Source organism: Xenopus laevis, chromosome 3L (assembly GCF_017654675.1).
Source record: "Xenopus laevis strain J_2021 chromosome 3L, Xenopus_laevis_v10.1, whole genome shotgun sequence".
NCBI lineage: Eukaryota > Metazoa > Chordata > Amphibia > Anura > Pipidae > Xenopus > Xenopus laevis.
Window position 1 is genome coordinate 43,515,404 of NC_054375.1, and position 108,839 is coordinate 43,624,242.

A 108,839-nucleotide genomic window follows, 5' to 3' on the forward strand; every position below is an offset into this window, starting at 1 on the left:
GTAAATATTAAACAAACCCAGTAGGGTTTTTTTTAAAACAATAAGGATAAATATCTTATTTTGGATCAAGTACAAGGTACAATTTTATTATTACAGAGAAAAAGGAAATCATTTTTCAAAATTTGGATAATTTGATAAAGTGGAGACTATGGGAGATGTCATTTTCGTAATTCTGAGCTTTCTGGATAACGGGTTTCTGGATAACAGACCCCATATCTGCACCTAGTTATATCTGTGGGGGGAACATGTGTGTTATGCAGTACGTCATTATGGCATAATATGACATATGTGACATCACGTATAGAAGAATCATGTTGTATTAATAGTTGTTTTATTGGAAATAATAATTCCGGATTTTTTTTATTATGTTTTTCTTACATTCTACACAGCGTATGCAATATTAAATGCAATATAAAAAGAACACCAATGCCCTAGCAATGCAGAAGAAAGATTGATCAGATTGTTTTTATTCAGAGTTCCGTGCAATAACAACTAAATCACTCAATCTATAATTCTGCTTAGTTGTGTTTTTTTTTTTCTAAAAGTGCATTTTTTTTTTTTTTACAGAAAAACTGTCCTCCTTTTTGCAGTTGTGCTGGTCCTTATTACTCTTTAGTCTTTCATGTAATTAATGCCATGCTTGCTAATACTGTGGAAAATGTCCATGGTTAATGTAACCATGCCATTTTATTTCCTTTTTAATTCATACATTTCAAGAACTGTGACAGGAAATTAGTTATAATGGTTAAAATCCGAGAAGACAATAAAAATATATCTTTAACTTTTACTGTGCAAGTCAAGTGTCTATCAAGGACATGTCTTCAGCATTTTAATGATTGCTTATACTGAAACAATTGTATAAAGCTCTTCTATCTGCTCTTTGAAGAAGTCTCGTAGCTCCGGCCTTTTTGCTTTCAGAGTTGGAGTCAACAAGCCGTTTTGTATGGAGAACATTTCTGTGTGAATATGAATCGCTTTGACCTGTGAAAGGACATAAATAAAAGCATAAATATTTCAATGTTCTTACTTGCTCCAACACACAGTTGTTAAAGCCTGTGTCAAACCCCTTCATCTATCCGGGAAATTTGTAATGCATATAAGCATGCACTGTGCAAGCCATTTTTTACAAGGTTACAAGCAAAACAAGTGCATTAAAAGGTGGTATATAATTCATTTATTTAAATGTAAAAATGTAATTTAAAGGAAAACTATACCCCACAAAATGAATACTTAAGCAACAGTTCATATCATATTAAGTGGCATATTAAAGAATCTTACCAAACTGGTATATATATTTAAGTAAATATTGTTCTTTTACATCTCTTGCCTTGAACCACCATTTTGTGATGGTCTGTGTGCTGCCTCAGAGATCACCTGACCAGAAATACTACAACCCTAAGGGCAAGGCCAGACGTGGCGTTTTTACGTTACGTTTTTAAAAAAGAACAATCAGGGGTAAATACGCATTAACTGCACTACCACTGAAACTAATGGAAAACGCACTATGGCAATTTACAAATCCGCCACAGGATGCCAGTATTGGCGTTTTTAGCAGAAACGCCAATACGTCAAGAAACTACCAAATCAATAGACTCTATGGGATCTGCACGTTTGAAACCACACTTTGCGTAAATACGCAGCGAATTTTAAATATGGCGTCCAAATTTTCAATGAGAACAATGAGAAGTGCATGTTGGGAAAATAAACCTACGTGATGAAAACGCATGTTGACGGTCGCATGCGGTTTCAGTGGTGTATTTACGATTGGCTGTTCTTTTTTAAAAACGCAACATAAAAACGCCGCAAAAACACCATGGGGAAAATTCACTAAGATGCGAAGTTGCGCCAGGCGCAACTTTGCCGCACTTCGCCAGGCGTAGTTTCGCCAGCGCTTCGCAAATTCACTAAAATCCGAAGTTGCGCACAGGGGTAGCGTAAGGTTGCGGAGTTGCGCTAGCGTTGTTTCGCTATATAAAGCGAAGTTGCGCTAGCGAAGGCTAATTTGCATACGGCGCAAAATTCAAATTTCAATGGAGGAACACGTATCTGCACTACAAATGCCTAGAAAACCTTCAAATCTGCAAATAAAAATTTTATTTTGCCCTACACATGTGCCCACTGTCTAGGTAAGTTGCCATGAGTCAGGAAAAGTAGGGGGGAGGAAGGGGAGCCCCAAAAAAATTTCGATCTTTTTCAGCCTATCAGCCATCATGTAGAAAACACGCCAGCGTTTTTTGGGACTTAGAAAAAATTTAGACTTTTTTTGAAACAATCCCTATCTACTCTATTGCGCTTCGCCAGGTCTGAGGTGGCGAAGGAAGTCTAGCGTAAAAGGTAGCGTTCGATACACTGCGCAAGTTAGAGAATTTGCGTACTTTCGGCGCTAGCGAAGATTCGCCTGGCGTAAGGTTGCGAAGTAACACTAGCGAAACTACGCCAGCGTTCGTTAGTGAATTTGCGCAGTACCGAAAATGCCAAACGCTAGCGAATTAACGCTAGCGTTCGGTGCTTCGCGCCTTAGTGAATTTGCCCCCATGTCTGGCCTTGCCCTAACTGTAACAGGAAGAAGTGTGGAAGCAAAAGACACAACTCTGTCAAGTTTCACATGACTCACTGAAACTTGTGTATTATAATAAATAAAGTACCCCCTCTTGTAAATTATAAGGATATTATGTTACCGAGGAGTTTCATGACCATATAAAAACACAAGGCCGAGTGTTTTTATACAGGTCATGAAACTCAGAGGTAACTTCTAATATCCTCATATTTTGCAACTGCGGGTACTTTATTTATTATAATACACAAGTTTCAGGGAGTCATGTGACAGAAATGACATCAGAACTCACCGTTTATAACTGATGACATCAGAACTCACCTTTTATAAGGATATAATTTACAAGATATTCATAGCTTTTGTGTATTATATATAGTTTTTATTGGATAAATTTGGACTTAATAACTTTTCTCTTTAATTGTATTGTGAGTTGGCAACCACTGTACACGTATGTAGTCTATTACCTAGGAACCCATTATCTAGACATCTTCCAAACACTGCATTACTATTTTCCCATTTAATTCTGTATATTTCATAGGTTTAAATTTTCTCTGTTTTACATCAACAATAATTTGTATTATGATAACTAAGCTAGTACAGTATATAATGCTGTTTTTATGCTTCTATTAGCTTTAAAGGGTCCTCCAGCCAAAAAAAATAAATCCTTGGCATAGTGTAAGAAAATGTAATTCTAATCAAGCAGTTGGGAATACTTGTTTACAATTACATTTCTTTCTTTCTTTTAGGCAGAGGACCACTATAAGGCAAAATGCTCCAAATTATAAAAAAAAAAAACATACCCAGAAAATCCTACTTCCCATGCATTGTGGATAATAAATCACATAACTTTGTACATGGTGTACAGTATCAGAGGAAATGCATATTTATAAATAATTGTTTAACATAGGAGAGGAAATCCTAAACGTTTACTGTACAGTATTTCAAATTGCCATACATCCATATTACTGTACCTGCTCAAAGGAATGCAGCCCACTCACTTTTCCTAATCTCACCAGATCATCCATTATTGCTTTTTTGAGGTCCTGTGTATGATAAAAACTGACTGAGTTTGAAGGTTGCAAGCTTGACATTTTGTATGCATATTCCATGCACCGATCATTTACATACCAGATTGTTACAAAGCTCCAAAAAAGATCCCTCAAATCCTCTCTTCTTTGCCCACGCTGGCATCACTTCTGCATCAGGGACCACTATGCCCACTAAGAACGCCTAAATGAAGCATTGACATAAGTTAATTCATTTTTTAGGATTCAGTTCAGCTTGGTAGAATTCCTGGAAACACTTATAGGTCTGGGAACTGAAAAAAGCAAAATGGGTCATATAAAATGGTTTTAGTTTATTAGTGGATCATTTTACTTGTGAAATATTTGAGAACCCTTTTTGTTCTCCCAGTGGCACTTGCACCCGCTGCAGGGAGTCTTTTCAAACTTTCAATATTTTTTTTTTGGTAAGGCTGCCTTTTCCTACAAGCTGCTACTATCCATTACAGCCAGAAACGTAGCTAGAGGGGGGCGGGCCCTGGCGCAGGACGCGCAGCCGGGCCCCCCGCCCCCCCTCTGTACACCCGGAACTGGCCAGGAATTAGCGGCGCGTGAACATGCCGGGGGGCCCTGAGGGGCTACGGGCCCTGGCCCGCTCGCACCCCCTGCTCCCCCGGGCCCTGGCCCGCTCGCACCCCCTGCTCCCCCGGTAGTTCCGCCACCGATTCCAGCCCAATAAATTCCATCCAGGATGTGGCATCCTTCCAAAAGGATCTTGACAAACAGGCAATCTGGGCAGCTAAGTGGCAAATGAGATTCAATGTTGATAAATGTAAAGTCATGCACCTGGAATGTAAAAATATCCAAGCCACATATACCCTTAATGGGACTGTACTAGGCAAATCCATTATGGAAAAGGAAATTGGAGTCCTTGTAGATGATAAACTTGGCTGTAGCAAGCAATGCCAGTCAGCAGCATCAAGGGCAAATACGGTATTGAGTTGTATTAAAAGGGGCATTGATTCACAGGGGGTCATTCTTCGACTTTATAGATCACTGGTAAGGCCCCATCTAGAAAATGCCGTATAGTTTTGGTCTCCATCACTTTTGAAGTGCCTGCTCCTACTCAGACATACAGCATACTTCCTATCTGGGCCACTGCTATAGTTGAATATTAAAACTGCATGTAGCACCTAGGTAATGAAATCCAACTTTCATGTTCAGATGCTCCAGTGCATGTGTTCTGGGCCCATGACCTGAGTCACATTTTTAGGTTCAGGACTAAGGAGCCAGGCTTATTCCTCCAGGGACCACCTCCAGCCAAGGCAAATAGTGTTCTGCCATCTACATACATAGTAGTAACATAGTAAGTTAGTTTGAAAAAAGACACACGTATATAAAGTTCAACCTTTTAACTTTTTTTTAACCTGCTTAATTTCCAGTTGAGGATGGCAAAAAAACCCATCGGAAGCCTCTCCAATTTTCCCCAGAAGGGGGAAAAAAATCCTTCCTGACTCCAAAATGGCAAAGGGACTTTTATGTTTGCAAAAAAATCCAATAAAAATGTAAGGACTGCTTTTCACACAATTAAATATAACTGTTTTTCAACTTCTTCCTTAACATTTTTGACTGTAGCATTGCAATCCATACCAGTGTTGTCAATTGATCATCAAAGGCATTGTTATGGTAGCCCAGACTTACCTGTAAGCTGTCTCCATGGACATAAATCTGTGATACAGGCTCACTCCGAATGTAAATGTTCTCAATTTTCTCTGGAGCAATGTACTCTCCTTGAGCTAGCTTGAATATATGTTTTTTCCGGTCAATAATTTTAAGGGTCCCGTTCTATATGAAACAAACAAACAGACAAAAATCTTTTGTAGCACACATTAATGTCTAGTGAATACTGCAGAGGTCTTTATCCATAGCTTTTAACTTCCAAGCAGAACATATTTTCATGATATCGTTTCAGCAGCATGTGCCTGTTTTTCTTAATTCACTTACAGATCTAGCTTTGTTCTTGAAGGATATCTTTGAAAGGGTTCTTTATATAAGGATCAGATGGTATTACTATTAGGATATTAGCTATTCATTAAATTCTTTCTTTTTGTCTTATTGACAAAGTAAAAATACTTCACCAAGATCAAGATACAAATGACTATATCTAGAAGCAAAAGGATGATGATAATGCAATTTAATACAAATTGATCCCTACTGGTAACCATTTTCCAACATCTCCAGTGTAAAGCCAGCCATCCTCATCCAATGCTTCAGCTGTTTTCACTTTGTCTTTAAGGTAGCCTTTGAAGACATTCGGTCCTTTAACACATATCTAAAACAAGCATAAGGGAAGAGTAATTAATTCAACTAAAAGAAAAGTTTTTCTTAATGTGAAATTAAAGTGAATTGGAGTGCAGTGGAATAAGTTTGGCCAAGAGGAGGCCTGTATTGAATGAGAGCAGTGCAATTAAAATCTGTCAATCATTGGAAGATTTATGAAGATTTATACTTCATAGTGGCAGCTAGATACATTTTTAATTCTTTACATTTTTAATAGATACCTATAAATGACAATATATATGTTGTATCATATAAACCCTCTACAGTATGTGCATATTCATTGTGCAAAAGTAGAACAGTTTCGAGTTTTCCTTTGCATCGCAATTGCTTGCCAATATTACATTAAAATTAGATATTCAAGGAAAATTATAGTGATGAGTAGGTATTCTAAGATAAAAATATATGCCTGATGGATCCAGTGATAGTCACAGAAATAAAGAATTGAGAGTACACAGTGCAGATAGTAGGGAAGAGCACTGGGGCCAGCAAAAAAAAATAAAAAATTCTGACTTTTAATCTCATAATTATGACTTTTAAACTCATAATTATGACTTTAAAAAGTCGAAATTATGACTTTTAAACTCATAAATATGATTTTTAATCTCATAATTATGACATAAAAGTCAAAATTATGACTTTTAATGTCATAATGATGACTTTTAAAGTCATAATTATAACTAAAAAGTCGAAATTATGACTTTTAATCTCATAATTATGACTTTTTAAAGTCCTAAATACAACTTTAAAAAGTCACAATTATGACTTTTAACATTATGAGTTTAAAAGTCATAATTATGAGATTAAAAATCATAATTTTGATTTTTTAAAGTCATAATTATGAGATTAAAAATCATATTTATGAGATTAAAAGTCATAATTATGAGTTTTAAAAGTCATAATTCATCAGTTTTTGTTTTTTTTGCTGGCCCCAGTGCTCTTCCGTAAAATAGAGTGAGTGTAGAGAGCAATATTCTGAGACAATTTGCAATTGGATTTCATTTTTTATTATTTGTGTTTTTTGAGTTATTTAGCTTTTATTCAGCAGCTCTCTAGTTTGCAGTTTCAGCAATCTGGTTGCTAGGGTCCAAATTTCCATAGCAACCATACATTGATTTGAATAAGAGACTGGAATATGAACAGGAGAGGCCTGAATAGAAATATGAGGGATATAAAGTAGCAATAATAATGCATTTGTAGTCTCACAGAGCATTTGTTTTTTAGATGTGGTCAGTGACACACATTTGAAAGATGGACTGTAGTTCAGTAGCATTTGGGTGAAATAACACTAGAAGGTTTATTTCCAATGTAATTACTTTCACAAAACTTTACCTCCAGAAACACAAACTGAGGATTTACTGGTTACCTGTTTAAAATCAACCATCTTATTGGTTGCTATGGATTACTGCTATTGGGCAAATTTAGTGACTTTTGTTACATATAGGGGGGTAAATGTGCAATATCCTGTTTGTATAATAAACCTGCAAAATAAACTGATCAAGTCTGCTGCACAACATTGTTGTTAGGACCAGACACCCACATACTGTCTGTATGAGCATTTTCCAGTATGTCAAATCTTTTCACGTACCTCTCCTTCTCCTTTTGATGCAAAGTAGCTCATTTCCACTACATCAACCAGTTTAATATAATTACAGGGTAATGGTGCTCCAACATGCCCTATGGAAAAATGTATATATTTATATGTTTAAAAAAATTATACATGCTAGTTTTCTTTACAGTAAATTGCTCCATGTGTGAGTATTTTAAATGATCATACAAGAGATGATAATCCCAAATTGCTAAAAGCTGAATGACCAATAAATTACTTTGGAATGAGTTAGGTGTTATTGACTAACCAGAAAAAAGAGAGAGCCACATTTTTACAGTTACACCATTAAGCGTCCTGCAGATATGACCAAACTAAACAATACTTATTGATGCCTACCAAGCAGATAATTTTGGTAGCCCTAAATGCATCTCACGACTTTTTCTAAAAGCTATATAACGCATTTGAACAAATAATTATTTTTTAAAGGAGATTTGTCACCCTAAGAAATAATTCCAAATTATTGTTAGTTAGTTAGTTAGTTGAGCAAAATAAAGTTTACTCACACTATATTTATTATTTCAATTTTGTTTCCTTTCAGTCTTGGAATTCACAATCATTATAAGCAGGAAGGTGCCATTTTGTGACAAGGCAAGTTGTGTATAACCCCAAAATCTTGTGTATGCGCCAGAATGGGGGACCTATTGCCCATTCATATTATAGAATGTGAGGAGGGAGGGAGAATGTAAGGAGTGCAGTGACATCTAGAAAGTACTGAATGTAAATTGAAAGTAATTGACTGCTCGGCCCAATGGGGTAGGCAATGTATGATTGACATCTGAGACTTTTAAATGAGTTTATAAAAGGAATGGATGTTTTAAAGAAAAAAAGAATTTGGGTGTCATTTTTACTTTGCAAAGGTCTTTCACTATACAGCTTTTTATGTGTGTGTGACATGTCCACTTTAAGTAGAAGAAGAATTTTACCAGCAGCTAACTGGAACAGAAACAGGATGCACCTTAGCTCCACTTTAATTAACTTATAGGATGCAGGAAATCAAGGGTAATGTGCCAGTAATGTCAAAACAAGGAACAAATTTATAGCTTGGAACAGCTATAATAGAGTAATGAAAGAATGTGGTTTAAACAACAACTGAAACCTTTGAAAAAGCGCATGATAATTTCACTAAAGTGTACGGAGGAAAGAGGTAACACTAGTACTAGTGTAAAATAAGATAGAGTATCAGCCTCACTGTGTGTGGTGTGCAAATAATGCCTCTATATCATTTTAACCAGCTGGGTAACTAAAGGGTATGGGCACACAGATCTGTAGGCTGCACTGCTCTCTGCTTGCGTATTTTTGCAGTCTGATAAAAATGGAGCAGAAGCTCAGAGTGGATCCACTTCTCTCATCCTACAAAAATACGCAGGCTGAGAGCAGCGGAGCCTACAGCTCCATGTGCCCATAGCCTAAAAGAGTAGGTTAGACAGAGTGTTAGCATATTGTTGCCTATAGTAGCTGGTCAACATAATAGTGTGGGTTACACCAATAGCTGGTAATTTGTTTGTTTTGTGTACAAATTGCAACCTAATGTTGATTCTAGCAGCCATCTTTAGCTCTTCTCAAGAAAAAATGAGGGACTTTGATAATGCAAGTGTACATATTTCAGCCAAAGCAGGTTGATGTACAAACAGTATTTACAACTGGAGTGCTGACAATACATTTATATAATTTATGAACTCTTACCAGATGTCCAGTCCCCTGGTGTAGTGAAAGTGCATCCAGCTGTGCATTCTGTTTGTCCGTAACCTTCATAGACCTGTTTCAAAAATGGAATGAAAGCTGGCACTCAAAAGTGTTTACCCATTAGCATGGGTCATCTCAAGCCTTGCAATTAGAACTGAATTCAAAAGAATTGAACAACGCTCCTTTATGCTATTTTAGGGAAATAAAATGGGATTAAGGTGCAACTGCACCAGGGTTTGAAATTATTGCCTGCTGTAGATCATAGAAATCTGACTGGGTGCATATAGTGAATAAAGTACCCCCTCTTGTAAAATATAAGGATATTTTAAGTTACCGAGGAGTTTCATGACCATTGGAACGTCACTCGTCCAAGTGGTGCCGTCTCTGGGGGGTTTAGGTAGACTGCGGGGATCGGATTGGTCTCAGAAAACCACAGTTCACACTCAGCTTTGAGTTTTAAGCTGACCGCAATCAGCTTTATTCATATATAACCGACACACAGGAGCATATTGAAAAACAAAACATAAAAAGAAATCCTAGCCTGTCCGGCTCTAACTAACATACCGCCGCTCCCTCTCTATACCATAGAGAGGATCTAGCATCCAACTCTACAAAAAAACAGTACTTTGTTTGGTTACTCACTGTGTCCGGCTCTCCCCTTACTGCATGCAGGCAGTTTCCCAGGAAGAGAGAGAGTTCCTCTGGAGACACCATGTTTAAAAGGGTTTCCCCTGAAGTCTCGCGAGGCCACTAATTAGCCAGGCTTCACCAAAAACCTGGATAGCCTGGTGAATGGAAGTCCCACCCGCTCACTTCCATTCACTCCAGGGCCCTTTTTACCGGCTTTTCCATAAGCCAAATGCAGTGAAAGAACACTCTTTCACTGCTGACATACTTTCCCTGGAGCTTAGTATATATAAGAGAGAAATCTGGGAGAAATATAAACACCTTCCACCTCTAATCCAGCATTTCTCTCACACCATATAAAAACACGAGGCCGAAGGCCGAGTGGTTTTATACAGGTCATGGAACTCCGAGGTAACTTATAATATCCTCATATTTTAGAACTGGGGGTACTTTATTAATTATAATACACAAATTTTAGTGAGTCATGTGACAGAAATTACATCACTACTCACCGTTTATAACTGATGACATCACTACTCACCGTTTATAAGGATATAATTTACAAGATATTCACGGCTTTTGTGTATTATATAATAATATACCAAATAATACATTTGAAATAATCAATAAGCCCATCTTATATCGCAAGATGAAATGTACTTGTTATTCTTTTCTATACATATTGAATGAGCTCTGTTACAAAATGCCTTAGTGTTTTCATGATTTATTTTATTGGCTGATACTCTCGTATTAATAAGCACTATATGCCTGACATAGTTTAATAAGAACATTGAAATATACCTGGCATCCAAGTGCTGCACGGAGGAATCCCAGAACTGTGGGGGAGGCAGGAGCAGCTCCCGTAACAATCATCCTAACACGCCCTCCAAGACTTGCCTGGTTAAGAAAGATGTAATGCAAGAAAAAAAGTTGAGCAAAGTAATTAACAAGCTCCAGTTAATAAGAAGATTAAGGGACAAATTCCCTAAAGGCTTTGCAGCCATTGCAACACTTCGCCAGGCGTAAATTTGCCAGGACAATGCTTATTCCCTAAATTGCGTCCAGGACGCCGAACAATGGCAAAGTTGCGCTAGCGTTATTTCACCAAGCAAAGCAAAGTTGCGCTAGCGTTGGCTAATTTGCATACAGCGGGAAGTGAAAGTTCAATGGACATATATGTTGCAGCAAATACATTACATTACACAAGCCCAGGGAAACTTAATAAAATAAAATAGAGTTGTTATATTGCCCTACACATGAGCCCAGTGTATAGTTTATGTGCCATATGTTAGGAAATGTAGGGGGATATCCGGTTACCCAAAAAAAAAAATTACGGTCTTTTGCAGGCTATCACTCTAAAAAAAGGAAGACGCCAGCAATTTTTTGGGACTTAGAAAATTTTTCAACAATAAATTGAGGAAGTCCTATGCACTCCATTGCACTTCGCCTGGTCTGAGATGGCGAAGGCAAGTCTGGCGCAAGAGGTAACGTTCAGTAAAATCTGCATCTTAGTGAATTTGCGGAGTTACGTCCGTTCGCCAGATCGGAAATTCGCCTGCCGTTAGAGTGCGAAGTGACTCCTGCGTCTGTTAGGGAATCAGGGTAGTTACGAAATGACATCATGCTGGCAAATTTTAGCTAGCGTTAGTCACTTCACCGTTTAGGGAATCTGCCCCTTACAGTGCAGCCGTCGAAGGTTACATCATATTAAATAAGTTAAAGGCTGGATGGCAGTAAGATGTTAGAGGAATATCATCTTGTTGCTGTCAGTGTTTATAATGTTTGCTGCTGGATATCGACTACAGATGGTTTAAGGCTTCCAGGCATGTTCATTAGATTCATTTGCATGGGTGATGACTTGATGCATGTAATAGTGTCTAATGTCTAAAGGCAGAACTAAAAACCCCTCTAATTGAAAGTGTTTACACATGCACAGAATGAATTACAAATACTAAGCCAGCTCGTGTGCATTAATAAACCCCGTTTTTGCATTTTTTGAGTGCTTCAGCAACCCTCTTTGTACTTTTGTATTACAGGTGCTGTGGACACTATTGTGTATGTTTGTGTCATAAACACCATAGCAACTCCTAAAAGAAAAAAAAATTGTCTCAACTTAAGCTGTGACTTTACTATATGTATGTTTTAAAAGTAAATCAATGATACAATGGATGCTATTTTATTTGCATTTTTAACAATGGAACAAATAATTGGACTGCTCCTCCAGAATCTACTATCCATACCTTCAGAATAAAGACCTAGCATCATCCATAAAATAGGTTTCTACTCGTAAGAAACACAGTTGGTGATGTAAGGCTGCTGGAAACAAAAGAACATGTTCTTTGAAAAGACAATTTAGCCTGATTTCAGTTGCAGCCACCATGTTATTATTTTGAGAAGAGGATGCTAATTTCTTATCATTCAGTTCCCTCAGCTGCAGTTTGTGGTGAGATAATGAAAGTATTGTCCACCACTGTCTGATGTATTGCTTAGAAAAAAATCATTTTATCAGTTCCTACCATCCCTTAACTCCTGGAACAAGCTTATTCAGAGCATAGGTTTGTGTTGTACTTAACAGGCCTATCTCTTAACTCTGTTGGGCTAGACATATAGGGGCCGATTCATCAAGCTCGAGTGAAGGATTCGAAGTAAAAAAACTTCGAATTTCGAAGTGTTTTTTGGGCTACTTCGACCATCGAATGGGCTACTTCGACTACGACTTCGAATCGAAGGATTTGAACTAAAAATCGTTCGACTATTCGACCATTCGATAGTCGAAGTACTGCCTCTTTAAAAAAAATTCGACCCCCTACTTCGGCAGCTAAAAGCTACCGAAGTCAATGTTAGCCTATGGGGAAGGTCCCCATAGGCTTGCCTAACTTTTTTTGATCGAAGGATATTCCTTCGTTCGATTCGAAGGATTTAATCGTTCGATCGAAGGAATAATCCTTCGATCGTTCGATCGTAGCATTTGCGCTAAATCCTTCGACTTCGATATTCGAAGTCGAAGGATTTTAGTTCCTAGTCGAATATCGAGGGTTAATTAACCCTCGATATTCGACCCTTGATGAATCAGCCCCTAAAAGAGAAACACATCTTGCAACATTTGACATCCAAGTAAAATATACTTTGCTTTACTTGCCTTTCTATTCTGCCTCTTTCTGTATTGGTCAGAGGTTCGGCAGATCATGACCCATTGCAAATAGGGATGGGCGAATTTTTTCGCCTCGTTTCGCTGAAAAAATGACACCCATAGACTTGTATGGAGACATGCGTCAAAAAAAAAGGCGCACGCCAAAATAATTTCGCCGCGCGACTAATTTTTTTGACGCCCATAGACTTTAATGGGCGTCTGCGACATTTCGCCGGCGGCAAATTTTTGGCGAAACGAAACGGGTCAAATTCGCCCATCCCTGTGCAAATGGTCTTCCTCGCCATATTAAAATCTAATTCTATGGTTAATTACCCCTTAAAGCATTTTTGACTTTCTTTCCCCACCCCTTAGAGCATAGTTTCTTTACATTTTCCAACCATCATGACCTAATAATTTCCTTATAATTATGAGGCTAATTTTAGTAACTATTGGCAATTGTAGAAATTCTATTGAATAAAATCATCGAGACCCCAAGTAAAGGTTTACCATACCTCTTCTAAAAGTGCATGCACTTAATGGGGGTACATCTAATTTTTCCTGGGGGTAGAAAAAAAATGCAGCTTCTCCCCCAAGTACTGTCAGTAACTAACATTGTGGTATATGGAAGCCTCAACAATTATGGAACTCTCACTTACATATTAGTTACTAGAGATGGCAATCACCTACAGGCAGTAGGATGTGCCTCCTAGGGCCTACCACAGAATCTGACATTCGGGAACCAGTCTTGCAGCAATTAGATAAATATTAAAAGAACAGGTTTTCGGTAGTAATAAAAAATGTCAATGACAGTTGTCCTTGGTTGTGGCCCTCTAGAGCCTGGACTTAATAGGAGGTCCTCTACAGCTAAACATGGCAAGGTGTTGTTTGCTTTGCAGCTAGGCTTTCTTGACTCTTATAGTATGGCATTCTAGGCAGTTATCTATTAGTGCTCAAATTATAATTTTATTATCAATGTTTACTGGAGGGCGTAAATCTTCCCCACTACTGCACAGTAAAGGCATCAACAATAGTTGATTGCAAATTGCTACCTGCTGTATCTACAACTTTCATTTGCTCTTTCTGCTCACAGAATCTCCTCTTATACCTCAACACCCTCCTTCCATTTGGGGGCCCACAGGGGAAAATAAGTATGGGTTAACTGATAATGTCAACTGTATCCTCGGTAAAAATGTTCTTCTCAATTCGCAGCCAAAAATTTTCCAGGTTGTCTGGATAGCATTCATTGATTTACAGTGTAATTTTCTACCTCATACCTGCACTTTATTGAAAAGAAGTCTGTCCCATAGACTGTTATTTCGGATCACACCTCTTTGTACTTCAGCTTCCTTTCTCTTAGCAGCAAATTCAAGAATCCAGCGCTTAATGGATGTGTCAGCTTGGCTAAATATCTGTTACAAAATTAAAGGGGGGGAGTCAATATATTTGTAGAAACTTACACCTAAAAGCATTTCAGACATTATACAGTGTAGTTACATGTAACAGATATTTTCCAAGAGTAGTCCAGGCTTACAAGCAAATTGCCATGGCATCAAATATGTAGACAGAAATAATGCAGGGAATTATAGGTAGGGGTGGATGAGAGATGACATAATTAGTCATAAACAACATGATATTACTTTAATCTAAACATTCTGTATTTAAAATACATAATTTTTGGGACCCAGGGTTTCCAGGTCTTCATGCCTAAGTCTTATAGAAAATTATTTAAATATTATATAAACCCAATAGGCTGGTTTTGCTTCCAAAAAGGATTATTATATCTTAGTTATGAACAAGTACAAAGTACTGTTTTATTATTCCAGAGAAAATGGAAATCATCTTTAAAAATTTGGATTATTTGAATGAAATGAAGACTATGGGAGATGGCCTTTCTGTAATGCAGAGCTTTATGGATAATGGGTTTCCGGATAACAGATCCCATACCTATATTTGTTTGCGATGTTCAGGCTTACATAGTGCATTTAAACTAAATAGGGCAACAACTGGTATTGTAGCAAAAGATGTTAAAATGTATACCAGCTGAACATTATTCTTTTTTTACGAAGATCATAGTGGAAATCACATTATGCATTAATATATATGTAAATAAGCATTTGTTTGAAAAAAACAAAAAAACACAATCAAAACGTCCAAATCAATCAGAAACGTACTTTGTCATACATTCTGTTTAATAGTCGTGGCACAACAGGAAATATCGTGGGTCTCAGCGTCTTCATGTCATCAGACAATAGGCGAATGTCACCTTGGAAGAATCCAATCCTTCCTCCATGACAGTAAACCACTGACTGTAGAAAGATGAGGTAAGAAACAATGAATATGGACTCATTAATTTGTATAGACTAAGAATCTCTTTTCCCATGATGTAATAATGGGAGTGCAGATGCCTCTTGGAATGTTGGAATAAATTCTTAGTGATTCCGGAACATGGGCCACTTTAGTTTGATTTCAGTGCCTATGCCCCAGAACAAGTTTCATTGTAGTAAGCCAAAATTAAGGGGGGAGAGTAGTGGTCAGCATTACGGTTATTCTTTGAGTTTATTTTAGGGGAATAAATCTATCACTCTTGATAAACCAGGGGACAATATATAGAACTTCTGATTATTGTTCCAATCAAAATCTCTTTTGTTATCCATCTACTTTATGACTGGACTATGTGGAGGTACCTGAAACCTAGAGCATAAATGATGTATCCTTCAAGCAGCTTGTATAGCTTGTACCATTGGAAAAATATGTTCAATACAGGGCACCCTGCCTGATTCAAAGTGATACTGACGCTAAAAAATTACTTTTTAAAATATGAATGTACATTAGAAGTTACCTATTACCTAGGTAATGATGATCGTTTTTTGCTGAGAGGTCTGTTTTGTAAATAATTTTTAGGTGATGTTCCTAAACCTGACTGTTTTGCCAACCTGACTGTCCCATCTCAGTCTGTCAGGTAATGTTTCTAATGCTAATGGACTTCTTCTGCACAAATATGACAGCCCCCTTATAGACGAGCACGAGGAGTCAGATGTGTAATGTAAAAGCTTTGAGCGAATACTTTATGGCAAAATTATAAGTAGCAAACAAAGTCAATACTTTAATAGTTTTAGAAATGGTTTAATTTTGGTGTCAGTATCTCTTTAATGCAGAAGAATGATGTACATGTATGTACTGCATGACAACTATTCTAGTTAAAAAAAATACAAGGTAAGTTACTCTGAGATTCACTTCTAGGACAATTTAACTGTGGAAGGACTGAAAAAGTCTGAAACTTTTGGATGGGTAAACCAAAGTCTAGTATTTCTGGTTGCAGTGCAAAGAATGAATCAAAAGAGCAATATTTAAAAGATCTTTTAAATTTTGATATACAGATATAAATCTAGGGCAATGTCAGTATTTTGTCAGTGTCCTCTCTTCCAGTAATCACACTAGAATGAGCGCTAAGAGACTTATTTCCAAAGTAATATATGGGAATATCTTATCAGCAAAATTGCTTGCTCTATGTTAGGCTTGGTTTAGCTTTAGTAATCATTTCAAAGAGGGAAGGACTAATGATTTCAGCATAACTGGGGTCCTGGTGAGAAACACCATTTTCCACTATAAGACCTTACCTGCACCATCCTCTCAAACATGTGTGCTAAGGGCAAATAGGAAATGTGTACATCCTCACATGTTGGGTACCACTGACTCTGGAAAGAAAAAAAACACAAGCAGCCCAACGAGGCCAAGTCAGACCAGGCAAGCTGCTTACCTGTATAATTCTTTCAAACATGTGAGCCAGAGGTAAGAAGGAGATGAGCACATCGTCCTGTGTCGGAAAGATCACTTTCTGCAGGTGAAGGGCGTGGGAGACAGAAAAGGAGAGAAACACTGACAGGAAGACAACAAGAAAGTCATAAAACAATAAAGAAGAAAAACAGCAACTAGGGAAGCAAAAGGGGGTAAGGATTGTCATAAAAGAAAGGCCAAAGAAAGAGCAGCATACAAAGTACAGTGTTAGGTCACAAGATCGGAATCTAAGGTTAGTTGGCAAGAACAGTAAACAGTAGGGAACCATACATACAAAGCACCAAGAGATGGTGTTCAGCAACACAGTGTACAGGTGGAGCACACATCTTGCACAAACAGCAAACCCGTTTTTTTCCCTTAAATGAAAGGCAAGCAAGTGTGTTTGCTCCATCTGTAACTACTCGGTTATGTGCTTAATATGTCATGTCAGGAACACCAAAGTATCTTCTGTTCTAACCAATGACTAAGCTATATATGAAAGGACATTAACACTGTACACCTGCCTAAGGCATGTTGTAGCAACCAGGGACGTTGATCTGAAAGTAAATATTGATGGTACTCTTTTCTAGTAAGATAAGGACATATTGTTTGCTCTTTTTTTCTACCAACTAAGAAGCATCCTATATAATAAAGTTGAAGTGTCTCTGCGTCCAGTCCCTGTGTCCGTGGGATTGCGCTACTGCGCATGTGCCCCACGGACCGTCTCTGGCGAATTTTCTACATATGTTCTAGCGCCCGTTAATTTAACGGGCTTAATGTCTAGTATTTAATAAGGCGGTTCAACGCTTGCCACGTAATAGCATGTAAAATCACATTTAATTATAAAGCTGCCTAATAAATTTTTCCAAATATGTAACTAATATAAATTTCTGTTGTTAAAAAGGCGTTAGCTTGTAAACAGTGGATTACTTATTTACACATCTATTTACAAAATTTTTTGCTCAAAAATATCTTCTGAGATTGTAACATTGTATGTTAAGCTAAACTGCCTGCTGGTTTCAGTAATGGTATTGAAAGGGGTAAATCACAGATGTGTAGTACACCACAGTTTTATAAAGGCACTTTTTATTTCACACCAAAATATGGTGCAAGCAGCACAGGTCCAGCGCTGGAGGGAGTGGGGGCAGCAGAAAACAATTATCTCTTAGTTGGAACAAATGTATTGCTAATTCACTAATGGAGCTTGCAGAAAACCACTTGCTGTAATCAAGTCCAAACTTTCAAATAAATATAATAAATATGCAGTGGCAATGCACCTCTGCAGAGATCCAGTAGCCAGTAACTACTGTACCATGAAAGCAGTAGTTTAGTACACTGAAAGAGAATGAACATTGTATTTGCATTAAACTTGGGTGAACTGGTAACTAATTGTCTCCTGATACTTCACATTAGCCAATAGCTTTTTCCAAACCAATAATCTTCCACATATTGTTTTTTAAAGGGGAACTGCAGGCTGCTCTTATGTATTATATTAATGATAAAATTTTAATAGGTATGAGTGGTTTGAGAAATTAAAGCTGCTTTTTGGAAAAGGGTAATGCATTTCTTCTTTATTCTTCACCTTGTCACAGGAGGCTTCTGATGACTACAGCAGTTGTGCAGCCAAGCAGTATCCATCTAAATTACAGTCAACATACATCTAACATTTTTCAGGAGACATTCCAGGAATATGTGATATTGGTAAAATGTATAAAGCAAGACAAACAGTGCTAATAAACTTTGCACAGTTTGAATTCAGAAAATGTCTGAATTTTGGGGGGGGGGAGAAACGACAACCTTAATTGGTGGGGGATCACATGCATATTTATTCCCATTGCACAGGGTAGGCAGCATTCCAGACTCCATATGGCTTAATCCTGTATAGTGGAGAGTCACTAGGCACACTAGGGAATGTACATATTTTTTATTCCCCTTGCCCATTGTGCAGGGTGTAGGGAAAGTAGTGACAAGACATGATACTGTCCATGGGCTACAAGGGGAGTTTTTTCCATACTCCACTGCACATGGGGTATGGAACTGATATCCATACATTTTCCAAAAAAAATTGTTAGTGTGCTACGTAAAAAAGACGCCAACACATATTAAACTTTAAAATCGCTAAGTCTTTATTAAGAAATAACCTACCGAAACTCCACTTGCACTCCTCTTCAGAAACGGAGACAGGGTGACGATCCATCGTGCGGTGCTCGATTTCTCTTCCCTGGCTATCTCCTATAAGGAAGGCAGGCAGGAGAAATGGAGCTCCGCACGATGGATCGGCGATCGCCTTTTCTGAAGAACGCAAGCAGAGTTTCGGTAACTTATTTCTTAATAAAGACTTAGTGATTTAAAAGTTTAATATGTGTTGGTGTCTTTTTTTCGTAGCATACTAACAAATTTTTTTTAAATTGTTTTTGCTGTTACTGGTCCTTTAAGGGGCCTATTTACTAACAGTGGAATTTCCTTTTTTTAAAATTTAAATTAAAGATTAAGTCTAAAAACCATGTAAAAAAAAACTGTAATACAAAGCTTCTCCAAGTAAAAGCATTTGAGTTCTCATAGAAGTCACTGGAAGCCGTGCAGATCCTATTGGGCTTTTTTTTAGGCATTCAGACTTTAGAGGAGGTTTTTTTTGCTAGTAATTATTCGAAAAACTCAAACTTTTGGAGATCTTAGAGATATTTTTTATTTTTTCTGCACAGTTTTCCGTTTGTACTTTTTATATTCGGTTCTTTTAATAACTTTCATGGCATTAGTGATTTTGGGGAAATAGAGTTTAATTGTGGTTTCAGAAAGCTCTAATACCAATAAAATTCATACTTTCACGTGATGGTTAGCAGGGCATGAAAAGATTAAGCACTTGAAATGTATTCATTGATCTCAAATATCCTTGCTTTTAAAGGCAATGTATAGCCTCCGATTTACTTATATATATTATTAGTAAATATATAGTATATTATGCATAGGTTTATTTATTTTCTAAAGCACAACATATTGTTTATTATGTTATATTATAATGCTACAGACATTCAGGCACACAGACCTGTGCTTACTGCCTGATGCCATGTAGTGCCTTTTTTTTATAAACATTTTGCACCTTACCCCTGGCTTCTTCAATTAGACATATTTGGGCTCATTTACAAAATATGCATCAGGGCAGTAACCCATAGCAACCAAATATTAATTATCTTTGTATTACTTGCCTTGGACTACTGCTCAGTTGTGAAATTGATCAGTGTTAATATCTAAGGCTGCTTGTGTTTAAAACTAAAACTGTAGTATAACCACACTAAGATCAGTATTGTACCGCTGGGAAGTTTTTTTTTTTATATCCATATTAACTCAGTGACATTAAAAAGTACAATGGAAATGCTTTACAGGTCTCTGAGGTTGGAAGGAGGAAAATGTTGTCTGCTTAGACTGACTTTCTTTGTTAAAAATTACCCAGTTACTATTTATCTGAACCTAGACCCATGGAACTGTCCAAGGTACCTCCTTGCCTAAGCTCTATGGGGCACATTTACTAAAGAGCGAATTATGGGGGTTTTTTTACGAATGTTCGCTATAAAAGACAATTCGCACTATTTACTAAAAGTCGAACAACACACTTTGTTAGCGAATAACCATGTACCTGGAGAACATTCACATTTCGCTCAGGCAAAAACTCGTATATCCACTAATTTATCAAAGTGTGAAAATTTACATTTTTGTTAAATCTATTTCACCAGGTTTTGACTGGCGAAATATTACAATGAAGCCACATCCTAAACATTAGTATGTCAGTGACATCATATCCTGTATTCCAAAATTCATAGGCAAAAGTCTAAATGCTGGTGTTTTGTTATATTTAAAGTGGAATTATGTTTACAAGTTGTAACTGTTAAACATATCTTATTTACACTTTTGAAGCTCATGCCACATTTGTTTTAGGGTGGACTCATGGCCTAGTACAATAAAGGATTGCTTCCTTGGACATTTTTTATAAGAATTGGCCACTTCCAACAGTAAGTTAATGAATTTTCACAAGGAAGGAAGTATTTGTCATGAAATTTTCACTCCAATGAATCATCGCTGGCGAAAATATGTTCTTTTGACTAGATGTCAATTTATACTTATATAAAATATATATATATATATATATATATATATTATATTATATTGTACGCATATTCGCCATGACATGTTGTGCGAAGTCTGGTGGAGACTACCGAAATGAAAATTCGCAGCTAACTAAATGTGCCCTTATAGGTAGTAAGGATAGCTGACATTTCTCTACAAGGGCTTAAAGCGGTTATTCACCTTGCAAACACTTTTTTCTCAGTTCAGTTATTTTCAGATAGTACAGCAAGATGAAGACTTGCTTTTTTTTTCTAATATTGAAGTTTAAAGTTTCATTTTTCTCCTTCTCATGGAGCAGCTCTATAAGGGTCGATAAGTTGATACATTTCTTATCTTTGGCTCTGCAGAGCATTATCTCTGAGTTTCATTAAAGGCAACTGTTAGAGATGACACAATGTACTAACATCCTACAGATGCTACTGAGAAATGTACCAACTACTATAACAAATTGAGTCTGCATCTGGATTACTGAGATTCTCAATTGAGGGAACAGTAAATTTAAACATCAATTTTAGAAAAACAACAGAACTGAAAAGTAAAAGTTGAACAACACCTTAAATAGTATGTAAACGCAAAACAGGATGTTCAGTAAGGAAAGAAATTATCATTGTAAGCAACTTTTGCAATGTACACTTGTGAAACATTCATTGGTTCCTGACTATTGAAACAATGTAGCAGAAGCCAGATGATTAAAAGAGAACTAAATCTCTTTCTAAAGAGAGTCCCCATCTACTAGCCCCCATTGGCCTCCCTCCCTGCTTTCTCCCCGCTTAGCCCATAGTGTTGCAAAAAGTCGCCATGCAGAGTAGCGCATCAGAGCTAATGGGTGTTCTTCTGTATCTCTGGATACATTCTCTATAGGACCACCAACACTATGGTTTTTTGTGCCTGCACAGTTGAAGCCAGTTTACTGTTCATGTCTACTGTGCATTTGCTGACAAGCTTCGTAGATAGTGGAAGAGAAAACAGGATCCGAAGCTACTAAAGATGGTGACCATGAGCTCCACTGCGCTACTCTGCATGGAGAGGTCTGCGCAACTTTCTGCAACACTTTAAGTAGTGGGCTATGCAGGGACAGTGGCCAATGGGGGCTATTAGATGGGGACTATTTCTTGGGGGGTTGGGTCTCCTTTTACAGAAGTATAAATAGTCATTTTGGGAAATCAAGTCGTGGCTGGAGGAGAGATGACTTCCACTGAACAAGAGCCAGAACTAGCGGACTGAAAGGAACAGATGCGGAATTCTGTAAAAATTACATTTACAGTAACTTTAGTATTATTTAACATGTATTTATTACTGTATAATAAAAAGTTGCCCAGAATTATGTTTTCTCTCATTAGGCAATGATTGGATCACACCGAAGCACATCTATTAGAAGACTTCCTTGACTAACTTCACCTTTTTTAAACTATACTGTATGCGACCAAGGCCTCATCAAATATTAGCCATGGTGGCCATAATTTTAGCTGCATACATGAGCCAGAAAGCTGCCGATTTGATCAGGCAAAGTTGGCATTCAGTGTTGGCCTGTGTGTCTGTGGCCATCTTAGGAAAAGTTTAATTTTGATTAAATTGTTCATGAAAATTATCCTACTGAATTAACTTTTTCATTGAAATGTAGGTTGATAATATAGACTTCTGAACAATACTTTTTTAATGAAGCTATTTATCATTTTGCAGTTGTGTGTCTATTTTAATAAAAAAAAAAGTAATCTATTTTTCTGTTTAAAATCAATAATTGGCAGGTGAGCCTAAAAACAGAAATGTCTGTAGGGCCAAACAGAATAATGATTTATTATTATTATTATTATTTATTATTATATATATTTATATCCCATTCCTGTGTATTCACCTCGGTTACTTTCAAAAAACCAGAAAAATCCGCCACAACATTGCCGTGGGTAAGCATCGCACCTTTAGGATTTCCTGAAACAAAGACAAAGGCAAAGTAAACATCACACACACAGAGCATTACAATCACTGCGCATTTCACATGTGTTTCATGTGTTCTTAGGCTCATTATTGACTAATATAAGGATATTTTGAAAACCTGTGACATCTGGGGTTGATGTACCTGAATACATCATGCTGTCTGTAAAGTTTGATGGAGATAGATTCATTGTGTGATGCCCTTTTTTCATGATTTGGACTTGGCCCCCTGATTCCATTGAAAATAAACTTTGACATTTGTGTTGTGCAAAGACTTTTTTGAAACTCCAGGATTTATGGTATACTGACTACCCCTCCAGACTCAGATCAACCTAGACATAAATATATGGACAAATCGGACCGAGACCTCCCACAACCAGTCCAGGCCAGGGATTGGCCCTTGATATGGAACAACGCAAAACGTATGGTCACTTGTGTGAGACAGAAGGAACACATCTACAAGATTTTGACCTGTTGGTACTATACTCCCGACAGATTACACAAATTGTTCCCACAGCATTCGCCCCTATGTTGGAGGAATTGTGGAGCTCGAGGCACTATGTTCCACATTTTTTGGGATTGCCCAGTAATCCAACCATTGTGGACTGAAATCACTCAACTCCTGGGCCGTATAATACATAGGCCAATACCTATGGACCCCATAATCTTGCTGCTAGGCAAACCTATACCAATGTTGCGTAAATGTGGACAAGCCTTGGTTAACCAAATTCTGACTGCTACTCGTCTAGCCATATCTTCGCACTGGAAGAACTCTATGCCACCGACTTTGACTGAAATAGTTAATAGAATAAATGCAAACAGACTCTTCGAAGCGGGTATTGCAATGCTATCCAACAATATGGATCTGTACACTAATATTTGGGACATATGGGAACTTAGAGGTTTGGTTGCCAATGGGTCACAAGGAATCCACCCCCCACTTACTAGCCAGACATGAGGGACTTAATGTACCGCTATATAACTTTAATTAGTTAAGGAGATTCACTGTACTAGAGTAATCTGCTCCAGAAATAAGGTGTCAGTTCTATTTCAACTTATTGCACACCTACTCACTCTGACGATAGTTGCTGTACATTGGGTCTCTCACCTGGTTTAATTTGCTTGCTTGTCTGTACCTTTATTTGCACCCATTGTATACTCTAAACTTACAGTAATGGAATGTTGCAATGTTTAATGTGACTTTTGTAAAACCAATAAAAAACTTAAGTTACAAAAAAAAGACATTTTTGAAAATTCCATGGGTCCTTCTGTTGGCAACAGTCTTTGCTGTGTTAGCACAATATACCCCACATGCACTAAGATCTGTAGATTTCAGGGGGATAAAAATGATAAGTCCCAGTCATGTCAGTCAGTTCCATAAGATCTTGCACATGTATTGTACATGCACATAAAGAACACGCCTTATTAATGCATTACACACTATAAAGTGTGTAGTTGTGTGCACCAGGTGCTTCAGTATGGGTTCTTCTATGCCAGTTTAATAAGATTAATTAATTGGCCGCTTATGATAATACAAAAAAGCTGCTGGTTAAGTATTTTCTGAAGGTAATTCCACTTGTAAAAGAAAAGCCCAATTTATTAGGCTTATCGTAAACATAGGCGTATGTCTTTTTGATTTAACTTTATTTTTTGAAATATATCATTAGGTGTAATATTCATATCCTCCACTTGGTGACAGCGCTGATCATTTTTTCATCTCGATCATTTATTATGTGTAGCTAAATGATAAAAATGCATTTTAGGGGGAATCATTAAAAACAGAACATTATATTTTCAAAAACAAAAAATTAACGAGGTTATGTAATAAAAGGTACTAAGGTTGCCCCGGGGCAGTAACCCATAGCAGCCAATCAGCAGGTCGAATTTACTAGTCACCTGTTTGAATGCAAGCTTTTTATTGGTTGCCATGGGTAACTGCTCTTGGGCAAACGTAGTGCCTTATATAACATATGGGTGTAAAAGATTTAAAAAAAAACCTTTACCAACCCGCACTTTTATCAATATCCCCAATCCCTCTTTGTTTCCAAGGTGATAAAAAACACAGCTTGAAAGTTTTTTTTTTTGCAGTTGTCATTTGCCTAGACTCATGATACAAAGCTAATCCAAAGCCGTGGGTGGAACAGAACAGAAAGAGCTAAAGCATCAAAACACATTATTCCAGTTATTTCTTCAACTCGAGTGTTTGAAGACTTCAGCCCAATCTATCAGGCAGCAGCTGCAGGACACCCTGACGTTCACCTTGAGTCCAAGGTATGAGCATTTACAGTAATAAAAGTACTTACCTGTGGTACCACTAGTAAAACACACAATAGAAAGATCCTCTGGTGTAGGTGGCTATAACAGAAGACAATGGGTTTATTATAGAAATCTGTGGGACTTGGAAAATGTCAGTTTGTTTGGATAAAGAGATGCACATATTCACTCCAAACAAGTCATGGAACAAATAAAGGCATTACTCTGTGTACGCCATAATCATAAATTACCCCACAGACTTTAATATGTTGCCAGCTATGTGACTCCTAAACAGTCAAAATATAAACACACATTTTCATATACGGTAATAAAAATAGCAAATCCCTGCGCCAAACCCATTGAAGCAAGGAGCTCATGAACTATTTAACAGTGTCTTACAGAGCACTGCAATCAAAGAGAAGCACATTTAATAGGCACAGCTAATATATAATGCATGCCTACTAAATATCAACATTTTAAAAAAGCTGATCTGCGTTGTCATTACTATTTTTTTTTTGTCGTTGTTGCTGTTATGGTTTATTGTAGAAGGACAGTCAGGATTGTATTACCGTATTTCTGACACTTGATATTTTTTGTCCCTATGTCACATTGTTGCTACTAGGTTTAGTAACATATTCAGTAACACAATACAATCCTTTGTCAAGTGTACCCTACATCAGAACTGCCCCAATATTCAAGACCTACTTCTAGGGTTGCCACTAGGGATGCACCGAATCCAGGATTCAGTTCGGGAATTCGGCCAGGATTCGGCCTTTTTCAGCAGGATTTGGAAATGGACGAATCCTTTTCCCTGGCCGAACCGAATCCTAATTTACATATGCAATTTAGGGTTGGGTGGGAAATCGTGTGACCTTTTGTCTCAAAACAAGGAAGTAAAATTTATTTCCCCTTCCTACCCCTAATTTGCATATGCACATTCGGATTCGGTATTCGCCCGAATCTTTCGTGAAGGATTCGGGGGTTCGGCCGAATCCAAATTAGTGGATTCGGTGCATCCCTAGTTGCCACCTGTCTGTTTTTGACCCGGACAGCCTGGTATTTTGAAGGACTGCCCAGATCAAAACTTCCTGCCCAGTTTTCCAAATAAGGAAAACCGGGCAGGATTCCCTTGATTGACATGACTATCGCCATATCATAGCCCCGCCCCCTGACATCACAAACACTCCCACCTATATCACAGCCCACCCCCTGACATCACAGCCCCGCCCCTTGCCTGGTCTCCACCATTGCAAAAGGTGGCAATCCTACCTGCTTCCCATCCCCCAATAATTAGTTTAATAAGAGTGTCCAATACCTCTACATCAAGAGAATATACAGAAAAATGAATCCTTGCACAAATCCTTGCACAAAGTTTAACTCCAAATTCCAGCGAACATAATAGTCCACAAATCAAGTCCGCAGCAGAAGATTCTATACCACTGCGTGATCTTTTCTCAATTAAAGAGAAGATTAAAGGGGTTTACCTTTAAGTTAACTTTTAGTATGTTATAGAATGGCCAATTCAAAGCAACTTTTCATTTGGTCTTCATTATTTATTAATTCATATTGTTTTTTTAATTATTTGCCTTCTTTTGGCTTCAGCTTTCAAATAGGTGATCACTGACCCCCTATAAAAAAACAAATACTCTGTAAGGCTACAAATGTATGGTTATTCTACTTTTTATTACTCATCTTTCTATTCAAACCCTCTCCTGTTCATGTGCCAATCTCTTATTCAAATCAGTACATGGTTGCTGGGGTAATTTGGACCCTAGGAACCAGATTGGTGAAATTTCAAACTGAAGAGCTGATGGATAAAAAGTGAAATAAGTAAAAAATCACAAAATTAAAGCCAGTCGCAAGTTGTCTCTGAATATCACTCTCTACATCATACTAAAAGTTAACTCAAAGAAGAGCAGCAACATTCACTGAAATAAAAAATACACTGCATCGGTTCTACATCTTAGTCTCTATTAAAAACACTCAGTCTGAGTTTCAGAGTTTCTTAACCACTGAAAGTGCTTAGGGGGATCTATTCTGCTTCACCCATGCTGCCCTTGTTCTTTTTTTCCACTGGTATTTCTATCTCCCTTTAACTGCCTATACCAGTACACTGACTTCTCATCTCCATCCTATTCATTCACGTATATTGATTTATATCCATGTGAGGTGTCTCACCTTACCTCCCATAGTGGTTTGCAAGACACAGACTGTATTGATCTCCCTGCATGAGCTATTATATTTATACATATATATTTGAAGGTGAAGGATTTAATTTCCACCCAAATGTTTGCCTACACAGATGATGAGGTTACTTAGTTATGCAAGCAGTTGATTTTATATATTTTATATTATACAGTAAACTAGTATGTTGCACAGGTTAAATGTTTATTCAATTTACAGCCATATGACTTTAAAAATGTTTGCTTCATTTGAGCCTGACAAAAGTCCATAAGAGTTCAAAACTGATCTTGAATAACCTTATCTTCCTATTGTATTACCAAATATTTGACTCAAGCAAGATCTAAGCAAAGAAGTTCTAAAAATAAACTTACCAAAGGTGGTCTAAGGTTTCTTTTCCCAATCTCCTAAGAAAGTAAGAATTATATTTGTTAATAATATGTAGGTCAAAAGTTAAGGCAATGCTAACTGGGCACTTAAAGCTAAAAACGCAAAAAAATGTTTGCGTTTTTCAGGGGACCGAAAAAAAATTGATGTCAAATCAGGGCAAATGTAAAATCAGGGCATTCAGTGTACATTACATATATTGGTGAAACCACAAAAATGGTGTAAAATGAGGGAACACCAAGGGGTTTATTGATAAAAATTCAAATGTGTGAGGTTTTTTCCAACTCGAATAAACCCACAATTTAAACTAACTTGAATGTTTGCTTATTTTTGAAAAAATCTGAATGTAAAAAACTCGATTGAATGCAAACAGGGAAAAACTTGAATGCCTTGAATTTATCAAGTTTACAGGCTTAAAAAACTCAAATACAGTGATTTATAGAGTTTTTGCAAAAACCAGCGTAAAACACCAGAAAGGCAAAAAAAATCTTCAAATTGTTTACTAGTTAAAGGGACCTCTGCCATTGACTTTTACAGGTTTTAGCTGGATTATTTTTCGAATCAGACTTTTTGCAGCTTCTGGGCAGAATAAATCTCACCTCCAATTGCTGCATGGTCTGTATTTTGACGGCACATCTTCTGCCTCGCTCCAGTAATTGTGTATCTACAGGGTCCATGAGAACAACTGATTTGAGGCCTGCCGTTTCTCCCTTTTCCACATGCTCCAAAAGGATATTGGCTTTGTCTAGCTTGTCACAGATCACTGTAGAAATATCAGCTGCCAAACAAATTAAAAATCAGTTAAAATCACATACTGTACATGTCATTAATTCTACTGATCCAGGAGTTGTATGTTAACAGCAATGTTGCTCTAAGGTGACCAATGAGCACTTCTGAGCATGCATTGAAACATTCCCACCACACTTTTAAGGCTCAGAATTGCTTATCTACAATTGACCTAAGACCTAAGCTATCCACATCATTAAGGGAAACACAAAAGCAATGCCTTTACAGAGATTCTTTATTCCAACTCCCAGAGTGAAAGTGTAGGCCTGTGCCTCTCTCTTACCCCAACAAGAAGATATACATTTTGTAAAATGAAACACCTTTTAACAAGTTGGCTTACTGAGGATATACTGTATCTGTGTAAAACTACTTTATGCCCCTTGACTTTCTTATCTGGGCATCAGCCATGAGATATCCAGAAAGTAATCAATGGGTGTACACCAACAAACCTGACAGTAGTACCTGACAGTTGTACCTTTACAAAATCTAGAAGTGACTGGAGCATGGAGTAGGTCCCGGCGCTGATGTGTTTATTGCTGCACCACCTGCTTTTCAGATATTAAGGTGGCCATACACGGGCAGATAAAGCTGCCGATATCGGTCATTTGGACCAATTTGACAGCTTATCTGCCCGTGTATGGGGCTTCCGACGGGTCTTCCCGATCGATATCTGGCCACGATATCGATCGGGAAGGTTTGATTTTTAACCGACCGACCCGTCGGAGTCCCTTGGCGTATCGTAATTCGATCGTTCAGCCGTACGGCCGAACGTTCAAATTACCCCCGATATAGCCATGCCATTAGTGGCATATCGGGGAAAGATCCGCTCGTTTGGCGATGTCGCCAAACGAGCGGATCTTTGAGTCTATGGCCAGCTTTATGGAACAGATGGAGCAATTTAATAAAATGGAAAATGTTCTGTACTGTTCTAGCAACCAATCACCAGGTAGCATTTACTGGTCAGCTGATTGGTTGCTATGGGTTACTAGACCTAGGCAAACATTTCACCTTTTATGTGTTTCAATCTGTTTATTGATTTATTGATTTCAAATGTAAGCTAGCTGATTTCTTTCATTGGTTGATTTCTTATTGCAGGTTATAGATAATACAAAGTCTGCATTAATGTGATGTTTCAAACATCAAATAAAACATTCAATAAAAAATAAATCAACAAAAATTGTTCTGCACAACCCCTATACAAAGATTAAGGCACTATAAGAAAGTACTAAACTATTAATGTGAATGAGTCAAACATTCTGCTTGTAAATAGGAGGAGCTCCTGTCAAAATCCATACAGTTCTTAATGAATTCCCTTTTATTTTCCTCTAGAATATCTGGACCATATACTTGGATTCCCCGTTCTACAAAGTATTGTCTCTTGTAAGCAAAGATTGTAAAGGTAACTCAAAACAATTTCCAACGAAGGTGTGTTGTCTTCTATCCTAAACCAAAATAATGCCTTACGAACTGCAGCTATCAATATGAAACAGAAGTGTAAGGTATCTTCAGATATATTAAGGTCCAAAGCCTTATTTTCCACTTGGTCTAATAAAGTGAACAAAGGGGTCAGAACTATGTCTAGTTTTATTTTTTCTTTAATAAACCTTTCCATATTATGCCAAAACTTTTTAACATCAGGGCCATGTATTACACTACCAATCACATTCACAAATTCCGATAGGGTGGGATGTAGGCAGATGCAAAACTGGCATAGATGGGGCATTGAAGTTGGGCTAGCCCCGATGTGTGTCATTATATCCTTTACCAAAGTCTACATTTACCTGTGTTGATAATATAGCGGATGGCTCCCTGGCCCAATGTGTCATACAGAGGAACAACAACCATGGAATAGGTGTAGCAGGCAAGCTCAGAAATGATCCACTAGAAAACAAAGGGAAAGACATTTCACCATGCCCTTAATGATAATGATGATGATAAGATAATGATTTAAAACTTGTAATGCCACAGTTAGCAAGCATCCTTGATAATGAACGGTACCTCAGGGCGGTTCTGTGCAAAGACTCCAATAAACTGGTCACTGGAAGGCTTGCATCCCTGTTGCAGCAACCCTGATCCCAAGCACTGAGCTCGGTCTGAGACCTGCAGAGAGTGAAGGGGAAACAAGTGTATATCATTTATAGTGGGTCTGAAACTACAGAAACAGAGCGTCGCCCAGAAGTTGGCGAATTTAAGTGGCATTCACATCAAAGACACATTGGATTCTCATTGGAATTTATTTTTTGTATTTTCTAGTTATTGTTCTGCAGCTCTACAGTTTAGAATGTTGTCTGGTTGTTACAGTCTAATTTATCGAGCAGGATTGTATTCAGTGTATGGAATGTGTTGGCACTCTTTCTGGATTTTTGCTGCACAAAAAACACAAGTCCAATAATACGTTGCATAGATTTTTACAGAACCGGGTGTTATAAATAAAGGATCCTAGAAGTTGCCCTTTTGTTGAATTTTACTCCTGGGAATGTTTTGTGAAACCTGCGATGTACCTATAACTTTTACAGCTCCAATAAAACTAGCTTTCCTTTATCTAATCATAATGAATATTGCAGTCTCACCTCTCTGTAAGTTAGCCATTCATATGGTTGATTTGATTTCCTGGATCCAAGACATGGGCCATTCTCTATTAAAAAAAAACAACAACACCAACAATATTAATATTAGGTGGCCCACTTCAACTTCATTGAGGCATTTCCAGATTTACTATTCACTTTTGCCAGACTGCAGTCAGCGCAGGGATGGTAAAAGTAACTGCCAGTTTACTTGTTAATAACAAGTGCCATGAGTAACCAATCAGCAACTAGCGATGCGCCAAATCTGGGATTCAGGCAAGATTTGTCCTTTCTCAGCAGGATTCGGATTGGGCCGAATCCCAGTGCCTAGCTGATCCGAATCCAAATCGAAAATATCACATTCGTTTTAATCACACGAACAAGATAGTCAAACATTTTTTAATCACACACTGCATATGCAGTTCTCTCTCCCCCTTGTTTCCCTAATTTACATATACAAATTAGGAATCGGATTTGGTTCAGTATTAGGCCAAATCTTGTGGATTTGTTGCATCCCTACCAGCAACTGGTATTTGAACACTACAAGGACTCACTGGGCAAATTTGCTCCTGGGCAGTAACTTATGGCAACTAGTGATGGTCAAATTTGACCTGTTTCGCTTCAGCAAAAATTTGCGAAACAGCAAAATTTGCCGAAATGCATTGAAGTCTATGGGTGACAAAGTCCATGGTCCACTGCAAAACTTGTTGAAAATTTTCATCACTAATAGCAACCAATCAGTGATTACAATTCTTCAGTTGCCATGGGCTATTAACCAGTTTTTATAAATAAGCCCAAGCATTACTTCTGCCTAACCCACTGCTGAGGATGTAGTAGTACAAGTAAGCCAATAGGATCTTGAATCCAATTTCAGAATCTTCAAATCAATGTTACACGGGCGCTAAAGAGAATCTAATATGGAGCCTTGTGTCTCCTGCTCATCCATAGTGAGAAATGAAGAAGAAACCAGCATTGTGGTTAAACTAAAAGGCATCTACTATACCCAGAGTAGTACATTTGGGGAAAATAACAACTTTTTTTAAAGGTTATAGTCATGTCCAATTTTCCCAGCCCATTACAGCTATACAATAACACTACCGTGAAATTTCCACAGAGCATTTAGTACAGAGAAATCTGTATATAGGTCAATAAATAAAAATACACCCGTCCATGTGTTAGTAATAAAAATGCTGCATGTGTGGGTTTTTTTTCCCCGTCGTCATCAAAATCGCAGCATACTTATTGTACAGAGAACTACAAGAAAAGTAGGTTAGAAATGAACGATCAGCTGTAGGAAATTGAATTGTATTTGCTCTGATAAGCAGCTTGAGGCCTGAACATATTTTAGAACAATTTAAAAGCAAAGCATTCTTCCATAGATTACACACTGAAGCCATCTACACTATTTAGGCTTTATTCTTGACTGGGAACAGATAATTAATTTTAAAGGAAACATTTATAATATAAATGTATTATTATATAGCAATTAATATATTCTCGGTCTATCACTTGTGTTTGAGTATGTGCTCCTGGCAAAAACATGAGATTATTTTTGGATTCCAAAATGGCTGAAGTCTAACACACAATAGGTTATGTTGTGGAAATATATTATATATATAAATATATATATATATATATATATATATTATATAAATAAATATATATAAGTGTAGAGGGGGACGTGATTTATGCCAGTGTACTATGTTTCTTCTCTTGCACTTTTACTGATATACAATATGTATCTATTAGTGATGTGCGTGTCGCATTTTTCCCTATCCGTCCTCCACCCGCGCCCGCCCGCAACCAACCTACCAGCTTCCTTTTATAGACCTATGCCGCCCCGCCAATGATGTCACAAAAGGATCGTGGTGAGCAGACGCCCATCTATAGAAGAAGAAGCTGGAAGTGCAAGGCGACGGGTGGAGAGAGCAGGAGAAGAGCTCAACCCGCCAATAGGGATGCAAGGTCAGTCCGAACCTGTGGGACCCATGGGTATCGGCTGGCCCGCACATCACTAGTATCCAGATCTCATTTATTAACTAAACAGCATACAAAGCCAGTGCAGCACGCAAATTGCAGTTGGTTTTCATTTTTTATTATCTGTGTTTTTTTGAGTAATTTAGCTTTTTATTCAGCTGCTCTTCAGTTTGCAGTTTCGGCAATCTGGTTGCTAGGGTTCAAATTACCCTAGCAACCATGCATTTCTTTGAACAAGGGACTGGATTATGAATAGGAGAAGGCCCGAATAGAAAAATAAGTCATAAAAAGTATCAATAACAATACATTTTTAGCCTTACAGAACATTTGTTTTTAGAAAGCTGGAAAGAGTCAGAAGAAGCTAATAATTCAAAAACTATAAAAAAAAATGAAGGCCAAATGAAAAGTGGCTTAGAATGAGCAATTCTTCACATACTAAAAGTTAATGCAAAGATGAACCACCCCTTTTAATACTGTAACGTAGTTGTTATTTTTTACATTGATTGATTAAACACTACGTCGGACATTAGCCTTACATTGTTCTCTTGTATGGTGATGTAATATGTAAGCCTGTGGATATTGATAAATAATCCAGTGGTATCACAGCAGGTGTATTCGGAGCTCTCTGGCATCTCTGTAAAATAACAACAAACTTCTACCCAACCGTTACAGGGCCAAATAGTATTTTGTAATTCCTGCTCTTCTCTGTGGTTCTGATTCTTATTCCTCGGTAAGCAACAATTACATTGATTTAGTTTCAAATGCTACCTGTGTCTAGCTGCATAAAGACAGACGTCTCATTGATTTGCTCTTACTAGAAACATGCCGTTTTCCCAAAATTCAGTTACTGCAAACGATGGTCACTTCAGCAGCAAATGTGGTTTGAGGTGTAGAAGCAGAAACCGGAACCTCCAGGGTCTTTGTTTCATTGTTGCAGCTGGAAGTGCTGTGTGAGGTTCACTTTTTGGCATGTCATGGTTATGGCTTTTTTTTATCATTTTACTCTAGGGGGCACATTTACTATTGGTCGAATATCAAGGGTTAATTAACCCTCGATATTCGGCCGTCTAAGTAAAATCCTTTGACTTCGAATATTGAAGTCGAAGGATTTACCGCAATTCGTTCGTTCGAACTATTAAATCCTTCGATCGAACGATTAAATCCTTTGAATCGAACGATTAAATCCTTTGAATCGAACGATTAAATCCTTTGAATCGAACGATTCGAAGGATTTTAATCCATCGATCGAACGATTTTCCTTTGATCCCAAATTGCCTAGAAAGCCTATGGGGACCTTCCCCATAGGCTAACATTGGTGCTCGGTAGGTTTTAGGTGTTCAAAGTTTGAATGGTCGAATAGTCGAATGATTTTTAGTTCGAATCGTTCGATTCGAAGTCTAAGTCGTAGTCAAAGGTCGACAATTCGATGGTCGAAGTAGCGAAAAAAAATACTTCGAAATTCGAAGTATTTTTTATTCTAATCCTTCACTTGAGCTAAGTAAATGTGCCTCTAAGAGTAGGACTACATGGACGTTTTCGGCGCAATCCGACGCACTGTGATAAAACACATGGAACAGAAATAAGGTAAGAGATAGAAATGCCGTATGAAGTCGCAGCGGTGATCCAACGCGACACGACTGTTGGATGCAGACGCAGCATGCAGCGTTTGCATCCAACAGTCGTGATGTGTCGGATCAGCGCTGCGACTTCATCCGCCATTTCGATCTCTTACCTTACTACTTGTCGCAGGCGTTCTGCCGCAGCACGTCGGATCGTGACAAAAACGTCCATGTAGTCCTACCCTTACGGGGTTATTTATCAACGGTCCAGTTGTTTTTTTTTTCACAAAAAGAAATCGAGTTTTCGAGGGTAATTTTCAGCCAAAACTCAAATTTTTGAGTTTTCTTTTGGTGAAAATTCGATCAATTTGAGTTTTAACCACGTTTTTTCTTAAATTAGAAACCATTCAAATTGGGAGTTAATTTGATGTCTAAAAAAGCTCACAAAGTTCTCAAAAATTTGACCTTTGATAAATAACCCCTTTAATGTGAAGCCAAAACGATTGACTAGACATTTGTAAGGAAAATCTATACACTCTCAAATGGTCTAATGCTAAGGAGTGGCTTGGGTTGCTACGGCAGCTAAAAAGAGATCTAATAGTAAAAAAAACAAAAGCAGTGAACCACTGGATGAGTCGTGAGGAATGGAAAGTGTTATAACAATATTAAACCCTACAAATTAATGGGAACTGCCCCTAGTGTTAATACAGGTATGGGACCTGTTATCCAGAATGCTCGGGATCTGGGGGTTTCCGGATAATAGATCTTTCTGTAATTTGGATCTTCATACCTTAATTCTACTAGAAAATGATATAAACATTAAATAAATCCAATAGGCTGGTTTTGCTTCCAATAAGAAATAATTATATCTTAGTTTGAATCAAGTACCAGGTACTGTTTTATTATTACAGAGAATAAGGAAATCATTTTTAAAAATTTGGATTAATTGGATAAAACGGGGTCTATCAGAGATGGCCTTTCCATAATTCAGAGCTTTCCAGATAACAGATCTCATACCTGTGCATGATAACAATACACATCTTGCTAAATTCTAGATAATAATGTTCTAGCATAGATGGCGAAGAAAAGCCTTTAACAGGATAATAGTTTACTGGATATATTTTCAGAGAGTTTTCTATTAATCAGAATAAGGTACAGGTATAGGATCTCTTATCTGGAAACCCGATATCCAGAAAGCTCCGAATTACAGAATGGCTGTCTCCCATAGACTCCATTTTATCCAAATAATCCACATTTTTAGATATGATTTCCTTTTTTTCTGTAATAATAAAACAGTAGCTTGTACTTGATCCCAACTAAAATATAATTAATCCTAATTGGGAGCAAAACCAGCCTATTGGGTTTATTTAATGTTTAAATGAATTTCTAGTAGACTTAAGGCACGAAGACCCAAATTACGGAAAGATCCGTTATCCGTAAAACCACAGGTCCTGAGCATTCTGGATAACAGGTCCCATACCTGTACACTTAAAGGACCAGTAACATCAAAACAATTAAAGTGTTTTAAAGTAATGAAAGTAGAATGCAGTGTTGCCCTGCACTAGTAAAACTGCTGTGTTTGCTTAAAGGAAAACTATACCCCCCAAACAATGTAGGTCTCTATTAAAAGATACTGAGTAAAACAGCTCATGTGTAAAACCCTGCTTCATGTAAATGAACCATTATCATAATAATATTCTTTTTTTAGTAGTATGTGCCATTGGGTAATCATAAATAGAAAATTGCCATTTTAAAAAATAAGGGCCGCCCCCTGAGATCGTAAGATTCACTGTGCACACATACAAACCACATGTAAGGTCACATGAGCCAATTAACAGACAGAGTTCTGCCTTTTGCTTCCTCACTTCTTCCTGTTACAGTTAGAGTTGTAGTATTTCTGGTCAGGTGATCTCTGAGGCAGCACAGATAGAGTCACGAAATGGCGGTTCAAGGCAAGAGATGTAAACGGGCAATATTTATGTAAATATATATTCCAGTTTAGTAAGATTCTTTAATATGTCATTCAATTTGATATAAACTATCTGTTGCTTAAGTATTCATTTTGGGGGTATAGTTTTCCTTTAAGAAACACTACTATTGTTTATATAAATAAGCTGCTGTGTAGCAATGGGGGCAGCTAAGGGGAAAAGGCTTCAAAGATATTCTGAGAGTTTTAAATTGGTCTTCATTTTTTACTTTTGCTGGTTTTTGAAGTAGCAAGCATTTTGTTCATTAGCTCTCCGGTTTAGTAGTTTAGTTTAAATTTAGTAGCTATCTGGTTGCTAGGGTCCAAGTTTGCCACCTCTTCATCGGATGAAATCCAGACTGGGGCTGACATCACAGGGGCATGGGCAGTGATGTCACAGTGTGAAACGGGTGATCTCCAAGTCAATCTGAAAGAGTCCTGTCCGGATTTCTTTATTTGGAAAACTGGGCAGGAAGTTTTGACCCAGGCAGCCCATCCAAAAGATGCACTGTCCGGCTCAAAACCAGACAGTTGGCAACCCTAATTATTCTAGTAACCATAGGAGAGGGCTTGAACAGATAAGTAACAAAAAGTAACAATGATAATAATATTGTAGCCTCGCAGTGGAATAGTTGTTTAGCTGCTGAGGTCAGTGACCCCTATTTGAAAGCTGTAAAGCGGCACCAGGCAAATAATTTAAAAAAAAGTCTATCAGAAATAAAAAAAAAATACAATTGGAAAGTGGCTAAAAATAGGACAATACTAAAAGTCAAGCATGGACTACCCCATTATGGTTGCAACCATCTTTCTTGTTGCTTTGGGTAATATTCTGTACTTTGTCCAGGCCTATTAACTACACAAAAACACCATTTTGAAATTCTCAGACCAAGCGCAACAGGATTTATATTCAAGTCAGTAAAGCAGTGCTCTAATGAATTCATTTTAAAGTTTACTGATATTTTTGTAAAGATTTCTGTATTGTGAATTGACCTTTGTTCTAAGCTGGTTAGTGACAAAAGGGGTTGTTCACCTTCAAACAACTAGTTATTTTCAGATAGATCACCAGAAATAATGACTTTTTCCAATTACTTTTTATTTTCTATGTGTCACAGTTTTTCTAATATTGAAGTGTAAAGTGTTATTTTTTTCACCTTCTAAAGCAGCTCTGGGAGGGGGGTCACCGACCCTGTAAACTGTTCTAAATTGATACATTTAGTTGATACATTTCTTATGTTTGTCCCTGCTGAGCAGAATCTCTGGGTTTCATTACAGGCAGATGTTAAAATTGATACAATAATTGCTAATACTCCAGAGATGCTGCTGAGAAATAGTGATGGTTTTATCCCGTTTTGACGATAAAAATGAGTGAAAGTCGAAAATTGACACCCGCGTCAATTATGGACGCGTGTCGGAAAAGTCGCTCACGTCAATGTTGATGGCAGCATTAAAGTCGATGGGTGTCGGAATAGTTTTGACGCGCGTCAATTTTTCTGACTTTTCTGACGCGTGTCAAAATAATTTTTGACATAGACGAATTTTCGCCAATTTATTCGTCGGTGCGAAACGTGGAAATTCATTGCGAATTCGCTCCAGGCAAATTTATTTATAATTCCTTTCCATTAACATGTCCGTTATCCAGATAGGGCCATGCAGTTTATACGGATGCACACTCAGTTGTGGGTACTTTGACAGTGGAGTATATACAGAGGGAAACAGTTTAATACCAGATATATGCAGGCCCCTCTGGAAAACTTCATACATCGTTCTGGCGTCATCATAATAGTGGATAAGGAGCTTGGGGCCCTCGCCCAGTACTGAATGCCGGGCACCATCACTGCTCTAGAAAAGAAAATTTAAGAGGAAATTAAGAAGGTGCACCACAGACATCTATATGGAACACATTTTATAATGGGATTTTTCTTAAACTTTAGTTTTGGAAAATTGACATTGGTTAAATGTCTGTTATAATGAGTGTTACTCATTTTACTTAAACGGGTTGTTCACCTCTGAGTTAACTTTTAGTGTGATGTAGAGAGTGATATTCGGAGACAATTTGCAATTGGTTTTCATATTTTATTAATTGTGGGTTTTACAATATTTAGCTTTTTATTCAACGGCTCTCCAGTGTGCAGTTTCAGCAACCATGCATCAATATGAATAACAGACTGGAATATGAATAGGAGAGGGCCTGAATAATAATAATAATAATTAATAAGTAGCAATAACAATACATTTGTAACCTTACAGAGAATTTATTTTTTAGATGGGGTCAGCGACCCCCGTTTGAAAGCTGGAAAGAATCTGACGAAGAAGGCAAATAATTCAGAAAGTATATAAAAAAAAAATAATGAAGACCATTTGAAAAGTTGCTTAGAACTGGTCATTCTATAACGTCAAAGTTAACTTAAAGGTGAACAAACTTTGTAATTATTTTTAAGCAGAGCACCATTATAATCCAATCTGACCAATAAATCAAAGTCTGCCCAATTACCTCTCTCTCTCTCTCTCTCTCTCTCTCTCTCTCTCTCTCTCTCTCTCTCTCTCTCTCTCTCTCTCTCTCTCTCTATATATAAGCCTATTGTGCAAATGTGAAAATCCTCTGCTGGTAGTACCCCATTTATGTGCAAAATATGTTAAATCCTAATGAGCAAATCTTCCTGATTACAAAGTATGGGCACATAAAGCAATAGTCACCTCAAGTTCCAGCGATTGCTGTAAGAGGTCACAAGGAGGCTTGACTGCTTTGGGTCGGCTAGCAAACCAATAGGCAATGACTGCAGCAAAGGCACCTATTCCCACCAGAGTGGTAGCTGGGACGCTTCGGAAAAACTGCCCAAAGTCGTCATATTCTGCCAGTCTCAGGCTGCGTAAAATCTCACCGGCCTGCATCTTCTCAAAGATCGAAATGACAAACTCTGCAATAGAAGAAAGAAATGGCAATGATTAATAAGGGTCCTGCATGTATAAATAAAAATATATCGTCTGTAATCAAGTCCTGGGCAGCAACTCTCTCTCAGCACCGACCCCACCCTGTTCATCTTTGCTTTAATCCCAGCACATCATTATAATTCCATCTAAAACTGTGATTTTCATTCAAGCAATTGACTGTAAGCAAAGAAGTATTTCGTCCATGTGGATTTATGGGTTGAATAATCAGTAGTTTCCAGTTAATATTACCTGGATGCAACTCCCCTGGATGGGTAGGTAAATCTATGTACTTTCTTTACCTAAAATAATACAGGTATGGGACCTGTTATCCAGAATGCTCAGGACCTGGGGTTTTCTGGATAATGGATCTTTCAGTGATATGGATCTTCATACACTTAGGGGCCCATTCATTAAGTTCGAGTGAAGGAATAGAAGAAAAAATGCTTCGAATTTCTAAGTGTTTTTTTGGCTACTTCGACCTTCGACTACGACTTCGAATCGAAGGATTCGAACTAAAAATCGTTCGACTATTCGACCATTCGATAGTCGAAGTACTGTCTCTTTAAGAAAAAACTTCGACCCTAGTTCGCCACCTAAAAGCTACCAAACTCAATGTTAGCTTATGGGGAAGGTCCCCATACGCTTGGCTAACTTTTTTTGGTCGAAAATCGAAAGATTTAATCCTCGATAGAACGATTATTCCTTCGATCGTTTGATCGAAGTATTTGCGCAAAATCCTTTGACTCCGATATTCGAAGTCGAAGGATTTTCATTCCCCAGTCGAATATCGAGGGTTAATTAACCCTCGATATTCGACCCTTGATGAATTTGCCCCTAAGTCTACTAGAAAATCTGTAAACATTAAGAGCGTTATTTACTAAACCTCATAATTAAGTTTAACAAAACGCGACCATACTCCCATGCCCAATTTTGCCTTATTTAGAAATAAAATGACAAGAATAATTTGGATTAGGAAAAAACCCAATAAAATTGAGTGAAAACCCGAATCGCATATTTTTTCTGGACTTTTTTATTTTGGTCTGAAAATATTAATCCATAGCAAACCACGATAACATCCAGTTGGGTTAGGGGCATCTCCCATTGACTTATACATGATCTCGACAGGTCTGAGATGGCGGATTTTCAGATTTGGGATTTTTGCAACATCGGGGTATAAGGGCTCTTACACACAAGCGTTTTTAACCTGCGCTCCCCTGCGTTGCGTTTTCTTCCGTTCAGCTGCAGGGGAGCACAGGAGTGGACACACTGATTTATTGTTAATGGGGCTGTACTCACACAGATGCACGTATGCGCCGAACGCAGGTTGAGACGCAGCATGTTGCATTTTACCTGCATTCGGCGCTAACATGCATCTGTGTGAGTAGAGCCCCATTAACAATAAATCAGTGCGTCTACTCCTGCGTCTACTCCTGCGGCTGAACGGAAGAAAACGCAACACAGGGGAGCGCAGGTAAAAACGCTTGTGTGTTAGAGCCCTAATAAATATTGAAATTTGAGTTTTTGCCCCAAAAAGCCTGACCAAATAAATTTGAGTTTAGTAAATAATCCCCTTAATAAACCCAATAGGCTGGTTTTGCTTCTAATAAGGATTCATTAAATCTTAATTTGGATCAAGTACAAGATACTGTTTTATGATTACAGCGAAAAAGGAAGTCGTTTTCAAAAATTTGGATTATTTGGATAAAATGGAGTCTATGTGAAACTTCTGAGCTTTCTGCATAACGGTTAACGGATCCCATACCTGTATATTAGTTGTTGCTTGACTACATAAATTTGAATACAACGAGCAGACTAAAAAAAATCTAAAAGAGAAATGGTACATAAGTATCCAGCAGTAATTACTTGAAAACAACTTAGTCTGACACAGTGGTTGACATACAGTATAATAGGTAGATTCAGTGTAGTATTCAAACAGTCTGGTTTAACAAGGAAAATGCAGGCAGCTGACACATTAATTGGTCTGCAAACAAGATGAAAATTGGACAGCGAGTGTGATTTTATAGCAGTGCATTTCCCAATACAATTACAAAGGTTTACTGGAAATGGGCCTTTACTGGATGCGATTACCTTTCCAAATGCTTCTAAAATGTAATGGTGCTATTCAGTGTGTGGTTGTACAACTGGGGCAGGTAAAGCAGCACCTCAGTTCAACAACATTAGTATCAAGAGGAAAACCATTGAGAAGAGCCATTATAATAGCTCAGATATATAAATGAACCTCTCTGCCCAGTTACTGTATAGTACAGTATCTTTCAGCTAGTGCTCAAATCTATTGAGCTACAGATTAGACTCATATCACATAGTTACATAGTTAATTTGGGATGCAAACAAAAGTCCATCAAGTTCAAGCCCACACACATATATATACAGATCTACAGTATGTATATATGAACAATACACACTGATACCTCTACTAAACTAAAAGTACATCTTAAACTCTTCTTCCATTTGGTGGTGCCAAATTTTAGGCACCCCCAAGTGATTGTATTGACTTACCTGAAACCCTGGTGCTCCTATCAGCAGAAAACTGCACCGGCCCGGGGTTATACCAGTGAGCACCACGGAACGATCCTATCTTGGCTTTTTCTCTCTTATTGCGGCTGTGCATGCGCAGTAGAGCGAAAATCTGAATTTTAACTAAAAAGTTGGCTATTTCGTTCTACTGCACATGCGCCTGCCCCGGGAAATTTGGAGAAAGAAGAAGCCGGAAGAGGATCGCTCCGTGGTGTTTGCTGGAAGAACCCCAGGCTGGTGCAGAGTTCTGCTGATAGGAGCACCAGCCCGGGGTTTCAGGTAATTAGATACAATCACTTGGGGGTGCCTAACATTTGGCAGATCTCTGTAGCCTGTGAAGCTATCACAACATCACCCGGCAGGGCATTCCCCAACCTCAGACTTTCACTGTTTCTCCATCTCCATAGTTACAATAAAATATGGAATTTATGCAGATCATTCATAGGGATCTGAGCTGCCCCACTGTCTATATAAGGACTTATAAATAAATATATGGTTTATTCATTTTATTGTGGGATACAAAGCACCCAGATATCTGTTGGTGGTAAGATTTATTATTAGTTGTTCCTTTGTTTGTAAGGAAGATAGTGTAGTTGTAGATACCATTAATAGTCCACCAGTTGAGGTAATTTAAAAAAACACAGACATGCTTTTAAGAAATTAGCAACATGGCAGCCTTTTTTCTATTAAAAAAGCAGTTGTAGACTTGTGGATTGGAGGTTCTCTAATAATGTAGGGTATGTGCCACTACTGGCCTCTTGTTGGAATGAAATGGCTAACCAATCTATTAATTGAGGAGAAATTCCCTCAATTTGAAAGAAAAAGTAGGGAACCAAAACTTTAAAATTTTCAGATACCTGCAGATACAACACGCGTTCTAGGCGCAGTTCCAGGCGGTTCCCTCAAATTGGAGATGGGCAAAAATTACATGGGAAGCCAGGCTATGGAAGCCCACAACTGAAAAGCTACCTTCCCAACTAAATAAATTGCTTGCTCAGGCAAAAAATAAGTGAAATAAGTTGGTTAACACTCTTAATGATGAACAATGGGAGGAAGCAACTGATCACATATATGATTTTTTGATGGCCTCCAGGGATCGGTTTATACACTTTAAATCTTTCCACCAAGTGTATATCACACCATGTAAGCTGAAAATCATGGGGAGATTACCCAATGCTGAGTGTCCAGAGTGTCAGGAAAGGAATGCTGGTTTTTGGGAATGTATACACATTAGTAGATACTGGTCTGATGTGATGGGGTACATACTGTAGATGAGCATTTGGCCTTGTCTAGGGTTAAGTCCCCTGAAGTTTGTCTCCTAGGGGTAGTTGATGACCTCATTCCCCAAAATGGTTCTAGGAAACGAATGTCTTTGTTTTGTTTGTTGTTTGTTGAAAACAAAATAAAAACTTTAAAAAAAAATAACGTTGGGTGTGCAGCAGTACATGTGATTTTGCCCTCCCAAAGCAGAAACAAGGTGCCACGGAAAAAAAAAACACCCATAGATCCTAATGTAGTTTGCTACAAAAATGACACACAACAAAATATACATGACAAAACGTTTTGCACATTTTTCCCCATTTCGCTTATTTTTCAGCAGTTTTGCACTACAAAGACTCCAGTAGTATTATGGAAATATCATGGAAATAAGGCAGGGCACTAGGGAAAAACTACAGAATAAATATTTGTATGCGTCCATCTTTGAATTGCTACATCAGACAGATACAAATGAGCATTTCAATTATTAAAACATATTTATAAAGTGCCGCCCGCTACACTGATACCAATAGATATCAATGAATAACGGTTAACTAACCATTCATCTTTATGCCTATTCCTCCCCAATGAGCACCACTCTCTTTTGAAATTGATTGTAAAAGAAAATGTTTCTGTGCAATAGGCACCTTACATTAATGTTAAAAAACGTTTAATATGTGAAAACCCATTGTGCTCTATTATCCAACGAACAATGGACTAGCAGAGCACCCTGCTTGGGACGCGTCAGTTGATCTTACTTGTATTACTGTAGAAACCTTGTGAAATTATGGTTCAAGTTCTCCTTATATTTATCACCGTTAGAAATCTTGATATGAAAGTACACTCTGTCCTCGCTAAATTTTCTAATTTTAATATTTCTGCAGGAGGGGTGGAAATCTTCACAGATTTGCAATGGAAAAGCAAGAAAAAGTGCCAGATTTTAAAAGCGTATTATTGATTTACAATATAGCAATGCTATTTTTATGATACAGGTATAGGACCAGTTATCCAGAATGCTAGGGACGTGGCATTGTCTGCATAAGGGATCTTTCCATTAAAAAATAATTGAAACATGAAGTTAACCCAAGTGGATAGTTTTGCCTCGAATAATAATAATTATATTTTAGTTTGGATTAAGTACAAGGTACTGTTTTATTATTACAGAGAAAAAGGAAATAGTTTTTAATAATTATTTGATTAAAATAGAGTCTATGGAGATGGCCTTCCCATAATTTAGAGCTTTCTGGATAATGGGTTTCTGGATAACAAATACAATGCAGCTAAATGAGAGAACGTACAAATAGTTTTGTGTATCCAGTAGGTGGCACCCTACTAAATAACTAGTGTGCTAACCACCACACTGAGGTGAGAGAGTGCAGAGACGTGCAACTAAATTGGGAAATGGGATGGATGATTTAATTATGATCCTAGACTGTAAAAGTTAGGGATATTTCCTCTGTAAAAAAGGCGCTTGCGAGGGGACATGATTACACTTTACAAGTACATTAGAGGACATTATAGACAAATATCAGGGGACCCATAAAGAGGATCACTGCACCAGAGGCCACCCCTTCAGACTAGAAGAAAAGAACTTTCATTTAAGGGAGAATTCAACCCTGTAGAAAAAATGGGGAAATACCCCATACTTTATACTTACCCCTCGGCGCAGATTCTGGCAGCGGACTTCATGGCATCTATCTTCTGGTAAGCTAACTGGGAGATCGGCAATATCCGTCAATTTTCAGCGCATGCGCAGTTGTTGCAAGCTGGCAAATTGGTCCAAATGCGCATGAGCCGACATACCGATCTCCCAGTCAGCTTACCGAGGACCTGGAAAATGGATGCCGTGAAGTCCGATGCCAGAATCTGCGACGTGGGGTAAGTATAAAGTATGGGGCATTTCCCCGGAGGGGGGGGCAGTTAGCCTGGAGGGAGGGGGGTCTATGTAATTTTTTCTACAGGGTTTCCTTCTCCTTTAAAGCAACAAAGGTGCTTCTTCACAGTGAGGACAGTGAGGTTGTGGAATGCACTGCCGGGTGATGTTGTGATGCTGATTCAGTTAATGCCTTTAAGAATGGCTTGGATGATTTTTTGGACAGACATAATATCAAAGGCTATTGTGATACTAAGCTCTATAGTTAGTATAGGTATGGATATATATAGTTACATATATGTAAGTTTATAGATAGTTTTATATCAGTGTTCCCTCTAATTCCCTCATTTTTGTGTGTGTGTGCTGCGGGTTGGCTCCGTCTTCATTAGTGGGACAGTGGGACAAGAGCCGATCCCTGATGTCATCTATGATGTCATCTATGCAGGGAAATCCTGGCCCTTCTGCTACCCCTCCCGACACTAAAGGGGCAGGTTCAGGTCCTTAATTTCTTTCTCAGCCTCAGGCCTGGTTGGGGTTAGGGTGGAAGCAGGTCTGACCAGCAAATCAAATGTGTATATATGTGCACTGGGGTCCATTTGGAGGGGTTAAACCCGATGGACTCAAGTTTCAGTTGAACGTAGCTATGTAACTATCTACTGCTTCCTTTGTCCAGCTCACAAGCAGTGCAACTATCGCCTACTGCTTCTATGTTGTAGTCTATATGTGCACATTGTTCTGTGGGCAAGGCACCAAGGAAGGGCCACTATAAACTGGAAAAAGCTTGCCTTTGGACTAAAAAATTTTTTAATGATTCATCTAAGACTTGGTTCATAACTAACCTGTCTCTTTATAATACTTATAAATGCAAAATATGGGTATATGTTCCATTTTGTCCTTGAAACAGGATACTTCTATAGCAAAACAAACATCCGTCAGAGATATGTCGAGGAGATCAGTGTCGGATGAGCTTTGATTTGGGTTATGCATGGCGTCCGCTGTGCAGACTTCAGAAATGCTAAGGACTATTAACCATGGAGGACGAAGCTAAAGGTTCTAGAGATTATAATTATAGACTACAGGTATCTGTAGCCCGTGACCGCTCCACTGTTCCTGATCTCCTGCAACACCTACTGGTGGAAGGTCCTTGAAGAATGAAAAGGACAGACTTGACAGTTTCTTACTGCACATCTATGACATCCAATAAAATGAAGCCTAATAAAAACAGCATTTAACAGGCAGCAATGAAAAATAAAGTTACAGCAACGTAGATTTACTGTTCCTGCACACCATTCAAGTGAATGAGAGGTATTGATAGGCAACATGGGGTGCAGTTATCAGCAGTTAAAGGGTTAAACTCTCTTCTAGATTAGGTCTTACTGGTCCTTGCAACAAAATGGGTATTAGTCCAGGGCATAGGGGTTGGCACTGTCCCTCCTAAGGTAATCTAATTTGATTCCATGAATGCTACTTTCCCCAAATAAATGAGCATATTCTTACTAAACCTAAAATGATTCAGGAAAAGAAATGCCATACCCCAATTTTTTTTTCAACTATAGTGTCATGTTTTAATTTAATATGTGGGAGATCAGACAGAAAAGCATCTGATGAATGTAACAGGCTGTGTTACTCAATTTATAGTGCTAGAACGTCTGTCTACAGTCTACTGTCTTGCAGTTCCCTCCCCATTCATTTGATTGCAAGTTGCAAATAATTGTGGCAATTCAAGTCAATTGTTTTTACCCACAATGGAACCTCAGTATTCCTCAGTATTATTAGTGCCTGCTGCAAACCGGTGAGGATTTTTTTTTTTACCAGATACTACAGGGACAACGATTTGCAACTGTAATTGAAGGAGGAATTGGCGAGAACTTAAACCTGCAAGTGAACATGAACGGGAGATTAGTGTACACTTGCATATTGTTTGATGGCATGCAGTTCATTTGGTGCAAGGCTGAGGGACTCTATGCCCAAAATGCAGAGGAACCTTTTACTTACCATCTAATCATGGCAGGTGTTCAAGGAGAACTAAAGCTTAACTAAAGAAGTAGGCTAGAAATGTTGATCATTTTCTTTTCTGCTGATTCACTGCACATGCTCTGTGCTGCTGTCACTTACTGGGCTTAGGGATCGACTCACAATATACAGTACACATAGAATAGAAATGTCACAATATAAGGCTAATTAGTAATTAATACAAATAATTACTACATGGCAGCACAGAAACCAGTGCAACTAGCATCAAAATTTAATAATCAGCCTTGTAGCATCAACCTCATTTTCTGCTTAATCATTTGCAACGACCCCTAAGATTAGCTTCTCAACAGCCGCTCAGAGCCCACTGAGCATGTGAGTGTCGCAGACACTTCCCAAGATGGTGACCCCCTGTGACAAGTGTGAAGTCTTGGATCAGTGCTGCTATTGACAAGCTGAAACTTTATGTAGGCGCAATAAGTTCAGCATTTAAAATATGGCATTTTTAGCCATATTCATTTTAAAGGTTTAGTTCTCCTTTAAAGTAAAGGGCTATTTTGCACCATCTGTAGGCGCTATTTGTACATAGCACATGTCTAGCTGACCACAATTACTATCAGTTGCACTGAGCGCTTTAACTGGTGGAATTGCAGCAAATACCCAACATTTCATATATCCCAGTCTTAAAAATGATGTATTTTAGGTATAACCTGTTGGTGGGTTCTTGGCATAGCGGTGGGAGCTTTCACAGCATCATAAATGTTTTTCTATTTAGCAAACCCTGCTAGGATGTTGCATGGCAGCACAGCATATTGTGCCCAAGATACCTGCCAAAAATGGTATCTATGATCTTGTAATAGAAGGTGGGATGACATGATCTGTATATGTTAGAAAGGCTAACTAAAATGCAATTTTTTAATCTCAATCGACAGCAGTATTCATACGTGAAAACAATTCCAAGTCCTGGACACACACACACACACAGCCACTAGATATCTACTGGTGGCCATAGACGCACAGATCCTATCGTACGAATCGAGGATTCGTACGATTTTCGGATCGTGTGTGGTGAGTGCCGACTTCTTTCGTCTGGCGGAGATCAGTCGTTTGGTCGATCGGACAGGTTTGATTTTGACCCGACCGGTCCCGCCGGAGCCCATTGCGCATCGTAATCGGTACGGCCGAACGTTTAGATTACCCCCGATATAGCCATGTTCGTTAATGGAATACCGGGGAAAGATCCGCTCGTTTGGCGATGTCGCCAAACGAGCGGATCTTTGCGTCTATGGCCACCTTTAGGCTACACTCATACAGTTTTATTTTATAGTTACCCTGCATTTTCGAAAGAGAGACAAGCTTACAACAAGCTGGAAACTTGCTATTTTAAAAACGACATTATGAAATTCTCTCTCCGATTTCCCCCAGGGCACCCTGTTTTTATAATGTAAATGATTGCTGCAAGTGAGAACTCATTTCCTAGGCAACAAAAAAGTTACAAGGAAATTCTGACATGAAGTATACTCATACTGCACAGGGGGCGAGAGAATTCATTTACAGGGTTTCTTGAAAGCTTTGGAAGCAGTGCTCCTATAGTGCCTTCTTTTGTTTTCCAGTTTTAAGGATTCTATCCGTTTCCCAAACGGCACCGTTCTTCCCTGAGGGCAGCAGAAAGTCCCACGATATAAATGAAAAGCTGTGTTGGGAAAACTGTACATAGCAATATATTTAATAGTATCGGTGCTTCACAAGTGATCAATTGCAAGGCAGAAAAGAAAGCAATGTTAGGGAAAATAAAAGGGAAAAAATAAAAAGGGAAAATCAGATATTTTCCCATTTGTTTTACTCTGTTATTTGAACATTACTCTGCTTGTAGCATGGCCAATAAGAACATATGGACTATGTAGTGTATCTGTAGCAATGTCATTCATTGCCTGGAAGAATTCTGCCCACGTCATTTGTCACCTGCAGCACCCGCATTATATGATGAATTAAAGCCATACTGGTGCCGCAGTCTCTGTGCAGCTCAGAATTGTGCTAAAGTAGAACTGTGAAATAAATAGCTTAGAAATAATGTTAATGCATCTCGCTGGGGAGTATTCAAACATTTATTTTCATATCCTTTTCTTAATCATTTCGTGAAAAATCCTTTTCCCTATCTTGGTTCAAACTGTACTAGCGCACAGGAAAACTTTTTTTTTAGAATGCATTGACTACCGTGTCTTTTGGTGACATTAAGGGGCAGATTTATTAAGGGTCGAAATGAAAATTGGAATTGTGAATTATCCAAACTCGATGGGAGTTTTAATTCGAATTCGAATTTCATGATTTATCATACTCTGGCCCTTTAAGAACTCGAATTCGACTATCCGCCACCTAAAACCTATATAAATTAATGTAGAAGTCAATGGCAGAGGTCCAGGGATCAATTTGGTGATATTTGAATCAAATCCGATTCGAGTTTTCGAGTCAATTCAATTCGTCCTAGCTGAGAAAATTCAATTTTATTAATAAATTTAGATCAAATTTCTAATTTATGGGAGTTTGAAAAACCCACATGAGTTCAAAATTCATCCTTTGATAAATGTGCCTCTAACACTTCCATGCAATTCCTTGTTGTGCAGTGTATTAGGAAAGTGAGAGGAAAGTTTTAAGGACATATAAACTTTAAAAATATTAGGGATGCACCGAATCCAGGATTTGGTTCGGCCAGGATTCTGCCTTTTTCAGTCCGACAGAACCGAATCCGAATCCTAATTTGCATATGCAAATTAGGGGCGGGGAGGGACATAGGGTGACTGTCACAAGACAAGGAAGTAAAAAAATGTTCCCCTTTCCACCCCTAATTTGCATATGCAAATTAATATTCGGATTCGGTTCGGTATTCGGACAAATCGTTCGCGAAGGGTTCGCCGAATCCAAAATAGTGGATTCTGTGCATCCCTAAAAAATTTCTACATTTTTTATACTCTACTTGGCCTGTATTGGGATGTTTAGAGTGCTTGCTAATTTTCTTGTAAATTTTTGGCTGTGGGTTTGGGTCTTGGCACCCAAGCCCGAGATTTCTACTGGTGTATCCTACATCTATGGGGTTTATATCTCCTGTGTTCACATTGGATTCTGTTTAGCCAAAAAGTGCCAGGATTTGGCAGCATCCTGAACTGAATCTGGGGGGAAAATGGGCACAAACTGTTATGTTAGAACTTTTTACACTGCCTCCTGTTTTCTGCCCAGAGGTGCAGCTCATTATGCTCCCAGAATGAAGTGTAAGGAGCTGTGCCTTCCTGAATACTGTGCTGTTTGAGTTTGACTCTGCTGTATCCATATGGGGTGCTTGGTACATGGGTTTTTACTAAATCAACTCGATCAGAATCTGAAACCTCCAGAAATGGGACACACTCTAAATCCATAATTTTGGGTGCAAAGATGAGGCTTTTTGTCTAATTTGAATGACAATTGCTGTTTTTGCATTCAGCAATCCAAAAGTTGTGGGTACAGCGCATTCCTGTCTGAAACAGGCTTCTGTCTTGAATGATATTCTGCCTTGAAGTCTGAATATGCCAAGACGTCTACAGTATAACCCGTTGGCATTGCTAGTGTATTTCTTGGTCTTCCCCAGACATATATGAAGGGTCATTTACACATCCTGTGTTCTAGCACTTGCACCATGGAGTAATTGATCCCTATGATCTCTCACACAAATATTTCATGATCATGATCCCTCTGTTGTCTTAAATGTACATTGGGCACAATCTGAAGAGAAGTCACTATATACAGTAACTATCTGTTAAAATCATACAGCCAAACATAAAAGGTGCTGCTTTGTATCAATATTTACTGTGTTCTGCTTTTAGGAAGTGCTCTCAGGACCATTAGAATCTTAAGAACTCAGCAGCAACGGCACACGATTCTAATACAGTCACGGCTCTAGTGTTGATGAGTCAGGGATTGCAGTAGATTTTTATCACTGACTGTCTGATGGGAAAGCGACTACAAGCTTTTCTCTGCATCACCAGTGCTTTATATTTATAAACAGCAGTGTGACTCAACACAGGGCAAGACAAGTCTATTTACTCACAGTGCCCCTAGAGACTCTTTCTTTTTTTTTTTTTTTTACTCAATTACAAAGTTTTTTAAATTCCTGTTTTAGATTTATATTCAACAAAGCTTCTCCATGCCAGATTTAAAGGTAGCATTAATCTTCCCATTATTTAATTTACTTTATTTGATTGAGTTAAAGGCCGACACAACAGTATTCTTAGATGAGCAGTAATGCAAAGGAATGCTGCCAGTTCCAAATAATAGAAGCCCTGTGCATAAGAAGTAAAACTTTGGGGCAGATTCACTAAAGGGCGAAGTGGCCGATGCTATCGACATTTCGCCAGTAATCCCATCCACAGCGACATTGCCAATCTACTAACAGGTGTAGGCGAAAATTCGCAGGACCGTTCGCTCTAGCAAACGTTACCTCTTTCGGCAGAGTTTCCTTTGCCACCTCAGACCTGGTGAACTGATAAAACGAAGCTACATCTTCCTCAATCTTATGTCAGTGACATCATATCCTGTCTGCCGGAAATGCATAAAAGTTGTTAAAACGCTGGCGACTTGTCCTTTTTCCCCAGACATTTGAGGGGCATGGAACATTTCGTTTAAGAGTGGGCTCATGTGTAGGGCATTAGAGGATCTATTTTGTCTTCATTCAGGTTCCTTGGATATTTGTAATAAAAAGTGGCCACTTCAAGCATTTGCAACATCTCTAATAAAGACGTCCATACGACTTTAATGTACCCGCCCTATTCAAATTGACCTAAGCGTAAGAGGACTAATGACATTTTGCTAGGCAGAAGCGATCGCTAGCGTCATTTTGCTTTGAAACGCTCGCACTGCCTAAGTACCGATAGCGAAAAGTGGCCAGCGTTCGACGCCCAGACGCATCTTCTAATTTTTGTGAATTAGTCTAGTGGTAACAAATTTTCGCCTGGCGAAGAGGTGCTAAGTGTAGCGAAGCGTTCGCTGGCAACTATTCGCCCTTTAGTAAATTTGCCCCCTTTTGTTATAGAAAGACTAACTTTAACCATTTAACCATTGCAGCTACATTTGCAGTTGTGCCAACATTGGACAAAGCAGTGCACATATTGACAATATAAAAGGTTAACCTTTAAGTTAACTTTTAGTATGTTATGGAAAGGCTAATTCTAAGCAACTTTTCAATTGCCTTCATTTTTTTTAAGAGTTTTTGTATTTTTTGCCTTCAACTTCTGACTCTTTCCATCTTGGGGGACACTGACCCCATCTGCAAGGCTACAGATTTATTGTTATTGCTATTTCTTTTTACTTATATTTCTATGTAGGCCTCTCCTATTCATATTCCATTCTTTATTCAAACCAGTGCATGATTGTTTCGATATTTTCCGACCAGATTGTTGAAATTGCAAACTGGAGAGCTGCTGAATAAAAAGTGTAATTTTGCAAAAATAAAACACAAAAAAAATATGAAAACCAATTTAAAATTATCTCAGGATATCACTCTGTACATCATACTAAAAGTTAATTTAAAGGTGAACAGCCCCTTTAATAAAAAGTTCCTCCCTCTTTGCATTTCTGTACAGCTGCTCTTGGGGCTAGTGTGTCTGTCCAGCCTAATGTTTAGAATCCCAAGCAAACTTTTCTATTGATACAGGGGAACCATGGAGCAAGGCCATCAACAAGCTGGCAATAATTCCAGGATTCTCACTGTAGGCTTTGTCAATACACACGGTGGACTTAAAGGACAAGGAAAGTTATAATAAAGAAGTAGCTAGACATGTTGCACATTATGTTTTGTGCTTCTGTACCAGCCCAAGGCAACCACAGCCCTTTAGCAGTAAAGATCTGTGTCTCCAAAGATGCCCCAGTAGCTCCTCATCTTCTTTTTTACTGATTCACTGCACATGCTTTGTACTGCTGTCACTTACTGAGCTTAGGGGCCCACTCAAACTATACAGAACACATAGAAAATAAATGTCACAGTATAAGGCTGATTAGTAATTAATATAGATAATTACTACATGGCAGCACAGAAACCAGTGCAACTAGCATCAGAATTTAAAGGGATACTGTCATGGAAAAAAAAAAATTTCAAAATGAATCAGTTAATAGTGCTGCTCCAGCAGAATTCTGCACTGAAATCCATTTCTCAAAAGAGCAAACAGATTTTGTTATATTCAATTTTGAAATCTGACATGGGGCTCGACATATTGTCAATTTCCCAGCTGCCCCAAGTCATGTAACTTGTGCTCTGATAAACTTCAATCACTCTTTAGAGATCACTAGATCTAAGAACAACACTCAATAGTAAAAACTCATGTCTCACTGAGACACATTCAGTTACATTGAGAAGGAAAAACAGCAGCCTGCCAGAAAGCATTTCTCTCCTAAAGTGCAGGCACAAGTCACATGACCAGGGGCAGCTGGAAAATTGACAAAATGTCTAGCCCCATGTCAGATTTCAAAATTGAATATAAAAAAACCTGTTTGCTCTTTTGAGAAATGGATTTCAGTGCAGAATTCTGCTCGAACAGTATCCCTTTAATAATCAGCCCTGTAGCTTCATCTTATATTACAGGCCAAGCTAATTTTCTGCTGGATAATTTGCGACGACCCCTAAGCTTAGCTTCTCAACAGCTGCTCAGAGCCCACTGAGCATGTGAGTGTCACAGACACTTTCCAAGATGGTGACCCCCTGTGACAAGTTTGAAGTCCTGGATCATTGCTGCTATTGACAAGCTGAAACTTTAGGCTGGACTGGAGCAATAAACTCAGTATATAAAACAGCCCGATTCATTTTTAGGGTTTAGTTCTCCTTTAAGTGTAAACAGGATTTTCATGTCAGACACTGGAAATTATCATCCCAACCTATGTCATTTTTAGCACAGTTTTCTGTCAAAGCAGAATTGCAGTTGCTTGCATTTTATTGCATTGATTGCACCAGATGCAACCCCCTCGTGGCCACGTGAATTCTGCCTAAAATTGCACTTTGCACTCGGCACATGCATAAATAAATGACCTTTTCATTCTGGGACCAGAGGTGATTCTGGTGCTGCAACCGACTGAATTCAATGGACTTCAACTGTGCTCTCTGCGCTAAAAGAATCAAATACCCAGTAATGATAGTTAGGGATGTAGCGAACCGCCGATAATGTGTTCGCGAACGCCGTTCGCGAACACCGGCAAAAATTGCGAACAGTTCGCGAACTTCGAACATCCGAAAATCGTTCGATTCGAACGATCGAAGGATTTTAATCGTTCGAATCGAACGATCGAAGCCATTCGATCGAATGATTTCATTCAATCCAATGGCTTCGATCGTTCGATTCGAACGAAAATCCTTCGATTTTAGCGATCGAATGGTCGAATGGTCGAACGATTTTTACGCGAACGCCTATTGGCGAACGTCGCGCGACGTTCGCGAACTTGCGGCGGACGCGAACAGCCGATGTTCGCACGAACAAGTTCGCCGGCGAACAGTCCGCGACATCCCTAATGATAGTTAGTGGGGGCAACTGGTTAAATGCCACCGGAGGCAAGGTTCTAACCTTGCACAACAACAAAAACCCTTCTCTCTGGGACAATTACTATATGATACATTGCATTTCATAGTTCACTGGATACGCTACAGCTAAAAAGGGCTGCATGAAACGATCTCCTTAATTTTTATATGAATTTCACAGAACAATTTGCACAGAAGGTACAGTGCGTTCCCAGCCAAACCTATAGTCATTTTTTATTAATCAGACTCGTGGTCACATTAATAAAGATTAAGTGCTAGGGGGGCTGATTTTTTTTTATTAATCGAGAGTCGTGAGTGGGTAAAAAAAAAATTCTTTATTTCTTTTCATTTTTTTTTCCAACAATCTTTATTTTTTTTCCTATTAATAATAATAATAATAAATAAAAGGTTGCCATCTGAAATTATAAAAACAGAACAAATGCTACTGTGATAAGAAACACAAAATGTGTATGTGTTTTATCTCATTTTACCTGATCCTGAGTTAATACTTAACCACGTGCTTCCCAAATACTGCCCCCATGGTATTTAATTTAACTGATCACAGGAGGATTAAGACCAAGAATTAGGGCAAGCAGTTATTGTGCTACCTTTGGCACTTTGCACCGTTATTTTACCCTTTGCACCTGGTCCAGCCAGTAAAAAAATCCTTTTTAAGGTTTCAAACATGTACACATCTTGTCCCTGGCCGATGCAAGATCATTTTCAGTGACATTGAAATGTCCTTGATAAATTCTTTATGGATACAGGCTGCTGATCAAATCACTTTACATTTTGCCTGGATGTGCAAGTCAGCATTTGCACTGAATGCTCCTTTGGCCAGCAGCAAACACTGCGTTCTTGCTTAAAATTGATTTAGATTGATCAGCTGCGATGCCGGCACAAAGCTTTCGCTCCTGACAAGGGAAAAGGAGCCAGGGAAAATGTCAGCAGTATTCTGCATACCAGCCATCATTATTGGTAAAAGGTATTTAACCGCAGTCAAGAATAATTTTAGGTCTTGGGGGTTGTTAAACGTACCACCCCCCGGGCTGTAGCAATTACTACTCCCCAGTATTCTCAGCTACATCTAACTGCCCTAATAAGCAGAATTCAAATTCATATTGTTTGCTTACCTAATACCAAAATTCCTTCTGAAAATGTATATTTAGGAGCCGATGCAAATGGAGTGCCTGAATGTATTCCTTTATAAGATATCCTTATTGTTAAGAAAAACACATTTTTTTAAAAGCTATTTCTGGTTAGTGATTTTTGAGAACAAAATAATTTTGCTTTTCAGAAGTCTTCCAGGTCAAATCAACCCCCTCCCAACAATGTATGTGTGGGTGAAGTACATATATTTATATATTTCTTATTTCTCATTAATATCCTTTATATAGCTTGACATATCATGCGGGGCTTTACAGAGACTATTGTACACACAGGGGTCAATCAGGAACCAAGTAACCTGCCTATATGTTAGTGGCGTGTGGGAGGAAACCAGTAGGAGCCAGCCTATTATTTCTATGGAAAAAACCATGCTACAGTGCTTTGGAAAACACTCTCTTTGTGATTTTTTTCTTCTATATTGAAAATGATGTTAAGGTGGCCATACACGGGCAGATTTAAGCTGCAAATTCAAGTCCTTTAGAACGATGCCTGTGTATGGGGCCCTCTGACAGGACTTCCCGATCAATATCTCCCCTTCATTATAATGCGATCGTTTGACCCTACCATGATATCGCCCGCCCAAGGTGGGCCTGTTGGAAGAAAGATTTGCTAGTTTAGCGACCTAGGCAAATAAACAAATCTTACAGTGTATGGCCACCTTTAGTTCTGCTGTGTGCACTCAGAAAGTACCAGTGAGAAATTAAAATGAGATATAAATAAGTAGTGTGTGGGGTTGTTCTGTGATCAGGAATGTTGACTCCCACCAGACTGGTGAAACCAAAGGGTCAGTTACTAGCTGGGGTAATCCAGTCCAATCTGTGCACTAAGTAGTAACACAGAGATTGGATGAATAAACCATCAGTTGCAAAATTCTGAGAAGGTTTTGCTCCAAAATTGTCCATCATCCATGAATAGCCAATAGGCTGAAGGTCTGAACTCAGAAAGGTTAAGGGCTGATCAGATTCCCACTGTACCATACTAATTATATTTGGACCAAAAAGGGGTTTGCCCTCAAGTGCTGTTGTTAATTAATGTATATGTTGGGTACTGGGTTATTGGAGGCATGCCCCATTTAAGGGTGGTGGCAGACGGGGAGATTAATCGTCCAGCGACAAATCTTCTCCACAATGAGCAACTAATCTCCCCAAATGCCTTCCCGTCGGCAAGAATATGAATCACCGGCGGGAAGTCGCCCGAAGGTTGCTCGTAAGGCAATCTGAAGTGATTTGTATTCTTGCCAACAGGAAGGCATTTGGGGAGATTAGTTGCCCATTGTGGAGTCTCCCGCAACAGAGAAGATTGTTTGCTGGGAGACTAATCTCCATGTCTGCCACCACCCTAAAGCATCCGAAGAGAAGGAAAAATATGTGTCATAGATAAGGTTGCCATCCGGCCGGTATTTTACCTGCCTAGCCGGTAAAACACCTGCCAAGGCCAGGGCCAGTATTACTAATTTACCGGCAATGTAGCTGCTGGTAAATTTGTAATACCCTTAAAAAGACCCCTCAGCCTGCCTGTCCTGGATGTGCCGTGGCCCGCCCCTTTTTACGCACAACCCCGCCCCCTTTGACGTCACATCCGCCCCTTTTTGTACTCGCCCCCCCACCAGCCGGTAAAAAATCTTGCAAAAGGTGGCAACCCTAGTCATAGACCAGGCCAAGGGTCAGAGTAGTCAGCTAAAACAGACAGAGATCAGGGCAGGCAGCTATCCAATAGCAGTTACTCAAGCACATGCCAAGGTGTGCACCATACACCAACTAAAGATTGGTTTTGCTTATGGAGCTCATCCATTTAGTGTAGAGTTTTCTAATCAGCATATGGGATGCCAGAGAAATGGTTTCAGACAAGCAGCACATGCTAAACACCGTGGAATAAGGGAATATACAAATTGTGCAAATAATGTTTAATTTACTGCACCCATAAGATGACAACAGTTAATATTATCAGTGAAACAGGAGATAAAGTCCAGCTGCACCCACTGCAATTCTGGTATGCATTATTACCCATAATAAGTATGTTACTGGGCCACTGAAACAACACACACTATTGGCTGACAGTAATCTAAATGAAAGTAACTGATAGAGGCAGATGGTGTATAAGTAACTAAGCCACTTACAAGTCTAGGTGCCCCATGTTTCTTAGAAAGATTACCACCATTGAATTTACTATTTATAGACTTGTTTACAATTGGAAAATTAGCCCAGTCCGCAGCAACCAATCGGTTGATTTGCGTTCATGATTAATCTGCAGCAGACTGATCAAAGAAAAGTGTTAGTAAATAATACTCACAGTGTTGGTAGCATGAAATATATATATTACACCAGATAATTGTACCCCACTTAGCCTTGTGCCTTTATAAACGGCAGCCCTGGAGAAACTGGAGCTCAATGAACCCCAAAAACCCCATTTCCTGTGAGAAATATATAAATTATAATGATATTAGAAGAAACAGGAAGACATGAAGCATATATATACAGTATGTGTTAAAATTATTTGTCTTTATGCCTTAATTAAATATATGGTTATTGTTAATAGCAGCACCAGCCCATCAATAGTTAGAGTCAATACCAGCTCCTACAAAGCATTTTATCCTGGTAATATGGCTCAGCTTATAAGGTCGCTGACCCAGGGTACTGGAAAATCCTTCCTTTTTCTCACTAATCTCCAACAATGCAATAAATACACCCATTAGCCAGTTCTGTCTCAGCAAAAAAAAAAAAAAACTGCATCCGTAGTAATACTGTAATTAAAGCACTCACTATGGAACTAACTGCATATTACATCTCAGCCATTATTAGCAAGTGCTCTGCTATTTGCTTAGTAGCCCAAAAGCAAGGACATTGGTAGTAATTACCTTGAACCTTAAATATTTACATGTTCACAAGTTGGGGTTGTTCTTAGCAGTAAGACTTGGCTAAAGGTTATTTTGGGTGACAAGCACATATATTTGATGAGGACTGCGAACAATCATTAAACACTAAATAATTAATGGGGTGTGTGCTGCTGAGTGGAGGATTTAGAAGATATTGATTTCCATTAGCAAATCCCTATTTTAGCCAACAAAGTGTTGACACAAACATACAGTATAATGTTGTTACATATTATACCACCACAGTTGCATTGGACATTGATGGTATGGGATCCGTTATCCAGAAACTCATTATCCAGCAAGCTCCGAATTACAGAATGGCCGTCTCCCATAGACTTCATTTTATCCAAATTATCCAAATTTGAACAAATCATTTTTTTTCTCTGTTATAATAAAACAGTAGCTTGTACTTGATCCAAACTAAGATATACTGAATCCTTACTGGAAACAAAACCAGCCTATTGGGTTTATTTAACGATTTTCTAGTAGACTTACGGTATGAAGATCCAAATTACGGAAAGATCCGTTATCCAGCATTCTGGATAACATGTCCCATACCTGTATCACAGAGAGGGGTACTAAAGAGGACCCTGCAACTGGGACATATAGTAGAGGACCCAGAGACACTGACCAATGTAAAAAAATGTTTTTTGAAGACACTTTAGGTATGGTGATCCATAAATGTTGTGTGAGTTCATGCTAGCCTGTGATAACATCTCCTAAAAGTGGCCTTGCTTCTGCATTGACTAGCTAGTGGATTCCTATAGGGAAGGCCCCAGCATCCTTCTGTAGTTTAGGTATTGATGTGCAGTAAGAGGAGCTACTGTATTTAGTTACCTTGTTAGCAGAATAAAGAGAATCATAATACAGGTATAAAATCCATTATCCAGAAAGCTCTGAATTATAGGAAGACCATCTCCCATAGACTTGATTATAGTCATATAATTCATTTTTTTTTAATTATTCCCTTTTCCCCGGTTATATTGAAAAAGTACCTTGCACTTGATCCCAGCTAAGATATAATTCATCCTTATTGGAGGCAAATCTATCTTATTGGGTTTTATTAATGTTTAAATGATTTTTTTAATAGACTTAAGGTAACGAGATCCAAATGATGGAAAGATCTCTTATCTGGAAAACCCCAGGTCCCAAGCAATCTGGATACCAGGTCCCATACCTGCACTAATCAAAAGTAATCTCATCAAACAGCAGCAGATGGGCCATTATTATTAACTCTTAGAATGATTTTTTATGAAATGTTCATATGAGTTGTACATTATTCATGTCCCATGCTCCAGTAACTTCTCAGTTTCCTTCCCTGACTCCGTTGCAATATAATGAGATTCAGCAGTTATCAGCATAAAATATTATCTTCCAACTATCATGAAGCCCTGTGGTCAAGTATTATGTCAAGTCTGTTAGAGGATAATAATGTGCACTACAGTTTTAAAAAGCCAAGGAAATGTTCCATGCCTTACTTTAAATACATAATCCACAGAGCAAGAGACTAAAGTAGATTTGCCCGGTGCTTATTCCTTCATGGGTTTATTCTGGTATTATCAGCTTCTTCATAACCCCCACTCCTTCTTTACGAGACCTTATACCCAGCATGCTGATGATAATGATGTATGTTGGGTTATCACTGCCAAGCAACAACCTAGAGTTCCTTCTCTTCCTGTTACTTAGTGACAAGATAAATTTTGTCTTAGATCTGCCTGTTCCAATTACAGTATAAGGTTGTCGGAAATGTGGCACCTTAATGTTTGAAACATTGGGACAGAGAGGCTACCCTTTTTACAGTACCAAGACCAGAAAGAAACGCCATTTAACCGGCATTTTATACATTTGCCATCCATTCAAAATTTCGATATATGAACAGAGAAAAAAAATATCAAAGCAAAGCAAAATGCTAATCATTTTCAGGAATTCTGAGTGTGGCCAGAAACTGCTGTGTAATGTGTCCGATAATTCTGCTGCTTCCTGTAGTCTCTGACATTAGCACGAGTCTCGCTTGAGTGGCTGCATTACAGTGCATTAAAGAAGTAGCTAGAAATTTTGTACATGATGTTTTGGGCTTCTGTACCAGCCCAAGGCAACCGCAGCCCTTTAGCAGTAAAGATCTGTGTCTCCAAAGATGCCCCAGTAGCTCCCCATCTTCTTTTCTGCTCATTCACTGCACATGCTCTGTGCTGCTGCTTACTGAGCTTAGGGACCCACTCACAATACACAGTACATATAGAATATAAACAGGGTTATTTTTATTTACTTCTCCGCTGCATTTGCTGAACTAAGCAATGTAAATTCCTCTGGCTAATGCTTCTCAGTAATGCATTTTCATAACAATCGTGATAAAAAAAAACAAATAGTATTTTTTATTGGATACTGGATTTCTGTCAGTTCAATTCTGTACTGTAATATTATTTCAAAATGTCTTTTTTTCTTTTGGAGAGCATGAGGTCTTTTTCACATCTATATTTAAGGTTGCTATTTATGATCATAGGAAGGGAATAGTCAGTGACTCTCATGGGAAAGCAGATCTGCCTGCTCTCATCTGTATCATATCCAGTGGCTCCAATAATGTTGGTTGTGATTTCCTAGCGGTTGTATAGTTTTTTTGTCAAAATAATATTTACTTCCCTTAAACTGAGTGTATTGCAAGGCTACATTAGCTACATGAAGGGTTTACAGCTTCTGGGAAATGTATTGGTCAAAAGTATAATAACTGACCAAGTTTGGTGATTGCATATTGGTAAAAAATATAAGATGAAAATTATTACTGCCCTGGCCATGTCCAGTTACATTTGAATCCTCCCTGCTTTAGCCCCATCCCACGCCATGCCAAATACAGGACAGCTGGTAAATATGGCAACCAATATTGTTCATAGTACAGTGTACGGCCAGAATCAGATCAGGGCTGCAGTTTACACAATGCTGTTTAAATATCTATAGAAGTCAAATCAACTGGTGTTTTTTTCTTGAAGACGTTTCGCCAATTTTTCAATTCAGAATAACTTGTAAATCTTCCTTCGAGAATATATATATCCTCTGGAATGTTGCTCCAATCAGCATAATCTGTTTATCATAATCCACAATGATGTCATTAAATGAGGCGTTGATTGTATTCGCCTATTCTGATTGGAGGATATATATTCTCGAAGGAAGATTTACAAGTTATTCTGAATTGAGAAAGCCAGTCCGATGACCGGTGAAACGTCTTCAAGGAAAAGAACTCAGCAAGTCCACTTGATTTGACTTATTTCTACAGATATACCATGACCCGGATGAATGAGAATCTTCACAAACATAATGCTGTTTAAAGGGGTGGTTCACCTTTTACGCTAACTTGTAGTATATTGTAAAAATGGCTAATTCTAAGCAACTTTTCAATTTAGCGTTATTTGACTTCAACTTTTCACTTTGTGACCAAGGCCGTATTTGCGTCCCCGGCGCCTCGAGGCCTTGCGGTCCTAGTGCTGCGGTCCACACACACCCCCCTCCCGCGAGCGCACGTACATACAGTACATGCGCTATTGTACTGGGGAGCGATGGAGTACTCTGTGTTCCTAATGCAGCCGGACGGCATGCTGCCCCTAAACTTTCACCGTCCTGTGGCCTTGCCACAAATCCGGGCCTGTTTGTGGCAGGTCTAAGGTACTGTTTCCAAACTGGCCTTTAGCTCATGCCAGACAATAGAAGCTTTCAGAATGCCTTCACAGAAGTTGAGGGCTAAGGTTATAAATACAGTACTACCTTAAGGCTGAAGCAGTGGAAAGGTGGCCGTACCCAGGTGTAGGGTGACCTCACCGGACGAGCAGATCTTATAGTGTATGGCCACCTTAATTCAGTGCCCAAAACTGTCCATGCAACTGACTGTAATGAAAACCGCATGTACTTCTGCCAGAAGAGAAAACACCTCTTTCAGCCTAAGAGGACTGCCCTATTACCGGTACCAGAGATATCCCTCAATGGGGCAAACATATTAAACCATATTACAGAAAAAAAGTATAAGACATTTTAGATTCACCTCAACAAACTAATTTTGTCATTATTCATAGAGACAAGGGATCTGCAGATGCAGGTGACTGCAGTGGAGAGTCTGTATAAATGCAGTAAAGTGCTTGCATCCAACCATGCTCCTGCGCTTCCATTACGCCCATCCTGACTCTTCTGATGAATGGTAAGCAGTAGCTCCAGGGCAGGTTGTCTCAATAGGTGCATAAGACATGCGCTCAGTGAATGAGAAGGAAGTGATGCAACCTTTACTCTGAAAATGCCAGATGCACCCCACTTGCAGCAATATGCAGTAACCTCCATTTTGCCAGATAGGGCGCAACTGCGGTGGACACAATTCTTAATTAAATAAAGCTGCAGTTGTGGGAAAACCTTGTGTTATGGGTAAAACAAATGGCATGGAAAATTGCATATTGTGCACTGCAATTGTGGTCTTCAATGAGTAGGGTGAATCCTTACTAAAGAATCCATATGTGCTGCTTTTTCCAGCTAGACAGGAATAATTACTGACCAGATTTATTATAGCAAGCAACATGTCCAGTGCTTACTAATGTACAAGCTACGAATGATGCCCAGAAATCTGAGCACAGCCGTGCATATGCCTCTGTGTGTATATTAGGAATGGCATTTCAGCTCAGAGCTTGGCAAAAGCTGAGAATATACCCACACACTGCAGCATGGTGTCTGGATGCCGTTAATGATTCTGGAAACTGCAGAACTGCAGCTAGAATGGATAGTCTAGTTATTTACTCACTGGCAATAATTAAATGTGCTCAGTGTAATGCTGACACTGTATGATGCAAATGCAACAAAGTTAGATTCATATTCAATTATTAATATAATTCAAAAACATATTATTGTATGTGTGTGTGAGCATGGGGATGATCACAAATGAGTGCAAGTTGGATATGCCAGCAGGACATAGGGGCACAGTACCTCCCTTCAACTCTATCCTACTGAGTAAGTAAAATGAGCCGTGTATGTTTGTTAAATAAGCAGTTGCATCACTGGGATTTTTAGGTGAAACTGTCTCTCAGCAGGGACCCCACATTCTTATCGCAAAGGCTTCCACTTCCATACAAGTTCTCAAGCACTGTCCTTGCAAAGAAAATAAGGGGGGCAACTGAAACAGCTGTGTAAACTTCCAAAGCATTCCAGCCAGGCTCATAGCAGCCAACCGACTCTTCTACTAAGAAACATTGTCCTTTCCAATGCCTGGTTACATATTTGGATCTGATATAAAATAAGTACAAAAGTAACACGTCTTAAAGCAGTGGTTCACCTTTAAGGGGCAGATTCACTAAAGAGCGAAGTGGCTAAGGCTAGCGACTGGGCTCATGTGTAGGGCATTATATTAACTCTCTTGTCTTTCTTAAGGTTCCCTGGACATTTGTAATAAAAAGTGGTAACTTAAAGCATTCGCACCCACGTTTATAATAAAGACCTCCATACAACTTTAAAATGAACGCTTCACCATGAAATGCTCGCACTGCCGAAGTAACGATATCGAAAAGTCTCCAGCATTTGGCGCCCAGGGTACAATGACGCATATTAGTGAATTAGCGTAGTGGTATTGAATTTGTGCCTGGTGAAGTGGTAAGCAACTTTTCAGTTGGTCTCCATTATTTATTTTTTATAGTTTTCTAATGATTTGCCTTTTCCTTCTGACTAGTGATGGGCAAATAAATTCACCTGGCACGAATTCGCGGGGAATTTTCAAGTTTCACAAATTTTTCAATGTCACGGGAAATTCGCAAATTTTTGGCTAGGCAAAACGAAAAAAAGAAATTCGCCCATCACTACTTCTGACTCTTTTCAGCTTTCAAAAGGGGGGTCACTGACCCCATCTAAAGAGCAAATACTCTATAAGGCCACACATTTATTGTTATTGCTACTTTTTATTACTCCTCTTTCTATTATGGCCCTTTTATATTCCATTCTCTTATTCATATATAAAAAAAACATAAAGTTTTCTTGTTCTTGAATATTGTTGATCCCCTATAATACAAAGACAGTTGGGGAGAGCTGTGTGTTTCGTTTTACCATCTCTGGTGCTGTAGTCACACAGTGGGCCTATGAAAGAATTATCCAGTAATTAGATGAACCCTTCTAATTGCTGTGTTCTATAAATGCAGCCCCCCATTCACTGCATCAAAACATCAGCACATGTTTAACCACTGAGCGACATGAAATAATACTTCGGGTCTAATGGGAGAAGGTTTTTCCACACTCACTGAATATTACTACAAAGGCTACATGATAACATGGACTGAATCCGAAAAGTCAACGTTTATAACTGAAGAATATATATATATTTCTGGATTCAGCATCCTTTATTGATGTATCTGGGACACACAATTTGGGGGAAATGGGCGTGGCTTTGTCTTTGAAATGACTAGATCACAGGGATAAAGACAAATAGCTATTGGCGCCGAGTACCATTTGCGGATTAAAAGGGAAAAATCTATATAAATCATTACTGAGATTATTTGAGATTTATGTTGTGTGTTTATTTCTTAGAGTGGAGGTAAACGTTGCAGTCTTACAAAATGACCCCTCAGAGTGGGGGAAGCTGACCTTCACTATCACTTCTCATAGGGAAATACCTAGGCGAGCTGCTTGATGAATTCTAGGATTAGCTTTACGACCCCTGCCTATCCTTGTACCAGAGTATGTGCAAATACATGTAATGCATTTTAATTGGTCAATATCCCTTTATAAGGATTGTACAACAGGGGAGACCACTACCTTATGAGTGCCCACCTCAGGCACGAAACGCGCCAGGCTTACACTTGTCCAAATAAATATTTTTTAACTTTCATAAAACATTTTTGGCTACTGTTTTACTACAGGATGACCTTTTACTACATTTGAATGCTCTGTATTTTCCCAAAAAATTGGCAAACCCTTGGACTTGGGGTTAACCCTGGTAAGAGATCATCTTTTAAAAACATTTTGCTTTTTTGACTTTGTATATTTCATTATTCATTTGCTTATTTTCCGATTCTGGACATTACCCAAAAAAGTGGAGCTACACACCAGCAATTATTTGGCTTTATGAGAGTAATGAGCCCTCTTTCGATTGGTTAAGGACCAGTATGATGTAATGCATTTGAATTAGTCAATACCTCTTTATAAGGTTTGTAAAACAGGGGAGACCACTAGCCAATAAATAAGTACCCACCTCAGGCACGAAATGCGTCAGGCTTACACTTGTCCTAATAAAGATTTTTTTACTTTCATAAAGCATTTTTGGCTACTGCTTTACTACAGGATAATCTCTTACTACTTTTGAATGTTCTGTATGTGCAAATAAAGCCTCATCATTGCTGCTCAAGAATAGCTTAGGTCCAGAAAACGGCACTTTTTCTCCTTATATAATATATTCATTTATTTGACCTAGTTCTATTTCTTAATGATGTAGCAATCCAGGGGCAGTCCCAAACTAATTACCACCACCTCAGGTAGAATTGCCCTTTTGCCCCTGTCACCGACTCTTACCCTTTCAAAGGCAACATAAAGGAACCCTTATATTGCAGTAGAATATAGGAGTGGTTCATGTTTAAGTTAACTTTTAGTATGTTATAGAATCATTAATTCTAAGCAACTTTTCAATTGTCCTTCATTTCTTCTTTTTTTTTTTTTTATAGCTTTTTAAATTATTTGCCTTCTTCTGACTCTTTCCAGCTTTCAAATGCTGGGTCACTGACCCCATCTAAAACCAAATGCTCTGTAAAGCTAAAATATTATTGTTATTGCAACTTTTTATTACTCCTCTTTCTATTCAGGCCTCTGCTATTCATATTCCAGTCTCTTATTCATATCAATGCATGGTTGCTAGGGTAATTTGGACCCTAGCAAACAGACTACCGAAATTGCAAACTGGAGAGCTGTAGAATAAAAAGCTGAATAAATCAAAAACCAAAAATAATAAAAAAGGAAAACCAAATGCAGATTGTCTCTGAACAGGGTTGGACTGGGGGGCTTGGGGCCGACCGGGGCTACTGCCGAAGGGCCCCCCTCCAGCCCCCGCTGCCACTTGAGTGCACCGCGTTTCTGCATACGCACGCGGTGCCAGGTCTCTGCGTGTGCGTGCGCCACCGACAAAGAGGGGTCGCGCAACACTAACAAGCGGATCTGGGCCGGCAAGGCCCTCAAGAGCCCGGGCCCACCGGGTTTTTTCCCGGTGTCCCGCTGGCCCAGTCCGACACTGTCTCTGAATATCACTGACTACATCATACTAAAACTTAATTTAAAGGTGAACAACCCTTTTGATTACCCAAAGCAACCAACCAGGTACAAATCTGTTAATATATGGCTCAATTAGAGAACAATAAATCTGCTTGCACCCAAGAGCCATGTATTACTAAATAAAAGTGTTTTTTGCCAACACATCATGGCAGTCCTACTTTTGAAAGAATGTGCGGCGACTGCAGCAGGTATTCCAGCTTGAAAGCATACACTCCAATGTTCAGGAAACCTGTCTCTCTCCAATTTGGCTGCCTGTACCTGCTAGACTAAAGTCTATGGATGGGATTAATGTAGTTGTTCAGTATGACTGCTCTTACTAATATAAATAAAAATATACAGAGATAACCCTGGGGCTCCTAGTGTAGCGTAAACTTTGTAAGAATGAATTACGAATCATTTATAGAGAATGTGAATGGAAAACCTGCTTTCTGATAAGGTAGATATTCCCTTTCATAGCAGGTAAAAGCCTAGTGTCAGCCAGAACAATATACAGACGGCATTTAGACCGCAGGTTTAATGCTGAAATCTGTGCAGCCATAGATATGATTACGGTAAATAATAGTAAATTATTCTATTAGGACACTTTCTATCAATTCATGTTTGGATGTGAGACTGCACACACTCAAACAAATAATACAGTGGAATCCCTACTGAGTCGTAGCACTTATTAGTGCACAAGGCATAACTGCTTATATGATTTATCTAAACCTTTAATCAATTTTCAATTGTTGCCCTGAGCTAGCAACAATCTATTGCTGATTTCCTGGCAATATCCTTGATAATGACAGAACACGGCATTTGTATGTGCTCAGTCAGTGGTCTGCCCGCCGATGAAGGGTAAGCTGTCAATAATATTCACATTAATTGATGAAAATTCATCTTCGTAGAAATAATTCAGGATTAAAGGCTCCTTGGTAGTCCAAACAATAGTTAATAGCTGCCAGCACTGTCAGATGAAGATACAACATGCTTTTGATTAGGATCTGTCAGACCTTCTCCTTCTTCTCTATGTTGCCCCACAAAAGGTGCATGAAAGTCAGGGTACATAAATTTTTCAGGTCACTTGTGTTTATATGGGCAACGTGAATAAATTGTATGAAAATGACATTGCCAGAGGGCCTTGATTTACCAAACTTGTAACATCTAGAACTTGCAGTGATCCCCAACCAATAGCTCGTGAGCAACATGTTGCTCTCCAACCCCTTGAATGTTGCTCTCAGTGTTCTCAAAGCAGTTGCTTATTTTTGAATTCCAGGCTTGGAAGCAAGTTTTATTGGCAAAGTAGAGCCTCCTATAGGCTGCCAGTCCTCATAGAGGTTACCAAATAACCAATTACAGCCCTTTTTTTTGAATCCCAAGGGACGTTTTCATGCTTGTGTTGCTCCCCGACTCTTTTTACAGATTTACACATTTGAATGTGGCTCAAGGGTAAAAAAAGGTTGGGGAACCCTTGATCTAGAGTCTAATTAAGAATTGCTTTGTATCCTTACAAAATTGCAAAAAGCCAAGCAAGGTTCAAATGCCGTTAAACGACACCCCTTAAGCTCACAATGTAATTCAACCTCTTCCGCACTTTGCTGCATTGTAAATGGGTTAGATGCATTCTGGCCTCTGCCCTCTGCTTTCCATAGTGGGTGTTACATTCTGGGCAAAGCAAGAGGGACTTAAAATCCCAAAATCCATCACTTTACAACAAAATGATGTGAAGCAGGGGTTGAATGACACTGTGGGGGTTGGGAAATGGTTGATACAAGTCTGAAATAAACTAGCATGGTTTGCTTTCAAACTGTGGAATTAAGTATGTCTGTTTAAAAAAAACATATATATATATTCATTCATTTCAGAAGATCAGATAGTGGTGCAGCTCATGTCAACATTTTTATCCCTTCAATACTTGTGAAAGATCTGGGACAGCTGATGAAAGTCTGTATAAAAAAAAATGATCTCCCATCAGTTATGTATTATTTAGCATTGCAATGTGTTGGGATAAAATGATTTTCTGTTGATGATTCCATTCACATAAATTCAGGTCAGTCTGAGAACTTTCATGGAGGCCGGTCCTTGACAGTGCAAAGAATATGGTTTTGCTTAACTCTGAGTCATCAGAGAGATAATGGTTCATTCCTGGAACTTGTACCTTCTGCTATTTTGCCCAAGAGCAGCAGATTTCTCTGCAAAAATAGCACCGGCTCATTATCTGATTGATGGACTGAAGTAGGTTGACATCTCCAGCGTGAAATTGTCTAAGAAAAACTCTTGCCATTCAGAAATTACTGGAAACATGTTTTTTTTCTAAGCAATTTAAACAATGGCAGGGGAGTTTGTAGTCCGGCCTCTGGTGTCCCAAAAGTGGGATTCCATTCAACCAAAACCCAGTGATGTCATCCATTAACTGTATGATAACCAACACCACCATAGTAAAAGAAAATGGATCTGTAAGCATCTTTCTAATATATAATCATCAAACATGTCCAATGCTTGTAAAGTTCTTTTAATAAGTCATTTTAGCTGAAAGTAGTTTTGTCTAGCCCTTTCTGTTCTCTGCTTCCAACTCTTGCAATCCCCCTTCTTCTGCTACATTATTAGAACCCGGAGGGCAGATACGAGAAACCTCCAGCCAGATACTGATATCAATTGCAGTGACACTTACAAATGACTTTAAAACCAGTGAAAATGTTTAATTCGTGTATATTGGAGAGTTGCTTAGAATTAACCCAATGTGATATGGTGTCTTGGCAGTTTTGTGGTCATAAATGGGACATGAAAACCCCTGTTCTTGAATGCTGAATGTGGGGCCAAGTAATGTCCATTGATCAGTCGTCTTTTTTTTGTAAATTTTTTGGAATTACATTATTTTTATTATGCAAAATAAATTTTTTTGGATCCAGATCCCCTTTAACCCTAGTGTGGCCAAGCCCTATTCCTGCATTAGATTATGCAGAGGTGATGGAAGTGGAAACAAAGTTATTATAATATTTATGCAGAACAATTTCCCACAGGGACATAAAAGAGTACTTTCCATGTTTCTGCCCATTATGCCTTAGGTGGGGTTCTGCATGTCTTGCATTGTAAAGGGGTTTTCAGCTCCTTTTCACCATTACCTTGGCAGTTGTTCTGCCACCTTAAAGCAAACTATAATCCTGTGAAAAACAACATTTAAAATCTTTGTGCGGAGCCTGTACTCCAAGAATAGGAAAGTTGTTACGCTGCTATTTTGAAGTGTGATTTGTTGTTTATTTGATAATAAACAGCTTGTATGTGGCAGATGGCATTGTACATGTGTGAGTTGATGGGGAAATGTGAAAGAATAAATAACTGGCACTAGAAAGGCACCGTATCACTGGTAGCACATTGATGGCACCACATGCGAGACAGCACTAGACACGCAATGCACACCCTGAGAGCTTTATCTATGGAGAGATATCAAAGCCATGTTTATTCCATGATTTAACCCACACTACTAAACTATCCACATCAGATGGGCATCTCTCCAGTCCTTCCGAGGTACATGCAAGGGCACCTTATGGACAAGTTCTATGTTGTTGGAAGGGTATAGCATTTGGCATTTGTACAATGTTTAAAAATATATATATCATGGGCGCACCAAGTGGATCGCAGCACATGCTGGTTGAGAACTGTAGTTCATATATTTCTCCGAGTCGGCATATAAAGAATTGGGGACACATGCATGGGAAAAGGTTCCAGTAATGAAGGGCAACCAGCGCTCTCCAAGATGTTGTTCAACTACAGCCTCCAGCACCTGACAGCACCTACATTTCCGTTATTCATTAACATCTTGGGAGAGTTTGGTTGTCCACCATTAAACTGGGTAACTGGGTAGACTAAAGGTGGCCATGGACGCACTGATAATACCGTACAAAAAAAATTTCGTATGATATTCGGTGCATGTATGGTGAGAGATAGAAGACTTGGATATCGGTCGGCTTGTCGATTGGACTAGCCGGAAAATTCCAATTGGACGCCTTTGAAGGGACCCAAACATCGCCCATCATTAGAGCTGAATTGTCAGATACATGTAGAATTCTGTAATTCTGTATCTGACGACTCAGTTCTACTCTTGTGTGTTAAAACAAACAATCTTTCTTGGAAAGATTTTTTCCAGGAAAGATTATAATTGTAATGTCTATGGCCACCTTAAGGCCAGGGCCAGATGATGGCGGATCTCCACCTGCATTTTTCCCGCAGGTGGAGAATCCGCTGGCCCTGCTCCGCTTCACCCCCTGATCTGCCTGTCCCTGGAAGCATTGTTTCAGCTCTGGTGCAGGCAGATTTCGGTGCAGAAACACGCATTTTGCATTCCGCATTGATATCTGCCTGCAGGGCTAGGGTTCAGCAGTGAAGAATCTGCAATGTATAACATAGTCTGGCCCTAGACTAAAAGCTAATGGTGCTCTAGGCAGGGAACAAATTTGGACAACCAATCAGCTTCAGCTGCCAACCTGTTAGCACAGTATATTGTGGAAGGGGAAGAGAGAAGTTTCTTGCTTGCTGCTACTGCACTATCCATGTTACACATGTCTGCCATTGGGCCCTTGCTCCGACAGGGCCGGTAGGGAAGGGGGTTTATATGTACACATTAGCTGGAGGGCCACAGGGTCCTAAAATACATTCGTTATAGCCAACGTCCATAAACACAGATGCATGTGTGCAGAATTGCATCAGCCCAGAACAGTTAATGAGGAATGAGTTTGGATTCTGCATTAATGGAAACAAACGTCTGGTTGCCATGGTTACCAAAACAATGCCAATGTCACTATACATGGAAGGTCACATCGCCGCACACATTACTGCACGTGTGGCTGATTTTTACACAACTGACCCTCCATGCAATTAAATCCACTGGAAATTGAAGTAAATAATAATCATGATTTTACCTTGGCTGGGAACAGTCCAACTGGAGTTGTTCTGATGTGACAGCCTGTAATCTGCTGGTGTATATATCCTTCGTATTTACAGGGGACACGAGTGAGTCATGATGTAAAGTGTCCCCGAGCTTCCAAAAATACAGAGGGCACAAAAGATCCAGCACTTAGAGCTAGCAGGGAATTTGGGGATATTGAAACTCCTTCGGCCATGCATCTAAATGGCTCATCTTGTGGCGCAGGCTGATGCACAATTAAGATCAGTGAATGGACTCCAGCCTGGAGCTTGTGAAGTTGCACAAGGAAAGAATCTTGTCAGAGAGCAGCAGCTCCACCTCTCCTCCACCCCCTGGCTCCCAGTATCTGGGGCTGCCTGAAGGAGCTCAGCCTCGGGGATGGGAAAGAGATTCTTCAATTAGCAAATTACTTCTAAGTAGCTGACTCCTCTCTCCATAGCATTAGTCTACAGCAAATCTATAAAAGCAAGACGAGTATGACTTCGGCTTTGTGTTCAATGGGTCATTTCATAATTTGAAGCACCATTCCCTAATAACACTTAAACACCAAAAACCAAAGAGGAATGTTTTTCCTGCCAACATGGATTTATGAAGCTTAGTTATCATCAAGAACAAGGCACTGTTTGAGGGCCCTTACTCACTTAAGCTGCGCTCCCCTGCGTTCTGATTTTATGCGTTGATCCGCAGGGGAGCGCAGGAGTAGACGTAATGAATTCTTTTCAATGCGGCTGTACTCACACAGACGCATGTAAGCGCAGAATGCAGGAAAAAATGCAACATGCTGCGTCCCAACCTGCGTTCGCCGCTTACATGTGTCTGTGTGGGTAGAGCCGCATTGAAAAGAATTCATTATGTTTACTCCTGCGCTCCCCTGTGGATGAACGCATAAAACCGGAATGCAGGGGAGCGCAGCTTCAAACGCCCGTGAGTAAGGGCCCTTATTGTTACAGAGAAATAGGAAATCATTAAAAGTATGGACACTGAGAATTGACCTTGCCCCACTTTTTTGAATAACAGGTTTTGAGATAATACATTCCCTACATGTATTTACTCTTTCTTGTATTTTTAATCCAGTGGCCTCTGTGGTATATTAGTGTTTTGTCCCCTTCCCTTTAACTAAACACAATACAGGTATGAGATCTTTTACCCGGAAGCCCATTATCCAAAAAGCTCCAACACTTATTTAGCCTACCCTCCCTCTGTTTAGCTACCAAATGCAATACCATATGCTACATCTCTTACCTCAGTTACCTGCTCATTTCTGATCTTGCCCACTCACACACCTTCAGTCTCATTCCCTTCCCCTTTAGATTGTAAGCTCTTTTGCACAGGGCCTTCCTTAGCATTGTACCCTTACTGGCCATTATGATTTTAACTATGTATGTTCTATGTATGTAATGTACATATGTAATGTAATGATTTTATATATATATATATATGTTACAAATGGTTCCATTTTTTTAATGTACTTAAGTGCCTTTAAAAATACACATAGAAGGCAAAATCACCCATGACCCTGTGCATAATGGATAGGAAGTGGCCTGATTGGTAACTATGCTGACTCAGTCCTAGGGAAGACTCTAATTTAATTCCTGAGAAAGCTGCCTGTCTCCCAGAGGGCTACTGTATGTTCCAGTCTTAGCAGGATCTTGTTCTTGTTCCTGTAACTTACTTAAATGGTTGCTCTGAGGCTCCACTCTCTGTAAGTAAGCGTTCTTATGTACCATCATTAGATAAGAATGGTACATAAAGGTTGAAGGTCAAGTTGAATTGTAAGCAATCATGCACCATGTGTCTTTTTAAGCGACACTTAAAGAAGAACCCACACCCTCACACTAACCTGCACCCCAATCCCCTACATTACTTTAAAGTTTCTGAGACCCTGACTTGAATTGACCACCTTTGCTTTTCTATTACACTGACAATGTGTGTATAATTCTTATTAGTATGGTCCCAAAGCCTTCTGTGCATGTGTGTTGCCAATGAAGCTCTTACTGGGCATGATCTGAATGGCACCCATTGTGATGGGATGGGAGGGTGAGCAGTGATGGAAAGCAAAGCCATGATCAGCTGATTTATTTCATTCATAAATACAGATTGCAAACTGCATTCCACTTTTTGCATCTTACAATCCGTATGAGCCAATACACTGGTGGGAGTTTTATATGATGGGCTTACTTCTTCTTTAAGGGTTGTAATTGTATATTTACAAGTAATGTATTTCCCATTTATGTACTATTAACAAAATGAAAATCGTGCAGCACTGTGTACACGCGTAGCACTATATGAGTAGGTAAGTACATACATACAGGCCTCTGCTTGGGATACTCTAGATACTGCTGCCTTGGAATGAGTGAAATGAGTCAGTAAAAGCTGCGTGTGTTTGGGCTGAAAAATCATCAGTTCACCTTAAGAAAAGTACACAGAGGAAACGCTTCTTGATAAAAATAACATGCTTTATGGATTGTCTGTGCATTACAAAACTTATTTATACAAGTCTCCTGGGTGGGTGCCATCAGGCTCTGACTGGCAATTTGTGTGTTCTGGCAAATGGCAGAGGGGCTGCTGTAAGATGCTATTTGGGCCTCTGTGTACTTGACATGCCAGTACCATATATATATATATATATATATATATATATATATATATATATATATATATATACATTCAGATACCTTGGACTGATGAGTTACCAAGAAGCTACTCCATAAGAAATAAATTAACCTATGCATTATTATGGGCTGTGTATTATATAGCAACATAATATTGCTAATATATAGCTATCTTTGCCAATGCTAGACCTGTCATGTGTGCTGTTGCTCTAACGGGGTCATATGTGGTGTATTTATGGTCAATGTTTGGTGGAAGCAATGTGCCACTGTATAGCAGTCCCTCCAGGGAGCACCGTGCAGTGTGGACCACGGTTACCCTTGCCACCACGCATATAACATCCATGCAAACTATCCCAGTGCCTATGGAAACATTTGTGAAGCATTGCTGGCCCTTTAAATAAAAGCTCTTAAATTGATGGAAATCATGAGGTGTGTCCAGCCCTAGCATTAATAGTTCTGAAATCTTGAGCACCCCTGTTGCAGTCATAAGTGTACTATATTGGTCTATATACCTACTAGGGATGCACCGATTGCTGCTTTTCAGGGTTCAACCTAATCCCCAAATCCAGGGGTATGGATTCAGCTGAATGCCGAACTGAATCTGAACGCTACCGGAAAAGCTGGCACATGGGTGGAAATGCCAGATGAATGCTTACACTTACTCCAGATATATAGGGTTCAAATACGGTTCAGCCAGGCTCTTGGATTCTGCCAAATCTATATCCTAATAGCTCAGATATGGCTGAATCCCAAACCGAATCCGGGATTCGGTTCATCCCTAATACGTACATATATATAATAAATGAATATATGTAGAAAGCAGTTAGAATAGGTATGAATAGGTAATTTCACCCAACTCCAAACAGATGGCACAGGCCCCTGGCTTAGTATTAAATGTGCCTACCTCCCCTACTCTGGATTTAAATAAGTACCTCTCCACCGAACGCGTGCTTTAATTTCTTGCAGGCCATGCAAGAAAAAAAATGTGTGTACAATGTAATCTATATTTCAATATCTTTGTGAATATGAACAAAGTGTGTGTGTATAGCTACAAACAGAGGTCAAGGGGCACTTGGCATCCAATCTCTGTATCAATAAGAGCAAGAATTCTTGACATATTACACACCTACCCCAGATCACTGTGAGTTATAAGAAAGGACAGTTTAATCAATATACCCAACCCAATACATACCAACATACACTGTTAAATAGAGGAGAGCGGTAGATCAGTAGATAGATAGATAGATAGATAGATAGATAGATAGATAGATAGATAGATAGATAACAGATAGATGATACAGAGATAGATAAAGAGAGAGAGAGAGAGAGAGAGACGACAGATGATAGATAGATAGATAGATAGATAGATAGATAGATAGATAGATAGATAGATAGATAGATAGATAATAAAGAGAGTGAGAGAGATATGAGAGAGAGAGATAGATGATGATAGATCGATAGATAGATAGATAGATAATAAAGAGAGTGAGTGAGAGAGATATGAGAGAGAGAGATAGATGATGATAGATCGATAGATAGATAGATAAATATCAGGCTTGTGTTTTCCTTAGCACATCCCTTAGATTTTTTTATCCTGTGGGCTCACCCTCTTAGGTCACACCATAAAGGCCAGATATAGATAATAGATCAAGAGAGAGAGAGATAAGATAAGATAGATAGATGAAAGATAGATGATGATAGAGAGAGAGAGAGGGAGAGAGAGAGAGAGAGAGAGGGACGATAGATAGATGACAGATAGATGATAGCTAGATAGATAGATGATAAATAGATAGATGATAAATAGATAAATAGATATCAGGACTTTGTAGTTTTCCTAAGCACGTCCCTTAGATTTTTTATCCTGTGGGCTCACCTTCTATCCTATGAGGTCATACCGTAAAGGCCAGAAATTCGACTATTCATGCCAAACGAAGGAGGCCACAACAACCGCAGAGCTACTTTTTATTCCACAACATGTTTCGGATCACATGGACCCTTTCTCAAGATAGATAGATAGATAGATAGATAGATAGATAGATAGATAGATAGATAGATAGATAGATAGATAGATAGAAAGATAGATGAGAGAGAGAGAGAGAGAGAGAGGGGGGGGGTAGATAGATAGAGATAGATGAGTGATAGATACAGTAGATAGATAGATAGATGATAGATAGATAGATAGATAGATAGATAGATAGATAGATAGATACTGTAGATAGATAGATACTGTAGATAGATAGATAGATAGATAGATAGATAGATAGATAGATAGATAGATAGATAGATAGATAGATAGATAGATAGATAGATAGATAGATAGATAGATAGATAGATATGACAGATAGATAGATAGATAGATAGATAGATAGATAGATAGATAGATAGATAGATAGATAGATAGATAGATAGATAGATAGATAGATGAGAGAGAGAGAGGGGGGGTAGATAGATAGAGATAGATGAGTGATAGATAGATAGATAGATAGATAGATAGATAGATAGATAGATAGATAGATAGATAGATAGATTGAGAGAGAGAGAGATGAGAGAGAAAGATGATGATAGATCGATAGATAGATGATAAATAGATAGATAGATAGATAGATAGATAGATAGATAGATAGATAGATAGATAGATAGATAGATAGATAGATATCAGGCTTGTGTAGTTTTCCTTAGCACGTCCCTTAGATTTTTTTATCCTGTTGGTTCACCCTCTTGGGTCACACCATAAAGGCCAGATATAGATAATAGATAGATAATAGATCAAGAGAGAGAGAGATAATGATAGATGATCGATAGATAGAGGATAGATATCACGTCCCTTCAATTTTTTTATCCAGTGGGCTCACCCACTTAGGTCACACCATAAAGAACAGAAATTCGACTATTCATACAAAACTAAGGAGGCCACAACCGCACAGCTACTTTTTATTCCATGACATGTTTCGGATCACATGGACCCTTTCTCAAGATGGACGACAGATAGATGATAGATAGATAGATAGATAAATATCAGGCTTGTGTAGTTTTTCTAAGCACGTCCCTTAGATTTTTTATCCTGTGGGCTCACCTTCTATCCTATGAGGTCACACCGTAAAGGCCAGAAATTCGACTTTTCATGCCAAACGAAGGAGGCCACAACAACCGCAGAGCTACTTTTTATTCTACAACATGTTTCGGATCACATGGACCCTTTCTCAAGATAGATAGAGAGAGAGAGAGAGAGAGAGAGAGAGAGAGAGAGAGAGAGAGAGAGAGAGAGAGAGAGAGAGAGAAAGAGAGAGAGATGACAGATTATGATATCAAGCTTGATGATATGATTATGATAGATAAGATAATAGATAGATAGATAGATAGATAGATAGATAGATAGATAGATAGATAGATAGATAGATGACAGATAGAAAGCACTACTGCACCTCTCTAGTGCACATGCCTTTTTACTCATTTTAACAAGCACTACATTTTAATTATCACTTTACAGTTGCCTTTTTCAGTGCTAAAATCCGGATGGAACCTGACTGTGTTAAACTGCTGATCTAATCACCCAAGCACTCCATTCTTCAGCCTCAATGGGAGAGAACTTTGCCTTCTTAAATAACTTTGATCAGGATAATGTGAATGAGGACTATGCAAATGTTCCCCCTGCCAAAAAGAAACACCAGTCTGATGTTATTGGCAAGTGGCTGTGTCACGCCACCCGAAGCAGCCTCTCCCGTGAGAGCACCGAACTGCTATTCAGTGGGTTTGCAGAAAGTCTCAGCCGGGAATAGGAAGCTTCTCAGCTGACAAAGACTGGCACTGTGAAACAAAACAATCCTTTCAGGAAGGCAGAGAATTAACAAAGGTCTTGGGCTGGGGTTACATTGGGATGTTATTACACTGCGCACCATCTGGAGTGTGATGGCTTATGAAATGAGCAGAATGCTTTTCTTTGTTATGATTGGCTGGAATGTATGCCATTCGCTCTGATAACCTAAGACCTTATGAGCTTACATAACTTTTCATTCAAAATCCCAATGTAGCATGTTGTGGGCAGCACAGTCTGAATGCAACACATTTCCGTACACACTGTTTCACTGACCTGCAGTAAAGTAACACAGAAAGTGTGAATGGGGTACGGCAATGTTTTCTGTATTGTGGGGTGAGAGCAGGCAGTTCACTATTGGGGGTTGAACAGGTCACTCCAGGGGATCAAAGAGGGAGCACTAAGAATTTGGGAGATTTATGTTACGGGAAGAAAGGAAGGGAAAATGAGATCAAAAGGGAATTTGAAAAATAAATTTTAAGAAGAGGTAGAGGGAGACCTGAAAATTGAAAAAATTAAATTAATTAATGAGAGCCTATAAGGATGAAATAATGGACAGTCTCCATTTAAATATCAATGTGCCCCAATCTGCCCTGTGATAGTTAGCGCTGTCAGGAATGGGATCCTCCTATTAGTGATCAAGTGTGCATCTCAGGCCAACATCCGAGTTGTGTTCACCCTAATAAGTACATGGCAGTCCTGTCAGTATCTATTGCCAAGAGGCAGCTCGGGACTCCCCTTGCCTTTTCTCATGTGTCATCAGCCTGAAAGAAGGAGGTAATGAGAAAGCAGGATGAGACATGTAGAGAGCAGAAGAGAATCAAAGGGGTGAGAATAAAAGCAGGTGGGAAAGAAGGGAAGAATTACAGAATGGAGGAAATTCAGAGATGACGGATGACCCGTATGTGAGAAGAGACAGTCTAAGGGGACGAAGTAGAAAAGTGAATGTGGCAAAACAGAAAGATGACAATAAAAGTAAGGGGGAGGAATGTGAGGGGCAGGAAAAGGTGAGAGCAAGTGGAAATATGGAGGAATACGATGCAATAATAATAATAATCAATAAATAACATGAGGTACACACATGTTGTACTGTATATGCCTGTCGCTCGTACCTTTGGTCTCTACAGTAGCCAACAATGATCAAACTGTACTAAATACCAACTTTATACTTACAGTCCCGTCTAGGCCATTTTAGCTTGTGATAGACCACTTACATACAAAACATAGTCTGAAGGGTACTATGTATCTATATAGTGTGTCCTATTTATGTCCTTTTAGCGGATGAGTGAAGAGCCGCCGGTTGGGGGCCATGTTTCACTGACCTGCAGTAAAGTAACAAAGAACGTTTGAATGGGGCAGGGCAGTGTTTACTTTATTGTGGGGTGAGAGCAGGGAGATGCAGCTTAATTAGGAATAGTACCATTTGTATATAGTGTGTTTTAAAAAGCATAACTGTCCTATTTGTGTCCTTTTAGCAGATAAGTGAAGATCCCCAGGTGAGGCAACACTGTATTGTACTGTTATTGTAGCCATCTTGCTCTGCCATCGCCTACTTACCCTTCTGTAATTGCTTATCCTTACTCTTCCTACCTACCATGTCTGCTCTACAGGAACCCATTATATCTGTGAATTAGGACAGTCACCCTAATTTTACACCCTCCCCAAATAAAACGATTCCTTCTCATTGGCTGGAATGGCTTAAACGTTTATTCAAAATTTACTACAACTTCAACCTAATTTTGCAAGAAACTTTTTGGGGGTGCTGTATGCAACTGGCAATTGGTGCTCAGCTCAGCAGGTCCCTGTTTAACGTTAGTATAAACACAAATAGGGTTTCATATAAGGACTGCCAATGGCAGCTGTCCAAGGTGCTAGTATCTTGCAGGATGGAAGCCATGTTTTTTGGTGTTTGCAAAACCATTGCAGTTCCTCCCCAACTCCTGTCAGGTGAAAGCTGGCGTCTGCAGTAACAAGGGCAACTACAGTATTTTGGGGCGTTCTCTTTGGTAAAACAAGGTGCAGTTAAACTGTTGTGCCTATATAAAGACATATAGGATAATCTTGGAATTCTGAATGAATGACATTAAAGTAAGGGTAGCACTGACCAGACTAGGGATGAATTTTTATGCAGTACATCTCCATTGCATCACACATTATAATCATATTTTCCTCTGAAGCCTGCAATTTGCATGTGTTGTGGAAACCAGGCCTCTTTAATTGTCAGCTGCGAGCTCTCTAATTATTCATGTGAATGTTTAGCTTTACGCTTGGTTTGAGAGCTTTGGGGTTTTGGGTTTTTTTTTGCTAGGTTTCATGGAAAATTTTCATGAGAAGTCAAGTGGGTTTGATAATTCAAAGTACAAAATAAGGTCACAAGAAGTTTATTGCAAGCTTTTTTGTTCCTATTCCTTACGTAATTAGGTTGATGTTGAATACTCATTAATTGAGGTTTCCCAAGCTGCTCTATGCAATTGCAGATTCCCATCTGTCTGAGAGCCAGTCACAAAGTATTAACAATTTTGGTTCTGCCACAATAGGGGTCTTCTACTAGTACAAGGCAGAGTGCAAAGTGCAAAAATGAGTGCAATATCCCACGTTTATCTCCTTGCACAATTTCTGCTGGTCTCTGTCTCAAAAATGAAATGCACATACCTTGTTCACTCCACGAATACAACCCTGCCTGCATTCTACATTACTGTATTCATAAGGGGTGGACCAGAGACAGAATTCAGATACACAAGTTTGGGAGCACCGGGAAGCACAGTCCCCAATGGAACTCTGTATATGGTTGTCCCTGCTGCCAATACTGCTCTAGATATAGGGGCAAATTTACTAACCTCCAAAAATTCGCCAGCGACGGCTTCGCTCACAGTGCAACACTATGCCAGACGTAGATCGCAAGGACAACGCTAATTCACTAAAATCCAAAGTTGCATCCAGGGCACCGAACGCTGGTGAAGTTGCGCTATCGTTACTGCGGCAAGCAAAGAAAAGTTGCGCTAGTGTTGGCTTATTTGCATACGGCACGAAGTTCAATGAACGTATATGTAGCAGCAATAACATTACACTACACAAGCCTGGGAAGCCTTAATAAAATAAAATAAAGTTGTTATATTGCCCTACACATGAGCCCAGTGTATAGTTTATGTGCCATATGTTAAGAAATGTAGGGGGGAAGCCAGTTACCCCCCAAAAAAAATACACTCTTTTTCAGCCTATCACCCTGAAAAAGGAAAAGATGCAAGCGTTTTTTTTTTTTTTTCTATCTACTCTATTGCACTTTGCCTGGGCTGAGGTGGCGAAGGCAAGTCTGGCGCAAGAGGTAACCTTTAATAAAATCTCAGTGAATTTGCGTAGTTACATTCGCCAGAGCGAAAATTCGCCAGGCGTTAGGGAGCAAAGTACCACTAGAGTCTATCTCCTTCACTAGAGAAGTTACGCCAGTGACCGTTAGTAAATCGGCGAAGTACCTAAATGACGTCATGCTGGTGAATTTTCTCCCACGTCAGTCACTTCGCCCTTTAGTAAATTTGCCCCATAGGGTCTTAGGAAATTACCTTTAATTTTGCTACCTTTAACATCATAAAAGAAGAGGCTAGAGATACATAGAAGTGATTCCACTGAATTGTGCTAAGAACAGCCTATAAAAAAATTGTTTTTTTGTCTATGCTGCAAGGCCAAGGCCCATGTCTAGATTCTTGTTAAAGAAGAACTAAACCCTAAAAATAAATGTGGCTAAAATTGCCATATTTTATATAATGACCTTATTACACCAGCCTAAAGTTTCAGCTTCTCAATAACAACAATGATCCAGGACTTCAAACTTGTCACAGGGGGTCACCATCTTGGAAAGTATCTGTGACACTCACATGCTCAGTGAGCTCTGGGCAGCTTTTGAGAAGCTAAGCTTAGGGGTTGTCTCAAATTATCTAGCAGAAAATGATTGGTCTGTCATATCAGCTGATTCTACAGGGCTGGTTATTAAATTCTGATACTAGTTGCACTGGTTTCTGTAAATAAGCTGCTGTGTAGCCATTAGGGCAGCTATTCAAAGGTGAAAATGCTCAGATTATATAGCGGATAACGTTTTTCTCTGTAATAATAAAACAGTACAAAACGATCTTATTGGGATTATTTAAGGTGTAAATTATTTCTAGCAGACTTGAGATATGGAGATCAAAATTACAGAAAAACCCAGGTCCCAAGCATGTCAGATAATAAATCCTATACCTGTTTTATAAATAATCAGTTAAAAATAACCACAACATAACTGTTTTTATGGGGTCAGTGACCCCATCAACCAGACAGCATTTTCAATTGCAGACTCGAATTTGGCCGAATAGTCATTGTAATGCCCACGGCAGAGAGCACTTTTTTTTAAAGCACTCAACCATAGTCATGAAGTCTATCAGACAAATGCTATGATTGTAGCCAGAAGAATGAAAACCAATTGAAAAGTTGTTTAGATTAGTTGTATCTATAGTGTAATAAAAGGTTATGTAAAAGTAATCCCACATACATAATCGTAGACAACCCCAATCTGATGTATTCATCAGATTTATTAAATAGAAATATATCAGAATAATAGAAATGAATATTGGATCTGACCACATTCAGTTTATGTGGTTTCCATTTAACTCCAAAGAAACAAACTGAAATATGATTGTTTTTGAATGGCACATGTCAGATCAGGCAGAAGGGTGCTGACATTAGCCTGCACTGAGGCAGCAGACCCAAGAACGGATTTTATACAAGAGAATAATCTAAACTTGAACACAAACTGAGTTTATAGGATATAGAAATATTAGGTACCTCCATGCCCATGATGACATAATGATCCTCTCTTGATGTATCACTTCACGTGCCAAGTGCTGTAAATAACTGTCCCAAAAGCACAGAACTTGATCATTGTCTCGCTGCTACCATGGAGTTTGTACAAATCCCTGAAAATGTTTCTGTTTGGAGCTTTCTGCCTTAGATTTGCTGGCATTTGCAGAGTTGGAATGCTACTTCTGCCCTTATTGATTGCTCCTACTATTGATATTCCACTCCTGCCCTTCAGTCAGCCATCATTCCATCACTCACACGGTTTATTGCAAATGATAAAGGGTTAAGGTTTCTTTTTTTGTCCAATTAAGCACCCCTATTAGATAATCATCTGAAATGACTAGGGATACATATTAAATCACCATAAGAGGGAACGATTGGTGTGGCAGGAGTAAACTTGCTTCAGCATGTTTTATTTTGTAACTTTTTTTTCCAAAATTGAGATTAAATGTTTCTTTTTCTGGTGTTTGAGTCTGGCAGCTCAGTAATTCAGGTGCCGATTCTGAATGGGTACACTTTGCTACATTAGTCGATACATTTCTCAGCAGCATCTCTGAAGTATTAGCAACTATTGTATCAATTCTAACAGCTGCCTATAAAGAAACCCAAGGGACTCAGCAGGGACAAAGATATTTATTAAAGTCCGAATTTTTCTGATTATTTTAATGAAAAAAGGCCGACCACACTAGAATCCATTATTGGACCTTATTTATTATTTTTTAAAAAAATCACGATTTTAATAGCTCGGGAAAAACAAGAAAAAATGTAGCGAAAATCCGAATTATACTTTTTTTCAGATTTTTTCCCGAATTACTCAATTTTTTATGGCTTTTTCCAGAAAAGCCCACATTCTTTGTTTTTTTGCCTGAAAAGTCAGTAAAATTCAGATTTTCACTCTTAATCTAGCGCAGACCATAGAAATGTTCAAATAGGATAGGGACCTCTCCCATTGACTTATATATAACTTCGGTAGGTCTGAGATGCTGGATTTTTAGATTCTGACTTTTTTCATCCTCGGGGTATAATAAATCTTGAAAAATAATAATAATAATATAATAAAAAAAATAGAATTTTTTGAGTTTTTGGCATTCAGGCTTTAATAAACAACTGCCTAAATGTATTAGTTTAGAAAATTGACAGAGTCTGTGACCCGCCCTCCTAGAAACAAATAAAAAATGAAACTATAATATTACAAAAATAGAAAGTGATTGGAAAAAAAGTCTTTATTTCTGGTGAACTATCTGAAAAGAGCTGAAGGAAAAAAAATGTTTGGAAGGTAAACAACCCCTTTAAACAAATGGCTATTTAACTGCATGAGAATGCAATGCAAACTATACTGAGAAATGCTTTGCAGTGTAAAACTAGATCCAAATATCTGCAAGTTAACAGTAATACATGAGTATGTCTGATCTTAATTTGACTATTGTGAGTAGAGGCAGAAGTAAATGGGACCTGGGGATCCGGCCAACAACATCTCTAGTTGAGACCTCTCTATTTTATACTACACAGCCCATTCGATTCCTCTGAAATACTTTTTTTAAGCATAGGCCATGTACATTATTTTACCCATAGAGCTTCTAATGCAGATGTCTTGGGAATGAGAAACCTTGTGCTGTATGTGATACACAATGAGAGGCAAATAAAAGCTGTGTGATCTGCTTTACTTTCCAAAACACCAGCGACAGACCAGGGACCTGCTGCTGAAGGTAAAGCTGCCCTCTAGCTGTATAAAACTCCACCACGGAGCTTGCTCAGGCTTTTCATGTGTTACATTCCCACAGATAAATGTCGTACTGAGCAGAGAAACTGCGGTTGGTAATCACTTGCTCCCTCACACAACAGTAAAAATATCCAGATACGTACGGCAGGGTATATTTCAGCACAAAAACTAAAACTCAAATCTGAACTATTGTATCAATGACAAATGCAGATGTAGAAATGATCAATCCCTACCAGAGGTTGTGTAATAAATGATCATAATTATTATTATTAGCATGTACTTACAAAGCACCAGCATATTCCGCATTGCTGTACAATATGGGTGTATGTAGATTGTAATGCACCTAGGGGCAGATATGAATATCGAATAGGCGAAAATTCGATTCGAATTTGAAAAAAATGTGACTATTCGAATATCGAAATGTATCATGTACTGTCTCTTTAAAACTTCGACTTCGACCATTCGCCATCTAAAACCTGCCATTTGGAGTCATTTGGTGGACTTTGAAAAATGGAAGTTTTTTAGGGCAAATACTTTGTTTCGAATTCGATCGAATGCGCGAAAACTTTGATTCGAACGATTCGAATACAGCCTATTCAGTTAAAAACGTTAATTTTTTTTAAAATAATTTTCGATCTTTCGATCTTTTTTATTCGAATTTCGAAGTTCTGGCAGTTAAAAAAAATCCCATTAATTTGACCCTTTGACATCACTGCATTTGGTGTGAGAAAAAACGCTCATTGACTCCAATGCAAAATTGACCTTTAAATTCAGATCATTCAGAAAACCTCAGGTCCAAAGCATTTCAGATGACAAATCCCATCCATGTATCTTTGTATCAGTTATCCAGAAACCCATATCCAGAAAGCTCTGAATCACGTTAAGGTCGTCTCCATTTTCTCCAAATAGTTAAGATTTTGAATAATGATTTCCTTTTTCTGTCATAATAAAACAGTACCTTGTACTTGATCCAGAATAAGATATAATTAATCCTTAGTGGAGCCTATTGGGTTTATTAGGGGGGTTATTTAATAAGCTCCAAATACCCGAAATCTGAAAAATTCTGATTTTTCGGACCTGAAAAAAATCTGAATTTTTCGGGATCTATTACAGTCCAATAGTATAAAACTCTGAATCTGAAATCCCGGCATCTCAAGGCTCTCTGGGTCCTGTATTAGTCAATGGGGAAGGTCCCAGTGTCTGCGCTGCTGTCAGTACCGATATCCGATGATTTTGGGGCAAAAAAGTCTGACTTTTCGGGCAAAGGTCCGAAGTTTGCCCGAACCTATTTTTTTGAATGATAAATAAGGTCCATTCCGGAATTCAGAGTTGCTCGGATTTTATCTTAGAAATACTGAGATAAATTCAGAGCTTGATAAATAACCCACTACTATGTTTGATTGATTTATTAGGAGAGGTATGAAGATCCAAATTACGTTATCCGGAAACCCCCAGGTTTCCAAACATTCCGTACCTGTAGAAGATTCTACACATTTTGCAATAGGTCGAACTGCTGACAGTAGGCTTATAACACAGGCCCTGTGTGTACGTTAGTCAGCATTCTATTGAATGTGGGGATTGGCCGGGATTCTTTGCACTACAATAGTGTTTATTGATCTTATGTGTTGTACATAGAACTGCACCACAGGGGAAAAGCACTTAATAGACTGCTGTGTATGTTATGACCATGTCCCTTAACTAAATGAACTCTCAGCAAATCAAGCAGCCGCCCTGGTATAATTAGTATAATCCAAAACAAGGACAGTGCTCCCCTTATAAGCTGATTTCATGCTAATCATATTGTTATTAGTGAGAGCATCTAAGGCATCTTTCTACTCACTGGATCGCTGGGCCATCTGCCTCATGACTTCTACTTTACAGAAACAACTATTCATGCCATTATCGTTATTATGTATAATAATAATTATATTATTATATTATTATATTATATTATTATTATATATTATTTATATTATGTATAATTAACACTAAGACAAAATTATAACTCTTGATTTGGCATCTCTGTTTATTAGAAACCTGTGCACTGTCTCATATCGGTTCCTTTAGTTTCATTCAAGTTTACCTTTTGCAACGCTGGACAATGCTTAGGTTTTTTAATATCTTAGGTAAGGTGATATAATAAATGTCACAAAGACTGCCTGGGATAAGAAACCCAGAGCAACCAATCCGATGTTTGATTATAGCCAGGTATTGTGTTATAATAAAACAGAGTGTTGTACTTGAAGGTAACTAAGCTGCATGGTGGCAAACTTATGGTATGGTGATCCAAAGTACTGATAGATCCCTTATTCAGGGCACTCAAGGTCCAGAGCATTCCGGATAATAGATCATATGCCTGTAATTATTGAAGGCGAAGTCTAAAATAGAATAAGGCTAGAAATGCTGTATATTGTATACTAAACATAAACATGAACTTACTGCACCACAAACCTAATCAAACAAATGATTTATGCTTTCAAAGTTGGCCACAGGGGTTCACCATCTTGTAACTTTGTTAAACATCTTTGCAAGACCAAGACTGTGCACATGCTCAGTGAGGTCTGGGCTGCTTAGGGATCGTCATAAATTATCAAAACAGCACACGTCAAATAATATCTGCCAGGAGCCGATACAGCAAGACTGATTAATAATCAGAATATGCAGACTGCACTGGGTCCTGTGTTGTCATGTCATCTAATGTGGATTTTATAGTTTTTGTATTGTTTAATACAAATTTTCTCCAACTCTGCAGAACCAGTGGCTGCAGCAAAATAATCCTCCAAATAGAATCTCAGTTTATCTGTTTTAATCTTACAAATCCACTACAAATCTTAGTCACCGACTGCTTTACAGGGAAACAAACAAAGCTGCTTGAGTTCTGCATGGCTGGGAAGTAAGGCGGGGGCTCCCCCTGCTGTTCATAAGTATGATTGTTTCCCTGCTCAGCAGTTAGGGACCATCTGACAATTCCTATCCACAGCAGTAAATGAAGGAAGAATTTCACTGCATACAGTCAGGTTTATTATAAAAACAGTAGACATTTTTTAATTCAAGTATATTGGAGATAGGTTTCTTTTTCATTAAAGAAAGTAAAAATTGGATTTTATTTTTTTGCCTTTACATGCCCTGTAAGTATGTAAAATATCTGTAATTGATATTGGTCGAAACACACCTATAAAATAAAATGTATTTGTGGCTGTAAGCCAAGGATATAAATAAATTGACGGCAAATTAAACGTACACATCTAGCTGACGTTACAGCAAAACAGGCAGTAATTTGACAAAAAGCTGAGAATGCCCATGATTCCTTGATACATGAAATGCCCTTTCCTTTCTATTGGTTTCATGTGGGTCATACCTCTCATCTCCAGCAGAGATTACAAAAGAAATCTTTATTCTATTTCTATCAGCACTTTAGGTAAATGGAACTTTGAATTTGGAATTGATCCATAATATTGACAAGTTTTATATGTGATATGAGATATACAGTAATGGGGGGGGGGAGACAAGGGACAATGGGGGGGTTTTACTTCTGAGCACATGCGCAGAACTTTAAGAACTGTAGTACTGCCCCCCCCCAGGACAGAATAAAAGAACGGAACGAAAGGCTGCTGCATTTTTTTTACAGGGAAGGAACACCGACTCGGGGGGGGGGAAATTTATCAATTTTCAGGCTATTGTTTTTATTGTCTTTCCTTGTCCTCTAGGCTTATGAGTTTTGACTGCCACTGCACTAAACATGTAGTTAGTGCTGAAATAGCAAAGTGTAGTTGGTGTAACGGCAGGGAACATTTTGTCAACAAAAATATCATTGTGGTGTTTATACAAATGGCCTGTAGATGTTACTGTGCTCAGACTTGTACTGTGCATACTTCCTGGTAGCTTAAAAGTGAAAGTGAAAGCTTACTGTTGTGTAATGCCTGCACGAGAGCCTGCTAATAAAGCACTATTATACTCTACTCATCCTCGGCTACCCAAAACATAACAAATGGCGACAAGGATGGCTCTTCTACCTCTGCAGCAGCCTGCACCTTTTCTTCCAAACCCTGGTGAGCCTACCATACCTTTAACTGCTTGGATCCGTATGTTTGAAAATTACATTGTTGCTGCTGGCCAAGGGGAGATTTCTGCTGCTAGAAAGTGTGCTTTACTTATTCACTGCCTGGGAGCAGGCATTACCTGATGAGACTTATGAAACTGTTCTTACTGCTATAAAGAACTTTTTGCGTGCCAAGAGTAAATGTGGTTCCTGAAAGATATAAATTCCGCCAACGTGGACAACGTAATGGCGAATCCACAGAACAATTTGTAGCAGCTTTGAGAGAGCTGGTTGTTGTGAGTTTGTGAATCTTACAGATGAAATGCTAAGAGACCAAATAGTGGAAAAAACAAACTCACCTCGCATTAGAGACAGACTGCTCCTAGAGCAGGATTTAACCCTTGCAAAGGCTATTACAGTTACTAGCCAAATTGAAACAACAGTGGCAGAGGCTAAAACTCTCAGGGAACTGCTGGGAATGTACAGATTGTGAATTCAACACTGTGGCCTAATAATGCACCGTCACAGGCAAAATACAGTGCTAAGGAAAGGGATTCACCTACACTGAAAAACCATGCAGCAAATACAAATAGAAAATACTGCATTCGCTGTGGTTCAACACAACACACTGCAAATCATGTTACATATCCTGCAAACTGGCTAAACGGTGCCGCAAATGCACAAAAGTAGGACATTTTGCTAAGATCTGCCGCAGCAGCGTTCCAAGTGGGGTGCAGGCCCTGGTGCGTGACGCGCAGCCGGGCCCCGCCCCCCTCCGTACGGCCGAATTTTAGTGGCGTGCGGCGCTGCCGGGGGGCCCTGAGGGGGTGTGGGCCCTGGCCCGCTCGCACCCCCTGCTCCCCCGGTAGTTCCGCCACTGATCTGCCGTGGTTCTGCTAAAGATGTTCATGAAGTCACTTCTACAAATGTCACAGTATTAAGTGTGGATAAAGCTGGTACATTTATTCTAGACAAGTTTATATGTCAGTGTCAGTACTGCTTCTGCTGACAAAGGACACTCCATTAACCTGATGCTTGATACAGGTTCAGCTGTTTCTATACTACCAAAGGATATTTTCTTGAAATATGAAATACTAAATAAGTAGACTTTTGTGCTTTTTTTAAATGTGATTTTAGCTGTGTGGTTGAAAAGACCTCTAAAACTACATAAATTTGAATTTTGGGTTCTAAGGTGCAGTTTTATCCAAACATGAGATTAGAGCTTGCCACAGAAAAACTCACCCACTTTCTATTCATTCCTATTGGGATTTTTAGGAGCATATTTAACAATGGGTGAATCTTACAGTTCATCATTTGATAAATACACTTCTATGAATGAATAGAATGTGAGTGAGTTTTTCTGTCACAAGCTCATAATCTCACATTCTGATAAATAGGCCTCTAAGTGTGTATTGGTGTATAAATTGTGTGTTTGTGAGATATATTAATTTGCTGGCAGTTGCAGTGCCACCATGAGGCCAAGTTAGAGTGGATATCACAAGATTGTTTCCCAAAGAATTCAAGGCCACAATAAATGAGATGAACTCAAACACTTTTAAGACTCTTACTGGGCACAGCATGCAGGTCAGACCGGGGCTCTGGTTGTCCACAAGGGTATCTGTCACACAATACTCATCACTCATGCACCACAGCGTTCTCCCATTAAGCTTCAAGGGCCCTTGTCCTGTAGGATGCACTGGCAGGAGTGTCTTTAGCTGTACATGGGCCCTTACCACTGATTATCTACTGTGACCTAGCATACAATGCCCAAGCTTCTGCAGTAGGTCCACTAACCTACACCAGAACGCTCAAATCCCTAACTCTGATGCACAGTCACCTCAGGGCTCTAGCCCAAACTATTACTCCTTGTTGGGACAACAGGCTGTCCTTGCTCACTAGCCCTCTCTACCTTTCTCTCCTAAAGTGAACTCACTTACCACTACTGGCCACTTCGATCTGATGCTGCTACTTAGATGTTACAAGCCAAAACAGAAAGTGCCCCAACAAGGAACTGCCTTATATAGGCTTATGGGTGGGCTTAGCTCCACCTGCTGGCTAACCCTGCATCCTGCAAACTATTTACATACAGCATAAAATTTTTTCTTTATTTTTACCCCTTTACACTTCACCTTCCTGAAAACCAAACATGTCTTTGTGTCTGCTAATATAAGATTTTATCTTTTATTCTACCTCCTCACATGGGGCAGTGGTGGAGGGTTGAGGAAGTGTAGGAAAGAAGCAGATATATGGTGCCAACATGTCCACTGTTTTTCTGGGGTCACTAGTTCCCCAGCTCTTCTTGTTACACAGTAATCAGAGAACCAAGCAGCAATGCAGGGCCAGCTCTGAAGGCCAGCTCAATATTTCTTATGACGGAAATGTTATGCATTGTAAAATTTACAATATGAGGCACGGGGAGGCTTTCATTCACAAATCGTAAATTTTACAATCTGTGGCAGGCAGCCGGTCAAAGGTCATATAATAATATGCCATACCTGTTCTGGCTTACGTCCATATTTTCCATAAGCAGCAAAAGTGCGGTTCCACCAGGCAGTTGTGTGTGTATGGTGGATAAAACAACATTTAAATGACTTGTACAGCTAATTACATTGGGATGTCTATCATTTTTAGAGGACAAGTGAAAACCTGATACATTTCCTTGACGTAAGAGTAATAGTCCGGGGACCAGGTTCATTTCAAGCCTGTCATTAGATCCATAATGACAATCATTGTTTTACTACATGGAGAACTGCAAGATGGCACATACACTAGTGCAGCCCTATCTCTTGTCATGCAAACTGGTAACACACTCACACAGATGTTTTCCACCTATTTTATTACTTAATAGGGCCATGGCCACTACTTTTATAAAGGCATATTCTGCCTCCAGATCATACCATTTAAAGGTAATGTCAAGTTGTCCATAAAAGGACATCATTTAAAGGAAAACTATACCCCCAAAATGAATACTTAAGCAACAGATAGTTCATATCAAATTGAATGACATATTAAAGAATCTTACCAAACTGGAATATATATTCACATAAATATTGCCCTTTTACATCTCTTGCCTTGAGCCACCATTTCGTGATGGTCTCTGTGCTGCCTCAGAGATCACCTGACCAGAAATACTACAACACTAACTGTAACAGGAAGAAGTGTTGAAGTAAAAGCCAGATCTCTGTCTGTTAATTGGCTCATGTGACCTTACATGTGGTTTGTTTGTGTGCACAGTGAATCTTACGATCCCAGGGGGCGGCCCTTATTTTTTAAAATGGCAGTTTTCTATTTATGATTACCCAATGGCACATACTACTAAAAAAGTATATTATTATGATAATGGTTCATTTACATGAAGCAGGGTTTTACACATGAGCTGTTTTACTTAGTATCTTTTAATAGAGACCTACATTGTTTGGGGGGTATAGTTTTCCTTTAAATATTTGTCACATATGATGGAGCAATGTGAAAAAAAACCTCACAGAAGTGTTTTCTGAGCATGAATGTGTAACATCAAATGCCTACGTAGTCTGAAAAACATTTAAAAGCTTTAAAAACCTCTGATATTTCAAATTAAAAAAAAAAAGTCCCATTTTGGGGATGTTATTGCATTTGTCCAATGAAGGCACATTGGAATAGTTAATTCAGCACTAGTTGGGAACATACCGTAACATTAGGAGTTTTCAACTTTGACCTTATTCAAATGCCTTGTTTAGTTATTGAATATAAAAAGCCTAAACAGTGTTAAGTAGCTCAGCAGATTAACCCCAGCCATGGTATTAAGACCCCTTGTGACCAGTTAGGACATATACATACGTACCAGTTAGGCGTGTATTTGCCCCGAGTAACAGATTATTTATTCATCACATTGCCGTTTTAGAGTTATTTGGCTCTTTAAATTAAGAATGACCAAACCTGCTTAGAATTCCTTTATAATTAATCAACACAATGAATCAATATATCTATAAATCACAGGAAAAGGGTATTTATGATGCTAATAACATACCCGAGCGTAAGGTTTCAGCAGACCATGGATGCAAGTGCTTTTAGAATGTGCATGCTTATTATGTCCATTGGTGCGAGCAGGGCGAACCCATGCACATTTATTGCATTAATCAGTGTAACGTTTCAGGGGGTGGACCCCTTCATTGGACATCATGGGGCAGATTCCCTAAAGGGCGAAGTGGCTAATGCTAGTGTCAATTCGATAGCGTTACCCCCACAGGGACTTTGGGCGCAGGCATGACTTCACTGGCGAAGGAGATAGAGATAGGCGAATTTTCGCTCTGGCGAATGGACGTAACTTCACAAATTCACTAAGATGCGGATTTTACTGAACGTTACCTCATTCGCCAGACTTGCCTTTACCAGCTCAGACCAGGCGAAGTGCAATGGAGTGCATAGGACTTCTTCAGTTTTTAGTGCAAAATTTTCTAAGTCCCAAAAACCGCTGGCGTCTTTTCCTTTTTTCCAAGAAAGGTCCGTAAATTTTTTTTTGGGTAACCAGGTTCCCCCCTCCATTTTCTAACATATGGAACATAAACTATAAACTGGGCTCATGTGTAGGGCATTATAACAACTCTATTTTATTTTATTAAGGTTCCCTGGACTTATAATGTAATGTAATGTATTTGCTGCAACATATACGTCCATGTAACTTTATCATTTCCCGCCGTATGCAAATTAGGCAGCGCTAGTGCATCTTCGCTTTGATTGCCGAAGTAAGGCTAGCGAAAATTTGCCAGTGTTCGGCGCCCTGAACGCAACTTCGCACTTTAGTGAATTAGTGTTGTCCTAGTGAATTTACACCTGCCGGAGTGTTGCTATGGCTGCAAAGCTGTCGCTAGCAAATTTTCGCTGGTTTAAGATACAGTACACATTGGGGAGGTGGGCACGGGTGCATGTTGAGATGGGGGGTGTGGGGTGTGTATACACATTGTCGATGTTGAAGAGGGGGGGGAGTGGGGTGCAGATACACATTGGGGAGGTAAGTGAGGCTGGGAGATTTTCGATGATGTGGGGCCTCCATGGCTGGGGTGGTGGTCCCACAAGGTTGCAGAGACACGGTAGGCCCCTGACTCCCCAGTCTGACACTGTCGCCCGTCAGAGCTTGTCAAAATAGACAGAAATGTCTCATTTTAAATGAACAAAAGTGGTTTCAGTGTTACTGATCTGCACTGTGTAGTGCAACAAATAACAAAACACATAAATATTCTTAGTTAAAACCATAGGCATAAAGTACATCCTATACCAGCTGACAGAAATCACAAATCCAATGTAATTTCTTTGGTGGAAAAGAAACTTTCTTAAACATGCAGGACCTTTACATATTACAGGTTTTTATACCCCTTTCGCCTGTGTTTCACCCCTGCACATTCAATTCCACTTTCTGCCATCATAAACTGTAAACCATAAAACTATTTCATACGTGTATTTTATACAATTCATTTTGAAATAGGAAACTCCCTGTTTCGGATCATTTTGCTTTAGACTGAAATTCTCAGATGAGAGTTGCTTATGGGACAGATTTGCTGCATTCATTAGTCCTGTCCGACGGTAATCATCCACAAATTAGAGAGGATTTTCAGATGATTATGGGTCATCTTCTCCTCTGCTTATTAAACGCTTTGCATGTATACACCCCCGGTTACTAACCAAACCCATAGAGAAATAATAGGAGAAAAGAGAGCATTGTTTCTATTTTGCTGCAGATTCCCAGAGCAGTACCGTGTATCCCCCTGAGCAGCAAGTTGGTGTAATGCTTCATTTGTGAGATGTGAGGCTTCGAGTGACCTGAAATAGTCTGCAATAAGTGAGCGAAAGGGCTGCTCTCATTTCTATGTTTCTCTGGCCTTAATCCACCCATAATCCTCTTTTTTTTTACAGAATGTCATATGCATTTATCCCTCCAGTGCAATCCTGTCTGAATATCCGTACTGATGTGTGTGGGCCGACAGTTCATCATTTGCATGTAAGTGCTGCTAATGATTCCTAATTGTCCAGATTCCAAACCTCCAAAGGGGTATTTATGTAGCTAAAGACATATAAAGTATTCACTATAGCGCAGTATAAAATCTTTTCTTTTTGCACATGGGTATTCACTTCCAATTATGCAGTGGAAGCCTGGGAATGAATTACTTGAAGAAATGTGGCATGTACAGCTCATCACAGTGAGTCTGGAACAATAGTCCATGTACAATCACCAATCAAAAGAGATTTCCCAGGATGAATTTAAAGGAACCTCAATAAAAGATTTCCCAGTACAGGGGTATGATCTTTCTGTAATTTGGATCATCTTAAGTCTGGTAAAAAAATCATTTAAACATGAAAGGGTTGTTCACCTTTAATACTTTTAGTATGATGTAGAGAGTGATATTCGAGAGACAATTTGCAATTGGTTTTCGGCAGCTATCCAGTTTGCAGTTTCAGCAATCTGGTTGCTAGGATCCAAATTAACCTAGCAACCATGCATTGATTTTAATAAGAGACTGTAAGATAAATAGGGCAGGGCCTGAATAGGAAGCTAAATAATAAAAAGTAGCAATAACATTACATTTGTAGCCTTACACAGCATTCGTTTTTTAGATGGGGTCAGTGAGCCCCATTTGAAAGCTGGGAAGAGTCACAAGAAGAAGGCAAATGATTAAAAAAACAACAACAAATAAATAATAAAGACCAATTGAAAAGTTGCTTCGAATTAGCCATACTATAACATACTAAAAGTTAACTACTATGGTTCAAGTTGTCTTTTACGTGAAAATTCGAGTTTTCAAGGTTATTTTTTTTTTCAAAACTCACATTTTTGAGTTAAAAAAAAAAAACTCATTATACCCTGAACCTTGAAAAAACTCAAATCCAAAAATACACCATCTAAAACCTGTCAAGGTCATGTAGGAATCAGTGGCAGAGGTTCCTTGAACCATTTGAAGATGTTAATAGCCTTCATAATGTTAGAGTTTTTTCAGAGGGTTTTGCCCGAAAACAATTCAATTTCCTGCAGGAAACAAGAATAATTTCGGGTTTTGCAGCTTGAACTCGCAGAATCAAGTTTTTTGTAAATAAACTACCATTCGAGTTGTGAGTTCATTCTAGTTCATTTGAGTTCAACTTTTGATAAATAACCCCCTAAATAAACCCAATAAGATTGTTCTGACACCCCTATGGATTCATTTGTGGCCACGCCACTACATACCGCTCTCATTTTACACACCCCAGACTTGAGAGTATAAATACTACAGAAAAATGACACGTAAATTAATCCCAGACATGCCAGTATAATCACTAAATATAATGGATGTGGGGCATATTAACCCCAGATGTGCTACTATAATTAGAAAATAAAATGCATGACTGCAATGTTAAACACAGGCATGTCAGTATAATTACTACAGAAAATGGATAATGAGCATATTAACCACAGACGTGCTGGTATAATCAGTAAATAAAATATACAACGGGCATATTAACCCCATATGTGCCAGTATTATTGCTACAGGGTAATTGGCATATTATCATATTAAGAGCAGACATGCAGGTAAGATTAGCATATAAATGGCACTCCATTAACCACAGACAAGCCAGTAAGATCACTGCAAATATAGCCAATTAACTTTAACCATTAACTTTAATCATGGCAGCAGGAATGCACAGATTGAAAGTTCTTCTTTCCTAATGCTCCCACGCTTCTTGGCTCACTTTCTGCCTCCCTTTGTCTTAAACTCCTGTAAAAAAATCCACTGTGGAACGTGTAGCCATCTTGGGTATTTTTTCTTGGATATTTTTTCTCAAGTTGCTGGGAGCAGAAAGCTGGCTGGGAAGAACCAAAGAGGAGCCAGGCAACACGGGGCAGTCTAAGAACAATCCAGGACAGAGAAATGTGCGCTAAAAATGGACTTTCCCATGATAAGTAACCTGCAATCTACACCTTGGAGCAGTGAGTGAGAGGCCTCTTAGCACTGACTCACTTTATGGTGGAATCCCTCAGACAAGGAGATTACTGTGGGGCTGTATCCAACCATCTTATCATCCTGTGCTTATACAAAACTACACAGAACAGCTCAGACAAAAGTAGGGCAGCCATGATGGATTTTATCATTCATTGCAGTCAAAAAAGGTATTAAACATGGATAAATGAAACTGGCAGCCAGATTCTAGTCTCTGACACAGGAGACTCAAAATGTCAGTCCTTATTGCAGTTTTGCACTGCAAAATCCTATATTCTTCCTTTATGTCTTCAGAGCTCCTGACTCACCAAAGTCATCTATTTATTAGTGTAGTATAAACCACCCTTTGGAATGGCACCATTGATTACTTCACCAACAACTTTGCCACATAGAAAGTTTAAAGCCAAACACATGAACAGTTGCTTCAGTGCTGGAGTCTAAGAGCATCCCAAGCAAACGTCATTATCTGCCTTCAACTTATTGTCCCTATGCATCGTGGTGTCTCTATACATTAAGTTGAATACATATCAAGAGGCAGCTTGACAGAGATTGCTCTTGTAATAATGCGTTACCCTCTTTAAACCCCCCAAACCCGTCCTCTCATTGACCATGGCTCTGTCTTATTGAGAATATCTTGTGCAGTTGGGGTTTACTTGGTTAAAGGCAAAAAACTGTGTATGCTTGTTCTTTTGATATAAAGTACAGTTTGTTAAACCTTTAAGTAGCAAACCTTGAGGGAGGGGGTGATTCCTAGATGAAATACTTTATAGGCTATACAAAAAAAATATTCCAAGTTTTCTTCTTTTTTGCTCTTCCTTATGCACTATCGTTCTCTTCTTTGCCTGTCCCTACATTCACTCAAGCAAATATGGCATGACTCTTATTTCCTCTGCCACAATTCCTCTGCTTTTTTAGGAAGGCCTCCTCCATCAGGACCATACATTACTCAATGTGTATAGCTGTATACAGGAAATCTTCAGCTGGTTCTGGTTCTACTGCTCATAGAATTACCTTTAAAAACAACCAAATGGCGCCCACACAGCTCAGAAATGTGCAAAACTTGTGATGCTTTATTAAGATCTCAGCAACGTTTCAGGACAACCTCCTTCTTCAAGTGCATGTGAAAAAAAAGTTCAGTACACCTTTGTAGTAGCTTCGAACTGCCTCTTACTCATTATTGGGTGCAACACACACGATTCAAGAAGAAGCCCTTTACTAGGTGTGTCAAACAGAAAAAACAGGTGTAATATTACAATATAATGGCCTTTCACCTTACATTCAAACATATCAAATGCTAGTTATATAGTAGTCCATTCAATATTTGGAATTGATAATAGTCTATGGTGGCACCTGTAGAAAGGTCCATTGATTTCCATCTCTTTAGTGTTACAATCAATGGGATTTCTGTATGTTGCATAATAATAAACATCTACAGTAATTCTTAAGAAAGCAGATAAATGGGGTGACGTTTATCATATTAAATATATTTTGTTATTCTCTGGAAGTAGTGCTTAAGAAAAGGCTGCAGCTGCCTATACTTTGTCGAAATATTTGTGCATAGCATAAGCAAAATCAATAGCTGCTGGAGTATCGATGTGGGGATAACTGGGATTATGGTTACATTTATGTTACTTTATATGGACTTTGTAACTTTATACAAAGTTAATGAAGCTGTCATTAAAAAATATTGGCTGTCACGTGACAATTGAACATTTGGACTGCTGTTCTCCCCTTACATTTGCATTCAAGGAAATAAGGATAAACTTGGGGGCCTATTTATTAAACCACAATTTTTCTGGTCGAGTTTTTAAAGGAGAAAACTCAAATATTTACACACATTTTTAGATATTTACCCTCACATTTTTAGAGATTTATTATAGCCCAAAGCTGCTAAAAATCAGAATCTGAAAATACTCCAGCTAAAACCTGTTGAGGTCATGTAGAAGTCAATGGCAGATGTCCCTTGCGCTGATTTATGTGTGATAATCTGAAAGAGTCTGCGTTTTTGGGTGACAACTCGAAAAAATTGTACGATTCAAATTGTTGTGTGATTTTCCCGCACTGAAAAGCTGATTTCTTGATAAATTAGTTAAAATTCGTGGATGGGAGTTAGCTCAACTTTCTTTTAATAAAAAAATGAAATAAAATCTAGGTTTTAGTAAATACCCCCCTTAGTCTCGTAGAATATATTCAAAGACTATTATGAGATTTCTAGGGAAACCCAGATATAGGACACAGCCATGCTTATCTTTATTCATTTATTGCTTTAATTGTATCGTTCCAGGGCCAGATATTATTCACCCTACCTTAGGAAAGTCAATATCTTGAAGGACACGTATGATAAATACCATGTGGTATGCATCCTAAAATGCCCTTGTCAGTTGTATGTATAAAGTTACATAGTCCATATAAAGTAACATACAGTAAATGTAACCATAATCCCAGTTATCCCCACATCGATACTCCAGTAGCTATTGATTTTGCTTAAAATACAGTTTTCATTTGAGATGGAAACGGTTGGAAAAATCCTTGCTCAATGTTATTCTGTGAAATAGGTTTTGTTATCACGGTCACTATGTAAAACCACAGGCTATTACTCTAGTAGTGGATGCCCCTCAAATGTAAATTGCACTCACCAAGTATGGACCGCTCTTGGGATAAGCAAAGGGTGCCTAAAAGGGAGCTGGAGACCGCCCTGAAAATGTGCTGTTGGTAATGGCTAGATTAAATGGTATAAAAGTATTTGCATCACAAAGGGTATATGCAGCTTCTGCTTTTGGTTTTGTTTCTTCTGCACTTGAAATAACCATTGTTCTAATTTCCTTGCTTTACCCGAGGCAGGATTTATGCAAACGCAGCTAGTTATTCTGGTACTTTGGACAGGACAGGCACCACCAGGGTATTCTGTATTTTAGCTTACACTGTTTTAATTCAGTACTAAATTGTATTGCATGGTATTGGACTTGTCTGCACCACTTAATTGAGGTGAGGACATACCTTATGGCTGATTTACCATTGGCACAAGAGCTAGTGCCGGAGCCTTAAGGAGTGCCAAATCCTTCAGACCTCATACACAGAACACTTGCACCAATGGAAAGTGCAAACTCTTTCCTTTTTACCTTGTAACTTAAGCTTGTTTTGCACTGGCTCCCTTGCCTTTTGTGGACTTAATCTACGGGGTGCCCCCAATTTTCTGCTATTGTGGTATGAGGTGCCAGTAGGTGCTGCCTGTTTTGTATGTATAAACAGGTGCAACATCTGCAAGTACAAAGAGTTGCAAAAATTGTATAATGCATATATCTTTTTCTGCCAGTATCAGACTAAGCCTCCCTGATACAGGTATCTATGAACTGCTCAAGTTACCATTACTTATAATTGTAATAAAAGGAATTAATATAACATTAGCTCTATGGTGCAAACAAGAGGTCAATATTTGTATTGACCTACAGAGGGGTCCACAAGATTCCCCGGTATGCAATTCCAGCCATGAACTTGAACACCCCACCTCATTTTAAATGAGTCCTTATACCTCTAATAGTTGGTTGTAAATATAAAAAATATACCAAAGCGTGTCCAGTTTAGAATCTTATGCTAGGGAAATAGACCCAAGCACATCAATGAGCTTATCCTACTGACAAGTACTATAGAAAACATCACCACGTGTCAGTATTTCTATACACATATTATTGTCATTTTAGACACATATATATGTATATATATATATGTATATATGGTCTTGAGAAAGGTCTTAGGAACAGACTGAAACGTTGACCCTCTGTTTTTCTAATATATTTAAATAAAAGTATGGATTTTTAAATAATTTTTCAAAGGCTCCCCGTGTATATACAGTATATATATATATATATATATATATATATATATATATATATATATATATATATATATATATATATATATATATATATATATATATATATGTGTGTGTGTGTGCGCATGGCAGATTTTCTTCATTTATACTCTCTAATTAAACAGCCCTCCTAGTTAAATAATTATAAAAGTTGTCAATGACTTTAGGAAATTCATTTTCTACAAACTTGGCATCTAGTTATTGTATACAGGCCTAGTCATAGAAAAATTGGTTGTTTTTGCTTCATGACTTTGCACCCCCTGTAAAATTTTCAGAGGACATCATGTAAATACTGTATATATATATATATATATATATATATATATATATATATATATATATATATATATATATATATATATATATATATATATATATATATATATATATATATATATATTGACATGAGGAAGGAGCATTGTATGGGAAAAGCCTGAATAATATCAATCCCAGTAATGGGTAACTTCAGATCAACAGAACCTATACATCATTGGGACAGTCTTGCCCAAAACCGTTATTTATAATATAATGTGCCCAAAACTGATCCAAATGCTGTGAATAATAAGTTATATGTACAATGGGCAAATCAGTTGGATATTTCAGATTCCTTGTGGAATAGGTTTCCATTCGTTTTCAGCTACTTTCTACTCCTTTTCCCAACCCCAGTGCAGATTAGAGCTACTGATACAAGCTGGTATGTATAATACCGTTTCATAAGCCCAGCTTAGTCCTTAAAATGCTGTAAAATGCAAGCAAACTGAAACCTGTTGTAAACAGCTTGCCAGGAATTCCGATTTTTTAAAAAAAAAAGCCCTAAGAGCCAGATTTATCTAACATTGAAAAAAAATCCTTTCACATTTTCTCCCCTGTAAAAAATGGAATTTAGGGACATGTTCCCATATTTATCATTCTTTTCACATATTTTCACTAGGGAAGAAAATAATTGAAAACTTTTAAAAGGTGCCTGTTGGGCGAAAATATTTTCCCCAACCAAAGGTGCTGGCTAATAGAGCCCACACTCCAGTTGGAGGTAACAGTAGTTAGATGGCGAGTAACCAGGTAGAGCGCATGCGCATAATGAGCAAGTTGCGGCATCCATTCATTCTACACATGTGTGTGCCCCAACATGGCCACTTGAAACAGGAGCTCCCTCCCAGTGTGGGTTTCCAAGTGCTGGTGGGGGGCAATTTAAAAAAAAACACAAAAAGCTACTGTTACCCACAACCAGAGTGTGGGCACTTGAATTCATGCTGCACACAGGTATCACAGGTAGCATAAACTGGTTTTCGTCCCATAGCATAAGTTGGGTTTCAACTGCTCAAACATGGAGAACAACAGACATTTTTTCAATCCTGGAGAAGAATCATGAAACGTTTCAGAATATCAGGAAAGGTGAAAAAATGTGACCATGTGTAGTAGCAAACTTTTACCAGGTAAAAAAAAATTCAAACTTGGATAAATCTGTCCCTTCAGTAGAATGACCATTTTATAAGTTTATGAGGAGAAGAAGAAAACAGGAAGATGTAAAATCATGGAAATATGTTAAAGTAAATTAAGGTCCACGGTTTATAAGGATATACAATAAGCCCAAGATATAAACACAAGTCAGTGAGATAATGACAAGGATTAAGCAGTGGAGCGCTGCTGTGGGATTGATGCAAAAGCACAGAAAAGCGGAGGCACAACCCAACCCAAAAAGTGATTGATGGCGTGCCATAGAAGGTACAAACTACTTGGAACTCACAAGCACCCACGGCAAGATAACCACAAAAACAGGATTCTTTAGGAAAACCATGACAATTATTGGTGTCAAGTGCAGGAAAACATCAAAATCCAGAAAAAGCACCCACAGCAATGCACCAGAATTGGCGGAGCCTTAAATAATGCGGGTTTGACTGTAACAAGGTTAGGATTAATAACAGGTGCAAAGTTCACATCAGGTCTAGTAAGCAAAAATAGGTTTGTTTTCCACCAGAACTGTCTTACTGCAAAAGCAGCCAAAAAAATCACGTAACTTTCAAGCAGGGAATAACGATGCACAAAACTCAAGAAAAAAATTGGATGCAATAAACAGTGCAGGGATATTATTACATGGTAAAATGCATTTTTATACTTTAGCTTTTTCCATCACCATCTTTTACCTCAAGGGTTTAGTACAAGGCAACCTATGTACCCCCTTCGGGTTAGGACTCTGGGAGTTGCAGTCTAACATCTCTAACACTGTGTCTGGTTTCAAAACAATCTTGCCTCTATTACATGTTCATTTTCACTGGCCTATCTATCACTGTTGTCCTATCTGACAGCCAATCAATTGCTCCTCATTTACTCCTTACATTGTATTCATTAGTAGGCCCCTCCCACGGGGATCTGTTTTTATTAAGGCCCAACCACAATGCAGATCTAGACAGAAGATAAATCATTGGATAACCATTAGATGTAGCACTGCACAATGACATTCATTTACGATTACATTCGTTTACAAATAGAAATGTAAACTGTGTATTGTAGTAGGATGAGATATTTTATAATATATGTATATGTAAGTGATATTTTCCATTGATACCATTCTAATGGTGACAAGGCTTCTGTAGCATAATTGCACAGTACAGAAAGCAGGTCACACGTAACAGATTCAGTTTATGATAATAAGTATAGAAGCACCTCCTGCAGCAAGAAACACCCTGGCAATATACTAGTATTAAGATTTCTGCAAATATTAGTGTTAGAGTGATAATGATGATCATTATGCCGCTGTCACAGAATATCCAAGCATGGAACAGACTAAGTGCTCTATATGGCAGCTAAATTGTCTGAATTCACTGCAGAACAGCCTGAGCCAGACCCAAGCACTTCTACAGAGAAAACTCCCCTTTTATAACTGTTATGCTCAAAGCAGTACCATCTGTGTGATGTTTTTGCAACCATACAAGAAATTACCTTTAAAACGCTGATGTAACCAAGGGCCTATCATTTCTGAGAATGAAAAACATAAAAGTTTGTGCAATTATTTAGTAAAGCTCATTGATGTACTGTATGATGAATTTGCTATAATGCTTAAAGGGCACCTAGGAAAATGGTTTGACCCACAATAGGTGAGACAAAATCAGTCCACAGTCTGGAGAAAGAATACTATTCTGCCCAAAAACTGCTTGTAGTGAGCGCTATGCTGTCTGCAGCGGGACGGAGCTCCTGAAAGAGGAGACAATTTTCCTGTGATAGGGTTAGGTGTCCTTTAAATGCTATTTACAGTGATACTTGCAACTACACCTCGCAGTTGCAACCTGCTTTGGTGCATTTGGTGCAAGGTGCAAAGTACAGAACCCAAGCACTTGTTATTTTCATGGTTCCATTTGCATGTTGTATCTACATATGTCAGTCGAATAAATGTATCACACAGCAAAGTTGTTTATAAAGAAAAACGTTCACTGCAGCATGTAGCTTATTTAGCAAGTCTGATGCTAATTTGCACCTGCGCTAATAAAGCAGGACAAGCTGCAGTCATCCATTTTTGCATTCGGAAATCAGCCGTACATAACTTATGTACCCTGGCAAAAAAGCAAATTTAATACGGCAGATATGTGGCTTTGCTTTCTTCCTTCTATTTTCTGTTTTGCCTCTTGATTTGTTTTTTTGGAAAGAGACAAGGTCTTGACAGGTGGTGGCTGCAGGAGTCGGTCAGTGACAGACAGCCTGGACTGGACACCCAGCCAAATTCTGCCGTAGGCCTGCAAAGCATCAGGGCCAGTTTATATTGTGTGCTGCAGATACACAGATTTTTTGAAGGATTGTGGTTGGTGTATTAGGGTTAGTGTATTAGGGTTAGTGTATTAGGGTTTTTGGGTTATGGTATTATGGTTAGTGTATTAGGGTTTAGGGTTTTAGGGTTAGGGTATTATTGTTAGTGTTAGGGTTATGGTATTATGGTTAGTGTTAGTGTATTAGGGTTAAGGTTTTAGGGTTAGGGTATTATGGTTAGGGCTAGTGTATTAGGGTAAGTGTATTAGGGTCTCCCAGAAATCATAAAAACGATTTTTTTAATGAACTAGAAGTTCCTTTTACCATGATGTTGGAATGGAAGTGTAAATATACCATTTTCTCTGCTGTCGGTTTTCAGCCGATGGAGAAGCACTTGTGCAGTCTGTCATTTAGTTAAAAGAAAACACTACAAACAAGTTTTCTGGCCAAATCCGCCTGTCCCTAATTAAATTCCATTTAACTAAATGAACGGCTGCAAGGCACATTAATTGGTTCTGTGCCAGTGCAGAATACTCCCCATTTGCCATTGGCAAAATGCTTATTGATGTCTGTGTGCATGGAGCACCCCTACTATGTATACAACACAGGAGATCATATGGAATTACGACCCCCTTCTCTGTCTATGTACGTCAGACCTCCAGCCTTTGGATATAAATATAAAGTTATCATAATTTGGACACATCCTTTTCCGTGGAGACAATTTGCTATGACATAAGACTGTACTTCAATATTTAGAGGAAATAAACGATAACCCCTATTAATATACTGTAAGTACAGGTATGGGATCTGTTATCCAGAAAGGGGAAGGCGATCTCCCATAGACTCTATATTAAGCCAATAATTCTAGTTTTTAAAGATGTTTTTCTTTGTACAAAACAGTACCTTGTACTTGATCCCAAATAGGATATATTTAATCCTTATTGCAGGAAAAACCAGCCTATTGGGTTTAATTAATGTTTAAATGATTTTTAGCAGACTTAATGTATCCAATTTACAAAAAGATCCTTTATCCAGAAAAACCCAGGTCTTGAGTATTCCAGATAATTGATCCCATACCTGTATCACAAACCCATATACTTGTAGTCAATATGATACCTGCATACATCAAGGGACCTGATAGTGAATACAGTTGATATATTATGATATAAATGTCAGGCTTACATATGAAGATTATAAGGTTCTTTATTCAGCCAGTAATGGTGTTGGAGTATGTGTCTCTGATACCCTGGTGCTACCCAAACCTGGGGGGATAGAGTGACGCAGTGGAACTAGTAGGGAACGCTGACGTGAAGCCGGGATAAGTGCAAAGCCAGTGGGAAAAGATTTTTATAGAAGGCGGAATATGCACACATCGGTGATGCGGAAAGGTTATTAGAGGAGGAAAATGCACAGGAATAAAGTATCTATTAGCAATTGTACAAATGGCAGGCATAAGGGTTTTAGGAAGAAATAAAAAGGTTAGATTTAAGTGATACATTTACCCATGTTCCATGTGATGCTAAAACACTGCATTCCAACATTCAGATCCATACAGTATATAGAGTATAAGGTGCTGCAGTCACAACTGCTACCCCCTCACTCCCAATAAAGCCCTATCAATAAACATCTCAGTCATATTTGGGGATGAGAAGCAGCAGAAAGATGCCCTCAGGGGATGTAGGTATCAGCAGCAGCAGGCACTTACCCATGAGCAGCCAGATGGAGGTACCAGACAGAATGAGGAAGGTTAGCATGTCTCCTGGTGCCGGCTGCAGCATGGACCACTCCAGCTATTGAGAGAGAAGGGGGGTTGCAGCTGAGCCAAGCACCGCAGCAAAGTCACTGCAGTTAGCAGGCGGGATCACGCAGGCACATGAGTGGATTCAGTATGCACTATGCAGTAGGATAGTATTTTTAGCCTCCCTCCTTCAGGGAACAGCCCAGCTTCCTTGGAGCAGACGCCAGCGCTTGCCACTCCTGCTGCAGTGATAGCCCAAGCACATGCTTTTTGCCTTAATCTCTTGTGGCTAATCCACGCTCTGCCAGCCCATTTGCACTCATTTGAAGGGAACTTTCTGCTTTATTGCTAAAATAGTATGCAGATGATAGCAGCACTTATTGACCCATTGGCTCAGAATAAAAGGTCTTTTTATTCTCCAAGCTCGGCCGAGCATAAAAGCTCAGTACTGGGCTTGGCATAATGCAAAAAAAATGCAACTGCTGCAAAATTACTTGATGTTCTTTGGGGGTGTACTGGTTTTTGATATGAGGTCTGCCTCTTGTGACCTCATTAAAGTGATATTATATCACTGTAGGCTACACTCACCCCTGTCTTGTCTGCCCCAGCAGCTCCATTAAAGATTCATAGAAATGTAGCTTCCTGGTGCATTGACAAGTATTCTGCATATTCTGACTGCTAGTATTGCCATTTCAGCACTGCTGGTTGCAAGGCCCCCATTCCTTATTAAATAGCACAGACACATTCTGAAGCACTTTACCAAGATTATGGATCTTTCATATTAGGGATGCACCGAATCCACTTTTTTGGATTCGGCCGAACCCCCGAATCCTTGGCGAAAGATTCGGCCGAATACGAACCGAATCCTAATTTGTATATGCAAATTAGGGGTGGGAAGGGGAAAACATTTTTTACTTCCTGGTTGTGTGACAAAAAGTCACGCGATTTACCTCCCTGCCCCTAATTTGCATATGCAAATTAGGATTCAGATTCGGTTCGGCCTGTCAGAAGGATTCGGCTGAATCCTAATCTGAGAAAGGCAGAATCCTGGATTTGGTGCATCCATAATTCATATCAGTCCCTGTGCCACTGGAGCTTACAGTCTAAACTGTAATCATATTCACATACACTATGGTTACTTTAAGCAGGAGCCAATTAACCTGCCTTTTTGGGGTATGATAAGAAACCAGAGGAAAGAGACAGGGAGAGCATGCAAACAGATAGTGTCTTGAACCTAGGACTCCAGAGCTGCAAGGCAGTAATTATAACAACCGTGTAATCGTGCTGCCTACATAGTTATCATCACTGGAACATCTAACTTTTGATTCCAAGTAGAGATCTATCAGCGTGCAGTTTGTTCTACTCCTCACAAGAATGGGTTTTCTCTGAGTTTTCCTCCCAGAATTTAAAAACATATTGGCAGTGGATCCTGGTAAAATCGACCCTATGCTGTGTGTGTGTTGGTGCAGTTTAATCATAAACACCGCTGAGGACTTTATTCAATAGAGTGACTGAATGTTCCTGTGCTGTGTTATACTCTGTATGACTACAGGACTTGTCATGAATGCCGTTGTATAAAGTAGACTTAACATTTGTTATTTCACGGGAACCAGGTGCCCTAGCCTAAACCATAAAAAAATCCCAGAGCCAGGGCCAATATTATGGTCAGACTGAGCTGTTGGGCCTGAGCCCTGGTGAATCCTACCGACCCAGACATGCTCCTCCCCGAATAATGATGTTGCTCCCCCAGTGCGGCCACAGTATAAGGTATGCATGTGGTAGGGGGCAGCATCGGTCAGTTGATCTGTGGAGATCTGGGGGCAGGGGGGCCCTGAGGCTTGTCCCTGTGGGTTCCTGAACCCCATTTCAATTGGCCACTATAAGGGGAGTACAGGACATATTGCAGTTATGGGCCCCCATGGCATAGATTGCCCCCTCCTCTAAAGTAATCTTCAGGTCTTCTTCTGGCGCTTCGGCAATTTCCGTGGCTTCGCATTCAGGACCAGAAGATTGCGCCAACTGCACATGCGCCGATACGCTGCTCTCTTTCAAAAGATTACCGAAGAAAAGAAGATGGCGCCCATGAACTCTGATGCCCTGAATCTGTAACGTGGGGTGAGTAAAGACTCAGGGGCATTTACCCAAGGTAACACCTAGGCTGTGGGGGAGCAAGGAGGGGGGACTATGTAGGACAGGGGGGTATGGGATTTAATAAAAAGGGTTTGGATCTCCTTTAATCACTTAGAATTCCTTCTCCTCCTCTAACCCACTCTGCCCCTCCCTCAGAAATTTACTGTGGCTGTTGGCTAATGAGCATGCTCAATTCTTTTCAGCTCAGATTACTAAACAAACCCTCCAGTCTAATAGCCAATGAAGAGATAGTATTGCTGGTTCCCATAGAAACTCTAGCTGTCTGATCCTATTTTCTCCTAACCACCTCTCCTGATCTCAGTTTAACCATTACAGTGCTCAACCCCAGCAGAACTTTTTATCAAAGTATGTTGTGCCTGTGTAACCTGCCTTCTGCATCACGTGAACTTTACAGCATACATGTCCTGCTTGCAGATGTGAGTGTTACTGATGACGTGTCAGAGGGAAAATGGCCGCCGGGTGAAAGCTGCTATTTGTTTTAGGAAAATGTGATGGCGCAGTCAAATGGAGGGGGTATTTGCAGTACAAATGATGTGGCTTGGGTGGGGAAGACATTGCTAACATATACATGGTAGGAAAATGTAGGCTTTACATGTCCTTTAATAATGACATAACATCACTGAAAGCTCTTACTGATACTGGATCTAACACCCGGAAACCCCTTATACAGAA

General features: G+C 38.9%; 1 protein-coding gene across 3 annotated transcripts; it reads right to left on the reverse strand.

Annotated features, from left to right (window-relative positions):
- Positions 1-314: 314 nt before the first annotated feature.
- Positions 315-106,172, reverse strand: acsl6.L (acyl-CoA synthetase long chain family member 6 L homeolog). Of its 3 annotated transcripts, none has more exons than XM_041586180.1 (21): positions 105,984-106,172; positions 39,131-39,351; positions 38,161-38,275; positions 30,941-31,005; positions 30,369-30,470; positions 30,152-30,251; positions 28,184-28,362; positions 27,572-27,604; positions 25,067-25,118; positions 22,687-22,760; positions 16,559-16,636; positions 15,113-15,247; positions 14,216-14,350; positions 10,613-10,708; positions 9,185-9,257; positions 7,481-7,569; positions 5,771-5,887; positions 5,257-5,400; positions 3,683-3,784; positions 3,526-3,597; positions 315-981 (listed from the first exon to the last, which is right to left on the reverse strand). In XM_041586180.1, the coding sequence occupies exons 1-21, from the start codon at positions 106,054-106,056 to the stop codon at positions 841-843; spliced, it is 2,196 nt and encodes a 731-aa protein (XP_041442114.1). In that variant the 5' UTR covers positions 106,057-106,172; the 3' UTR covers positions 315-840. The 3 variants fall into 3 exon arrangements, with proteins under 3 accessions (XP_041442114.1, XP_041442113.1, XP_018107613.1); XM_041586179.1 differs by lacking the exon at positions 16,559-16,636 and adding an exon at positions 16,699-16,776; XM_018252124.2 differs by lacking the exons at positions 16,559-16,636; positions 105,984-106,172 and adding exons at positions 16,699-16,776; positions 71,719-72,002.
- Positions 106,173-108,839: the final 2,667 nt, after the last annotated feature.

What these genes read in the sequence shown, in the direction of transcription:
- acsl6.L (XM_041586180.1), bottom strand. Translation starts at nt 106,056, where the DNA reads ATGCTGCAGCCGGCACCAGGAGACATGCTAACCTTCCTCATTCTGTCT. An exon ending in TTCTTTTCAATAAAGTGCAG is followed by an intron (nt 10,709 to 14,215) that starts GTATGAGGTAGA and finishes TTTCTTAACCAG; the next exon opens with GCAAGTCTTGGAGGGCGTGT. An exon ending in ATGTTGGAAAATGGTTACCA is followed by an intron (nt 5,401 to 5,770) that starts GTAGGGATCAAT and finishes TGTTTCATATAG; the next exon opens with AACGGGACCCTTAAAATTAT.